The sequence below is a fragment of the Calypte anna genome, chromosome 9, assembly GCF_003957555.1.
Source record: "Calypte anna isolate BGI_N300 chromosome 9, bCalAnn1_v1.p, whole genome shotgun sequence".
Classification (NCBI taxonomy): Eukaryota; Metazoa; Chordata; class Aves; order Apodiformes; family Trochilidae; genus Calypte; species Calypte anna.
Genome location: NC_044255.1, coordinates 13,446,001 through 13,552,652, shown reverse-complemented (window position 1 = coordinate 13,552,652; position 106,652 = coordinate 13,446,001). Strand labels below are relative to the sequence as shown.

The 106,652-nt window shown below is 38.3% G+C and overlaps 2 protein-coding genes across 9 annotated transcripts; one reads left to right on the top strand and one right to left on the bottom strand.

The window, feature by feature from the left end:
- Positions 1–3,029: 3,029 nt before the first annotated feature.
- ATP13A4 (ATPase 13A4) lies at positions 3,030–46,917 on the bottom strand. Its single transcript, XM_008493313.2, is given in 39 exon segments — positions 3,030–4,810; positions 5,551–5,631; positions 7,359–7,447; positions 8,887–9,101; positions 9,578–9,621; positions 9,623–9,682; positions 9,684–9,754; positions 11,126–11,198; positions 11,930–12,026; positions 12,838–12,947; positions 13,767–13,809; positions 14,460–14,524; positions 14,527–14,544; positions 15,141–15,263; positions 16,119–16,143; positions 16,145–16,178; positions 16,181–16,279; positions 17,269–17,356; positions 17,358–17,394; positions 18,492–18,603; positions 19,180–19,333; positions 20,023–20,090; positions 20,093–20,108; positions 21,508–21,531; positions 21,534–21,660; positions 22,382–22,443; positions 22,740–22,928; positions 24,408–24,565; positions 25,032–25,202; positions 26,391–26,522; positions 27,355–27,427; positions 27,843–27,977; positions 28,425–28,494; positions 29,084–29,164; positions 29,247–29,317; positions 31,345–31,482; positions 33,831–34,004; positions 40,858–41,154; positions 46,830–46,917. Coding segments are annotated over 38 exon segments (3,612 nt in total). The 5' UTR covers positions 40,921–41,154; positions 46,830–46,917; the 3' UTR covers positions 3,030–4,588.
- Positions 46,918–47,304: 387 nt separating this feature from the next.
- OPA1 (OPA1 mitochondrial dynamin like GTPase) lies at positions 47,305–97,312 on the top strand. Of its 8 annotated transcripts, none has more exons than XM_030456012.1 (31): positions 47,305–47,569; positions 50,191–50,509; positions 50,681–50,777; positions 51,925–52,032; positions 53,190–53,243; positions 53,878–53,945; positions 58,529–58,639; positions 63,195–63,248; positions 65,437–65,541; positions 65,913–65,999; positions 66,676–66,789; positions 67,100–67,180; positions 67,593–67,667; positions 67,971–68,042; positions 68,171–68,270; positions 68,491–68,621; positions 69,082–69,154; positions 69,246–69,318; positions 70,058–70,173; positions 70,760–70,824; positions 71,399–71,475; positions 71,939–72,104; positions 72,619–72,771; positions 73,346–73,454; positions 74,023–74,102; positions 75,158–75,298; positions 76,609–76,725; positions 77,984–78,077; positions 79,352–79,462; positions 94,296–94,373; positions 94,882–97,312. In XM_030456012.1, exons 1-30 carry the CDS (start codon positions 47,367–47,369, stop codon positions 94,358–94,360), a joined length of 3,219 nt encoding a protein of 1,072 aa, XP_030311872.1. In that variant the 5' UTR covers positions 47,305–47,366; the 3' UTR covers positions 94,361–94,373; positions 94,882–97,312. The 8 variants fall into 8 exon arrangements, with proteins under 8 accessions (XP_030311872.1, XP_030311876.1, XP_030311875.1 ...); XM_030456011.1 differs by having other exon boundaries at positions 47,306–47,569; positions 94,879–97,312; XM_030456016.1 differs by lacking the exon at positions 58,529–58,639.
- Positions 97,313–106,652: the final 9,340 nt, after the last annotated feature.

Below are 106,652 nucleotides of genomic sequence, written 5' to 3'. Positions count from 1 at the left end.
AGATTTATCTGGCCTTGGGTGGGGTGCAAGAAGGGAGTAAGACACAAATGAAATGTGCTTCTGATTTTCTGAACCCATTCCTGAGTCCAAAAGCACTTCTTCCAGCATCTTCCAAGTAATCTGTAGGTTCAGGAAAAAGAGCCTGTTATGATCTCCTGATGTTCTCTTTCTCCCTCCAGACTCACTCTCACCTTGAAATAAGGTGCTCCTTCACCTGGAGCAATGTATTGTGTGGGCTAGGAGAAAGGCTGGGACAATTGCACAATAAAGCTGAAGACTTGTGTGCTAGCCCTGTCTGCTAATCGTGTAGGAAATACTGAAGATACTTATTAAACAAGACAGGTAGATGGATCTTTTCTGACTCTCTTTTACCTACGATGACCTATACCGAGTAATCAAAACTATGTTTGTGACAAGCATCTCCCATGGTCACCAGCCACAAGGGATATTGTGAAATCAGGATACTCTAAAACAGGAACACATATGCCTTGTATTTGAGAACCAGAGGACACTTAGTTAATTTCTTAGAAGAGGAAATCATGTCCCAGTTGCTGATAGCCAGCCAGGAAGAAATTTGCAGTCTGGTTTGGCTGAGGCTGTGCCATTCCTCATATGCATTTGATAATTAACCCATGGTGCATGGAACCATCATGCAGCACAACATGACCTTCCTAGCTGGGAGGCTGCATACCATCTACCCATAAACTTGAGAAAGGCTGTAGAGTGGTTCAGTACTGTGTAATGGGAGATGTCCATGCAGACTGCTTCATTTTTCCAAGATGAAAACTTCCAAAGACATAAGGGCAAGTACTGAGTCCTCTAAATTCAGCTGTTGGCACCACACACCTGCAACATGTGATAACTGGATTCTTTTGTTTGCTTTCCCTGAAGAGGGTAATCCAAGTACCAGATATTTGTGCTTTCCTTGCCAGGTTCCTTGTCCCTGCAGCACCCTCTGTAATGCTCCTGATAAGATGTATTGTGCATCACATTCCTTAGACAAAAAAGTGCTCTAAGTGAAAAGCTTGTATGTCTCATAAACAGTTCTGGCTTTGTAATATTACGTACACCTACAGCTACTATTGGCAAGGGTCTGCATCCTTTAAACTGAGCTTCGTTCCTCTGTTAGTGGTGAGTGCTGCCAAGCAGGCTGAGCTCTAGCAGGCTGATGAGCAGACAAACACTGATGAATGTATTAAGACAAACAAGTCATAAAAAAATTAGGAAGGACAAAAATAAAAGTGATTTTCTTCTTTCATTAACTAGGGCAAGTGTGTTTCAAAAAAAAAAAAAGTTTTGAAATTAGCTGTTCAGAGTGGCTGCATGGCTCAGCAGCTTGGCTGTGCTCCTGGAGTCTGCCCCTTTGATTCAGTTGCAGAAAGCTGACTAGGACGGACAGTGTCTGCTGGCAAAGATCACTGGGGGTCTGTCCAACTGGTGTCCACTGCCAGTCACTAAATGAGAAAGTGAGCCTGAAACTTCAGTCCTCCAGAGGATTCTTCAGCTGTGTATGCATAGCTTGCACTGCAGACAGGGACTGTAGAAGCCACGTCCAGAGCTGTCCATGTACCTCTGCCCTTATGCAGCCTTGGAATTTGCAAAACAATTTCATAATACTCCTACAGAACAACTCTTCCCATTAAGTGGCTGAGTTTTACTTCTGTTTCTCTACTGTTTACTGCATTAGAAGTTGGGAGGAAGTTCCAAGCAGTAAATTCAAACACTCAGACAGGACTGAGTGTCTATATTGCACCTGCAATGAGAATGGGCAAAAGGAGCATAGCTGTTGCCTGGAAGACAGACAGCAGGTTCATGCCATTCTGTTTTCCAGAAGTACAAGATCTTTTCAAATTAGAGAGACCCTCCTCAAACTGCAAAATGCCGCCATGAATACTGAACACACTTGTAGTTTTTTCTTTCTTTTTTCTTATTTCGCTTATTTTTCCTCCTGACCCTAATACATTCTCTGTCCAAGTTTGAGGGGACCATGACAGCACTAGAATGTGGACTGGGGCCTCTGATGTTCCACCAGAGGTGGGGGAGTAGAAGACAGGCTTTGATTTGTGTATATGAGCTGGATTCTGCAGCAGGGTTGTGCGTAACACACCGCTTGTCTCCCAACAGCCAGAGTTACACCATCTAAACAGCTTAAAGCAGCTGGAACACACTCCATGTCTCTGCTGATTAAACTGGGGCTTATATCACTGAAGGAAGACAATAAGATGTGCCCCAGTATGGCTGGAGACATCGTACTTGCACCAGAAGGTGGAACGCAAAACGGACATCTTAAAGAGTGGTAGAGGTCAAGTAGCACCTAGCATCTGAATTTGGTTTCCTTGCAGGTAAAGCTGCATTCAGCAGCAAGCAAACACTTCAGGTCTTCATCTTGTCAACCCTAGAAGTGACACAGATTTGCCACAAGCTGACATTTCTATAGCATCTATTGTGTCATAAATTATATGCCTAATCTGCAATGGTACTGCAGCTGCCAGTTTATCATATGCAGCAACATACTTCTTCTGTGCTGGAGTTCACAAATAGGATAGCAGATTTCATCTCCATGGAAAATGTTATTGTATCTCAGAGAATGGCAGGAATAATTCTCCTCATCTGTTCTTACCAGTTTCTCCTGAAGTTACAAGGACTGCATGGAGCTCCTAGTCTTCCCTTAACAGTGGAATTTGCTGCAAACCTCATTCTAACTTTGAAGACACTATTACAAACAAATGACAAAGATTTCTGGTTTGTGTCAAGTTGTGTGGTTTTGCTGCAGATATTTGCTGTTAGGTAAACTGAAGTAGGTAGAAAGGTATTTACCCAATTTGCTTGTGTCAAACTTGTTTAATATTGTGAAAAAATTGCTTTGACTCAAACAAATGTTTTATTCACGTTGCAACATTTTTTGTTTGTTGCTTGGTTTTGGTTTTAGTTTGGTTTGGATATTTTTTTCTTTTTAGGAAAAAAACCCAAACAACTGTTATTTTTTTTATTCAAGTTAAACTCTTTTCAATCACTGTACTGGTACAGACATGTAAATCAAAACAATACATAATCTCTTCTGATTTGCTCTTGGTTTTCCAAAGCTCCTTTTTGCTCTAAAAGATGAATGAAATCTTTACTATGATTCCTAGACTTCCGATTCTCTGGTTTTCTGTGACAATGCAAGACTGCTTTAGCATCGAGAAGGGAAAACAAATAGTTCCTAGTATTTAAGTGCTTCCAAATGGCTCCTCAGCTCCACCCAGGAAAATAATGGGAAAGTTTGAGCTTGAAAAACAAATTGTACAGTCAGTTCAGAGGGGTCAACTCCCCTGCACACATCATCCAAATAAAGATGTGTTCCTCTTGGTCCCAAACCTTCCTGAGAGGCACCTTGTTGTTATACGCAGCTGGTGACAGAGATTACAAAATACAGTGAGCACGAAGTCAGCCTAACACGAAAGGGCTAAAAGACTATGTCCTGGTACAAGATGATTTTTTTGAGTAGGTAAAACATGCATAAATGCCTGGTGCTGTTGCATTTATGTATAGAAGAAGCAGAACAGCAAAGTGAATAAAGGTTACCATCAAAGGTTTACAGGTAAGGGATATGAGCTGATGTGTAGCATGTGCAATTATGGTAGGAAACCAGAGCAAACAACCTCAGATAGTTCAACATTAAAGCACACTGCAGATTTTAATAAAGTTATTCTGAGGACTACCTGTCCCCCTGTCTTTTAATTCAGGTCTTAGGCCCTTGAAGGTAGTAATGGCTTCAATGTCTGCTTCTTTTGGCACTGGTACACCATGAGATGATGCCAGGCAGCAGACCAGACGTGCAGCATCTGCTCTAGTAGAGCAAGCTCACACCACAAGGAACAGCATGTCCTTGTAGACCCACAGAATGAGACTTTAATTTACAATTACCATGTGTTTCATTCTACTTTTTTAAAATGGATTCTTCAAACAAATACCTCCTTCAAAGAAGCACTGTTAAACAATGAAATCATTCTGTCTTTAGGTCAAAAGGTTTTTCACTCAGAAAATGCAACTGCCACAAGTTTTAAACAGAGAAAAAGGAAAACAGGTTGCCTGTTAGCAGTGAACTAGAAATAGAGCTCTTCATTGCTCCCATTATGGGAGGGGCACAATGGTGCTAAGAGTGCATGCTTCTAGATGGCTCATTTCTACTTGTTTTCTCAAAGGTGATGTCCTCAGAGGAGTGCTGGTGTTCAAATTAACTACTTCTCCTCTGGATAAGCCCCTATTTTTATGGCCTACATAATGTATATTATGGAACGGATGCAGCAAAGGGGCATTTCAGCCATTATTCCTTAACCAGTATTCAGCAAGCTGTTCCATTTGCAGCTGGCAGCCATTCATACATGGGCAAGGGGATAGGGGAAAAACTGCTGAGGCTTTATGCTATTATTGCAGCCAGCCTTTCTGCTTCCAGTTAATTTAAAATTAAACCAAAGCTGGTATGTCTTGGAGGGGGAGGAGGAGAGGGGTAGTGACAGGTCAGTCCATCCTTTTCTCTTATGTCTCTGAAATGGTCCTTCTACAGCCAACTGTACCTGTCCTGGACATATGTCCCCTGCAGTTTCCTTCAGAGTGCATCCTCATTGCTGTCAAATGCTGGATTGCTTTGGCCTCCCATATTTCCCTCTACTGATATTGTTACAGAATCTGAGAAGAAGGTTTCATTCAGAGGTGGCCATGCCATGTCCTGCTCTAACACTCGCTGCAGTCTCTTGTAGTGGCTCTTTGAGTGGTACCCAAAGGTCCTTTTCAGCAGCAACCATAAGGATCTGTTCTCAATGACCGCTTCCTGTAAAAGCAAGAGGAAAAGGAAGATTCTGGGGGATGTGGACAGAAGTTTCTGTCTTCATGGACAAGTGACACACTTTGCATGTACTGGAGGCCCAGGTCTCCCATCCTGTCCTCCTCATTTCCTTTAAATATCCTTCCACTGACCACTTCTCATCAGAGCTCCATCAGAGCTCTCCATTAGAAAACTGGAACCATCTCCTCCTGACAGTGTTTAGGATTTGAGTAGAAAACACTGAAGACTGCCCATATTTCCCTAGCCTAGGACAGGTCCTGATACATCCCACTCACCAGAGAAAAAAGGAAAAAGGGAAGGGAAGGGAAGGGAAGGGAAGGGAAGGGAAGGGAAGGGAAGGGAAGGGAAGGAAGGGAAGGGAAGGAAGGGAAGGGAAGGGAAGGGAAGGGAAGGAAAGGGAAGGAAGGGAAGGGAAGGGAAGGGAAGGGAAGGGAAGGGAAGGGAAGGGAAGGGAAGGGAAGGGAAGGGAAGGGAAGGGAAGGGAAGGGAAGGGAAGGGAAGGGAAGGGAAGGGAAGGGAAGGGATGGTTGAGCTTTGAATTCCCATATATCTGATCATTCAGATGTGGAGCTTTGAGGAAAGAGAGCAAGGCTGAAGTAGCAGCAATGGCTCCCACTTTACTAAATATCCCCAAGCTGGGCTGAAGGGGAGAGCGAAAGAGTGAGACCTGACCCTTTCTTCTCTCCAGTTACTCCTGACAGGTATTTTCAGTGAAGCATGCTCACCTCAACAAGGATGGACACAGCAAGTGTGACTGCAAGCATTATCACCATAGAGATACGCCATGAGGTAGGGGTGCAAACAAGCTGGAAAAAAAGGCAAAAGAAGATGTTCAACAGCATATGTGCATACTAGACACTGGAAGAAGCTTGTGTCATAGAATCACATAATGACATTTAAGTTGGAAAAGACCCTGAATAAACCTAACATAGCCAACTCCAACACTAAACCACATCCCTAAGTGCCACGTCTACATGGCTTTTAAATACCTCCAGGAATGGTGACTCAACCACTTTCCTGGCAGCCTGTTTCAGTGCTTGATAACCCTTCAGTTAATAACCTTATCCTAATATCCAGTCTGAACCTCCCCTGGCACAATCTGAGGCTGTTCCCTCTTACTCTACCCCTTGTTACTTGAGAAAAGAGACTGACATCCCCTCACTACAACCTCCTTTCAGGTGGTTGCAGAGTGATGAGCTCTCCACTCAGCCTTCTTTTCTCCAGATTAAACTACTCCAGCTCCCTCAGCTGCTACTCCTAAGACTTGGGCTCTTGACCCTTCACAAACTTTATGTCATCAAAAGCTAGAATCCCACACTGGTCATACACTGCTGATCAGCCAACACTGCTACTTGTCTTGAGGAATTACTGGTATTGGCACAGATGCTTTTAAATTTATGATTCAATAGGGAGAACCATACTGCAGAACTGCAATAGGAAATCTAAATACTTCCTTTCTTTCTAACATAGAAAGTGAAGTCTTGAATATTTCAGCTCCAAACCCAGCTCAAGATTCCGACAGCTGGCTTTCTGTTTGTAGTTTAGCTTATTTTGGACATGCACCTCAGATCCAAAATTCGGAGCAGCAGGTTCTCTAGGGCTAGGACATTGCCGAATTTATTGTCACTCCCTTCTTTTCCCTTTTCAGCACATCCAGATAGCCCAGGAGTTTTGCCGTTCTTCTCAAAGGCATTTTAGCTGCAATGCCCACGATGTCCTGTGTCCCCACAGTCCCCAACAGGTCTATGGCTTGCTTTAAAGTGCCATCTCGTGGCAGACTCTTTAACTGGGCCTGCCTGCTGAGCCGCATTCAGAATCCAGGTCCATTCCCCTCGTCTGTGTTTCTTTTTTCATGTTTCATTATTTCTGTTTCTAAATCCACTCACTAACTGTCACACAAACATACAGAGATGGAAGCAGCATTGCATTCAGTACTTGTTATTCAAAGCCACCACACTTAATTGTCCCGATTACAAATGTACTGAAAAAACACTCATGTGCTGCTTTTCTTGTTTTGTTCCTGTGACTCCTACTACAAGTCTGTGTGACTGTGGAGGTGTTTAACATCTCCCAGCCTCAACATACTAATTGCCAGCTCCACTACAACCCTGCCCTGGAAAGTACATTTGTGTACAGAGTAGCACAGCCTCAGCACAGCCTAGAAAAGTGCATTGTGCTTTATTTTAAATGTGCAGGTCCTGGCCCCTTCTCCTGGCTTCACAACTATCAAGCCACCAACATACCAAGCATGCTAAGCTTAGTCATGTCACCTTTTGCTGCATGGACAGTGAGCTGAAACAATGAAAAAGTACATGTGTAGTTGTCCAGTTGTCAGTATGCACAGATCTTAGTTTGGAGCTATTGCATGTCCAGAAGGTTCTTCAATCCAGTCATCCAAAACACATCTCTTTAAACTTGATTTGTCTTTAGATGTGCCATCGATCTCCGCAAAAGTTTGCACCTCTTGTTAAAAACAATCTTAGTGCAATTACAATGGGACTGGCAGTAAGAAGAAAAACCCACCAATACTCACATCCATCTTAGAGTAGAGATAATCAATATCAGCAAACACCAAGAAGAGGCAAACGCCCAGCTGCACTATGAGCACCAGTATGAACACATCTAAAGGAACAAGAACAAGCAAATAAAAGCACAAGTCTATGAGCAATCTCAGCTGCTTGCCTTTACCTGTGTCAGTCAAAAAAAAAAAAAAAGTAATCTGTAAGATAGGAAGAAACTTTCAGCAAAAGAAAAATGAAGATAGTAAAACCCCAGTTTTACTCAGTCAAGCAGATATATTTGAAGCTGGGACAAGCCTTGTAGTTACAGATTTAAAATGCCAGACAAGTCCTCTGAACTTTTGATCTGACTTCTGAGGTCTGAGAAGCCTTAGAGCCTTCCAGCGAGTCTCACTCTGAGCTCCATCTCCTGTCATTCAGGAAGATGTCCAGGATGTAGTCTTGCTCTTGTTGATATGATTAGTAACTCTGTCCTCATTTTCAGTGATATCAAGACCTTGCTCTCAATCAGGATCTAAATAGCTTAAATAATGAAGAATCTGTTGTCCTCCCCATCCATAAGCAGATGTCCCAATCATGAATAAATTCATTTCCTCTTCAGCTGGTATGCACCAAACTTGACATTGTCAGCCACTCATTCTGGTTTTGCCTGGTATTCGGAAACCCACTCTCTGCTATTTAGGAAAAAATGTTCCCTCCTCACTATTAACATATCAACACACCTAAACCATGAAGCCGGCAGAATTTATTTAACTCTTTGGTCACAAAGAACAGCTCTCCTGTGTCTCATTGCAACTTCCAGAACTGCCACAATCACATTTACTCATCTTCCCTTCACATGACAGTCCTTCAGAGGGAGAATAGACCTATTAGACTTCCCTACAACTCCTTCAAGTTATTGTCTCCTTTGATGTTTCCTCTTTAAAGAAGTTAGTGGTCACAGAGTCAGAAAATGCCAACAGTCTCTGATTCTGGAATAGTAAACAGGGCCTTTGTGAATGCTCACATTTCATCATGTGTTTTTTTCTGAGATGGGTCCTGAGTATGCCTGAATATGAGTTCTCTCAATCAAAATGCCAATTGATACTCGTCAATCAACATGCTTTGGGTAGACAGTCATAGTACTCTTCCAGAGTTATTGCAAAGACTAAAGGAAAGTGAAGCCACCTAACTCCGGCTCTTGTTGAGATGTCTTGTTCAGGCTACGTTAAGTAATGTGATGCTTCTGCCAGCCACCACCATCTTTCTGCTACTCCTTTGAAGTTTTTTTCAAACTCTATTTGTCTGTATCAGAAATCCAAGTGCCAGGGACAAGTTTTCAGCAGTACAGAAGCACAAAGTGCAGGCACACCTCAGAGAGCTGATGGTAACAGGAGGCCACTGGTACTAAAACTTCTGAAAATGGGTCTTCTAGTGGTTTAGAAATCTGATACTGGCTTTGTGCTTTTTGACTGGCATTGATTTGGTCAAGTTTTAATTTTTCCCTAGTGAATTGACTTCCTGACCTAACTTACTCACAGATCCCTCCCTCCACACACTTACAGTTTGTGTAGATGGCTTGCCTGAAAGGCTTTCCCTTGGAAAACACTAGCGCTACGATGAGGCAGTTGATGGTACTTAGCAGCCACACTGTAGTGTTTTCATAGCTCTTGAAACCATTGTCCTCTTGCCCATAGTCTCCATCTCTCATGTTATGGAGCCCCGAGATGAAAATAGAGGAAGAATTCTCAGTGTGGTTGTTCACTGAGAGGCAGGCACTGAAAAAGAGTGTCACACAGGTCAGCTAATGACCACTGTCCTGATCATTTCCCCCAGTTTCCACTGCCACTATCAGGAACCCTCCCTCACAGCCATAATTTGTTCCTGCTAGTCACAAGGATGTAGCCTTACTGGCCATGTCCTCAGTCATACCCACTGAGTTGAACTTGCTGAACTTGGCAGAGCCTGAGCTCAAACCTACTTAGATACCCTGGTCCTCCCCTGCAATCAAACACTCCAGGTTGTGCTGAACAGAAGCATTCTCACCCACATGCACTGTGCTGCACCAGCAGAATTGCTGGAGAGCTTAGAAACCTGCAAGAAAACATTGGTCCAATGTGTTTGCACGCTGTGAAGCTTGCTCAGGGTCTGCAGCTGCTGCTCAGGCCTGTAGCTAAGCTCATCAATAGTATCATGAAGACCTGTACCACTAGGCCTGCCTGCAGCACCCAGAGTCATGAGAAATGTACCTAACCTGTATATATTTGTCTTGGAATACCAAGGCTGCTCCTGGACCATGCACAAACCCAAAAATCTGCATGCTGAGGCTGAAGAGGATGTTAAGTACAACAGAGAGCAGCCAATGGGGGAGAGATGAGTTGGCTAGGAGGCCTGTAGGGAACCAGCTTTGGATAGGCACCTGTGAAACTCACTGAAACCATGCACAGACATGTTTACTAGTGTGGGACACTGGTGTGCCCAAATACAAGCATGCTGCTGTATATTACTGACTGTTATCAATGCGCCAGCAATTTTACAGTCTGTTATTTATTTTTATAATACATACAAATACATATCAAGACAAAATCAGAGCTATTTCTATTAAAATCATATTGGTCGCAGAAAAGGTTAAGTAATGGCAATCCTGGACTGTGATGAGGCCATTTCTGGAAAATAAAATGTTGGATTTCTGTTTTGGTTGGCTACAGGCCCAAGGGTATAAGGATATAAGGATACTCTCAAGCTCTCCCATTCTCTTTCAGTCACTTGTCAACTGTGGCTTGAGATATCTGTTGCCCAAGTTCTGTGCATCCTCCTCAACTAAGCGCCTAGTGCCCAGTCATTTGAGCTTGTAGAGGACTGCATTAGATGACCCAGCAGGTTTTGCTCTGTTCTTAGGTCTACAAAGCTATCTGACCTTAGAGTAGAAGTATAGAAAGCCTTGGTGCTGTGTTCCAAATGGGCTACTTACAGCAAGGTAACTTTTAACACCTGGTATTGTGGCTGACCCTTTTAGGTTTGAATCAGTCAGGGCCTTTTCCAGTTGTATGTGTTCCAGCAGGGATGGAAGACAGCTACTAGTCTCATTATATGCTTTTCATGCCCCTTTCCTTTCCTGCTTCTAAACCTCTCCCTGCATTTACTCTATCTCATGGCTGGAAGGGTTCAAGGAGAGACTGGATGGGACTTTTAGCAATATGGTCTAGTGGGAGGTGTCTCTGCCCATGCAGAAGGGTTGGAACTAAATGATCTTGAAGTCCCTTCCAACCCAAACCATTCTATGATTCTCTTTCCATTCCAGCACTGGTTTCCTCTCTTTTGCTATACGTTCCTGCTCTTTAGTGTCTGACTTCTGTAATTTCTTCTCCATTTTTAACTCTCTGTACTCTCATGCCTCTTGCCTACACAGCTTCAAACAGGAGCTGTTTGAAAAAAGTGTTGATCTCTACAGTTTTTCATTTGGGCATATAGCCTTAGGTATCTTCTTAATATGTCTTCCCAAATCAAAAAGAGAAAGCCTGAGCAGGCTTTCAATTGCATTAGGTTTGTTTTTACCTTTACTTCTAGAGATAACATCCCAGTTATCAACAACCTATGTGTTCAGCAAATGCACCACTAAGAATTACCCATTTACTTCAGAGCTTTTTTCAAGCAAGTCACCTTCTCTACTAATCTAAACATCATATGCTCTATGCAGTCTCTTTCTTTTTCCTTTCTGTAAAAGGAATTATGCATTATCAAAGAGATGAAATATATTTGAGACCGTTGCCTCATTAATATATAGGATGACTAAGGGGCTTACTTGTCACACCAACTACAGTGGTAATAGCCAGATCTTGGAACAAAAATTGGTAATTTCCAAAGGAGTTTAGTTGCTGAAAAGAGAAACACAAAGAAAAAAACAAAGCAAAAACAAATCAGACATTTGCCATGGGCTTGTTTGTATCACCTCCAGAAAGCTGTATTATTTTCATGGAGCTAACGCTCTGCTGTTTGTTCTGAAATGCTACTCAACAGATAAGGGAACCACACAATCCTCCACTGCCCTGCCAATAGAACTGTCATCATTCAGCCTGCAGTGGATACTCCCATTCTGTGCATTTTCCAAACTAATGATGCTTCAAGTTCACTCAATAAAATAAGAAGACCATTTGAAGAGACATGATTTCTCAATGTTTGGTGACTTCTGGATGCAAAGCCTTCATCTCTGTTTGGGAAGAAGTCATGCAAAAGTGGTTTAAGGCACTCCAGAGGATTTTGCTTACTATGAAGTTAATCCATGCTTTAAATGCTGAATAAATCTGAACAGCATATGCTTCCGACAAAATCTCTCTGTTCACAGACATATGCCCTCAGCCAAAATAACATCCCATATCTCAGTCTTTTTTGCTCAGATTGGATCTTGAGCCCACTGTCTGAAGTTAACAGGAAGATTCTAGTTTTCAGCCTCAGGTACAGGAGGACCATATGAACACATCACAAAAGTTTGCAGCTCGAATAGAAGTAAAACTCCAATACCTAGTTTTATTGTGGCTTTTATGCCATGGTCCTCCTGCAACAAAACAGTATCTCATCCAGTTCTAGCCAACATGTTCCCCAGACATACCCAGTACAGTAGGAGAACACCAAGGTACTGAATGGTGCTGTAGAGTGCCATGTATTTAAACATACAGAAGGAAGTGACAAGGGCAGCACGGCCTTCCCTGTGTGAAGACATGAATAAAGGACAGCAATTAAGTGATGGGTCTGCTCCTGTTGCCTCTCAAAACACTGTTTAGAAAACAAGTGTGGGTCATGAATAGAGAAGTTTCTGCTAGTACCTTGCTGGGGGGGGGAGGTGAAAGAAATAAAATCTGGCCTAAATGAAAGTACTTGCAAAAGTACTTGCAGAAATCTTGCTGCGAGCAAAAGGGCTTGATTCCAGTCATCTGTGTTCCCAAGACTACAGTTTTCCCCACCAAGTTTTCCTGCTGACATTGATAGCATAGGTAACAACTCCATATGAGGAAAAGCATATAAAGCCAAACAGATGTTCAGTAAGTTAAAACTAATAAGTCCTCCCCTCCTAAAATGAGCATACAGTAGTGAGGGTAACAAACCCTCCCTAGTTATTCATCTGTAGTAGTAAGCAAAATCAGGACCCTGGCACAACAGATGCTCATATTTTGCCTACATAGGGTACCAGAGGCAGAGCCTAACAACAGTGTACAGATTGAGTTGGGGATATCTGATTCACTTTTATGGAGCATTGTTCATTTAGCTATTTGTTTTGCACTTAAAATACTGCTAATGACATAAAGCTCAGCTGTAGCTACCCTTCACCTATAGTATTGAGGCAATTAATATAACTTACAGGAATTTCAGATGGGAATTAGGCAAATGGCAATATTAGATCGACGACATTTCTTTTTCTCTAGATACGTACATTCTGGCCTGTTGGGAACACCAACACTAATAGTTGAGAGGAATGGGAACTATCTCTTTGTGTAATAGGAAACAAAACCCCATGTTTACCTGATTAGCTCTGGCACACATGCTATGCTGGAAGTTCTGGATGTGAAAGGTGAAGCCACAGATGCCTCCTGCTCCGACAGTGATATCCCTGCGTGCGCCACTTTCAAAGCCTGAAAGTCACATTCTTCTTGAGCATTCACAAACCAGGAAGCTGCAGCAACTGACATGTCACCCAAGAGGTGGCTCCTTATTACAGGATATGTCCTGAGAACAGTAGTCCCTCTTAACTCCCTGGGTGTGCTCTACACAAAAGGTTCCTTCAGTGGGATGTGGTTGAGGCATTGGGTCCAGAACAAGAACAGGGAGGACAGCATGGGAAAGTCCATTTTCTACAGACCCCAAAGCTGCACACTACCACTTGCAGAAGACAGGTTTGGGTCTGCCTCCTTTGTCAGCACTTATTTGCAATCACACCTTACGTAGACAGTCTAGGTTCTCTGCTTGCTTCTCCCAGGAGAATCCTTGGGATTTTGTGTTTCAGTCCTTCCTGAACAAAGGCCCTTCCTTTTGGAAAAAAGAAAAAACAACTTCCTTGCAGTTCTAAAGTGTGCATTTACAAAAACCTTGCAGGGCTACAGTTGTTCACTATGGACACTCCTCCTTGTCCCAGTTTTCTCCATCTACAGACAACTGAACATGTTGACAGAAACACCACTGGAGGATTTGGAGAATCCTGTGGTGGTTTTTGTAAAGGAAATGCATCAGTCCTTGAGGCCACAAACTGAAACAATTTCTGCCAAGGACAGCTCTTGCCTAGCAAGAACCACACTATGGGATCAGGCCTGAATTGATTCTGGTGCCAGTACAGCAGCTCCATGTATAAGCAGAGCACTCTCATCTCCAGCCTGTGCTCAGTCTAGGATATTCTATTGGCACTGCATTAATTTCTCATTTTTTAAGTAAATGTATTGCAAAGAATTTTCACTTACCCCACAGTCATTGGCTCCATCTCCACACATGCCCACAAAGTAACTAAAAAACAAAGTGACCTACAGTTCAGTTCTGAGGAAAGTGAGACCTATAAACAGGAGAGAATGAGAACCTCCTCCATGTGATTCATTGACACAAGTCATGTGAATTTTTTATTAAAAAGCCCTTCTGGAAAGCTGAAAGACTGAAATATAAACTCAGGACCCTGGACTGTGGCATGGTGTTGGTGTCCACCTGAGATATGCCTAGAGTAAAGAGCATCTGCTGTGACAAACTGCAGAATAACATTAACATTGAATTTTATTGCTCACTACAACAGACTTCAGCCTCCTTTCCTCACTGGGTTTAAGGTCAATAATAACAGTGATGGGGAGATATTCCTAAAAATCTTAGGTAGACAAGTGACACTCCTTTTCAGGCCCACAAAGAGAAGAATGAAGGATGATGTGAACAAACAAAACCAGAATCACGGGGTTGTCAGGTCTTTGAATGAGCCGCCAAACCAACATAACTTCAATGTCTCTTCTTTAATAGGCTTTTGGAATTTAACTGGCAAGCAGTATGTCTGTGGAAGTTTCAGGTTTTTGCACTTCCAGGAAAATGCTCTGTTAGACAAAAGCTACCTCTTTACTATGCTCACTTTCAAGCCTGGGAATTTCTTCCTGACTCTTAGCACTCATTTACGAACTTACTCCAGCTTTTGAAACTCTTTCTTACAAGGCTGGATTTCTGAACCAGGAGACATTCTAGCAAAAAACTGTTCCCATTCAGCAGGAGCTGTAAGGAGAAAAAAGAAAGTGACTTTATAGCACTGTAGGAAGAGTCCATGGTGATTTCAGTGATAATGTGGAATTCAAATCACCAAAAATTACATTTCAAAACAACTAATTCTAGACTCCAAACAGGAAAGATAATGATCAAAGGTAAAGGTTACTTAATTACTATTTAAAAAACAAAAACAATGACAATAAGACATGAGTACTAGTGTGTCATTTGAGTTACCCCAATGAACACAGATTTACCAGGCACAGATTTGAGACTATCCTATCTATAAAACAGAAATGTCAAACTGAATTGCATGATGTGTAGTATCATGCTTTCTCTGTTCTCCAAATATGACAGAATCAGTGCTGTATCAAATGTTTTAGTCATGCCCTCACACTAGAAACACTGTGAGGCAGGTTTACCCCTCTCATTGCCAGAAAAATGCTTCCTATACATTAGAATTGGAGATTCATCGAGCCCTTAAGTATTTCAGGGTTAGAATTGTTCCCAAAAGATGTCATGGTAGAGATCTCTTCAGCTAATTATAACAGGACAATCCAAATCTACTGAATGGCAAACCTACCTCAGTGAAATAATCCAGGTCTTACCTTTGGAAGGAAGTGCCTGAAATGCTGTGCTACAATTTGATAAGATTTTCCACTCATGGCAAAATGATACTGGCTTGATCCCAATGCCAGACTGATTCTTCCTCCAGTCTGACTGTCATGCTCCTATAAAAGAAAGCAGAATAAGTGCTGCTCCCAAGCCCTCAAAATCCACTATATACACAAGCACTACTACAGACAAAATTACATACCATGGGGATGGGTCTTTTGAAAACTCTGGAAGACCTGAGTCCCCCAGTCCTTGCCTTTGCCTGGATTTGTAAAGGAATTTAGGTATAATATGACATTCAATACAACAGTCAATATGCAGCTTAGGCTGAGCTTTGGTAGCAAGTGGCCCATTAACAGTCCACTGTAGAACTTGCCTACTAACTTCAAACCTGGTCTTTTAGGAGAAAGTAACAGTCTGTCTCATTTCTTTATGGTCATGCCTGATGAAATCCAATTTCTTAGCACAGATAGTCTATGTTTCACAAGTTGTATGCAATTTCTCAACATTTAATCTACATTTAATTTTGCAGGTATGGGAAGTGCTTACCCTCTGCCTGCTTGAACAGGGCTGGTTCATTCAGTGCAGTTCCACAGATTATAAGCCCACACCTTACACTCTCAAATTTACCTTGCAGGGAAAGGAAGTTATGCTTTAAACTAGCATCAGTTAAAGCATGAGAGCTGGACATAAACTTGTCCTGGGTTTCTTGCAAAGCTGTTTAAAACCTAGCTAAGCAGTTAGCAAAAATGTGTTCCCAACATAATATGCCACAAAAGAAGCTCTAGAGGAGTGTATTTTTATAAAGATCCCTTCTTTTTAAATACTGTTGTAGCACATAACATTCTGACATGCAGATGATAGTGAATGACTTGTATCTGTAATACTAGCATAAACCCCACTGCATTATATAAAGCATTACGGTTTATTTTGTTTTCCTGCTGCACAACACCTGCTCCTTATATGCTCACCAGGCTTCCATATTCTTCTGTTTGTTTTCCTCAAGTGGTTCCAGGTTATAGATGCTGATGAGACTCAGGTAATTTTTTTGCTTCCACAAGAATTACTCTGCTCATTGGAGAAATCATCCCAGCATTTTTGGCAACAGTTATAGCTGTCTGAATGTTGTCACCTAGAAAGTCAAAAGCAATGTATCTAAAAATTTCTGCAATGAGAGACTGTTTATGAAGAAAACATTAGTCCTCTCCTGAACTCCAAATTTTCAAATATATCTCCAAGAACTGGTACAATTTTCTGTGTCTAAGAAAGTTTTTTGATAAACACCAAAACTTTGCAGATAACAGCTGTCTCAATAATTAAACATATTTTCTTCCAGAAAGGAAATATTTTTATTTTCATCCTAGAGATGAAATATTTTCATCTTCACCTTGAAGAAATCCAGATGGGGAATGTGGTCTTTATGTGTTTTAGACGAAAAATAATAGGGAATGTACTTCCTAAGTTGCTTCTAGTATTACTGGTTCTCACCAATTGGCCTTAGATCACTCTGGTGTAGGATGTGTGCTGAAAGAGCAAAAGCCCAAGAAATAAGATCTGTGAGACTGCTAGCAAAATGTCTTTGGACCACATAAAACCAGGGGGTTACTCTATCAAAAACCCAAACCATCCCTTCAAGAAAAAAAAGGCATAAATGGGGACTGGTAGGCACGAGTTACCACGTGTCATAAGGTTCAGTGATTTGTACTGGCATCCATGCTCCATCTCTGCTCATTTATTAGAAGAGGATTTCATTAATGGATCTTGCATGACATGGCTGTGTGCACGTCATCTGATAACCTTACCAGGGAGAAAAAATGGACTCAGTGGAAAGTATTAGAGGAACAGGAAGGTTCTGATCTGTTGTGGAAGTGGAGGAGGTTCTAAGTTAGGAAAACATAGCCCAGTGAAGTTGTCAGGGGCACAAGCCTGTATGGTTCATCTCATGTCATTATTACAACACAGATGCTTCTTGTACTAAAATTGCCTCAACAATACAAATGCCTGTGCCTGCCTGCCTGTCTACCAGGGAGGGTGACAAAGCAGAAGATTGTTCACTCAAATGTCGTTGAACTCCCTGGCTAGATCAGGGGCCACATAAATAATCCCACACTGTTTAGATACCTGTGACCATAACACTCCTGATGCAGGCAGCACTGAGCTCTTCCAGGACAGGCTTTGTTTCCCTTTTTAATCGATTCTCCATTATCAGCCAGACCCAGGAATGTCAGATCAGATTCTACCTCCTCCCTAAGAGTGAAGAACAGACAGACAGATTTAATTCTTCATTTTGCCTTTGGCCTGTTTTTGCATTGATTTTGCGGATAGCTTGTTATAACTTGACCATCTTTAAAACACTTATTTTAGCCAGTGTAGTAAGGAAAAGGTGATGCCAAACATTTGCATGACATCCACAGCAGCTGAGCCCAGTGGTGCCTGCATAGTCACTGCTTTCACAGTTGATCTTGCATTTGACCTCCAGTTTTCTTTTGTCTCCTGGCAGTATATACATCACGTATGCTGTAATTGCACACACAACTGCAAAATCTAGGCCATATCACGCACATTTGCTTATTGGGTTGGATAGGTCTGTTATGAACACTTGTCACAAGAATTAAACAAACCACTTGCACTTTGCCTCCGTGTCCATTGGCCTTTTCAGCAAAGCAAAAAAGCCCCGGGAAAGAGCAAGTGAGACTTATCGGCATCAGGACCTGCAGCTAGTAAACAGAAAGGACAGCAGATACTAAGTAACTGCAAGTGTTTCAGAAGAGATGTTTCTGGACTATAACTGGCAAAAGCTGGAGGGATTTGGGTAAAAGCCGATGGATTCATGCATAGATGGTTTTGTTTGCGACTTGTGGAAAACGAATACCATAAGCATAGCAGAACAGTTTGCTGGCTTCTCTAGAAACTAAAGAGAGCTAAAGCTGGAAAGCTAAAGGACTGGGCCAAGACAGAAGCAGAAGATATTTTGATGGCTTTGCTGAGCTAGATAACAAGTGGTGCAACGGGGGTCATCTGCTGCCTTTGCTTAATCAAAGAGACAATATTAAGAAAAAAAAAAAAAAAGATGAAATGATGACTGAGGGAGGTGTATACTAGAATTTTACTTCCTGTGTTGATCCCAACTTAAGAACTGTGCAAGGATTCTAGGCATGTACCATACATAAGCATGGAGGAGGGAAGTGCCCTCTACCCATTCTCAGACCCATATTCAGATTTAAATCAAACTCCCTTCCATCTAAATCTAACAAAACTCTTTACAACAGCCCTGCTTTTGGCAAGGCTGTGGCACTGCTAGCCCATGGCTGAACGTGACTGATAAGAAGCAGTCTACAGCTTACCTTGTTAGATCAGTAGATTGCTTCCCTGACTGCAGAGATTTACCTGCCAGTCCAATGACCCTGAAGCCCTGTGCTGTGTAGAGCAGAAGTCTGCTTTCAAAGTTCGACGGGACTGTGCAAAAGAGGAAAAGGCATCAGGGCATTTGACTGCTTTCTAATAAGAGAAAGCCTTGGAGAAAGGAAGGTTTCTATTGCACAGTGCAGGTACACCTAGAATCTAGGAACAGGACATCAAGGAAAGCTGCTGAACTGAATTTTGCACAATAAGAAAGTCATTGTCTCTCCTCTGATACTTTGCCTTTTGGATCCTAAACTATTTTGCAAAGACTTCCACAGTGTCGTGAAGGAGCTGTGTTCTTCTCGCTGCCCTCCCAAGACTTGAGAAAAAAGACAACTTTTTTTTGGTGTATCCTAGACCAGTAAACAACTTTTTCAAATATCTATTCTGGCAGAGACTGTACACCTAGTACACGAGTTGGCATTTGCTTTCATCTCTTAGCAGTCCTTTTGCTACAAATGGCTCTATGAGAGCTTAGCCTTAGACTTGGAGCACAACAGAATCTAACTTCTCAGGCTGAAGTATAAAGTCTTAAACCCAGAAATCTCATTTGGACCTTCAACTTCATTGAACCATCAAAAGTCACTTATGCATATGTGTTTCTAGGAAGCATTTATAATTGTTAGTTACCTGTTTCTGCTCTACATAACATGGCCACCATTTCTGGAGCCCCTTTTGTGAAGACCTGTTGTTCCCCGCCAATTTCTTGAGCAACGACAGACATTCTCTGCAAGGCTGAAGAAAATGGAAACTGATGTAAAATGGTAACTCCTTCCACTGGGGCCTAGGAGAAAAACAAATGGATTAGATACTGAAGCAAGAATTTTAAATTCAGGCCAAAGGATTTTATGCCTGTCCTTTGGTCAGTTGTAGGAAGCTAAACATGTGTAACAGGCTGGTTTTGTCATAGTGGGACAGAAAGGACTGGTATATAAAGGGAAGGTGAAATTTGTGCAGAAAAATTTAGCTTAAACAGTAGGAAAAATTCACTGACAGTTTTAGCAGACTATTAGATGCAGTTTACTGAAAGGATCTCACTAGTCCTGTTTCTTTAACACAACTCTGCTGGGTCTTACACTGGTCTTGCAAGGGGAAAATGGGTGTCTGAAAGCACGTATGTCACCACTAATGGTGTAACATCAGCCACCAGACTCCACTGCAGTCCCAGGTGCTTTTAGAGATCTTCCCAAATAGCTGAGTTTGGGTTGCATTTGAAGCCAGCAGGACAGGCAAATTCTGGAGCTGGACAATCTGTCATCTATCATCTCCTTGCTTCTGGTGTGATCTGCAAGGTCCCCAGGCATCTCTTTTTAATCAGAGAGAGCAAAGCAATCTCTCTGCAGGCAGTTCAAGAAAGATGAAGTGTTGAAGAGCTTTTTTGGACTAGGACAACTAAGTGTTTCTCTATTGAAAGGCAGCTCTTACAGTGGCAATTAAATTTGATCATGAATGTGAATCTTGCAAATAGCTTACATTGCTGGCTTTAGGTCCAGGTCTAACAACAGTGGTACATTGGGATTCTTGTCCTTCAGTATGATGTCACTGAAATCATCTATCACCTATGTATCGAAACACAAAAAAATCAGAGTGCAGCACCAGCAGAGCTGAAAGAAATTTCAAGACACCATTTAGGGGCTTTCCTTCTCTCAAAACAAGGTATCTTACTCATTCCTGAGGAGGGAGGGTGTGTGTGTGTGTGTGCTACACTAAAGAGCTCCAGCGATGGAACACCCACTGCCTCTCTTGGCAATCAAATCCAGAGCTTCACTAACTTCACTAAGATACTGTTGTACTCTTGAACAGAAAATAGATTACTTTTTCTTACTAACAATAAATCCTTTAATCATTACAACCCACTTAATTATGCACAATAGATAGATGTTTAGATATAACATAAACCCAATGGGAAAATATAGGAGTTTTGTTAATGTAGAAAAGCGACATCCTCCCTGCCCTTGAAGTACTTCACAAATCAGATGGATTTTTAATCATCACAACCAGACTGTGAGGAAAAAAAATATTTTATGGTGTCAAAGGGCACACAATTATTCATGTTTCCCAGGAACTATTTAACAGGATCATTCCTCCCTAATTTATAACTTTGATTGGTGTCTATCTGAGGCTAAGATTGCAAGGTGATGCCACTGGGGAAAAATACCCTCCAAATTCTGTCATTACTGGATAGTTTATTCCCTGAAACTTGGCTGTTTTGTATATATATATATTACAGGTAAAAAGCAGACAAGTTAAGTGCAGATGCTGTCACTCAGTAGCTAATGCTGCCTTGAAACTCTTATTTTGCATCAGAAATGGCTTATGGATTACCTTCCACCAGGTAATCATGGTCTGTTTTCCTCTTATGCATCTGAGATTTACAAATTTTCAGTTTTAATAATGCTTGTTTTCCTACTCCAGCCCCCACCCCACAGCTGGTAAGAAAGTAAATGGCAAAACTGAAGGCTGTTTGTAGGTAATGGGACAGAGATTGAAAGCAGTGCTGTCATAGAAGCATGGTATTTCAAATCTGAAGATGGTAGAAAAATCTCCACATTGCCAGCACTATAACAAAGGTCAAAATCTTGTATCCCATTCAAAGCTCTCAGAAGTCTGTTACATGCTCTGTAAAAGCAGTCTTAATATGCTTTTAAGTCCAGTTTGGTTACTTTCTGTTTTCTAGCAACAGCCACAGTCCAGTGTTGATATCCAGTGGGGTTGCATGGTGTCCACAACTTCCAGTCAAATGAGCTAAGTGCTTCAAAGTACAGAAAGGTGAAAGCTTAGGCAGAAACAAGGAATATTTCTCCAAAGGCATGGATATCTGGCATCCCTTCTGGGTTTTAGCTGTTTACTTCTATATAGGAAGTGGCCATTTGTATGGGAAGGCTTGAGACATTTCCCTGTTGTGAGAATGTGGAAAGTCCCCACCACTGTTCCCGTTACAACAAAGCACAGCTTTACCCAGTTAGTGGCCTCCAAACATTTTCAACATCCAGTGGGTCTCCTTGGATCTTGCCCTCCAAAACAATCAGTGAATGACAAACCAGCATTGCTTTGAACACTGGTCCCCAAGGCAGGCTGTGTTCTGCAGGGAATCTGTAAATGTCCTGGAAGCTAACCCAGAAGAGAAAAATAATCAGAGAGCACCAAACATATGACTAACGTAGAAAAAAAAAATCCTAAGACAGGGGGCTGGTAAGGGCCTATCTTGTGATCAGACCTCAGATATGTCTCTAGGGACTTGTACTCCCCTGTGAGCACTTTCCCATGCACCCTTTAAAGGCTGGAATATGCATGCTCAAAATAGGTGTATTCTCCATAGCTAAAGAGTCCATTGGAATGGACAGTAGAATAGATTATGGTAAAATCTATTTTAATGGTAAAATCTTGCAGCTTGTGTAATGACTTTTGAGCTGTGAGTCTGACATAAGTTTGGGAATTTTTGTGCATATACATTTCTGGAAATGTAAATGGGAAAAAATATGGGCACTGAAGAACTGAGCAGCAATCTCATGGTATCAGTGACTTCCTGTCATAAAGGATTGGGGCACCACTGCAGCTCTAACCTAGCATGTCTGCTACAGACTACATCACCTGGGCATGGTGTGCCAAATGCTGACACAGTGGCTGGATCTTTTCATGAGCAGCAGGACCCCTAGGATGAGGCAACAAACTTGTTTTCCAGAGGCTGTAGAAATAACACTGAAAATCTAAACGTGGGGAACTTCAAACTGCTGTTTGACATTGTCTTTCAGATTTGTTCATACGTCAAGGAGGAGAATCCCGAAACTAACCCACCAATTTTGAATGTCATTGGTGTGTCAAGAAGCCTTACCAGTTTCTTTCAGAGGGCAGCAAGCCCCAAAGATCCAGGCCGTCTTCTGTTAGGGTGCCAGTCTAAGTTAAAATGTACATTTAAATTAACTTCCACCATGAAAGCTCCAAGAGGAATAAAAAGCAAAACTTATTTTAAGGAGTTACTGTTCAGAAAATGACAGCACAGGGCAGAGCAAAAGTATTGCCAGCCTATTCTTAGATTCCAAGCAAAACAACAGTTCATAACAGACAACATAAACTTAAGTATGAAGGATTCATGAGGGCATTCCTAAAATACAATAGAAGGGCTTGATTAAAACTCAGACTCTCTCACCCTCTCCCATTACTAGTGAGTGTAAGACCACAAAAGTAGTTACCTTGTCAAAGCAGATGAGGTTCAGCTGTCCAGACATGTTTATCCTTTGTGGACTGATGCAGAAGATGCCTTTTTTCTTCAGCCTTCGCTGAGTATAAATGATCCCTGTTGTCAAGGCAGCTGGCAGAGCTGGGGGTACAGCAATAGTGACAACATCCAAGGTCTTCTTCACCACTTCTCCCGCTTCCTCCTGACAAAAAGCAAAAGGCAGTTACCAGCAAGAAGGTGCCAAGAAGTACTGCTTGGATTATCTAAGTGCAGTCTTCTTCAGCTGTCCACCCCTCCACTGCTAGTGCTTTATGCTGTGCTGGTTTATGTCCATGGTTCATCATATACTCATCTCCTGAAGAAATTAACTGGTTTGGTTTAACCAAAGGCTTTAAGCCTACACCACTGGTAAAGAGCAGCCTCCAGGCCTTCCTTCACTCTCTATGCCAAAAAACCTGCCAAGCAGAGCTCACAGTCTTCACCAAAGCCCAAGACTTCAAACACACCAGCTAGGTTATTGCAGCCTCAGTTAAGACCAGTTTCTCATGACACAGCAGGGCCCTAGATACACTAGCCTCACCTCCCCCCTCTGTTCCATTTAAGCTCAGGTCTGGACCTTCAGCCCCTGTCTGAGCCATGCTGTAGGTGCACCTTCCTAGCACTGTCTCCTGGATGGACACTTTTAGATGGGTGCACCATTGTTTCCTGCTTGCATTTCCTTCTGAATGGTCTGACTGGACCACTTTGCCTTGTCTGGGACTATTAAAATAGAAAGCAGATACTTGTTACTTCTCTAAAACAAAATCTACATTGCCTTCAGTAATTTAGACAGCAGCTTTAAAAAAATTTTATGCAGTGCATAAAATGAAGCTGTGGGAATCATCGCCACAGGTGCTGTCAAGTCCAAGGCTTAAATTAATTCAGAAATATATTAAACCACACAAGGAGATTTTCAGTGGCTATTACTGCTAGATGATCTAGATACAAAAGACCAGTTCACCTGAACTGTTAAACATTTTTCTCCAAGAGGTCAGAAGACTATATCAGCTTCCCTGTTCTATACTTGCCTTACTTCCTAGCCAGTTTCCATGAGCATTTAATACCAGTTACTCTTGGAGACAGTGAACAGGGATAGATGGGTCTCCTGATCTAAACTGAAGTTTTTGGAAACCTGCCTTTCACAATGACACATCAGTCTGTGTCCCATTTAACCCATGACTCACTTGAGATTTTTCTAGGAATGTACAAAACGTGCCACACAAATTCAGTGAAAGCTACTTGCAGAGTGCTAAGATCTTGGTATCTCCCATTTTAAGAGCTCTAGAAAGTTGTTGCTAACTACATGCATTGATAATTAAATGTATCAGCAAGCAAATGGCAGGGAACACATAGAGATAGTTAGCATACAGAAGTCTGCTGATAAGACACTCAGTGCTTGCATAAGATTTGCAAAGACCTCAGAAGAAATGACTACTGGGAAACAGTTGGTTTTGGCACCTTGGAATTGACTATTTGAGAGGCTGGGTACTGTCACAAATTCAATTAAATTGTAAACTGGCCTCATATATTAAGGTAAAATGAAGAACATGGACCATATTTTTATATATAAATGTACACAAAGCCACTCAAGTTTCAGGTTTCTTGAAACTGGGTGTGATTTCTTCCACATTCAGTAACTCACCCCACTAAGTGCAAATACACACACTGTGTAGATCATTCCAATGCCTGCAAATGCTGCAATGCACATCAGGAATCGGAGGGCATCTCTGTAAAGCTTGAAGTTCATTGGTTTAGGATAGAGAATGGACCTCACCAGATCCCCTTTGGCTGTATTGAAACCTGGAAAGACAAACTAAGATCACTCCAAAGGGAAAACTATTCCAAAAGTTCTCTGCAAAAAATAGAGGTCTTTGAAACAGCTCATAATTTCTGTAACTTGAGAAAAAGATCCCAGATCTTTCCTTTCAATGTTTATGAACTACTCTGCCAAATACAGAAAAAGTTTATTTAACTTTTATTCATTTATTGAGGAGGAGTTTTTCAGTGTCTCAGAAATAAAGCAAAATTTTTCTTTGTAATCATACCCTCGTGTTTTTTGTAGAAGTTATGCCAAGCAAATGGAAACAATGCATAGTCCATTGTTAAATGCATAAACCATTGCATAGCCCACCCCAGGATACTGATTTTCCATGTGACTGTTGTGAATTTGGATTAACAACCTTAACTTAATGAGACTGGGTGTATTAATTCAGACTTCCAGTAAGACAAAGCATGAATGGAAAAGAAAAGTGAATTGTTGACTGACCAGTCCGCAGCACCACAGCTTTCACTATTCCTGTGTCATCTGCCTTGGTCTGTATGACCTCTGTTCCACAAAAGAGGACGTGCTTTTTGTAATCCTCTGCTAAGTGCATTCTCCATGGCTTCACGTTATCAGCTTTGGGTAAGTGGATCTTTGTAACTGGAATACTTTCCCCTAGATAAGATTAGCTCAGATGAGAAAAACTCAGTACACCTTAAAATTAGCCTGCTGACTTTCAAATAAATACAGTATCTGGATCGTAAGTTAAAGGTGTTTACTAGAGAAAGGAGTTTAGAGTGATGTTACTTTTATATTGTATTATTATTGTATTATATCTTTAGAGTCCATAAGAGTTTGAAGCCTAGCAAGCAAATAGACTCTGCCAGAGAAAAGCTCTCATTTGCATCAGTACAACAGTTTTGTATAATTCTGAAAAATGAAAGCAGCCCAAGGACTCTAAACCCAGGCTGCAGATATAGACCTGAAAAGAAACCTGAACTGCTGCTGCACAGTCCACTCGATTGCCACGTTATTGACCTGGTTTGAAACTCAAGTGCGGGTCACTGTGCTATTTCCTTAGGCAGATTAAACATGACATTCCCTATTTTCCTGTCCAAGTATTGAGACTTTAGCTCAATGCTTGACAGCTGACAAATATGCTATTTATGGCAGAGCAGATACACTAAGGTGAAGCAGAAGAAATATTTCCAGACAGCTAAAGTTTTCTAACTGAAAGGGATTTATGGAATTTCTCATTTACACAAAATATTAGAACTCAGTTTCAGTTTGATTCAAGCCAAGACCAGATTTAAAGATAAGGAACAGAACAATGAGCATCTGCACCAAAAATTCTGGTTTACAGTGAACTCTCCCATCTGGTGTGTTCTCCACTGCTGTCACATGAAAGTGAGGCTAAGTATCTGGAAAGACACTGCAGCAAGCTGGAGATGTTGCAGTGATCAACAACAGGACATTCAGAGTGACTGAGCAAAACCACCACAGCCTGAGCAGACCATGGGCCTTGTGTGGACACACCTTTGCTTTGCATCTACTGTTTCTTCTCCTGTCCTGCTCACTCTTCTTCAGTAAACACCCTTTCTTTTCTAATCAGAGGATGCCCACCTAAATTCTACAGCCTAGGAAGGAAAGAAAGGATGAACTGCCTTTCCTAAAGTCCATCTTGTCTAATTAAATAAGTTGGTGCTAACTACAATTCAGTCTTTGCTATAGCAAACACCTGAAAGAAACCCCTTCTAGGCTAGCTATGGACTGTCTCATAATAAGGGTGATACATGATGACACTGGATGTCCTGTGTCACTGGCTGCAGCCACAGACATTTTGATGGGAGGGATGAGCTGTACCTGTTAGCATGCTTTCATTCACAATGCACTGCCCACTGATCAGGATGGCATCACAAGGCAGCAGGGTTTTTCCCTCTTTCAGAACCAACATATCTCCGGGAACAAGATAGTCTGATTCCACTTCTTGGAAACCTGTAGGTGACATGTAATGCAAACTTTGTCCTTTATATAATTCTCTGTGATAAGGGGGAAAAATACAAGGAACTTCCTGCTGAATACATGGCTACTTCTTTGCAATGGCTGATAACATACCACAAGTAGGACTTAGTATATAGGTATGTACATAGCTTCGATCTACATCTTGTTTTAACTCCTTCTTTTTGGATAGTGTTCTAGATACTACAGCAATGAACAGACTTCACATAGAGCAGTTAGGTGGACTCGCAGCATTTAATGGCCATGTGGCTGGTTTTGTCATTAATTTTCTTCATATTTTTTGCTAAGGCTGCACTAAAACAGTTATGAATATGACCGATATTGTCACAACATACTTCTAGTCAAAAGTTGGTCTCTTCTCCCAAGTAGCTACCAGTAAGACAAGAGCACATAGACTTAAGCTCTGTCAGCTTAGGTTAGATACTTCGGTTTAGGGGAGGTTTAGGTTAGATATTAGGAAAAAATTCTTTACAGAGAGGGTGATCAGGCATTGGAATGGGCTGCCCAGAGAGGTGGCGGATTCCCCGCCTCTGGACATTTTTAAAAACAGACTGAATGTGGCACTCAGTGGCATGGTCTGGTAAGCACAGTGGCAGTGGATTAAGGGTTGGACTTGACTCAGAGGCCCTTTCCAACCTGGATGATTCTGTGATTAACCCAACCTGCAGAATCTAGTTGATCAAGCCAAGAGACAGAAGACAAAATTGCTTTATAAGGAATTTGATACTCAGGATTTGTATATTCCTGAGTTTGATATAAATTGCTATAGAAAGGAAGCACATTGAAGAAAGAAGTGTACAGGAGTCACCTTCTTTATTTCTGTAGACAGTGACCATGATGTTGTTATGAGACTCAACCATTCTGTGCAGTTTAACCGATTGCTACAAATAAAAGAAGAAGAACAAGAAAGTCTTACAACTTACTTACATGATGAAATTCATCCACTAATAATTATTCATTATTTGTGGTTATGAGAGCGCACACAAACTGGGGTCTGGCCCTACCAGGAACTATACAATCACACAAAGAAAGAAATTCCCTACCCTAATTATGGAGAAGGTATAACAAAATGTTACAAAGCAAAGAATTGGAATGAGGAAGCGAGGATGTGGGTAAAGAACCACACAGAGATCATGATGACTAGAAGGCCAGGTCATTGCACCTGCTACTACACAATGCCACGAGCCTAAACCTCTGAGTAACTCTCACAGCACAGTACATGTGCATGTTGTAGCATCCTGGCCTTTCCAAGACATAAGAAATAAATCTTTCTTGTAGAAAAACGTGGTGTCTCACCTGTCTCAGTTCATATACAGTCAAAAAAATTGAGAGGAGAGACATGATTATGATGGCAATGGCATACTCCATGTAATCGTCAGCAAACCACAAACACACACTGAACAGCTGAAACACGTAAAATGGATTTAAGACCTGTTTGGAGAGAGAGTGATACTCAAGAGCTGGTCTCATATAAAATCGCTCCAGTGTACCCACCCAGTCCCACCCTGTCAGAAATTGTCTGGGATAAAAGCTATTAAGAGTTGTGTGCCCTGATCCCCTTTCAAATACTGCTAGCAGTAGCTTCAATTCTAATCAGATTGGACAATCTCCATCTGTCAGAAGGGATAAATAAAATGGACCAATAAGATCTTATTTGGGATGTGAATGGCTCAGCCATGGCATGGGGATGGAGAATAGAAAACAACGGAAAATAAATAAATTTATGGTCATTTCATGGAACAGATTTAAACAGGATTTGAAAAAGGAGTGTCCTTGGCAAGTACTGAGAGGCTAATTCAGTCACAGAATCCATTATATTTTAGATGCACACTCAGCCTCCCCAAGTAGCCTAGAATAAAAGCAACAGAAATGCTTGACCTCTTTGATGAGTAGTTTCCAAAGAGGGATCACAGGAACATCAATACTGTTTGGCCCACATACAAGTCTCCTGTATGGGATAAAGATAAATCACTTACAGACAAAACAGTACACAATATAGCTCACTCAAGATGCTTCAGCTTTCAATAGACCTGAGAGTTTGTACTGATGCCAGTTGAAAGGCTGTGAGGATCTTTTTCCAAGAAAAAGATAAAAAATTAAACACCCCTAAAATGCTTACATCAGAAAAGATGTCCGTACCACTGAAATCTACTTAAATAGACAAGCATTGTAACATAGACTATTTGGCAAACATTTCCATCACACAAAAAAACCAAATAATTTTGCATAAAGCTAAGAGTGGTTTGAATGTAAGATTCAATATGAGTTAAGTTTAAGAGCTGGATTTTCAGTACTACATCAACTGAATAGAATTTCTTTTAACTGCTAAATGCAGTTTTGGGAATACCATTTTGTAAATTGCTTCATGATACAGTACTTTGTCAGAATAAATTCAGTGACCAGGACTAATAGATTTAGAATTTCGATATAATTACATGAAGCCCCACTGAAGAAGTACACAAATAACTTATCTGCACTGTGTCATGGAGACTTTCTCTTACTCCAAATAAGAACTTACTCCAAATAAGAATGTGTACCTGACATTCTGTTCATAACAGGTGAGACCAGAACCAAATTTGGCATGTATAGCTGAGCAAGTATAATCATCTTCTAGGGCTCTGAAATACAAAGGGAGTGTTCCTTATTAACAAAGAAGCTTAACTTCCTCATAGAATTGCATAACTGGGGCACTGAACTCACCCGATTTTCTGGAACTGTTTTGCACAAATATCCCAGATATAGCGGATTTTTTGTACCTTGATACTTTTCACCTGCAAAACAAAACAGGGACAACAATATAAGCAACATAGCAAACAAAAATACTCCCAGCTCTACTCACAGATCTCAGCTAGGGATCAAGCACAGACAAAGCAAAATATATGGGGGGCAGAGAGGGAGAGAAGACAGGATTTTGTACATCAACTCCATATTCATGTTATGAAGTGGGATCCTCACTTCTTCCAGTAGGCTTTACAGATCTTTAGGACAAGCAAATACAAAGCAGCATTCTTCTCTCACCACTTTGTGAAGCAAGTAATACAGTTCTCACTCTCATTTCACAGAATGAAGGGAAGCGATCACTGATGCAGAGGTGGCTACGCAGGGAAGTGTCAAAGTCTGGCTGGTTTTGAGAAAAGCAGGGGCCTTTGGGTGGTTTGCCAGCATGGTGCCAAGCCCTTCAGATGAACAGATATGCCACGAGCCAAGAATGTCCATCGCAGGATACTTCTTGAGTCACTGTTAATGCTAAGCCCTTGCAGAGCTGTTACCCATTAGGAACACATGCAGCCATTTACATCTTGCAAATGGGTCTGCATAACTATAACAAAGCCTATTAGAGATAATGGCACTTTGTATCAGCTGGAAGAAGGCAAGGCTATACACCTACATACATAAGTAATAAAGAAATCAGCTCTAGGGCACCTTTCCTACCCAGTCCAATAAGCATTACTGAAGGCAAATGAAATCTACAGTCAGATCACGCACTGACTCAAAGAAGAGGTATAACAACAGTCTCTAGGCTACCAAGAGATCTGTAGTTAGGTTTTAATGCAATAGGAGCTGCAATATTTGTGGTGCTAAATACTGGAGTAGGAAATGAGGGACTACACTTGCTGTCAGAACAGGTCCTTAGACTGATCTTGGGCTCTATATTACTCTGTGGACTTAGGTAGTTTAAAAGGCAAAAAGATTTTATTATTGACATACGAATTGGGGCTTTTGAACTGGTAGTGAAAGATTAAACTGTTTGCTCTTGCTGCTTTGAAATCTCTTCTCTTCTATCTATACGCTGTGATTTATGAGTGTTATCAAAGGGCATATTATTTGAGGGCTACATGCTACCAATTTGATCCTCTGAAGAATGTTACAAACCAGTCTTTACTTTCATAAAGTGCCAGCTGATTAAACTAGCTGGTACTAAACTTTCTTATGTACATTAATATATGCCCACACAAAACAGCAACAGCTTTGCTCATCTGAAGTTAGGTTTATAATGAAGTATCTTCTAAAATTTCAAGTAGATATAAAAGTAAATGCTAAGAAGTTAGAAATCTGTTTTCTGGAAGGGAATATGGCTCTTGTAGGGGTTTCCCACTTCAGTGATCTAATCAAGAGCCATATATTAGCAAATGTGCCATTGTATTCCTATTGCTCATATCAGTTTAATGTGTAATGCTAGGCAAGACATTTAAATGAGGATAATTATATTTCTCAACCCATGAGGGACCTGGTGATCTGCTTGGATTGTTATTCCACACCCAGTGCCTCAACTGGGATCTTAAATCTATGGAACTGGCAGAGACCAGGATACGTTTTTGCAGGAACAGTCAAAACTGCAAGACTTGATTGCAGTAAATGTAATTGAACGTGCAAATTGATGCATACAAAGGTAAAAAAGCAAAATTCATTTCAGACCCTCCTTGATGGAACATTTCTGGAAATTTATTGATTCCTAGACCAAGAATCAGCTTTCGATTTGGAACTCTGATCCTTCACTACTGTCACAGCTAAGCCCTCCTTTAGTTCCTCATGTTCAAATGATGACAGCTACCAACCCCAGCCTCCTGAAGGTCTCCTACTTATGGAGCAGTCTTGGGAGCAGTGAGGATGCTTTTTCATAACCCACCTCAGAGAAGACTTTTTACATAGGTAAATATAGTTCTCAAAAATCCCTAGCTTGTTTTTCCACAGCTCACTGTGTTCATCAGTCTGCAAATTTACTAGCTGAATATGTTTCACTCTATGAGGCATGGCTGAAACTTGCTATCATCTTCCAGATGCTGCAGGGAGTACTTACTTGCAAACTTGGCTTTGTTATGGCTCTGCTGAAGATAGAGTCTTCCTCAGCAGTGGCTGGATCATCCAATTTACTTTTGATGAGTGCAGACACAGAGATCCATCTCACTCTTTTAGAAGAATAAACCTGAAATTCATCCTAAAAGAGAAATGCCAAGATTTCCCTCAAAGTCAGTCCAAGCTCTCCGTCACCTTGGAGTGAATCATTACAGTAGGCCTTTCTAGAGCACTGCTCCAGCTTAATAAGAGAGATAATCTACACAGACCTGTCTGAACCTGTGACTGATAGGTAACTCAGTAGAATGTGAGCCAAACTGTGGTCCTGTCAAAACGTGAGTACTGAAAAAAATTCACTGACCACAGGTCTGCTGTTTGGCTGAGAAGGACAGAATGTGAACACCCTGATCATGATCTAGGACAGGCAAACAGTACAGGACAATCTGAGATGCAAGTGACCACATCATAAAGGGAGGATCAAAAGGAACATAGTGCTAGACTGCAAAATGGATATTTAGTGTCAATACTTTCTCACAGTCATACCTGTGTTAACACTTCATTGGAGCGTGTTAGCACCATGCCTCCCTTATGGTACCTCAGACAAGCTTTTGCCACAAACTGAGTTCATGACCTTGTTATTTTTTATAAAGGAAGTTCAATATTGGAACTGCCTGATAAATAATATTGGTAGTACAATCTTAGAGCAACTACTGTAATATGTACCCTTGTGGTAAGTTTCAGTCCTGGACTCTGAACCACAGGCATTAAAGCCATGTATGAAACTGAATACATATCACTGAATAAATTCTATTCAGCATGTGAGCAGTTTGGCCGATGGTGAAAGCTGATTGCCTCAGCCAGCCAGGTTCTGAAAGCACCATTATTAAACTTCATCTGGAAATTGCAACAGGAAAAAAGAAAATACTCTCTACCGAATATGAGTTGTTTTGGCAAATTTTTCAAAAAAGAACTTTAATAATGTTTGTACATATTACTTATTTGTGCACTTCTCTTAAACTGGTATTTTGAGTGGGATAATACTTCTTTTCTGATATTTATCTTTAAACGTCAGAATTAGTAGATGTTGGGGTGCAGATTGAGATGGGAATCAATGAATAACATAGGTGTTCATTATTTGAACTAAAGCAAGCTTTAATTCTATGACAAAAGTGAATTGAAAATTGACATAATCAGAATGCAGGGGAAAAAAAAATCTCAAAACTGTTGCTTTAATACAAAGAACTATGAAGGCAATTTGAAACTGTCAAATATCCAGAGCACACTTTGAGAGAGTTTCCTACAAACAAGAACGCACAATATGATTCTAGTTTAATACAGAAAAGATCATTTAAAAACCTCATTTATTTGAAAATGATTTGAATGGAAATCAATTTAAAATGACACACAAGAATAAGTAATTAAAAATGCAAACTGAACTGAAGATTAAAAGGGAGATTAAAACTAATATGCCTCTTTTTAAAAAAAATACATATCCCCAGCATATTAAGATGCAGATTGTTTCAATATCAAATATTCAATTGTCAGATCTATAATTTTCAAAACCCAAGATTTTAAATGCATGCTGCTCTGCTCATTTCAGAAGACAACTCAAGTACAGGAGTAACAGGTGATCAATTATGCAACTGTGGTTTTGCAAACACCATTGTTCAGGAATCTTTTAAGCAGAACAAATCAAATGTCCGTAAATAATTCTACCCTCCCAGTTCCTGGAGTGTTCAGTCTCAGCTGGCATTCAGAGTCAAGTCTCAGTTTCCTTCGTTTAGTGTTGCAGTAGCTCTCATGAAATGAAATATATAGCCTGCATGAAATTTGTGTGCTTCAGAACTGTCCTCAACACACAGACTGTATTAGTGTTGGGAAACTGATTGTGAAATGTAACAGCCCTGAAAGCATTAACTGCAGGATTGTGGGCTTATTGGACATGTGGAAGGGCTGATGGAAAATGGAAACACAGCCAAGAAAACATTCTTTTTTGTACAGATCCCTCATCATACACTGTTGTAAACTTCTTGGGACACAGGTGGACAGACCTTTTGTTTGGCCCACTGGCTAAATTTTGGCAGCTTCACCAGGGCACCTAAGTGAGGAGAAAAAGGACCCGCTGGACACTGCCCATTGAAGAGATGCATTATAAACTGGAGATCTGCAGTGTAGAAAGCACATGGATAGTGAAAGGCAGGAAGAAGGACTGAAATCAATTAACAAAGTCTTGAAACCACAGATGTTACAGATCTTTTCATCCCCAATTTCTCTCATCTTATTGTCTGATCAGCTGTTATCCTACATTTCAGTCATCATCTTACACATCATTTGTGGAACACTCCAGAGTTCTTTAGCTCAGTGATGGTAAACACAGGATACTATTTCAGGAAATCAGCAGTGTGAGAGCCTTTAGATTCCTTCCAATTAACTGATCTTCCAATTAACTACATATTAAGGACTTGTTTAAAGATTAAAATAGGCACCTACTGTTGTTCGGAGCAGAACAATGTCTGCTTCTTCCAAGCTGCAGCGGATGCAGTTTGCCCACACATCCCACTCGGGCTTCCAGTAAAACAGCAGCAGCAAAGCTCCACAGGACAAAATGTATCCAGCAATGCACAAGACCCTCCGCCAGCCTTGGGTTTTGTAGCCAAATATCTCCTGCACAGCAAAGAGAAAGCATTTTTGTTGACAAGTTTCACTAAGGTGTTTTTTCATCATGATGCCCAAGCTTATTGAAAAGAAAGGCTAGTGACTGAAGGAAGCAAAATCATTACTATTTGTCTTGAAGAAACACTTTTTCCATTATCCACCGCTCTCCAGAGGCACTTTTTGGTATGGTATTGTGAAAAAAACAAGTCACTGGTATCTGGTTTCTTTATGTGTCCTCAACATGACCAGAAAAACTTAATGCATGTTCCACTGGAGTTCTCATCCACCCTCACAAAATCCCATATGCTGACCAAATCTCTGAAATAATTTTATGCAGTTGTGAAACTCAACATGAGTATGTGTGTGAGTTGGAATGACATCAAAACATAGAGGCCCTGACCTTTTAGGCCTCAAGTCAGAGGTTTGTCTGGGAAGCTTTTTTAGGTTCCTGGGTGAGACAGGTGAAGAACCTGAGTACACCTGCACTACAGCAGCCAAGATAGCTCCTTCAGCTTCAGGAGAACCTCTGCTCTCCTCTGCCATAGCAGTGAGTCTGCATTGATACACCTCCACGTTAAAGGCTCAGATAGTGTCTCTGCTTGGTATCAAATGCCTTGTCAATGTGCCTTGTCTGACATCCCAAAATAATAAAAATAATAACAACTTAGCAAGAATAACTAATGAACACTTACAGAATGTTTCAGGCATTCAGAGGGCAAAAGGAAGCTACTCACTGTAGCTGTATGAGTAGGTATCATTATTATTCCATTTTTAAAGCTGGGGAAATTGTTACAGTGAGGCAATGTGACTTGGACAAAACTTCAAAGGGATGACTGTCAGCATTATAGTTCAAGAGTTGTCAGTTCTTAGTACTACAGCCAAATGCCCTCTCAGTAGTGCTAGCACAGACTTGGTAAAGGTGAAATGAAATACAGTGAATTTATAGAAGAAACCCAGCCCTGATGCAAGATAGGAGATTGCATGGCTGCAATTACATCAGGTGGCCAGGAGAATTTGCTAATGTAAGGGTTAAGATTCCTCAGTCTCTTTCTCCTTAGTAAATCTGGAACAATTGTGCAACCTGCTTCTGAAGATCAGATATCTGCAGCCACAGATATTGCAAGATCAGTACATAAGGAGAGAAGAGAAGACAGTGTAATTGGAAGAATGAGTAATGCATAGTTCCGGTTTCTGTGCTGGTGTCCTTGCTTGCTATGGAAACATAGGCCCTACCCAGTGGTTCAACATGCTGCCTCATCCTACCTGCTCTGTGTCATTTCCCAAAAGACAGACTCTATCTTCCTAGGAAATCTAGGGGTTTCTAAAGGGAAGAAATTGGCAACTGAGAGGACACAGGGAAGTGGCCTGCATTGCGCAGGACCTTGGTTATACCTCCTTGAGATGCACATTCTCAGCATTTTCAAAGGCTTCCATCATCTCTGGGCAGCCCAAGAAAATAGAGCAACTCTTCAGTGGTCATGTACCATATATAGTCACATAAATGGCCTCTCCATTCACCTGTCTAGTTGTATCCTTAACAAAAAAGGTTAGAAAATTAGTATCAGCACCAACACACAGAATAGTACATAGAATGTTGTGAACTTACTGTTCACAGAAACAGCTTCCATTGCAAGATCCAGATGCTTGGGTCCAGACTTTATAGCTTGTTAGAAAAGCAAAGGAATTCACAAGGAGACAGAGATGCCCAAGGGAAGAACTGTTAAAAGAATGTGCCTTCAGACACTAACCTCCAGTAAATGTAAGGACCTGGCATAACTGAGAAGAATATTTTCAAATTGGGATGGGCATGAAAATCAGGGTGGGGAAGAATGAGATGCTTCCATGTGCATCTTGCTTCTGTCAGTAAACCATTCCTTCATTTTCCGGCTTTCAATAAGGCTGTGGTTACTGCAATTAAGGAGGAAGAGGATGGGCACTCAGTGTGTTCTTGGCAGTCATTTGAGATCATCTTCTGCTGGCAGTGTTCTCTGCTGAAATGCTGAATGACTCCCCAGGCCTGATATGTAAACATAATCATTGAGCTATGGCAGATTCTGACCTTCTCTGCCTGTGAAACCATGTATCTATATATCAAAATATGTATCTGAGTCCCTGTACACCTGCATATGCTTCAGGCCTTTGTTTTCCAGAATAGCTTCCCCTCAAAAAATAGTTTGATTCCTTAGCTCTCAGGTCACTTCCCAAAAATAAGCATGCATCAGTATTCCATGTGAATGTCTTACAGTGACTGGGGTTTGGAAATTCTTCAAGTTTATTCAGGATTCACTAGGCCTATACTACAAAGATCTCCAAGCAAATGCATATCCTCTACAGCAAACAACACTTTCAGGGATGGCAGAAATCCTGGTGCTGATGTCACCAGTAAAAATATGTCTGACAGGTTGGTTTTATGTTGTTAAGAAAAAGACAAAAACTTTTGCTGGGCTGTATTTATCAGTTTTTATTTGCTGGCTGTATATATCAGTGTGTGAATCTGGCACACGTGACATTGAACAGCCGAATAACCTGTGTCCTTAATGAGATGATGGAAAAAAACCTGCAATTAGCTATTTGTAAGACAAAGGTCTTCAATATGTCACAGGATGTAGCACTATCTACAAAAGAGGCTGGTGTGAGGGGCTCATCTCACTTCTGTAGAATAATTTTTAGTAATACTTTGTTTCCTCATCTGTTAATATCCTCTGAGACTCCCAACAGTTAGAGTGACTAAAAAAATTGTTTAACTTGTGAGTGAAGGGTCTAGGGAGGGGCCATGGATTACTGGATAGAAAAGCTGCCAGGCCTGCTCAGTTGGCAGAAAACGTGCTTATTCCAAGAAAGATTCTTAGCTGCTTTTACAAAGCCAGCACTCAAGAGCTTATTGCTCTAGTGTCCAGTAAGTCTTTGTTACGTATGCTTTTAAAAAAGTTGCCTGTAAATTCCAAGTTCTGCACAGCAGAATTTAAATGCAAAATCAAACAAGTCCAGTCATCCTGTTCTTTGGTGAAAACAAGGCCTGTAGCTATCAGCAAGTACCCTTAACAGTGGCTGCAGACTATCATATTTCTGGCAATCCAATCACCAGGTACCTGATTACAAATAACTTGTTGCTATAACAACAGATAATAGGATTAGCCTTGAAAGACTGGTTAAGATTCACAAGGAATTTAATAACTGATTCGCATTCTTACCAACCAGAAACTGTTTCATCAGAGGTTCATTTCTGTTCCTTCTGAAGCCAGTAGCAACATTCACTTAGGAAAATTCAATTAGGAAGAAGATTCCATCTTAAAAGTTACATTTTTCAAACTCTATTAAATTTCTGGGTCAGATTCCCTCCAAAATTTGGCATGCCAAAAGAGACAGACAGCTACCCATATATAGCTGTAAACTGGGGCTCACCAGCTGACTGACTGCAGATGTCCCGTTCCTTCAGACATAAGCAACTGGCTAACACATGCTTTAGGCTGATAGAAAATGTTTCCTGAAGCAGCAGCCTGTCAAGGTCTACCACAAAATTTTTCAATGCAAGACTTAGCCTTTGCACTTTAGGATTTATGCAAAGAGAATGATTAATCTCAAGTTGTACAGAGAAAAGCATCAAATTGGCAGAGGGCACAAAGCTGTTTTTCCTCCCTCCTCTTATGCCACCAACAATTACTTCTTCCCCAAAACACCTTCAAGCAGACCTTCCTGAAGGAAAACAAATAAACAAACAAAAAAACCCCAAAAACCAAAAAACAAAGAAAACAAAACAAAAAAACACCACAAAAACAAAAAGAAACAAAACAAAAAAACCATAAAACCAGAGCAACAAAAAAAAAAACCCAACAGGAAACAAACACAAGCTAATTCCTAAAATAAATCCCTTCCTATTACCAGACTTATTAGCCTTCTGATACAAGCTTCTGTGTACAGAGTGCTCTCACTACTGAGATCTTCCCAGTACTACAAATGGTTATGAAGAGAGAAATTATCTCATGCTTTAATAAACATTGCTAAGTTTTCACTGGTTACCAGGAGCCTGAACTCTCATTCAAACGACTATGTCCCAGCCACATAAAGGAATCCCAAAAATGTACATAAAGATATATAGTAAATCCTTGTGTATAGTATATGACTTAGGGTAGATTTCCTAATACAGAGCGATTATTCTTTAATACAAGACTACCTAGCGTCTCAGCTTTACCCTGAAATGGAAACACCGAAGAAAACTATTTCTTCTCATCAGAGCTCCCCAACTTCCCTCAGAGAAAAGGACAACTAGATCAACTCAGGAAAGCACTGCATGTGCAGAGTGCAGATGTGTTACTTTTATGCTTTCAAAATTATTTGAACTATTTCACTCTGGAAGAACTGACACCTGCACAATGTCAGCTTCTACATTATTTTCTACATTATTATTATCTCACGTGATATGATCTTGATTGAGGAGTCAAGAACTGCCTGTTAATAACTTTGTTCAGGTGGATTAAACTGTTTAAAGTCATTCTGAAGAATATTTTTCATGGCTTAGAATGTTTTAAAAAATTATACAGGGTCACTGAGGAAATATGTGCCAGTGCCACTTGCTGTGTCTGCCAAAAATTTAAAATACATGATTGTAACAAAGAAAGAATGTCTGAACATGATTCTTTTACCCCATGTACTATTCTCTCCTCTGCTTGAACAGAACCTTCTTTGTCATTTTTTTCAAAACTTCACTCACCTACATATTACTTTCTTTTTGTCTTCCACATGAATATACACACACCTGTTCTCTCTTTTCTACACATACTTTGGTTTCTCCCTCATCCTCTTACAGTACCTGACATCTTCACACATACCTTCCTCTTTCTCATGCTCATAACCTTTTTCTCTGTCTCTCATACCTACATGTCACAAAAGCACACACATACCTGCCAAATCTAGCACAATTTAGCTATAGTTTTCATTGCACCTATCATTCTACTGCTTTACCAATCTTTTTTGCTGTGATTTTTGTTTGGAAACCCCAGGTGAATGAGTGTTGCTCACACTCTGCAGGCATAATGCAACTGCCAGGCTCCTGGGATTCACAGAGCACACCAACTCAACACTGCACACACATCAGCTCGGTGCAATACCCCAGCACAGTGACTCACAGCACCTGTGTTCAGTATGATACTGGTGAGATACAAGAACATTATTGGAGCAGCTGGCTCCTAGCAAGCACAATTTGGGTGTCCCAGCAACACACTGCTGGAATTGGACACACAGGGTACAACAGTGTGGCTCTGCACATTTAACAACTTAACAGTCAGGTTAACTGGTTAGAGTTAAATCTGCACAGTCCTAATTAACTCAGGCTCAATTTTGGCATTGCTAGAGACAGTGGGAAGAGAATAAGCTAGTGTTTATGGTGCCAGGACAGGTGGAGGGTGGTGCACAGACACAAACCCTGGAGCCATTTGGAGCTGAGGAGCAGAAGCACATCAGCACCAGCGTTCTAGTCAGGAATGAGGCTACGGGCAAGGTTAGTAACTCAGCGGCGGGGCCAGTTGGGTTCTGCATTGCACTGAGCAATTAGTCCCCACCCTCAGAGCCAGTTCCCTGCACTTCCTGCAGTGCCCTGTTCGTGCTGCTGGGTGACTCCTGACCACGTTCTCCAGCACATCACCGATTACTCAGGTTTGCATTACGCAAAATATGAAAATTCTCCTTCCCTGGATGGCAGAGTTGATTGAAAAATCTATGTTTGTATCTACGAATAATATATGCCCATGGTTTCCCATGACATGGTCTCTTTTTCAATAAACTGGAATTCTTGGTGAATAGGTTTTGACACTTTCTCCAGGATCCCTGGAACTATTTAAAAGGTATTTGGACCCAGTCCTTAAGGACATGGTTTAGTAGTTAGCTTATGGCGTTGGTCAAAGGTTGGACTGGATGACCTTGGAGGTCTCTTCCACCCTAAAACATTCTGTGATTCTGTGATTCTGGAAGTGGACATTTATGCCACCTTGCAAATGCTCGTTTCATAGGCTTTCCTGGGGCTGTTGTACAGCACTCAGCAAAGCTCCAGCAGCTTTGCAGCACAGGAATTTTGAGAGGCACTGCATTTGCCAGACACACAAGAGAATCATTGCTTTATAGCTGCATCAGGGGTTGACATCTCCAGTAGAATGTGTTCGACACACAGAGGCATGTGACGAATTGCTGAGCCACAAAACACAGTAATGACAATGCAGCTAAAAAGCACTGAATTTTCTACAATCATGTACCAGGCTTACTGCTTAAGAGAAGCACCATGCAGTAGATCTTACATTTCATATAAACACAGGACTTATTTTCACGTGTTACAGGACACATGTAAACATACTACTCCCTGGGAAACTCTGGAAAGAAATGTGGCAGTTTTGTACATAGAAATCTAGATTTGTCAAGGTGCTCAGGCTGGGATAGTGCTGCCAGTTGAGCAGACTGCATTTGCTAGTAATGATGTAAACATAACACATGAGTTTTTATGTTCCAGAGAAAGCCAAGCTTCCCAGTCATTACCTAAAAGAAGCTGACCATAGAGATTCAGCTGTCAAATGATTAGAAACACTGCACTGACCCATCCCTCAACCTCATAGAAGACCACCTCCACCTACATTTATATTGCCACATTAGTAATCTGTCAAGCTCTGTTGGAGGGGATAAACAATTAAAGCCAGTGGATATATACAACTTTATTTCCTTTCTCCTAAAAAAATTGCATACTTTTCTAACTCTGCTACGTTTCTGCTATGGGAAGACCCCCATTATCCATCATTAAATTACAGACTGTAGCATTTTATTGTACAACATGTGCCATCTGCTGCTTCAAACTGAAAAAGACCCAGACAGAAAAAGAACTCACCATTTCATTCTCTTCTCCCTGGTTAAGCCGTGCATAATGGTTCTTGTCAGGACTTTCCCCCATGAAATGAGCCTTAGGAGACTTTCTAGAGCACCCTCAGGACAGGTCTTCAGCGTTGTGTGTTTGAACTTCCACATTGAGAAGTGCTCTAAGTACACACCTTCCTTGTAACTGCTGATGTTTGAAGAATTGAGCTCCTCCCTCTCTGTGGGGCTAGCAGGTAACATTAATTCCTCCCCCATTCTGTTGCTGGAGTTTTGCAACTGCAAGGGTACATGCAAAATTCACTCAAAGACACTGAAAGAAAAAAAAAAAGAAAAAGTCAGATCTTGCAAGTGTTTGCCCCAATATTACTTGGGGTCATAACTCTGATAGGTGCAATCAAGTGCTACTGGCATACAACTTTCATGAGAGGGCAAGAGGGGATTATTTTTCTTTGAGAGATTACAGAATCACTGGAGACCAGAAGTGTGTCCAAATGAGAAAGAAAATAGGCATTGATGTTGTTAACATTCTTAGCAACCAGCCTGAACTAAGTGTCCAGCTGTAATCCTCACATGTGCCTTGGAGAAAAATTCAGGCTCTTGCATTGTAAACAGGGGCCCCAGTCTATACAGGTGGATTTATGCACTGACTGCGTGTTGGGATCCAGCCACACAGGATCTGTAACCAGCACTTTTATTCAGTATTAAGGATATAATCACAGAATGTTTTCTGACCTCACCAGCTAGCTTTGAGAAATACTAAGGTTATTTACTCACTCCTGGGGGAAACTAGAATTCCCCTCTGATATCAGGGAGTTGGATACAAACATCTCAGGCCTCCAAATCAAGGCCAAAATGAGGGCGGAAGGAAAAAAGCACTAAAGATTTGATCAACTTTTTTTCTTTTACTACAGTCAGGCTGCATTTGTTTATTAGTCTTGTTCATTCTTATTACTATTTCCTTGTTCTTTGCTACTTTTTAAGAAGTCACACACCAAATGTTTTCGGAATGAGGTCAGGAAAGGCAAACCTGTTCTTCCAGCAAATGTAATAAGGAAACTAAAATATTATTTCTAGGGTAACTGAAACAGTTCAAGAGGTGCCAAATTATTTCCTATTCATTAGAATTTTTCTTCCATGTGGCACAGACTTGTGCAAGCCCCAGACATCTCAAGTTCCAGGAAAGCTCAGAACCTCTACTATCATGGGCAGCTCAGAGAAACTGAAATGGGGGAAACACAAGGAACAGAGAAGAGAAAATGAGGGAGCTAGGTTATATAACACAATAAAAGTTGACCATTGTTAATAATTTGAGCCAGGTGCAGACCTGCAAACCAGATGTGACTGTTTGCACAGTACCAGAACAGATAATGTTTGTAAAATGCTGGTGACAAGCAGTTTGTGTTGCAGCTAAGTTGTCTGGTCTTGCAATTAGCACACTTTCAAAGGGAACCCAGACCAGAGGCTGGACAGAAAAGGATATAGCTGTACTAAGCTGTATTACTGGTGATCTTTTGTCACAAGATCAAGAGGGAACAAGGTGCTCTCCATACCTCAGCTTCATTGTTACCCCATCCTTTCCCCAACTGCAACTCTGAGGCTAGCTTTGAGCCTTTCAATTTTGCTCTGCTGAGACCCAGAAGCAGGAACCTCAGTTATTATGTAAAAATCAAAATTTTGCAATTAAAAACAAAGAATGCAATAAAGTCTATTTCATAGAACCATCAAATCATAGAATGGCTTGGGTTGGAAGGGACCTCTATAGATCATCTATTCCAACCTCCCTGCCATACGCAGGGACACCTCTCAAGTAAACAAAGTTGCTCAAGCTTCATCCAAGCTGCCCTTAAGCACCTCCAGGGAGGGAGCATCTGCATCTTCTCTGGGTAACCTGTTCCAGAGTCTCACCAGCCTTGTCCTAACCAACTTCATCCTAAAATCCAGTCTAAGCCTATTCTCATTCAGTTTAAAACCACTTCCCCTTGTCTTATCACTGGACACTCCAATGAAAAGCCCTTCCCCCACCTCCCTGTAGGTTCCCTTCAGGTACTGGAAGGCAGCTATAAGGTGCCACTGGAGTCTTTTCTTAAGGACAGCTCCTTCAGCCTCTCCTCATAGAAGAAGTGCTCCAGTCCCTGGATTGTCTTTGTGGTTCTCCTATGGACTCATTCCAAAAGATTTATGTCCTCATTATGGTGTGGGACACCAGAACTGGATGTAGTAGAATGCCTGTTCTCTTTATCTGTTTCATGTGTACAGCTCTTGATTGATATATAAATGCTCCTGATGGATGCTCTAACTTGTCATGGTCATTGATGTTAACTAATGATCACTGCAGACAAGACTTTCATGGAAGAGAATACTGATGTGGGCAAGCCAATAACTACAGAAGTCTTCCTGATCATGTCCAGCTTTCATCTGATCTACAAAGTTGGCTTTGAACAGTAGCTGAAAATTCACAAACACTTGTGAAAAACTGGCAGGAAAAAACCGAAACATTGGACAAATGACTTGAGTTAAAGCAGTCTGTTAAGTCACACTAGGCCTGATGGACCCCAGTGAACCGTTGCAGGGTATTCTGCCACAAAGCCTATGAGGGAGTCAGCCTCAGAGATATGTGACCTCATGCAATTATAGAGTTGATTATGAAATAAAAATGCTGCTAGCCTTGTTACCATGACAGCCTTTGGTATATACAGTACTTTTCTTCCTGGAACCTCTGAGAGTGACTGCCAATAATCATAAGATTTGCTAGAATTCTTAAGTGTTTTATTTTTATTTCTCTTACTGTCAATGCAGTCTGAATCACTGCTTTCCTTCACCTTCTGCACTCTGTTCTTGGTAGCTCATTTGTTGTTGGGCCAAGTGCTCTGCACAAACATGGAGGTTCAATTCTGCTTCCTCATAAGCAACAATGTGGGCCAAATACTCTCTCTCCTTACTCGTGCTTCTCATACTTTTGTGACTGCCAGCAGACTCCCATCTTGGAGTTCCATCATCTCTGGTTTATTGTTTTCTATGCTTTCTTGATTATTTTCAAGGTCAAATTCAAAACATTCCATTATACCTTTGAAGTAACAGTTCTGCTTTGTAATTACTCCACGCTGCCCTCTCTTGACAAGTAACCAGAGGGTGGAGGAGATGTGGTCCTATTAACTAAGTGCTACCAAAGGCCTGTTGTGGGAAAGCAACATTTTTCTTTCCCAGACTGTATTATCACACAAGGTAATTTCAAGTCAGTGTTGCTTCACATCTTTCTTCCCTGTGCTTCCCTCTTTATTTTTTTTAAATCAGGAGTGGTTGTGAGACGGTGTCTGCCTGCAAGCAGAAGTCCTTGTTCCTCTCAACTTGGCACCTGTGTTGTATAGCTGTACTTCATTATCCTAGACTGTGTGATTACACCAGATAGTGATTGCTTCTGGTAAAACAAATCAAAGAATCACAGAATGTTTTAGGGTGGAAGAGACCTCCAAGGTCATCCAGTCCAACCTTTGACCAACACCATAAGCTAACTACTAAACCATGTCCTTAAGGACTGGGTCCAAATACCTTTTAAATAGTTCCAGGGATGGTGACTCCAGCACTGCCCTGGGCCAGCCATTCCAATGCCTGACAACCCTCTCAGTGAAAAAATGTTTCCTAACATTTAGCCTCACCTGGTGCAGTTTCCATCCATTCCCTCTGATCCTATCACAGTCACTAAGGAGAAGAGGTTGTTTCCCTCCTCACTCCAACCTCCTTTGGAGGTAGTTCAAGTGAGCCAGAGGGTCTCTTCTCATCTCCTCCAGACCAAACACCCCCAGCTCCCTCAGCCACTCGTCACAGCACTTGTGCTCCAGGCCCTTCATGACCTTTGTTGCCTTTCCCTGGACACTCTCCAGCATTTGTGTGTCCCTCCTATAGTGAGGTGCCCAGAACTGAACACAAGACTCAAGGTGTGGCCTCACCAGAGCTGAGTACAGCGGGATGATCACCTCCCTGATCCTGGTGGCCGCCGAGTTCCTAATACAAGCCAGGATGCCATTGGCCTTCTTGGCCACCTGCACACACTGCTGACCCATGTTCAGTCAACTGCCAACCAATACCCCCAGCTCCCTTTCCAACTTACAGCTCTCTAACCACACTTCCCCAGGCCTCTAGCTCCCCAGGGGGTTGTTATGACCCAGGTGCCAGGCATTTGGCCTCATTAAACCTCATACAATTACCCTTGGCCCATTGGTCCAACCTGTCCAGGTCCCACTGTAAGGCTCCCATACCCTCCAGCAGATCAACACAACCACCTAGTTTGGTGTCATCTGCAAATTTACTGATGGTACACTCAACCTCCTCATCCAAATCATTAATGAAGAAATTAAAGAGAAGAGGCCCCAGCACTGAACCCTGAGGTCACTACTCATGACCAGCTGCCAGTCAGATTTAGTTCCATTCACTACCACTTTCAGCCTGACCATCCTGACAATTTTTTATCCAATGCAGGGTATATTTATCTAAGCAAAGTGCCATAAGTTTCTGAAGAAGAATGCTGTGAGAGACAGTCTCAAAAGCTTTAACAAAATCCAGACAGACAATGTCCACAGCTCTTCCCTCATCTACTAGATGAATCATCTTGTTGTAGCAGACCAGGTTAATCACACAGGACCTTCTGTAAACCCTCTGATTTCACAAACCCTTTCTGGTAAACCTCATTATATAGCAAAACTAATCACTGCTATCTAGAAGCTATAAAAGAAAGGAATCAGGTGCAAAGGTATCTTTCCCAAGGAAGGCTGATTATTTTGGGAAATGACTCATTATATTGGGAGGTGCCAGAAATGGAACACAGGAGTGCCACACATGCTTTTTTTGCCTGGACAGTGTTTATGGACTCCCCAAATGTGAGCCTTGCTCTTTATAGAGTCTGTTCAAAGTGCAGTAGAGGTTTTTGGCTGCCCTTTCCCTAAGAAAATAGATGAGCTGCTAGGAAAGTATCCCACTGCACCCAGGTCTCCAGGGGAGAATTAAGGCTCATCCAATCTATTAATTATTCACAGTCCCATTCCTGTTGACAATTTCCACTCCTATGGAACACCCTTAGTAGGGAGATTATTTTTTTTAGGGATCTTCACAACTGAAAAAAAAAGATAAAACTGATTAAAGATATAAAAAATCCATCATTTCCATCTGTCATAACATTCTAGCAAAATCTGTTAATGCAGAACCAATGAAGGCAGTGGAATTTGTTCATTTTCTGAGGCAGTTTACCATCCTTCTGGAAAAACCACTGCTAAAGCAGCCTAAATTGGAACCTTTGATTATGGGGTGCCCTCTGCTGTTCAAAGTAAAAATTGCATATTAGTTTATGGACGGTTATTTGTAACTGTCCCCCACGGAGTATCATCATCCTTTTTAATTTGAAATTTGCCTTTAAAAAGAAACAAAAACCACCACTAAAAAGCCCGGAATAAACCACAAAAATAACTTTTCAAGTTAAAATATAAAATCAAAGGTAAGATGTGAAATTAAGATAGTCCCTTAAATTTATAAATACATACATGTAAAAGCAAGCAAGAGACAAAAAAACGTCCTTCATTTCATCCCTTTAACTCTTACCTCAGTCCTGGAAATACATTTAGGTGCTATATCATCCTTATGCAACTCCCTTTGCTCTGAAAAATCTCACTGTATGAATAGAAAACTGGTCTGTAAAATGCCCCAAATTTCTACACGTGTTACTCGATTCTGTGTTACAGGAAGGAAGCTGTGGACCAACTAAGAACAGTCCACTAGAAAGCACAGAGAAGAATGACAAAGGAGTCAGAAAACATGGAAGAGGGGCTAGGGTCGTTTAACACAGAAAGGAGAGTGTGAGGAGTAATGAAAACAGTTTTCAAACAGCTAAGTGGAGAAAATAATATTCCCACTGTCCAGTGTAGATGGAGTTAATTTGCTGCAAGACTCAAATCAGGCACAAAGGGAAAACCTGTTAATGCTAGCAAGCACTGACTTTACCATGTGAGCACTCCAGGAGGTGAGGCACTCTCTGAGAAATGAGGTAACTGGAGATGACCCTGACTGAGGGCTGAGGGAGAGATCTGATGAACACTTCTGGGATCTTCCTCTTGCTCCCATGCGGTCCTGCTGGCAAAACCCAGCGACTCACAGAAGCCCAATTAGATTTTCCAGCTCTGGAAGCGGCGCTATCACCCATTTCACGCACTTCTTCATCACATCCTAGCTGTGCCCTCACCAGGGACTCTTATTAAAGCGGAAAGGAAGCACCTGATACAACCGCGGCCCTCCCCCTGAGGCCAGGCCTCACAGCCCTCCCCGAGGCGAGCCCAGGCCCCCCCCCTGGGGCACAGGGCTGTCTCTGCTGGAGTGCGAGGGGCATCAGGAGTCCCAGCTGTGGCGGAGCCATGACACCCCCGCCCCGCCCCGCCCCGCTCCTCCGGGGCGGGCAATCCCCCCGCCTCACCAGTGTTCCCTCAAAACTCTCCCTCCACCCGGAACCTTTCTGCGGAGAGGTGCAGTTTCCCTCCGGGCCAGATGCAAGGGACGGCCGTGCCCGGAAGCGGCGGCAGCCCCGTCAGCCCGCGGCCCCGCTGGCTCCCCCCTCCCCTGCCCTTGGCCGCGGCAGCCCGGGGCGCCAGGCACGGTGGCGGAGCCCCGGCGGGAGACCGCGAGCCGTGCGGCTTCTCCGGGACCTTTTCGGCCGTTAGAATGTGGCGGACGCGGGCGCCGACGGCTTGGTGAGCGGGGCGGGCCGTGGCAGGGGTCAGGCCGGGCGCTGCGGGCCGCCGGCGGGCCCGGGCCCTGGTGCGTGGCTGCTGTGCGGGGCGAGCGCCCGTCAGAGCCGCCACTGTCTCCAGCCTCTTCCCACCTCGGAATCTCTGCCCCGGGCGCAGTGTTGGTTGTAACTCCCGTCCCGGCTGAGCAGGCCCTGGGCACCCCAGGGACCGGTGCTGCCCGCGGGGGAGGCCGGAGATGCGCAGCGGGGCCCGAGGTGTGAGGGGCGTGTTGGGGGTGTGTATGTGGCACAGGGGTGAGCCCGGGACCTGCTCTTCCCAGACTGCGAAATTCCCCGTTATTCAGCTCCCCTGAGACCTGAGGGATCCGATGCGGAGGGAGCTGTGTCTCCCGCATTCCCGCCCTAGGAGTTCGGGTCGCCCTCGCGTCCAGATGTTGTTCCCCCTCAGCATTTACCCTACTTACCTCTTGGGTTTCATAGATCTTCTACATTACTCCCGACAGGAGCGGTGATACCAGGTGGCCGGTAATCTTGCTGTGTGTCTTGGCAGATTTGGGAACAGCAGTAGGAATAGAAGTATTGTCTAGTGCTGAATGAGGAAGAAAACACAGCAGTGCTTGCTGTTGGGCTAAATTTGTAAGACTGCTTTGCAGTTATAGATATTAATTAGCTGATTAATAGCTAATAATTAACATAACTATTATATACACTTTATAAATTCATACAATCTGCCTTCACAGAAAATGTGTTGCAGGCGAGGCGGGGGTTTTTGATCTCTAAAATTGGAGTAGTATGTGTGAAATGTTAGGTGTGACTTCCAGGTGGAATCTGTGGCAACCAACAGGCCACTTTTTTTGTGTCTGTTACCTGCTATCTATAATCTCAGTGCCGTGTAAGAGTGGTCTGGTTGCAGGCCTGTAATCAGACAGGTTCTAATAGCAGAGCTGCTCGTGTCTGGAAGGCTCACTTTTCTTATCATTGTTAAAAACAGCTTTCCAGAGGCTTTAGATGTGGAGTGCATGAAATACTTCATTTTATAGCATCATTTTGGCACCCTTTTCAGTCTTACTGCACTTTACAATGAAGACCTTAGGGTGATTTTTAAAATTTTTATTATTTTGGGGGGGATCAGTATTCATCAGAAGTGTTTAGCAGTGGGAAGAGAGAAGAAGAGAAAATGGAAGTTTTGTCATAGTGACGGAGTAGCAGGTTTTTGTAATAAATAATAATATTTTTGTGTGCATTTTAAGCAGGTAAGATTTCAAATATGTGATACCACTTTAAAGGCAATTGATTATGTTGTTGTCATAACAGTTTGTGATGGAACTCCCTTTTTCCTTTATTTTAAACATACAGAATGCACACTATAAAATACAGTGTATTTTAGGAGAACTACCACGGAGAAGAAAATTGCATAATATTAACTAATAATATATTAATTATATATAAACTAATAATAATTAACTAATAATGCTTTGAGGTTATGGGAGGAATAATTTGCCCTCTCAGTTATGTGAACCACATTCTTCTTTTGTATTTGTCACTTTTGTATATAAATGTACTTTTGAAAACCCTGAAAAATGCCTGAAGGGACAAGCATTAATTTCAAGAACTGTAATTTCACTCATATTTTGTATCCAGTAAATGATGATACAGTGTCAACCATTCTGGTATGATGGTGAGACCAGAAAGTGACAGAAGAAATTGCTTTTTCCAGAGCAGTTCTTTTCCCTAAACTACCAAAGCTACCCCAGAATGTTGAAGCATGCAGATAGTGTGATTGAAGGTATACAGGGAGCTTTGTTCCAGTCTGGGTGTTTGTTTTAACTCTGGTAGAATTGATAATGTTCATGTGTATTAACGTGTTCTTTTCATGACTGACTTCTGTTTTCAGAGTCAAATCTTTGAGACTGATATTTTTCATTTTGTGTAAATCTGTATTACTTCATTGAAGTTTACAACAAACATGGTGCAGCCATCTCCAGAAGTAATCTTGTCTATATGTGACCAAAGACAAAACAATAATGCTGTATTTCTAGAACCATGGAACTGAAAGGAACTGAACTGAAAGTTCCTTTTCAAGGAACTGAAAGGTGTCATCAACCCCAAAGGAGAATCTGCTTTGCCAAGAAAAGGACAGATGCATTTTGCAAAGGAATTTTGTGTGTTCTTATTTTTGAAGTTGAAAATGCTCTACAAACTTAATGTTCTCTAAAAGTTCATTTTGAATAACAAGACAGACTAAGCCTCTAATTTTCTTTAATATTGCAAGCTGATCATACTCTTCTGTGGAGTATTAGCTCCTGTTTGCCCAAACTGTTTTATCACAGACATGCTACCTGACTTAATTCAGTGTGGAAGTATAAATCATAATGGACTTCATAAATTGTATTTAGGGTTTTATTTCTATAGTTACTAGAATGCTATACCTGTCAATGACATTTACATATTCTTATTTTTCAGGCAGCATACCAATGATAGCTGGAAATGGTGCTTTTAGAATGATGCTGTAATTTATCTGTAACCAGTTAAAACGTAATGTGAATTGCTTCTGAAGAGGTTATGAGTTAATGGTGTGTTGAGGAAATCTGTTGCTTACGAGTTTTTATTTCTTTCTCTTAGTGTCATCTGCCGGAGTCTAGCAAACAGCAGCTATAGAATAAAAAGAAAATCACCACTGCAAAACTTGCATCTTGCTTCCCGAAGTATACATCATCCCTACTATTCAAGTTCAAAATTTCAAAGACCTCCACTAAGGATATCCATTCAGCTGTTCTCTTCTCTTAACCGTCTTCCCCTACGCAAAACAAAACTTTTAAATGTAAAATACGGATACCAATTCCACAGGAACTTCTGGCTAGCTAGGCTAGCATCAAGGCTTCTCAAAATTCGATATCTTATATTGGGATCTGCTGTAGGTGGTGGTTATACAGCTAAGAAGGTATTTATCTGTGGAAGCTCTTTTATGCATTTTATCTTTGGTGTTATTATGTACCACGAGTTAGAATGTTTTATATGTAGGTATTGCCTTTCAGAAGATTACTTGCTGCTTCTCTACATACATGTCTTTTTCTGTTCATACTAAATTAATTTTTTTAATTTTTTGTACTAGACATATGATCAGTGGAAGGACATGGTGCCGGATCTCGATGAATATAAATGGATTGTTCCTGACTTCATTTGGGAGCTTGATGAACATATTGACTTCGGTATCACAAAAGCTAATATGTTCCTGTATCTAAGGACTAGCATACACAAGACTTAAACATAAGGGTGCAGCTCCTCTGTGCCTGTCTCCAGTAGTATCTTTATAGCTTTAATTTGAGAGAATTTGTATTGCCACAGTTTGGGATGTGTCTTACCAAGGTATTTGTAGCATTGTGTTTGTAGGAAGAAATGAAAGCATTATTTAGGATTGGTATTCTATAATTCATTCTTTCATTTGAGAATGTTCTTGGTAGTTTTCATACGGCTATAATCCCTCTGTTGAAAGGAAAGCTGTAGTATAATCAAGGAGACTTAGGCAGGTTCTAGTAGTGTTATGTTAAAATAGAAGTGTATAAATGACATTTTAAAAAAATAAACAAGTAAAAGATGTGTATGAGTAGAAGACCATGAAAATGCAGAATTATGTAGCTGCCTATCTATAAAATTGTCTTGAAGGTACAGAAGAAAAATAGAAAAATATTTGCATTCTTTTCCTGCATCTTTTGGTTATAGTAGGTTTTTTGCATATTTTCAGATGAAAGAAATCCAAAAAACATAGATTGAGTTATTACTGTATGCAGAGAAGTAAGGTGGTCTTTTTTTTAGAAAAGTTTATAAAGATTTTACTACATTGAATAAATGCAGAGATTGAATAATTAGAACAAATGTTTTCTTTTTATGCTAGTGGACACTAATTGTTTTAGTACTTTACAGCTAATAGATTTTGGTTTTTAAAGTATTATGAAACTGACTTTTTTGTGAAATTGGATAACAAGCTTTCCTGAACATATACAAGGGGTGACCATAGTTGCAGCATCATTTAGTTTTAAAACTATCTTTATAAAGTTTGTGAGAGAATAATGTATGAAATGTGGTGGAAAACAGCAATAAGTTTTAGACCATTTTAAAGTGCCTGAGGCCACCAACTTATCAGGAAGTTCAAAGTCTAAAAAAGCAAGTGGCTTTTCAGGTCTGACTGTCTTTCCCAACGCTAATGGGGGGAGGTGCATGTGGAAAGAAACTTTTTAAATACAAAAAAATAATTTAAACAGCCTTGTCCCAAAACATCTGCAAAGTTTTACAGTCATTTCTCTTCACAGAAGCAATAGGAAAAAACCCTACTCATTAGGTGTTGTACTGTTTTCCTAGAAAAACTCATCAAAGCCCTTCCTGATGCAGATGACCTTGCCAAACTTCTGCCTGACTTTGACAAGATTGGAGAGAGCTTCACGTCACTGAAAGGATTTTTTTCTCCTGGTGAGAACAATCTTTCAGCTTAGTTTTAATTTTGAATATGTAAGATATTACAATATGAGGTTACAGATGTGTCCTTAGACACTAAAAGAACGTGAATCCTGATCTTTCAGTGAGTATCTCATCTCTCATCTGAAATTGTTATGGACAGGTAAGTGTAATGTGTTTTTAAAAACAAGAATTCTAGTAGCAAATACAGAGAGCTTAAGTGTGAAATTGAGTAGAAACCTAGAATTCTTATACAGCACTAAACAGAGTGAAAGCCACATTGCTTCAATGCATCGTAGAGGCTGGATGTGTTTGGCGGGAATTTGGCGCTGGACACTAACAGTACCACAACTTTTTCAGGAGAAGAGAGTTGGATCATTAAGAATGATGATTGTTAATGTTGCAAGTGTGTGAAATAAGACATCTGTAGCAAAGGTATTCTTTTGAGTTGAATGTTTTCTAGCTGGAAATGGCTCCAGAAGGATTTACTTGAAGATATAACTTAGGATGGAGCTTAGGATGTGACATGGAGATGGTCTGTGCATTCAGTGTGTCCAGGAAGTAGTAGGCTTAATGGTTTTCTAGGTTTGGGAGATTTAAATAAGACACTTCTGATTGGTGGAATTTTTTAAACTAAAATTTATTTATTTGAGCATTTCATTTAACTTCCTAATGAGCACAGCTTGAAACTTCACCATGTCATTCTTGTAATAAAGTGCCAGATTGTTCCTATTATATACCCTTGTTATCAAACTACATATTTGTATTCATGAAAGATTATTTCTGTGAGGCTTTATAGTCCTTCCTTTAGGTACATTTTGAAAATATTTTTTGTATCAGTGTGCATGAGAAGTACATTTTCCTTTTCTTAAAATAATCGCAATAGAATAACTAGTTCATTCATCTTACCAACTCAATAAGCTCCTAAGTAGGCATCCAGTTCACGAGACTGACAAGTGGATTACAATCTCCTATGTATTTTGACTCTTTAAAGTTGTGGTGCTATCAACTGGTATTGTGAAATGTCACCTATTATTCTCATACTCTCTGGGGCATAGTTGCCATTTATGATTGTTTGATCCTCCAAATGAGACAAAGATCCCTCATCTTTGTTTTGCATTTTATTTTGTATTTATAATTTTTATTTCCCCTCTTCTGCTGATTTTTCACAGGTTACAATTTGGTTAGTGAAGTCATAGGAGCTTCTGATCTACTTCTGTTGTTAGGTGTGTAAAAGCCCTTTTTACTGCCCTTAACCTGTGTCTTTAAAGCAAACTCTTAAAACACTGCTGTACTAAGAGGAGTGAATATCAATGTAAACACATTTTATACCAATTTAATACTGAATTACAAACACTTTCCAGCTATTTAAAAAAAAACTTACATCCTCCCCCGTGAGAATGAATAGATCAATAGTCATTTCTTTGCCACAGTCTTTAGTTAGGTACTTTTTACTTCAGGCATTGTCCAGGACCTTGCTTTGAAAACCTGTGTCACTAAAGTGAGAAAGAACATTTTTTTTCTTGTTATAATAATACCAGTGGAATTTTTGTTATCCTTTCATGTTTACCAGAAATTAATTTTATAGTGTTTGCAGATCCTCAGTAGTGTAGCTGAAGCTGCCTGCTCTCTTGTAATATGACTAATCCAAGTCACAAACTAGATATCAAATTTCCAGATGAGTTTTAAAATTAATTTATTTTTCAGTGTCTTAAGGTGAATCTTTTTAATGGAAATATAATGGATTATTGAACTAATAATTAATAGGGACTGAAAAATTTTAATTTTACAGTAGGTGTAGCTTGAGGATGTTTAAGTACTGTTGGTATGCTCTAATGAGTTTCTGTAATTACATTCTAGGTTCTCCCGGAGAAACGGCGTTCAGAGCTACTGACCAGGCATATGACAGTGACAAACAGTACAAGAAGGTAACTACTCTCTTGCAAAACTAAATGTCTTAACAGCAGGTAATTTTTTTAAAGTGCTTTGGTAACTAGTTGCAGATGTTCATTTGAAGAAGCTTATTCTGAATAGAATTTATCCTTGAAAATGACCTGAGTATGCACTGGGTTTTTAATATATAAATAATACAATGATGATAAACATTTTGGTGTAAGGAAAATACAAGGCAGTCATAAAAATCTTTAGGAGTTGCATTCTTAAGAGAATTCATTTGTAATATTACAATTGTGTGCATTTGCAAATTTTCAGGGCGGATTCTCAGTGGCACTTGAGCTTACACCTTATTATTGAAGTTGGTTTAGGCTTTTACAGTTATTTCCAAACATTTCTGCTTGCAACCTCAGTTCTGTTGACATTTGCACGATTGTGATTCTTACTTAAGGATTTCTGCCTTAATAAAGAATTTCTGTTTCTTAAAGTGTGTCTTTTTCTTACTTTTTTCCAGAATATAGTTTTGTATGTTTTATAAAAATAATTACTGTGTTTTGATAGCTAAAAGTTTTTGTGGTATTTTTTCTTGATGTAAGGTAGGTGAAGTTAAGTTTTTTTGCTTTCATGAACAGTAAGTCTTACTTCTGTTAACTTCTAAAATTGTAATGTTGATTATTGTATATATTTTAAATATCTTTTAAAATGGAAATTAAACGATATACATCAGGGTAATTGTAAATTATTACCTTTTTGCAACTGAAAGTCTTTAAACTATAACTGGGACATTTACACAAACAGCATTTCTATATGCAGGCATGTATACATCTATTCTACATAAATTCTGCATGGCAATAGATAGTGAAACCTGTACAAAGCTCCTTTTAGTAACTTTTTTTCCCTTTAGAGTAGTAATGGATTTCTACATCAAAATTAAATTTTCTTGTGTTTTTTTTTCTCCTTTCTCAGTAAAATATAGTTTGTTTTCTCTTGAGTGATTGCTTTAGCACAGGTTTCACTGTTAAAAATATGTAAAACACTTTGCTCTAATTTGTGAAGTGGCCATCTTAGTTCGTTGTCTTTGATAAGTAAATTAACTGATATTTTTACTGAATACTGGTAATATCAGTGATATTTATTATTGTTCTGAGTTTTTTTCGGATGCAGTGACAACTGCATTTCAACTTTGCCAACAAAACTTTGGCTGCTGTTGGTAAATTATCAGCCCACGTGAAATCAACATAATTTAGAAAATTTAGTCTGGTTTACTTATTTTAGTTATTCCAATTATATTAGAAACATTAAGTTTCAAAACTGTGGGTTTGTAATTAATACTGATTTTGGTCAATATTTCAAACAAAGTACATACCTAACAAAGCATAATCTCTTGGTTTATTGACAAGTAAAACAATAATTTTCAAGACAATGGGTTAGATGGCCTTTCTTCCTTGAGTGCTTTCCATTGCTAAGCAATACTAGTTTAAGAATTGTGATTGTATGGATGCATAAAGTGCTGTAGCTTGGTATTAAATGTGTCTGGTGAGGTGGGTTTCTTTGTTTCATTGTGAAAAGATGAGTAACTGGTAAAGGAATCTAAATTTCCTCATTTGGATGATTGTTCTGTAGAACTTACTGGGCATGGTGCTGAAATGGGTCTCAAAATTTCCTGTAGAATGAGTGAGGAACCAGTCAGTTTGCAAAATGAGTTAGAGAGAGTGAACATCATCCCAACCAAACAACTGATCTGGCTGTACTGCTTCTTGCTACCTAATGTGTTTATTCCCTAATCTCTTATTTAATACAAAAAGTATGATTTTTTTAAAAGACAAATTAATTAAAATTGCTGGAGTGTTCAGTTAAGTAATTTAAATAGATGGAGTTTAAATCTGTTTCTTCTTGGATTAAATAAGAAATTTTCCTCTTGGAGAAGAGGAGGAAAGACAGTTATAAAAGCTATAGTGTAGGAAAATACTTCATGTGTGGGACTAATTCAGGTTTGCCCTTGAAATGGCTGTTACCGTCTTAGAAAATTACCTTGAACTATTGTCTGTCTCCAAAAAAAGTTTCATAAAGCATTTCAGCTTCCTATTAAAGCAAACAAATTCCAAAGCTTAGCTCAGTTTTTGAAGAAAATCTATAGTGGTTATAGCTGTGATGAAGTGAGTATGAAAAATGTGATTTAAGTATTAATTTGGAGCTTAAAGGCCAGATAATTCAAAGTGAACCATACAGTTCTTTCTCTGCCTTTGGCACTTTGATAAAATCTCATGCTTGAGGAACCTGATGGTTGAGGTTTGGGCAGCATGCACAGGGTCACCTTCTTTTGGTGTAGGAAGCAGCATGGTAATTCTAGGGCTGTTTGCTACAGTTGGAGAGTGAAAGAGGCTTTACTAAGGAATATCACTTGACTTGGATCTTTCTTTTTTTAAGAAAGCACAAAAAACTTAATTTTTTACAAGTTATACAATAAAGTTTCCGTAATTTTCTCTTTTCTATTCATAGCACATTGCTCATGAACATGGGACACGAATACTTTAGTCATGAGGAAGGTTCAGATTAGATAGAAAGCCATGCTCACCTGAAGTACAAGAAACTGATTGTTAATGTTAAATAATGTATTTTTTAAAAGCATATGGAGTAACAAGGTCAGCAATTGTTTTGCCTTTTTTTAATTTATTGCATACCTGGATTTTCATTATGACTTTGCAGGGATTGTGCCTGCCTGTGTGTTTGCTAGCTTGTGTTAGTCCCCATTACATTGTTTCTTTAATAAGGGAAATAATAATAAAATGATTCTAAGTAACTTGTTTTCTGAAATCTTATTAATCTATGTTCTTTTTTTTTCCTAGAGAAAATTCTTTAAAATAAATATTGTTACACTAGAATGATCAATTATTTATACTTCAAGGGAAAAACAGTTGTAGTGTCCCCTGACAGAGATTTAAACATTTTTGATTGTGTGCTAGTTCATACTAGTCTGGAGGTTATGTTTATAGCTCTGTGCAATTTAAGGTTCTTGATTGTTTTTTTGTTTTTTGGTTTTGTTTTTTTTTTAATTATTCAAACCTTTGAATTCAGAAATGGAAAATAAAGGAAATAAATCTATTGACTGGTGTATCCAAGTAAAATATTTTTTAAAAGCTCTTTAAATCACTATTTTTTACTTGAATATTTTATTTAATGGTGTAGTGGTAGTTGTTAAAGGCCTTTTATATCAAACATTTGTTACACTTTTTGTTTAAATGCTAAAAGACCTTCGTAACTGGTTTTGTGCAGTGGTTTTTTTTTCCATTTCCTTGACCCATAGCATAGTGTTTAAAGGGACTGTGTCAGGTTGTACTGAGAAATTCTTTGTTGGTGAAATGACAATACATTGTTGTTTCTCTAATATTCAGTATAGCCATGAGGCTCTCTCTCCTTGCTGCTGTACAGGAATGAAATCTTTTGTTTTGCTCAAGTTTTTGGCACGGCTCTGAGTTTACTAGGCTGGCAATATAAAAATTGATTAAATCTTAAAGTGGTTCAGTAAATTCAGATGTGAAGATTTTTCTATTCTTGAACTGTTAAATCACAAATCACTATTTAACAGACGTTTATATTTGGTCATTTGATTATCTTTCTTATCCTCTCTCTCCTGTGTTGTTTATCCTCATGTGTACATGCCTGTGTGTTTCACGAAACAAATGTATATCTTCATGGTAGATGTCTTGAATTCTTACACCAAAGTTCTGTTTTGGGGTTTGGATTTCCAGAGTGCATTTTTGAAACATTTCATTTCACTGAATGTATGCTTATAGGAAGTTTAGTATATTTTAGTTTTATTTGAATGATTCATTAATGCTTTTGTCAACAGTCTCTGAAATGAACTGTACATAAAGTTTCAGTAAAAGCTGGCATAGCATTTACAAATCAGTTTTGAAAGAGAACTTAACCATTACAAGAATATTTTTTGTGGATGGAGAAGATTAGAAAACTAAGCAGAATGCTGAATAAGTAAAGGAATTTGCAGGGATTCTTAAGTGATCAGGAAAGATTATGACAGGATGAATTTAAACTGCAGTCTGCTACAGAAGTGGAGAGGGGGCTTTTTCTTTATGCTTTACAAACAATCTTGCTTCTCTTAGCTTGAGGACGTTAAGTAACAGACACAATCACCTTTCTATAAACTTGCTGGTAAGAAGGAAAAAATGAGAACTTTTACATTATGGACAAAGTTGAGCCTTATTAGCTGTTGAGCACAACTTTGTGTAGAATATCCAAACACTTACTTTAAATACACACAGGGTGGAAAGTTGCTCATACTTAAGAACTTCTGATATCCATAATTGAAATTGCATCCTGAAGCCTTTGATAATATTTTAAAGCCAGAATAGTTGATTTGTTTTTTTAACATTTAGGTACTTACTCAAAGTTGAATATAATTATAAAATGTAGCTAAATGTTTATTGGTTTTGCTTAGGTTTGCTAGCTGGCAATAGATCTTGCTAATGAAATTTCACTTTTGTTTGAACTGACCCATTCATACTTGTTTTTCATCTGTTTTTGTCATGCCCTTTGTTTTAACTTTGTTCTCCTTACACCCCGAATTTTTCCTCTCCTTTTTATTACAAACTCGTGGCAGGGCCTGCTTGGTGAACTCATTCTGTTACAACAACAAATCCAGCAGCATGAAGAGGAAGCACGCAAAGCCGCTGGCCAATATAACATGGGCTCTTCCCAGCAGAAGCGAAAGGTGATGGCTTAAGGGACATTACATTCTGTATTCACACTAATGGTATACTTCAGCCTTCTGCATTTGGGATAGAAAACTCTGACTAATTACATCATGGGCTCAAATAACTGTTACAGCCAACTTCATTACGGATACAGAGTTCTGTTTTTGTTTAAAAGAGCTGCATTTAAAGCATGGTGTTAAAAGGAGAACATACATTTTTGTGTCACTGAAATTGTATGTTCTCTGCCTCTACAAAAGCTGTTATTTAAAGTCCATGCATTAAAAATGCATTTAAAGAAAGAATGTGAATAAATGTCAAGTCTGTTTTCTCTACTGTTGCTTACAGTAGCTCTATCTTGTTAAGAGTATAGCTGTTCACAGGAAAAAATTTTTTTTCTGCTTTTTGCTGTTACTTGTTTGAAAAATTACAGCAGCTGCTTAGAAACAATGTTGCACGGACAATTAAATTGTGCTGTTAATAACAGTCTCTACTATATATTCATCAAAAGCATTCCTTTGGCTTGTTTTCCTTTTTAAAGCATAATTTTACTGATAATAGTGGTTGTTGAACATCTGTATATCACTTAACTTACTTTGAGCTCTGATCATCTTACTTATTATTATATGGCTGCGATGAATTGGAAAGGCTTTCTGAATCAGGGTATTTTTGTTGTCTAATCTGTTACAGCCAGTAATTCTTAACCACCTTGCTTTGTTGGCTGATTCTGTGCTCTCAAAAAAGATTTTGTGATTACTCAGTTTTCAATAGCTTTGGAATTGAGTACTGTATCTTTGTCTTGTGCATATGCAGATAATTCCCACAGGAAGAGGGACACAGTAACAGAGTTAAACTGATAGACAGTTTCATAGCTTCAGTTGCCTGTCAACAAATCAGGGTTCTCTGAAACTATAGTAGCATTTCAAACCTAAATATCTTACCTTCTTGACATACTGCTTTTTATGGTTCAGAGTTACAACTCCCAGCCACTCTGTTCATCTTTTTTTAAAAGAAAAAAAGATGGTGAAAGGCAATGTTTCTTTATACTTTATTATTCAAATGCTTTTAGTTAATATTCTATCTGGATTTAAAATAAAACTGATTTGTTCTGTCCTCAGTTGGTTAATCTAGGCAATATGTAAAAAAAAAAACAACAAACAAACAACAAAAAACCCCCCAATTATTGGAGGCTTTTAGGTGTCATAGAAATGTTACATTTATTCCCATCTGGATGTGTATTTTTAGTAGAGGAGTAAAGATGTCTGCAGGCATCTTTATTTTCTGTATGTTCAGTTAGTTGTGTTGTTTTGTATTTTTTGTAATAAGAGTAACTTCAGGCTCTACCAGATAGTATATAGTTTGAGAGAATTGGAATGTGGACTAGTAGCTTGGAGTTTATAATGAAATGTATGAAGATGTAAAAATTATGATGCAATACAGTATTTGATATAGGCACATCAGCACAATAAAGGCGGTCAAGAAAAAAATTGAGTTCAATATTGCATTTCTTTTTTATTTAAATTCTACTTTGCTTGTACTTTCTTGCAACAAATCTTACGGCTCCCAGGCTTTGAAATAGCTCTAAAGGCTGTCTTTGTATTCTGTCCTCCAGGGCAGGTACTCTGTTTCTCATTTATTGAAAGTCTAGCTGCCCTTGCTTATAAAAAGTTTTAATTTAGCATTCAAGTGTGCTGTTTGGCATATATGCCTAATGACAAGGAATGTATCTTGTTTCTCACACTAACCTTTTTACTTGAAACAAATTGAAAAAGATGGTAATTTTTTTCTTTACGATCTTGATATGAGGATATAACTTAAAGATTCCAAGCATTGATCCAAATTCTCCTTTCAAAGATGAAATTGTTGAGTCATTGTGACCTTTTGACAGGCTGTAAACTAACCTTGCTTATTTTATAACTGAACTGGCTTGCTTGTCTGTCTACTAAAGAACATGAATTATAGAGAACATGATTTCATTTTTGCAGACTTCTGTTGCCCAATTTTTTGAATATTTTTCTATTTTAGTTTAATTACTCAATATTAAATCTACTTTAGTTGTAATTTGAATAATTCCCTCACAATCACAAGAGGGCATTAAAAGCAAAGGTAATTGTTTCCTTTTGGTTTTGTTAGCCTATTGATAAATATTTGAGTATAACTGATTAGTCTTACATAGGTGTACTGTGAATGTCTGCTTTTTACTAGCATATTGGCTGGGCCTTGATATTTTTTGGAGATGACTGTAGTTCTTCTGTAGATGACCAATTTGTATATTGTTTAACCAGACTATAATTTTAAAACCAGTAACTGTGGTTTCAAAGTTACTGAATTTTCAGAGGCAAATTCTTATTCTATACAGTGTGTGGAAAAGGGTATTGGAAAGCAATCACTGTGTAAAATGAGTAACTGTGCAAAGAGCTTCTGGTAATCTTTGTGAACTGGTGTCTGCATCTTGGTGTGCAGGAACCCTTGACTGCAGTGGCCCCACAGTTTTCTTTTTTCATAACTCCTTATGGTTGCAATGAAGAAAGAAGGAGGAATCTTGATGTACAAACTGTGCTGAACTGAAGTAAATAAATATTGATGTGCTTATTTAGAGACACTTTAATAGTTGATTTTTTTATTTTATGGTTTTTGAGTAGAAATCATAGGTCATAGGTTTAGTACTTTGTGGCTTTAGTACTTTGGATTGTTATAATAGTTTTAGCTTTTATGGACAACTTAAAATTTTTAGCAATATTTTAAATCTCATGTTAAAATACTGTATGTGCTAATGTTCGAAGAACATCTGACCCAAGTGCTGAAGCATATACATGATTGTAGAACTGTTTGCTATTTTTGACAAATATAGTTGTCCAATAGATTTAATCATTTAGTGCTGGATAATTCTGTGCTTCACATCTTGCAATATGTAGCTGTGTGCCATATTTTTACTTGCTGTGTTAAACATAAGGATAGTGTACATAACAGCAGTGCTCCTGTGGTCAGAGGTAACCCCTTTGTGTGTGCTTCAAAGTTGCATTAAGGCCCCAGCAGTGCTTTCAGGAACTGCTTGCTTAAGAGCAGGGAGCGGGGAAAATGTTAACTGTTTTGAAACTCTGCAGCAGATGGAAACACTTTTTTTTTTCCACTTTCCTTTATTTTCTTGCTTCTTCTGACTCTTCACAACATTCTTCTTGTCTTTTACTTACCCCTTTTGCCTCTGAGGCGTTGAAAGTGTGTGCATATATGTGAATGTTTATTTGCATGTACCACATTGGGGCTGCACGCATCAAGTTGTCAGTGTGCTAAGCTAACCCTGTTTCTGTCACACTTCTGTTATTGCTGAGCCAACTAACATAAATGAAAGGGAATTCAATTTACACCACTTCCTTTCTGCTGTTTATGAATAAGAAAATAAGTTGGATATTGATTGATATTCAGTTATTAAACCTGTAATATACAGGACTGTGCCTGCACCTTGTAGAAAGCAATCCAAGCTGACTCTTCAATCATGGAATAATTGGATATTTTTCTTATTTAATTTGTAACAACTGGTGTGAAACTATAGTTACTAATCTGAGTTGTGTCTGAGTAACAAATGTCTTCTCTGTGTTGGATAATATGCTCTTCCTAATAGGAAGCTAACTTGAGTTCTGAATGTTACATCAACTTTATTACATAAGCGTTATTTAAATATTAAAGCTTTTACCTACGTTATTCTTTTGCTAATTGTTCAGATAATTTTTTCTAAATCTAATAATTCATCAGGCAAGCATTAGATTTTCATGTTTGTAAATACTTATGTGAATGTGTATTGCATCTTAATTGCTTTTGTCATTGTGTTACTAGAAGGGATTATTTTGAGCAGATGGGTTTACATCCTGATGAACCTATTTTAAGAATATTTAACTAGGAATGGCTGTAATTGCCTGATCTTATTACATTTATGTCTTGAACTTCAAAATGTTTTGTATTATAATATCCTAATTTTTCCAGTTTTTAATTTAACTTCAGTAATTTTAAAATAACCTTTCAAGACTGTTCTAACTGCATTTTATGAGATTGTGCATGCATGTTTAGGAGTATAATTATGAAAAAATACAAATAGGGTATAAGGGTGCCCTTGAAGATTCAGAAATAGTAAATACTTACCTTGAAGTGGTTTCTGTAGCAAGCATTTTAGTGATGTATCCTATTAAAATAATGCTAATTCAGAACACATGGGATCCTGAGATTTTGACCACTAAAATTACATTTAAGTAAGTGTCCAAAGAGCTCTGAGGTCCATACAGTTTTCCTTAAGACACATTTCCTAGTCTTGAAGGGTTAATTTTTGCATTTGCATGTACTGGAATTATGACTGAAATTATTTTTTTATGTGAATTGTACTGGAATTATCTTTTATGTGAACGTCCTGCTGCAGATGGAACTTCTCATCAATGCTAAATGTCAAATGCTAATTGAAGAATCTTACTTGCTTTAAAATGCATGTAAAGTTAATTTTAGTATGTGGAGTTAAACTTTCAGTTTGTGATTTGCTTTCTTGCAGTGGATAAACACTTCGTTAGTAGCCATGATTGTTTTTCTTTGTAGGTTTCTGACAAAGAGAAAGTTGATCAACTTCAAGAGGAACTTCTACGCACTCAGGTAACTTTTCTGATATTCCAAGTGACAATCTATGTACAGCACATTCAGATTTACTAGTCAAAAGCATGCTTGGAATGTAAGATATTTGGTAAAAATGCAGAACTTTATTCAATCTTTTCATTGATCAATGCAGAGTTGACTGTTAGCACAGGCCAAAGGTTGCTCCACACTGTTCTTTCTCTGACAGTGACTGACAGAATGCAAGAGGGGAGAGTAAGAGTAAGGCAAATACCTTCCTTGCCTTCAATGTTGTGTATTCCTGAAAGGTAAAGTCAGCTCAAATGTGTTACATAAATACAGTGGTGCTATTCCAGTTTCTAACTTGTTATATATTCTAAATTTACTCCTTGCATTCTACAGTTGTCTTTTATAACTTAATTGCTACTAAATAGATCTGTGGTGTCTTATATATGTATTAGTGGCACATCTGTTGCAGAAAGGAAATGAGTTTACTTATTGAGTTCCATTTTAATCCCTTAATCTCTGAAACTTCATTTCTAGTAAAGTAAAGAAGCTTTTAAATACATTTGTTAACCAAACAGCAGAGGTCCAAGAGGAAAAATAGATACCACATAGTAGGGGTAAGACATTCAGATTATAGTACAGTGGCATTCAAGATACCCAAGGTATCTTTTTTTGTTCCATTGAGAAAACTAAGTGCAGTTACAATGCTAGATTTGTATGTAAGCCATCCTAATCAGAATCTGTCTTGTGAAGGTTTAAGCAGTTCTTTTAATTAAAGCTGTTTCTTTGCTTGGACTATTCAGTATGAGAACTGCTAGGGGCAGATGAAAAGCTTTTTCTCTGATCTCTCTTTGGAATTTAAGAGAATATCTAATCCCTTTAAGAAAGAGAAGAGGATGGTGCTGTTCAGAATGATGTCCTCTTAAAAAAAAAATCAAAGTGAAAATTTGAATAATAATGACAGCTGTTGATAAGATTTTTAATATACATTTCTAAAAGCTATTGCTTCACAAAACCCAGGCCACTTTCAGTTTCTGAGTGTCTTGCATATGGTTCGGTTGTTGTAATTTAATATAATCTGTAAGAAGATGTGGTTTTACAAGTGAAATCCAGTTTTCAGTATTTCTTCATGTTACTTTTGTTAAAGAAAAGCCTGCTTCATTAACTGGCAGAAAATGAAAAGATTTGTAGAACAGCTTTACGATCACTCCTTTTCCAAGTGGACCTTTAAAATGTGTGTGACCTAACTTAAGAGGACATAGGAGTTCAATAATAGAGATTTGTAAAGTCCATTTCTTTTAATATAAATTTTTGTATATAGCAAGTATATGCATGTTATTGTGTTTTCTGTACAGAAAACTTGTACTTAGAACCTGACAATGTTAAAAGAGTAGTATCTAGTATCTTCTCTGAGGGATGCAAGTATATACAAGCATATCTTATTTAAGAACAAAGTCACAAACATAAAATCATTTTCATCTTCTCTGAAATTTGGTAATGAATTCAGTAGGTAATTTGCTCAACAAGGAGCATTTCCAGCCCTTCTGAGGGTGTACGTTTTACAAAGGGATATTTCATCCCTTAGGAAGTCCTTACAGAGCAGGAACCATGGTTCCTCAGCTAATATGATTTACGGTTCTTATTTAGACAGCAACATGATTTCCTCCCAGGTGTTTTGTCTTAGAACATGCTGAAAAGCCAAATACAGTTCCACATCACAGAAAATAGATTTCGGACTGGGTTTCAAAACTGTATTCATGTCTCATCATCAAAGCGCTATCGTAACCTCCCCTTAACAGGACTGAGCTGGTACAGTTGTTTTATTAACTGTGTATACTGTAGAAAGGATCTGAACTAGGCTTGCAAATCACATGTAAGCCCATTGTTCTTTTTGGTAAAACAGCTAGTTCCCACTGACACTATTTTCTGTCTTACTGCACATGTAGCTCCTTTGAAAATAATGCTTTGTTTGAGATGCTTAGAGACTGATTTAGATACCACCGAGTTTGAACATTGTGGTCTTAGTAAAACTTCTGAAGCAAAGGCATTGTGTTGATAATAATCTGCCTTCATTGCTTTGTATTTTTAATAAATTGTAGTGATCACAAAGGTGTCTATATTTTCTAGACGTGCTTGAAGAATAATGTATTTTTCCTGTATTTTACTTATGTGAATGTACCACATTTTAATCACAAAAGTGTATTTGTATACCACTCTTTTGTAGCTGAAATACCAAAGAATGCTTGAGCGATTGGAGAAGGAAAACAAAGAATTAAGAAAATTGGTACTGCAAAGAGATGACAAGGGAATTCATCAGAGGAAGTTAAAGGTACTTCAGTGTTACAGATCATCATAGAAATAGAATTATGCCATATTTTCCAGGATGCTATTCAAAATTATATTTGTTAATTTGTATATGAGCTTTTAACATTTGTTATAAGATATCTATGCTATTTTTGGCACTCTAAGGCCTTTATACATCTTTTTGTTTTTGTTTTGTTTACTTCATAACTTTGGAAATGGCTTAAGTTGAAAAGCACAAAGGGGTTACCAGGTCTAACTTAGTAATATACCTAAACCATTAGGGTTTCACACCATCATGAGAGGTTAAAAACATAAGTTTACAGAATATATATAAAAAGTACTCTGAAACCTAGTCTCTGTTAATTGGCTGTGAATTCTCTCTACTGTTTTTTGTAGAAGTCTTTGATTGATATGTATTCTGAAGTACTTGACATCCTATCTGATTATGATGCCAATTACAACACTCAAGATCACCTACCTCGAGTAAGTAGATAAAGCATTCAATGTTTTTTTCTGAAACACCAGTTTTATCATTTCATAGAACATTTAATTATATTCTAGAATAATGCAGCACTAGTGTTAAGCTTATTACATATTACCCAGTTTAAATGCAGCAAAAGAACTTTGAGAATAACCAGTGTAACTATGTCAAGTCTGTCTCATCTCATAGACAAAACTCAGTCTAGATCCAGATATTTTGGATCAGCCTTTCATTCTAAACAGGTTTGGTCAGCATTGTAGAATGACTGTGTTTCCCAGTGGGAGCTGGTCAGTACCACTGGAAGCCAGTAAGATGGGGAAATGACAGCAAACAACATGAGAGTTCAGCCTTCTCCAGGTAAAAGCAGCAAATACCAGAAGAGTAGTCGACGGTGTTTTGACAGCTGGGAGGGTTTTGTTCAAGGAGAGAACAGCTGCCTAAACTTGAGCAGGAAGCACTTCCTTTCTTTATGAGGTGGCTTGGCAGGCTAGGCCCATGGGGTGCTTGGTGGCCTGTGGTGTCTTAAGCACAAGTCATTTTTTTGCATTACTCCAAGTTAGTGTTTCTTCAAGGATTCTGAATTTAAATCAATACATTTGCTGTCTTTTTAGTCAGCTTTTGTATAGGCTTCCAAAATGTACTGCTGAAAGCCAAAAGATATATACACTTTTACTTAAGGTGGTGGTGGTTGGAGATCAAAGTGCAGGAAAAACCAGTGTGCTGGAAATGATTGCTCAAGCCCGGATATTCCCTCGAGGGTCTGGGGAGATGATGACACGTTCCCCTGTTAAGGTAAGAAACATTCCAGTCTCTGAATCAGGATTTGCCCTATTTTTCTTCCCCTGATCATGCCATTAATTATACCATACGTGAACTATGGCCTATGGACAAGTGAGTTGTCACAGTCAATGACAACTTCTGCAAGCCTATATATGATCCAAATGTACTATCAGAGTAGTAGTAGTTCCTACTGTAAGTACTCCTGTGCTAAATAAGCATTACACATAGCTGTTTATCTGCAGCAGGATGTGTACACATGCTACTTGCTTCTCATGTTTATCTGATTAGATTTGCTTTTTCATATAAGGCTTCTACCATTTAGGTAACGCTTAGTGAAGGTCCTCACCATGTGGCTTTATTCAAAGACAGCTCTCGGGAGTTTGATCTGACTAAGGAAGAGGATGTAAGTATGAAGAAGTGACTGGAAGCTAATGTGACTTTCATTAATTATCTGAAAAAATGTGTGTCTTTGAGCTATTAGCTCCTGCTTAATTAGTGAGATATGTTTAGTGGGGCAAGACATTATATGAGTTATTAAATTATCTTTTAGTGTGGTCTGTGGCTGGGGGAGGGCTTAAGTGGATAAAATATAGGAGGTGCTCTTGTGCCAAGACTTTTTTAAGAGTATGCAGGGGCCCGCAGATTATCTGTCATTAAGAGCCCCATTTACCACACTTAACTATTCAGCATGCATTTGAAATAGTATTTGTAAAAAGAGATCTTAATCCCTGGATGAACTTATTCGCTTATGTTGGTAATTTTTCTTTTGTGATGATTAGAAGCAGCTTTATATTTGATACTTTTTCTCAAAACAGCTTGCGGCCTTGAGAAATGAAATAGAAATCAGAATGAGGAACAGTGTGAAGGAAGGGTGTACTGTTAGTACTGAGGTAAGACTTGTCAAATATGTAGCAGTAAATATCTGTACATCTCTAACTTTTGTAAGTATTGTTCAAATAGGAGACTGAATCCAGTTTGTGTATACTTAAATTTTTGCACTGTATGAAGTGCATTTGAACTGTTAAAATCTGTTACGCATATAAACTTTGGCTTCCTATTTTTAAAATTAGACGTTGCTGGTATAAAGCATATGTGTGTAAATAGGCATCCAGTTAACTTATATGTGTTTGTGTATGTATTTACATACGAAGTAGGTGCGTGTATAAAATTTTAATTCCAATTTTACATCACAGACCATCTCCTTAAGTGTGAAGGGTCCTGGATTGCAGAGAATGGTATTGGTTGATTTACCTGGAGTCATTAGTGTAAGTATGCAATAAATGAAAAAAAAAAAAGTTTGTTATTAGTGAGAACATTAGGTGTTGTTTTTTTCTGTTTTACATCTTTGTTTCTTTTTTTCTTTGAAATTTATATCTCCATATACATATTAAAGACTGTGACATCAGGTATGGCTCCAGATACGAAGGAAACTATCTTTAGCATCAGCAAGGCCTACATGCAGAATCCCAATGCCATCATTCTTTGTATTCAAGGTAATAAGAGTCTAGATGGTTACCCATCTGATGGGATTTTTTTAAATTAATTGTGATTCTTCTGTTAATCTTGGGACTCTCTTGACTAAATTGAATGTAAGTGTAATTTTACTGGTTTTAAGTTGTAACATGAAACTTGCTTGATACCTGCTATACGTTCAGTACCTCATGCTAGATTAAATAGTCCCTAAAAATATAACTTTGATTTTGTTTATTTCAGATGGATCAGTGGATGCAGAACGCAGTATTGTCACAGACTTAGTTAGCCAAATGGATCCCCAAGGAAAACGGACAATTTTTGTGTTGACTAAAGTTGATCTTGCTGAGAAAAACGTGGCTAGCCCAAACAGAGTGAGTGGAAGCAATTTTTCTTATTTTATGATGTCTGAAGTCACACACGGAAAAATACTTGAGATGGTGTCAGAAATATTGGACCTCATTTACCTCTTCTAGATGGTTTTGAGTCCTTATTTCTCTTTTTAGTATGATTTTTTTGGATAGTGGTTGTTTTCAGTCTCCCTCAGTCTTTGCTTTTAGTGCTCAGTCTTTGCTTTTAGTGATCAGTCGCATGACTTTGGTCACAGCTTAGGTTAAGCTTACTATGATATTTTTTCCTTTCATGTGTGTGGCCTAAGTTCCAGTTCTTGAGAAGGCATTAGGATATTCTGGCATAGGCTTTTTCACTTTATTTTGTGTTTTGCTATGTTATGTCTCATTTGGTTTATGCCTTTATTTTTTTCTTTTATGAGTAGAACTCATAGCCCCATGACAAATTGCCTCTTACAGTAGTCTTGATCCTTTATTTTCATAGATCCAGCAAATAATTGAAGGCAAACTCTTCCCAATGAAAGCTTTGGGTTATTTTGCAGTCGTTACTGGAAAAGGTAAGGAGACCTCTGTCTCTCTGTGTTTTCTCATTGATAGCAGAGAAAACTGTCTAAATGGAACTGTTGCAGCACTCTTTTCTTTTTCCAGGAAACAGCAGTGAAAGCATTGAATCCATTAAAGAATATGAAGAGGAATTTTTTCAAAATTCAAAGTTGTTAAAGTATGTTGTTGTTTATTACTTTCACTAAAATGAGCCTGTGCTGGTAAATGCGAGCGTCTGTTTTTCTTGTTGAGCTTAAAAAAAAAGGATTGCATTGTGAGAACAGTATTTTAGATTTAATCAGTTAAAGTATCTTGTTGATGTGACCGAGCTAGTCTTATTTCCTAATGCTTGCTGTAAGTCAGTGAAAAGAGGAAGATAGATACCTTCAGGCAGCAACTGATTCCACTGCAGTTTGAGGCTCTCTTCAGATGTTTCTGTCTTCTCATTGCCTTTTAAAGAACTCCATTCCTAACCTGTGTGTAGGCACTCGATACAGCTTTAAGCTGAATCCAGCTTAAAGATACGAGTTTTAGTGCTTCTAAGTAACCTTCTGTCTTGGTGTAACAACAAGTGTTGTGTTCAAAGAGTTAGTTTGTGTGTTAGGCTGAAGTTCATTGGGCAGAATTTTAATTACACGGCCTTGGATTTTCTCAGTAAATTAACTTGCATGGTCGTTGGGACTGCAGTACTTGTACTGTAACCTCTAAAAAAATTTATTTGTTGTTGTTTTGGTTTGGTTTTTTTCTTTCTTTGTTGATTATCTACTTCGGAGGAATAGCCTGGAATTTGGGTTAGGTGCACATTAACATGTTATTCTGTGCCATAAAAGCAAAGCTTTATTCTTGTGAGGAGAAAATGTGAGCCAGAGAGCATAAGTATGCAGACAAGAATTTCCTCCATTTGTCTTTCTATACAGGACATCTATGCTGAAAGCACACCAGGTAACAACAAAGAACCTGAGTCTTGCTGTGTCGGATTGCTTTTGGAAAATGGTGAGAGAGTCTGTGGAGCAGCAAGCAGATGCTTTTAAAGGTAAACAACTTCAAAAACCAAGTGAAATTGCACCTTGCTGTTCAACAGTTCTTCTACATATGTATAGTACTGTTTTGTCAGCATGCTGGGGCATTTGTGGTTTTTGTTTTGTATGGTCACCTTTTATCATGAATTGGTAATTGCCCCTGCTAATCTTTACAAAAGCACATTAAAAAAATAATTAATGGTGTGAAGGACACACATGATCTGAAAGCCAAAGGAGTAAGTAGGAAGAAAAAAAATTCTATTTTTTTTGTGGGCAAAACAGTTCTTCCACTGGATTTGGATGTTGTTTAAAATTACTTCCTTTATAAAGATACTACCTGATCAGCCAAGGCAGGACTGGCTAATACAGAGCTGGAAGTTGAATGTTTTTTTTTAAATGAATGAATACTGCAATTTTAAGAATATGTAAGCATAGACAGCAAAAAACTTTCTTCATTTGCAGAGCCACTAAGCGGTCTTAGAGAACTTATCATAAGCAAGATTTCCTGTAGTTTTAGGAGCTGCTAAACCTTTAAGATTGTTATGAAGTGGAGATGGAAAATTTTAAAAAATTAAGGCCTTGTTTCTGATTTTTTTGCAGCCACACGTTTCAATCTTGAGACTGAATGGAAGAACAATTACCCCCGGTTGCGAGAGCTTGACAGGGTAAATTACACTCCTGCTTTAATTTATGTGCTATTAAGTGTTGAAGATTATGGACTAAAATTTATGCCTTTTAATCTATCTTGCAGAGATTTCTTATAGTTACCATAAAGTACTAACAATTTAAAATGTGAGATCAGTAAATTATCATAGATGGAGGAAATACTGAGCTCTCAGTTTTATGAAATAGTGTGCTTCAAAATTGTGATACTTCTTTCTTCAACAAGTCCTTCACTCTTCATATTGACCTAACTTGGCATAGGCCAGTGTTTGTTTGCAACAAAGTTAACATTCCCTGATCTTTCAGGCAGAGTAGCAAAACTATCATGGTCCCATTCATTAATTCTTTTATAGAGCTCCTGAATCAAATGCCATGCCTGTCCTGAGGCTTTTAAGAGATGAGTGGGAAGATGTATGGTAAACCAGGGTAGCTTATGACAAGCACGTGCGTTGTTCATGATCTGAAGGTATCATTTTAGGCTCAAAAACCATATGAAAAAGGTTTTGCTTTTTATATGTAAATGGAAACATGATCAACTCGTACTTAATCTTATTTCATATTTTGCCTTTTGCATAGAATGAACTGTTTGAAAAAGCAAAGAATGAGATTCTCGATGAAGTCATAAGTTTGACTCAGGTCACACCAAAGCACTGGTATGATAATACTTCTCTTTTTTCTTCTTTTTTTTTTTTTTTTGAAAATCCCATATAGGAAACTATATGTTCCAACAAATACTAAAAAATTCACATGTTTTTTTAGGAGTGTAGACTTTTTCAGTCAAATCATTTTGATGCTTTACAGTCTGCCCCCTTATCGTTTCCCCACCTGTGATGCATATGCACTGTATAGTTATACTGGAATTAGTGAAGTCTGCAAGAAACTGTTGTGCAGTGCAGTGGCAGCCATAAGAGTTGTACAGGACAACCTCTGAAGCTGTCTTTGCTGCTGAAAACATTGTGTATTTGTGTCCTTGGTTCCAAGCAGAATTTGGTTGAAGTTGTATCCTGATGTCTTCAGGAGTGTTTTCTGTAGTCAGTGTTATTAACAAATTGAATGCATACCTGTTAGGCACTTTTGTATTGAAAGTCATCATATGTGTTATAACTTCCATTTTAGGGAGGAGATTCTTCAGAAAACTTTATGGGAAAGGGTATCTACCCATGTCATTGAGAATATCTACCTTCCAGCAGCACAGACTATGAACTCAGGGACATTTAACACCACTGTGGACATCAAACTGAAGCAGTGGACTGACAAGCAACTGCCTAATAAAGCAGTAGAGGTGAGAATTTAGTTATTTTTAAAAAGTTTTAAAATTTAAAAACAGATTTGCAAAACCTTTTGAATAAAAGCATAGCTCCAAAAACATAAGGTAATGGTTTGAAGGGTTGACTGCAGTTCTTCTAATCAGTTTACATGGCAGAAAAGCCTAGCAAGACCTGGATGCTAAAAAGCTTATCCAGCAGAAACATTGTGTTTTTCTCTACTAGTGAATTTTGCCTATAAAGATGAAGAAAAAAACCTCCTTTTAAAAGGTAAAATGAACCTTTCAAGCTAGGTGTATTTTAATTTAATAGACTTATGCAAGTTCAACAGAATTCCACTTGCTGCAACATAGCTAAGCAAAGTTTATTTTTGACTTTATTAGTGAATGGATAAGGCAGCAAAGAAGAAGCCAGTGTCTTATATTTGTATGTTTTTTTAAAAAAGTATGCAGATTTTCATACTTGTTTGCTTACCAGCTGATGCATGGTGTAACAGTCCATTTCAGTAGGCATTTTTTGCTAACTTTCTAGGTGGCATGGGAGACTTTGCAAGAAGAATTTTCCCGTTTCATGACAGAACAAAAAGGAAAAGAGCACGATGATATCTTTGATAAATTGAAACAAGCTGTCAAAGAAGAAAGTATTAAACGACATAAATGGAATGAGAGAGCAGAGGATAGCCTGGTATAATGTAGTGGGGTTTTTTGCGTTGTTGCTAATTGCTGTAGAAACAATTTTACGGAAGCGGCATATTCAGTACTTACTGCATTCTTTTGATGTAATTGTAAAATGGCACATGCATCCATCTCTCCTTCTTAATCTGAGGTTTTAATTCAGTGTTTCTCAACTATTTTTTGTTACCTTTTTTTAATTTAATGCCCTAAACAACTAATAAAACGGTTTAGTTATTTCAGGAAGAAGTCCATAATCCACTGGCTCTTGTGAGAATTGTTGAGCATCAGCTTATTTGTTCTGTTAAGTCTAGCCACATACAATAACAGCATTTCATTACCATCTTCATAGATTCTTTGATCTGGAAGGGTTTCATATTGTTTGCTGTATTTTTTACATTATTTATGCTAGGCTATAGAAGAGAGTCAATTGAAGGCACAAGGAAATATTTTCGGTGCTTTGAAAAGGTGCCAAATACATGCTGGGTTTGTAGGCATCAGAAAACGAAGATAATGTCAGAAGTCTTTTTTTACTAAACGCTGAATAAATGATTTATAGTATGCTGAAACAGTGTTCTGCATTGCAGCGAGTCATCCAGCATAACGCCTTAGAAGATCGGTCAATATCTGATAAACAGCAGTGGGATGCAGCTATTCATTTTATGGAAGAGACACTCCAAAGTCGTCTCAAAGACAGTAAGTTATGTGATATGTTGCATTTTTTGTGCTTTTTAACATGGGCTAATTTTCAGACTTGTTGACTTCACTGCAGTGCAAGCTTTTGTATCAAAACTGAGACAGTGGTGACAGTTTAAAGTGGTACCAATATTGATAGAAATGTTTAGCAAAATACAGCCTCAAAAACTGGTGTTCTTGCTCTTGCAATGAAACAACTGAAATACAAGTAGCAGAGACCTGTAGAGTCAGAAAATGGTCTTAAAGCATGTAGAAGAATAGAAGAAATTTAGAGAAAGGAGCTGGTCCCTTTGTTGTTACCAACGATAATTAATTTTGGTGCAAGTTGCAACAAGGTGAGATTTGTTTTTAAATACCTAACTTGGAAACTGGAGGACTGTTTCAGTGGAGGGATATTAGGGGTTTTTATATACTACCTTGAGGTAAGTACCGGTTGGCAAACACTCTTAAATTTTAGTGAAAGACATCTGATTTGATTCAATATGGGTGATTATGTACCTAATTTTAGAACTAGAAATTAGGTTGGTTATGTTTTGTGTGATACTTAATATCAATGTTCCTTTTTTAGCTGAATCTGTTATTGAAGATATGGTGGGTCCAGACTGGAAAAAAAGGTGGTTATACTGGATAGGCCGCACCAAAGAACAGGTAGGGGAAAAAAAATTTACTAACTTTAGAAAACTGCTTTTTACTCAGTAGCTTTTTGAAAATACTAACCTTCTTCAAACTATTCAGATGACTTTGAAAAAGTGGTTTTAAATACAATAGCTTCTGCTATTCATTGCTTTAAATATTGCACCACAGAGAATTCCATTTACTTTTCTTGAACTGGAGATATGTAGCAGTTTGTAAACATTTTTCAGTTCTTCAGCTGAATTACATCTTTATTATGCCATGGACCTGAAAATTAAAATTCTTTCAGTAGAAAGAATTGATGGAAACTGGGCTATTCTATTCTCTTTTAAACTTTCCGAGCATGCCCTTCAAGTAGAAGTCATGTGAAATTTCCTGTTGTGCTCCATTTCAATTGAATTAGTATGAGATAGCATTATCATAGCATTCTAGTTACAGTTGTATTTTCTGTTTGAGCATTTTCATGATAACCACTTTTCTCATTTGCTCATAGTTTTTGGAAATTTCTTTTGAATTTAAATAGCACCATCTGTTCAATGCCCAGAGATGATGGGCTTTTTATGTTACTTTTTCTAGATATTTCTCAAACTGAATCATACTTTAAAGAAGTAAGTAGAGTCTAAGAGAATACAGTAGAAAGTAATTATTTCAGTGGAAGGAGTTTTACAGTCAACTGTATGCAGCCAGGTATGGGAGAAAGGCAGTGACTTCAGCCTATCTTACTTGAATTTAATGAGCAACAACTTAAAGGTATGAATCCATGGAGAGTTCTTGATAGCTGTTTTAATGTGAACCCTGCTAGTAGATGTTCATGGAGGGCAAAGGAAGCAAACACCTATGATTTTTATTTTCCCCAACTTCCTCTTCTGTATATCTTTGTATAATGAAAAGAAAAAAATGACAATGAATTATCAATTTTTAAATATTTTTGGTTTTGCACAAATAACTTTCTGAGTCACAAATAGTGTCAAATTTCTCTTCTGGCTTAAGCAGGTAGACTGTTCATTGAGGAAGTGCTGGTGATCTCCAAGTCTATTGTAATTAATTCTAACTAATAATTCTTATTCTAGAATATTCGGAATGAAACAAAAAATGAACTTGAGAAGTTAATTAAATGCAGTGAAGATCATGCAGCTTATTTGGCAAATGATGAAGTGACAACTGTCAGAAAGAATCTTGAAGCAAGAGGAATAACTGTGGACCCATGTCTGGTAAGATGCAGAATTGTAACTAAGCACATGGAATCCCACTGTGGACATTTGCATGTTCTTGGTAGATAACATACAAAAAACTCCATCTAAATACTGAGTTTCTAATTCAGATGTTTCCAGAAGATTTTCTGAATTACTCTTTGCACACAATTAGCACACTTCTGATGGCTGTTGACAGAATGCAGTGTACAGTGCTTTGGAATAAGTCAGTTTAGACTGAAATTGGAGTCTGTTGAGCAGATTTTCTTACCTGCATTGTAACAAAGCTTGTTTGAAATTGTTGTTCATATATGATATGGTGGAATCAAAGCCTTTTTGGGCAAGGCACAATAAAGAGTTATCGTGCGTTCCTCATCTTTTGATGTGGTTTTATGTGCAGTTTTACTTTCTTAAGTACATTGAAGAGAGGGAAATTTTTTAAAAACACTTGGAAAAAGGTAGAAATTTTAGAGTGCCCTGTGGGAATGTATTATACATTTAAAATGCTCGGGAAGGTGATTTATGTCATTGCAGTGTATGGCTCTCAAACCATAATTAGGCCTTTTATCTAATTAAATATAAAATTTTAAATAAATTATAATTCAAACATTAATAAGGAATAGGTGTAGATTTCCTTTAGCAGTGATTTATTTTCTGCAGTAACTTTGGCTGCTTTTTCATTGTTAATACATGTACTTATTCAAGGTAGAGGAATTTAAATACGCTCGCTGCCTCATTCCTATACAACACTTACTGTACCTTTTCCTAAAGGTCAGAGTGGTGATCCACATCTTCTAGCTAAGAAACTGATACTTCATTTAACAGGTTTTTTCCTAAGAGCTTTATCTATGAAAATATTTTTATGAACTGGAACATAAATTAAGCCTTATCAAGAAAAGTTACAAATGTGTGTTTACATAAGACGCAGTGTATATTTCTCTGCTCTAATCTGGTTTAACTAATAAGTTTATGAGTATTTTCAGGTTAATGTGAAGATTGCATCATGCCAAGTAGAACAGTTTGTCCTGTATTGTGGTATATACCTTAAATTTTAAATTTTGGCTGCAGACAAGGTTTTTCAGCATTCAGTTATGTTACAGGCATGGAAGAGCAGATTTTTAAATTGACAGCCATCTGTAATGTTTGCCAAATGTAACTAACACATTAATTGTATCCTAGTTGCACATGAATTGCTGACAAATATTTAAACATCTACTATGTCACAGCAATAGTGTAACTTGGAGTGTTTGTTTTGAAATTAAATGCAGTCATCAATGCATGATAGTGAGGATGTGTATTTATGTAGTAACATTTAAGTACTGTTTTCCTAGATTAAAGACACATGGCACCAAATTTATAGAAGATATTTCCTGAAGACTGCTTTGAACCACTGTAATCTGTGTCGAAGAGGCTTCTATTATTATCAGAGGCATTTTGTGGACTCAGAGGTAATAGAAGAAGTGTTTTTCCTTAATATTACCATTTTAGTTGAAAAACAGCTACAAATACTTTAAACTAACCTAACCTTTCTTTTAGGCCCTTTATCTTCAGATAGCTGGTGATTTTACATGTGTCATATAAAATTTATTTCATTGATAAAATGTTCTTCTGGTGGTAGTTTTATAAAATGACCACTAGGTATCAGTCATCACCTAAACATTTACTTAGCAATGTGTATTCAAAATACGCTCTTAAAAACAGTATTGTATAACTATTGCTGGCTTGTTGATATCCATTTGTCCCACTTTCCCAATGATACCTCTTTCTTTACGTCACTAATATGAGAAACATAGAAAACATTTAGGAAATGGGATTTTATGGGCTAAGTTTGATAAGTGAGTGTTTAGAGTTAATGCTTGGAACCATGTGATCAAAAGAAAAACAAAGAAACTATGGAGCTTATAGTGACTTTTAAATGACTTTCCAGTTATGAAAACCTGAGCTTGTGCAACAACCAAGTTGCACAAAGGAAAGGGTATACGGTTTTCTTACCATTATATTTTAAATTCAAGATAAATTATTAGAAAAGGAAAGCTCCTTGCTTTCTGTTGAAGTTTTACTTTTCTTTTTAACAAGAAACAATGATCCTTATATAGCCAGAAATCTTTACTACTGTAGAAATACTTTTGCTTCTAAGAGATAAGAAAGAATCTTAGATTCTTTCCTAGAGCAGAGAGGTGCCTTTCCAGGACACTAAACTCCTATTCCTGTAACAGTTTTTCTGAGGTATCCTAATGTGAATTTATTGCTCCCTCCTGCCATCCTTGGAGATGTAGAGACTGTCTTTCCTGATGTTGGCAGATACAACCCTTGGCCTGCCACACTGCATTTGTCAGACAGGGACTCACAACTTGGAGCTCAGCTGTTGTCTTTTAATGTGTTTGGTATGAACAAGTGTGGTGTTTCAGTGAGCATTAGATTATGCTCAGCAGTCTGCACATAGTATGTGCAAATTATTTTTCCATGATACCCTTGATACAGCTCTTTCTGTTGAAAATAGTAAATGTAAAGGTGATGCAGTGTATTAAACAGTTATTGAAGTGTTGTTCCCTTGTTACTTATGACAGTTACTCTGTGGAATATTTATGCAAGATCAGGGGATGTTTGCAGAGTTCACAGTTGCCACCAGAATGTCAAGAGATTGTTTTAAGTGTAGGATGTTGACTCAACACCAGAGGTCTGACACTACAACTTCCCTCATTTCAGCTTGAATGTAATGATATTGTCCTCTTCTGGCGAATACAGCGAATGCTGGCAATTACAGCAAATACCCTGAGGCAGCAGCTTACCAACACTGAAGGTAAGGCTCATGTAAAATACGGAGGTATATGAAACAAAAAATAGTTCAGAAATTTTCTGATGATCCTCTTGCTGTGTGTTTCTTTCACCCTTTAGTAAGGCTTCTCAATTTTTTTGTCCAGTTTAGGTAATTAAAAGAGGTAAATAAATTTGACCTTCTGTTTGCATTAAAGGATTTGACTTTCCATTTATGCTAAATAATTCAGCATTCCCCAGTTTAAAATATTTTCAGCTTACATGATGCAAGTTGTCAATATCTTTTTCCAAGCAGAAAGAATTGTAGTGACTATATGTAGTGAAATGAGGCAACCAGGTGCCACTAATTCCCAGGGAGTGGCACCTGGTTGCCTCATTTCACTACAACTGTATGCATTTTTCTCAGGTCAGTCTGGCTGTAGACTGAATTTTAAAATGCTTTATATTTAAAAAACAAAACAAAACATTAAAAAACCCAATTTCAGACTTTTTTAAAGCCATACAAAATATGCCATGTAGTATCTAGATAAGGTTATACAGCAGCAGCTTCCTTATAAAGCATCACTTACGTGGCAATCGACTCACACCACGGTACAATTACGAATAAAGACCTTTGAACTATAAAGTCATTTTCAACCTGCTGCTTGAAGAAGGTGCAAGTAAAAGGTTTAAACCTCATAATGTGATGCAAATTACTCTCTATGGAGAGGAAATTTCCCCAAAATGTAGAAAGCTAGGTCTTGGCTCTTCAGAATGCCTACCTGATTGGCAGCTGCTGGGCTGAAAGTTAGGAGTTGCTCCTTCCAAGTATGAAGGGCAAAGGTATGAGTGTAAAAGATGCTTTAACAATCTTTTGATTCCTTTTAGCCTTGTATATATGTCAACACCCTTTTATGTATCGTCAGTCATTCAGTACCACACTCCACTGACATCATTAACTTATCTTTTCATCTTTTACCTTTAATTGACTTGGTCTTGATTTGTCTGATGAGAGTGCTGTTAACAGTGTAAGTATAACTGTTAAAAATTTGTTGGACAGTCAGTCTCAAAGAAGAAATTGATGAATTTAGTAGATGGTAAAGCAGTCTCCTAAAAACGTCAGCCAATAATAATTAAAGTCAGAGAGAAAGTATCCTTTGAAGTTTAAATATCTTAAACATTTTTCTGTTGTAATGTCTCTAACAAGGGGCTTACAATAATTGTAACATATGCATCTTACACAGACCTTCCTAGAATTCTGTCCCTAGGTCATTACAGATGCAGGATTGTTACCACTCATGTTGTTTTGTGTTTTCACAGTAAGGCGCTTGGAGAAGAATGTAAAGGAAGTGCTTGAAGATTTTGCTGAGGACAATGAAAAAAAAGTGAAGCTCCTAACTGGCAAGAGGGTCCAGCTCGCAGAGGATCTCAGTAAGTACCTACTTGATTTTGGAACTGGATTGAAATAATCAAACTCTGTCCGCTATCCTTGAGATCATTCAGTGTGATATGGGTTGTTGATGTGCTAGTATTTAATATCAGAATTCACCTTCATAAATACAGTGAGATCTTACTGATTGAAAGGTGGACATGGGTAGCGTGGTAAAACAACGTAATCTACACTCAAAGTAAATTCACTGATACAAGTATATTGAAGTATTGATATTCATCAGGATATTGAAAACAAAGTTAGAACAGAGTACTATTGTAAAGAGAAGTTCTTGATTTTCAAGAACAGCATGGTCATCCCACACCTTGGACATCTGTTTCTGGGTGATTCAGTCTTGACTGTAAGGAATTTTTTAAATTATAGAATTATATATTTCTGTGTCATAGAAAACAAATGTTTTGCTTACATTAAATTCAAAATATACGGATTCATATTTTTTGGTAATGCTGGAAGTGCTGGTTTGGTAAGTTAGAACAAATTATCTATTTTTTTTTTAAACTAGTCTCTGAAGCAAGAGGTGGGAGTATATAATTTTTATGGTGGGTTCATAATGCTCTCCAAATTTCCTGCTTTGCTTTTGAAACCCTGTATCAACCTCCATGTAGCCATTCTTTTAAGGTGTGTGGAATGTGTTTTGCAAAGTAAAGCTTTTTCCTTTCTCTTTCTATCTATATGTTAAGATAAAACTAGTGTTAGCCTGTATGGCGGGACACAGATCTTTAATGAGGAACTCACATCCTTTTATTAGTGAGCAGGGCTGCTTGCTTTCCTGCTTTGCCATGTTAATATTTTTTTCTAACTAAATACTGCTATGGAGTCAACTTGGTGCTTTTGATTTATCCTTGAATATTCCAAGCTTCAAAACAAAGCAAAGGAGCACTAGCAAATACATAAGGGTTAAGTTAATCTGGCTTTGTTTTGCACAGAAATCAACTGGGAACTTTTGCATTGTCAGTTTTGCTTCTCACCATCTTCTGGAGTTACCTCCCATTTCAAAGCAGTAACTGCTGGGGTCATTATTTTGTAAACTAAAGCTGGACCTGTAAGAGCAGCCTGTCTGTGTTTATAATCCTAGGTGTTAGTGTAGTATTATATATGCTTCAAGTTTTGAGTATGCATTTCATAAATTACAATGTAGCGAAAACACTGTCACTTCACTGCATTTCTTTATACTAAGGAAAGAACTTTTATACAGTACAAAGTAATGTATGATGACATCTTCTGTCTTATTGTACCTAGGGGAAGACTTTTAAAACTACCACTGCTTAGCTCCACAGTCATATCAGCCATGTTCTCTATACCTTCTGTATGCTTTTATTGCTCAGTGGTTATAATTTTTATGGGCAGATGACACAAAAAAAGGATTTCTTTGCCTTTCCCTCAGTGAATACACGACTTTACTGTGGTGCTGGTTTTTTTCATACTCCTGAGACAGACTTTGATAGCAGAGACTATTGAGCTTTCAGGTGGCTGCACAGTGTCCTTCCTACAGCATTTAGTGATGATCAGGGCACTTAAGGAAAAAAAAAAATACCTGCTTCCCACAAACACATTTATAAAGTATTTGTATTTCAATTAGAAATGGATTGGAAGGGATCTCCTGAATAACAAAGTCCAGTATTTCTGTTCCAGGCAGCTGTGTTTATATAACCCAGCTCATTCATGCATCTTGAGTTCCATCTTTAAATAAGTTAACTTCTTGCAGCTCACTGTTCATGCTGAAAACATGCTTCGGGATGTCATTCCTCTGATGGTTATGAACAGTCTTTTAATTTACATTCTATGTTTGTAAATAGGCTGAGATCTGCTTCCTGACTAGAAACTGTACTTGCAATTCTAAGTTATTTATATACCTGAGGTTGGGATGCCAGCAGCATTGTCTCACTTTAGTACATCAGTCTTTTAATGCTGGGAGTGTTTTATTTTTGTTCAGGATCCTGGCTAATGTAAAACTGTTTCTAACATGGGTGATACAGTCTCAAAGAGAACTTTTATAAGATTCATAGCTTATTTGAGCAGATTTTGTTGTCAATGTTCTTATAGTCTTGAATGGTATTTAAACCCTATATAAGAATGTTCCTTAATGAGCTTTGGGCCTTGAGTCTTGCTGCTCCTCAGTGTTTACTTCTACCATTTTACTCTAGATATTAAGAGTGTAAATGGAATTTTTGAAAGTATTCTAACAAATTACATTTTATAATTTACTGAAGGTTAATTTTTCTCAAAAAAGAAAAAAAAGGCTTTAAATGTAGTGTAAATGTACTCGTAAGTATCATCGTGATACTTGTACTAGTGGACAGTTACTTAAGTTCATGGAACTAAAGAAGCCCTATGACTAGGGATCATCTGGAAGAAAGGATCATAAGATATGGAAAGGGGCAGAGCAGATGAATAGCAGAATTGGAAAAATTACTTTTAAAATATCCTAAAATGCAATCCATCCATAAGAATGCATGTATATTGAAAGAGGCTTGTGGTCAGTGTATCCTAGTGTCCTGTCTCTGGTAACAAGGAGGCCTCAGTAGTTATGGAATAGCCTAAGAACAGGTTAAGCACACAGTAGTATTTGCCTGGTATGTTCTTTCAGCATCTAACAATCTGTGGTTCCAAGATTCCTTAATCCTGATGTAGTATCTTTGATTAATAGCCATTCATGTTGTTGGTTTTTTTTTTCCTCCTGTGAATTTCTCTTAATTGCTTTTTGAACTCATGTAAACTTTGGCATCTGCAACATCCTGTGGTAATTAGTTCCAGAGTTTAACTACACATTGTGTGAAAAAGTACTTCCTTTTGTTTGTTTTTGAGCAACCTGACAGTTTCATTTGGTTCTCTTTAGTTCTTGCACTGAAAAAAACATTCAGTAATCTTTATGTATTTTTTATGTCATATGTCAGTCATGACTTTATAGATGTTTATGCTATTTGCATTTACAAGTTTTTCATGGCTTGAAAAGTTTTCATCTGTGTAGTTGCTCTTTGCATGGATATTGTTTCATAGCTTCTAGGCAGCCTTGCCACTCCAAAATTTTTTTTTAGTTCCATTAATTCAGATAGTTTTCTCCTGTATCCACTTTTAACATTTCCAAAGTGACTGACAGTGAACATTCATGTAGGCAGCTTCTGAACTTACTGAAAAATTAAAATTTTAAATGTAATAAAATGTGGGGATTTTCATGCAAAATTTGTTAAAACTGTAAAACTGCTGGCATTTGCTGAGTTTTGGGATCTTTTTGATGGCAATGCTAAAGTGAGTTGATTATTTATAAAAAAAATACCTAAGTCTTTGAAGCCAAACCTTCCTAGGACTGTGTCTTTCTAATTATGTTTTTTAGCATTGGGTAATAGATTTTTCTTTTCTAGAAAAAAAGAATACATAGGTGAAAAAATTTCATGTCAAGTTGGTATTTTTTCTGCTATTTTATTTTCAACACAAATGAGAGTAGGAATTTCAGCAAAAATACTCAATAATTATAAGCAAAATTCATAACATGGACAAATCTCAAATTCGTAGACTACTTTATAACATACTTTATAATGTTTTTTTAGTGTTGAGCTTCTAGAACTAAATGTTTCTACCATTCCACTCTGCTGGACGTTCCCTTTTTATGTAAAGGGCCAAAGCCAACTTCCTCAATAGTGTGAATGTTGTGTGGTGATGAAGTTGCTGTACAACTTTCCAACACAGGATGCAAACAATGCAACTTGAATGCTTTAAACACTTAGGGGGAAAGGGTATATTCCATTCTCTTATCCTAAACCTAACCTACGTATGTTCATATTGCAGTAGCATGTAAAATGTGCTAGGTGGTGCACGTGTACAGTGAATGCTTAAGGAGACTCCGAGATGGGGGCATTTAGTAGGAGCTTTACCATTGATTTCCCAAAGGATGGATTTTCACAGGCCCCAAAGAAACACACGTGCTCTGTCTTCACTTATTTCTTCTCCTTTGTTCCTTTATAACAGCTAAACTACGAATTTTGCAAAGGCATCTTTTATGTGCACAGTGTAAACACATATAAGGGTAGTACACGCAAAGTGTCCCTAGGTCAGCATGCTGTTCATCCAATATCCTGTTTCCTCACAAGTTAAAGAAGGAAAAGAAGACCCAGAGCTTCACCAAATTATAAATAAAACCATGTGTATTTACACAGGAAGAGTAATTGAAAGGAGGTGGGAAGGGACTTGCAGAATGCTTGTGGAAACTTGATCCTGAAATTACTAGGTATGAATGTGAAGGGGTCAGCCTCCAAGTTCATTTGTCAGTAGTACTGACACCTCTACAGGTGTCATGGGCTAGCTGAGACTTCATTCTGCACAAAAGCTTTTTGAGGAAAGAGCCCTCACATGAAGAAAAGATAGCTGCGGACCATTTGTTTAAATTGTCATAGATTTGTAAGGTATGAAATACAACAGTTTGCAGAACTCAATTATTTTCTTGTAAAGACTAAAACATAAAAGCTAAATAAACCAGTGTTAACAGTAAAATGCTTTCAAGTTTATCTGAAGTCATTCCTTAGAAATCACTGCATTAAATTCTTAACTTTTTCTCTTGTTTTGAATCTGTTAGTGTTGAATATATAGCTTTTGTAAACTTTGAGCATGAGTGATTTAATATCATATAATAAACTACCATTTTAAAGGACTTGAAAAGCTAATGTTAGCTAGGGTTGGTACTTCAGAAAGCTGCTGACTCAGGTTCTGGGATTCTTGTAATGAATGTGGCTGAGTGTACTCTGTTCTCTGTGTACCAGTAACAAACTGGTTTATATCCAAGTGAGTGTCTTTTTCTGTTATGAATTTATGTAAAGTTGAAGATGAAGTCTGTGAGCAGTACTTTGCTCTGTGAGCAGTACTTTGCTCTGTGGTTACATTTTTTTTTGTTTCATTGCTGTTAGCTGCAGAATTAAAATATGTGAAACTAATCTTATATTGTGGTCATTACTGTAGCCTAACTAAATTTCCGTCCCTTGAGGTGACTGTCAACACTTTTGATTTGACCCTTGTCCCACATGACATTGTTGATTACATGTGCTCCTTAAAATCATGCTTTGACTTGGCTTTATGAAGCTTTTGCTTCCATTTACTGTTGGGAGCTTCAACTTTTTAAAAAGGTCACAATGTTTCATAGGGGGCAATGCTCAGCTGTAGGGGGAAAGATCTTTCAGGTAAGTAGACCTTAAGTAATTTTCCCCTGTAAACCAGAGGCACACAAAGCAGGTCAAAAGGCAGTGGTCAGGAGTCCTTAAATCAGTCCTTAAGGAGCTTTTTCAGAACCAGCATGTTTTTCAGTGTTTACAAGATACAAGGGGGAAAAAAAATGTATGATTTTGAAGTTACATGAATATGAAGCCCGAGTGTTCTCCCTGCTGCTCAAAAGCAGAACTTGGGAAGGAAGAAAACATCCTAGGAAACCCAAATGGAGGAGTAATTTTTTTACAATATGTAGAATTAGTTATTTTTTGCTGTCATTTCTTCCCCGGTGCCTAAATTAGGGGTTTCTGAAGCTATATAAGTAAAAATATGGTCACCTCACAGTTGTGAGACAACTCACAGAAGTGATAGCAGTCTTGCTTTGCTTCTTTCAGCTGGTCATAGGAGTGAGGAGCACTCAGGTATAGTTGGATCCTCAGTTGGCAGAATGTCACACCAGGAGATAGTAGCCCTCTAACCTTACAAAAGTAGAGAGCCCGTTTTCCTCTAGGAATTAGCAGAGAGATCTCTAAGTTCTGATAAGCACATGCAGGGTAGCCGTTATCTTCAGTCTTCTGCCAGCAGCTTCCCCCAGGATGTTAATACAGCCTGCATCTTGTCAGAGGCTGGTTGTCATTTAGAGCACATTAATTTCTGCCCAAATCTCAGTCAACTAAAGTGTTCCTATGGACCATCTGCATCTAACAAGTACAAGCTTGTGTGCTGGTGTCACCAGTGTGCTGGTGGCAGTATGACTCCTGTGCTCCCTTTGAGTTCTGTAGGGGTCCTGGTGCTCCATGGTGCAGGAAATCAGGAGGCAATGTGCTTGGGATCAATTTGGGCAGTTGCCTTCAATTTCTGCTACAACTGAAGAAGAGCAAGTCAGTAATGAGTCATGCCATTTTTTTCAGTAGATTTGCTAACTTTCTGGTACTCTGTTAGAATGCAAATGAATTGTGCATGATTGTCATGTTTTAATTTCATGTAGGTTATTTATGAAATTAACCCAAGCAAGTGTTCTTTGACATGAAAGACATTGGTTGAATGTTTAAGTTAATCTGTTGTATTTATTCTTTGTGTTCTGGGGCAGCTGCACAAATCTAATGAATTAAAACCGTAAGAATGTGTAGGATGGTCTGTGTCAAAGTGTAGATAAGGTAGTTCCTGCTTTGTGTCATGGCAGAAAGAGCTTTAAAAACTGCATCTTTTCAGGGAGAGAAGTAATCCTCAAGGGAGAGCATACATCACTTGTAAACCTCCTGTGATGGAGTGATGGTTTACTTAACTTAAGAATCCCAGATGACCAAAGTCTGTCTGCTGATTTTTTTTTTAAAGTTATTGATGAAGAGTTAGGCACTGATGTCCAGGTTCTAAAACAGATCCTTGCAAAGTTCAGCATATTTGTCACTTACTAAGAGAAGCCTATCATTTAAAGTTGACATTGAAAAATAATGATAAACTGCTACATGAGTAATGACATATTTAATGCCTGTTAATCTTACCCTAGACCCATGTCTCTTGTACTTGAGAGTCATTCTGGCATTGTCTGCCACATTCTTTTTTTTTCCTAAAATTCCATTAATGAATGATGCATCTAATTGGAGGCTATTCTCTTTTTAGTACTGGTTGCTTTTGAGTGTACCTATTAATCAAAATTTAATTAAGTACACAACACATCATGGAGAGACTACTGTTTGTATAAATGCAAATTTTTAAACTGACCAATGTATGTATTTGCTTTGAACTACTACGGAAGTGAAGAATTTAACATTCACATTTCCAAAAGCTGGAGAAGTCGGTGTCATTCATATTGCACATTGTTGACCTTGTTGTGGAGTCTACTTTGCTTATAGTTTAGAAGTCTATATGAAAACAAAAAGGAAGGAAATATTTTCAGGTAGGAATGATAACAAACTAAGAAAAAATAATAGAACAACTGTTGTTCTTCAGGACATGATGACTTAAGTTTCTCGCTATCAAAAATTAAGTTCATTACTATTATTAAAAATTTATCTCATCACCATTTCCTTTTCTGACATCATATTTCAGAGAGACTTTCATATAAACAGAATATTATTTTATTATGTTGCTAACTTGTATGTTTCATCTTGAGTGAAAAACCAACAGTCACCATTTATGTCTTATCTGAAATTCTCTTTACAGTTTTATAGCCTTAAGCTTGCAGTAGCCTTTATATAAGTAATTTACCTTTCTAGCTATATATTGTATAGCTGTCTTTTCTGCATAAGAAAAATTCTGTTTGTTTTTTACATCACCGGATGCATCATTGGGTAATGTTTCTGGTTTGCCTTTTTGCTTTTCTCTATTTCCACCCACAATAATGAGCATAATCATGTTTTGATTAATTCTACTTTAACAGTTTTGATTTTGAAATTAAATCTGTGTCTCTAAATGTGATTGAAGATGCGAGTCTATTTTATGAGGTTACCTTGTATTTCTGGTACTAATCTCCTTCTAGCTGTCCAGTAAATTATGTTGGAAGATTGATTTGTTAAAAGATTTTTAATTTAAAATCTAAGGTAAAGACAGACAATGAAAGGGGCCCAAATCCTTGCTTGCTATTGCAGGCATTGTGACTCTCAAGCTTTCAACTTAATATAGATTAATAATCATTTGTACATTAAGCTAACCTTAATGACAGTACAGAAGTATATGCTAGTTTGTGACCTCATAGCACAACATGGTAATGTTTCATTTCTTTACTGCTATGTAATAGCCAAAGAAACATCTTGTAGACAGTCTGTAGTCTCTACACAACTGCTGGTTTCAGCCTCATACCTCAGCTCAGCTCCCTTATGCTTTGTCAGAAAGACTTCATGTCAGCTTCAGGAGCCGTGGGGACTGCTCCAAGAAGTACAGGCAGCTTCTCTGTTCAGCTGAGGAAAAGGGGCAAGTTGCTGAATCTCTTTCATTAAGCTGCAGAGGTCTCGCTTGTGAATCTGGGGCAGCTATAGATCAAGACATTGATTGATTAGTAATCTACAATTTCATCTGCACAATGCACAGCTCCTGTTTCTGGTGCTAAAAAGCATTATTAGTAATGCTGAAACAGTGTTCCAGTGCTCAATAGCTTGTAACAATAGCTGAAGTCTTTTCAGACAAACTGTCTTCTGCTCCCTTGTTATCTGTAGCCTGAAATAAAGGTAATACTTTTTTGTGGGGGCAGCTGATAGCTTTGCTTAGATATGGTATGCAGAGCTTAATATTTAATATGATATTAATAATTGCAACAAAAGTTACTTCAGTGATGGTAGCTGTGGGCTTTTTTGTATCAGTGAAAAGGGAGTTTTTAAGAGTAAGATTTCATTAGATTTCTACAGCAGGCTAAAAACACAACCTGGAGGTGATCTTTTCTTGTTTTAGAAGTGGATTCACCTGCAACAGGTGAATAAAATGTGCACTACAGATAATATGTATTTGTAGAATGCAGACTCCTTAATGTTTTCTCCTGTTAATGCCATGGAAAAGGAGATTTTTTTTTATTTATTTATTTATTTATTTTTAACCAGGTCATCAGCAGGCAGTTGCTGATGAGTTAATATCCACTAAATTGGTATGTTTGCTGATCCTTGGAGATTTTAATAGTGAAATATGATGCTCATGTACTTAATGAAAGCACTTGGATAGTTAGAGCATGTTCCTGTCCATCTGGTTCTTTTAAGTGATACCTGGAGTACAGGTATTCTAGATGTTGCTCAGATTAAAATACCTTTTATCTCAGGATGACAAAAGGGATCTAAAGTAGTCAGAAAAATTGTCAGTAATTGGTGAGTATAATGGTGGGTGTTCAGCTTCATATGTCTTCAAGGGGAATTATAAAAGAAAGGTGATTTATAAATATATTAACATTTTTGTATAATAATTATAGAGAGCATACTTAGAAATAAAAATCTGTAGAAAGAGCTTAAACTGGCTGCAAATTCAAATCTCAGTATGATTTGCAATCTATGTATGTATGAAACGTAACAATGAAGGAAAGCACCAGTTAGCATCTGCAGTCTAACCACTAGTAACTAAAAAGTATGCTAGTTATTTTCTGCAAGCTTGCATTTTTAAAGGCTGTATATCTTTAATGCTTCATGGATTTACTACGTGAGCTACTATGAATTCCATTTAAACTTTTCATGGTTCTGTGGTGCTTTTATTACACTAGTGAAGTAATTGTTTAAAAATCATTCACATGATTCATCCTCCTGCTCAGCCTTTTTTAAAAAACTCTTAGCTGCTGAAACTCTTCTTGACAAACCAATATTTATAGCAGTTTGACAGCAGGATGAGGAACAGCATTTGTCTTTGTAGCAGCTTAAAGAAAAGGCCTTTCCAGCACCCAGCCATGCAGTTACAATCTTGACCTCTTTCTTATGCTGGGAACATGCATACAGCAGACAAGCAGCACCTCCCATGTGTTTTCTTGACCCTTTGACTGTCCATTCACTTCCCATCTGTTTTGCAGCCTTAAAGGAACAGAGGGGGCCCTCTACTTATAAATCTGTCTTTGCAGCTGATAAATGATGTTCTGTCTCTTTAAGGGCAGCCTGGGTGGTTTTGCTCCCCACCTTCCCTTAAAGTTTTAGCTTTCTTCTTAGCCTCATCCAGAGGAAAATATGGTATGTGAACAAGAGGAAACTGGCAAAAAAATGTGATGGGTAGTTTCAAAGGATTTTCTTAAATTCAGCAGGACGTGACCTTGCAATGATCAGTAGATGATAGTAGCTGTTAGGCTGTGGCTGTGTGAGACAAGGGAAAACATGTTGATGCAGGTCTAGCTATGGGTGGAAAGTCTGCTTTCTGGGGCATTATTTAGAGTGGCTGTAAGCATGCTGCCTCATACAGTTCCAATAAGAAGTAAAGCTTTTGCATGGCCCTTAGAAAATACAGGAATATTGTACAAAAGATGTTATTACTTCCACACCTCCTTCACTTGAGTGTTCACAGGGGCTATACACCACTGTGACTTTTGTGTCTTAAACAGCCCTGAGCTACAATTCAGCTTTCAGTAGGATACTATGGATGGACATTTCCAGTTTTTAATAGTGTGCTTCTGGGCATCCTGGTGAAATCTGACAAGACCAGGCTTTCCTCTTTACTGTAGGAAAGATGATGCACTCACAGCTGTAAATTAAACATTTCTGCCCCTGTGGTTAATTAACCATAATGTAGAAATAGCACAGCAAGCAGTGAGAATGCTTATGGGCAAAGAAGGGATTAAAAGGAAGAAGGAAAAAAAGAGACTAAAGTCTAAGCACAGTCCAGAGCAAAAGGAGTATCAATCCTGAGCTTTCAAATATCAAAGCCATGTAAGCATTAGTTGTAGGTAAAGAACATTTTTAATGTACAACAGAAGGATTTATGAGATATTAACACATTTTGTAGTGGTTGATTATTGGTTTAAATTGCATCAAAGTACAAAATAAAGATGGATTTATGTCCAGAAAGATTCTAGGTTTTTTTTCTTAATGTTGTAACTGAAATTTCGTATCATATGGGCAAAATTGTAAACAGGAAAGGGAAATTTTGATTTGCCCAAGTACTCCTGCAGTTTCTCCTTGTCATACAGACAGACACAAAGATTTTTTTAATTCTGTGCTAAAACCATTTTAGAGGTAAGTATGTATGATTTGAGTGTCTGAAAATTCATTTATCCTCAGAAGCATAAGCAAGACAGGTTTTGTGTGCAGATAACTTTATCTGTGGATGGATCTTGCTGTGTTCACACTGTATCCAAATCCGTATTACAGATCAATTAGCCTGGTTTTGAGCCTTCTAGGTTTAGGATCACAGTATTAATGAAAAGAAAATGTGTGGGCAACAATATCATTTCATATGGAGATAAGGAGAGAGTGAGCATGAATGAGGATCTCAAGACCTCTGAATAAAGAATTTCCTTATTCTGTCAGTGAAGTCTTATGGGTTATGGAGGGAGGATTATGGGAATATTCATGACTAGATCAAGAGGTATAATGAGTTGTTGTGTGAACCAGCTTATCTTTTAGGTAAACATGGGGTAAATGGGAAGTAGAATAGGCATTCATTGCCCCTTGGCCTGTGGATTTTGCTATTCTAAGGATGGAAACATGGGTTTAGTTACAGTTACTCTTCATTGATTTTATTTGGTTTCTGATCACTGTTTAACAGGTGGAAGAATTATGTATTTGTAACCAGGTCTGAGTTAAAACTGCCAAAGACCACATCATCTTTCTAGAATCCAGTGTAAGCAGTAGTATATATTTAAACTTATGCAGTACCATATAGTAAGAGTGTAGTACTTTAATGGCCTTCTGTGATATTGGAGTATTGTACAACAGTGCTAGGGTAATTCAACCTGTTACAAAATAATTTGCTAGCAAGCTGAATGCTTATAATCTTGATTTATTTGTACATGGGAAAAGAGAGTATCATAAAAGCTAGAAAGAACAAGAGGTCTCCTTTATCTATTTCTAAATTTACTCACTCTGAAAGTCTTCTTACCTGAAACCCAAATTATGAACATGCCAAATCCAGAGCATCAACTTACCTCAAAGCAAAATATAATTTAAAAGTGTAAGTCACGAATGTTTTGATATAGGTGTCAGTCAAAACCCTGCAAATCTGGGTACACCGTCTCCTTTGGGTGCACAGAGGAGAGAGCATCCCAAAATAAAGATGAGTGACATCTGACTCTCAAATTTTAACAATTATTGCTCCAAATGCAGTGTCACATGGTGCAGATGAAGCTATGAGCAGTTATCCGAGAATTGCAGACCCTGTACTTGCACTCATTAGATGAATTTTGCCCAAGCATTAATCTTAATAAACCAGTAAATACTAATGTTGGATAAATGCATAACTCTGCCATTAGCCTGTTTAAAAAATAAACCTATTTAGTAGGATGCTTCCTTGTGCTACAGAATGGGCTTGTGGGAAAGCGTTACAGGTTGACTTGGGGTCTGCTGCTGCAAAAGGCTTTACTACTGCTAGGAATACAGGGAGTAGCGTGAGTAATTGCAGCTATTTGGCAGTCATTGTAACTGTTCTTTTTCAAGAATAGCCAACATATTTTTTCAAGGTATTAAATTACCTGAAGACCTCATAATTATTACAGTTAAGCAATCATTTCAATTCAGTCCAAGTATAAAAGCTAATAAATTGCTCATAATATGGCGGCAATTTTAGTATGTCTGTTCTCTGAGCAAACACAGTGGATTCAGTATATTCTGGTGGAATACATATTTGGTATCCTGTTATTTTAATAAGTCTTAATCAGAAAATTAAAATAGATTTTGTTGGCACAGACCTTTCTTAAGGGTGGAATAATAATTATAGATTTTTGCTGATGTCATTAATTTTCAGGACTGTAATATTTTATTAGCGGGAGGTTGAGAAGGGAATTTATCTCCACTTAATACTGCTAAATCTGCCTGCTTTCACTGAGTCTAATGGCTTGATCAATATAAAGAACATACTTGGAAAAAGCATGTAGCAATTAAAAAAAAACTCTACATCAAAAATAGAGCTGTTGAAAGCACAACATGAAGAGATTGACTCCAGTTATCAGTGGCAATGGCTGTTCATTTTGGAGACTGAGATCTAGGATTATTAATTTCCAAAACTGTCAACTGTATCCAAGCTAATAGGATGTTATTTCAAAGGCTAGGCTTTTTAAAGTTACATAATGCGTCAGCACTGGAAGCAGAACCAGGTAGTTGCCTAAACAAATGTAACGGAATAATTGTTTTCATTACATGAGTTTTATATACTGACATACAAACAATACATCGTTGTGGTTTTTTTTTTCCATTTAAAAGATAGTAACGAAAGCATTTCAAATGTGCTTTGTAAGAAGTGGTCATGGGATGACTTCTTTTTTCATTGTCAGCTTTCTAAGATTCTCTCTCCTGAATTGAATCAAGGATTTTTATTTTCTTTTTTTCCTGGTAAAAGTTTTGATTACTACTATTTCTTCCAAGATGCCATCACACTGATTGTAATTGTAAATATCAAAGTACATTTAAAAAAAAAAAAGAGAGAACAAAACAAAATCAGCTGAAAATCAAAGTTCTTCTTGGTGTTTTCTTTAGGATTCCAAGTGTGATTCACCCTCACTGCACCACCTGTGTTTGTAGTTAAGCACCATTGGGGGTGGGAACACTGAAGTGTTGAAATCCTAAGTGCCTTGCCCTTGGTCACCCAAGAATTGTACAAAAAAGATACAAGTTTGAGATTCCTCATTCCTTACCCAGGCTATTTTCTATATAATCTTTCAAATGGTAATTAAAAATCTCTACTTCTGTTAGAACAGTGCTTTTGTTGAGATTTTATTATTGGTTTTGGTTTTACTCTAAAATGAATTTCATAATTATCAGTGGGATTATAGCCTTGTTAGCGGATAAAACTTTCATTTCCCTTAACTGGTTTATTAGATCATTCTCTTTGGAGGTAATTTTTTTTTCTACTCTTGTTTATGTATGCCACTTAAGTCTGATGTTTATTTTTCTTTATTTTGCTCTTATTTCAGCTCAGCAATGCAAGTTTATAACATATGGTATTGCTAAAGAGAAGAAAACATTCAAAAAAGACTTAAAAAGCTCAAACCTTGTATTTCATATAAAGGAACATATGGCTTTAATCCAATAGTATTTTTAGCTTGAAAAAAAAATTGTCTGTGTTTATGCTCATCTAACTTATTTTTGTATGTCCTACTGCTCTCCCCCTTTTCCTTCATACTTCTGAAGTATGTGTTTTTCATGGCTATAATCACACACAGAAGGAGCTTCAAATGAGGATGTGGTGAGAGAGAAGCAGGAAATTTTGCAGGCTTTGGATTCCAGCTATGTTCTAAATCTTGCTTCATAAGCAATTTAATAAATCAAATAGTTTATATGATGACAAGTGTTGTTCAGAATTGAGAAAAGAATGGAAAAATGCCTAAACCCCTGAATTTTTCTCAATCACTGGTGCCTTTTCATTCTTGGTATCCATTTGTATTTGTGTTCAAGTCATATTTTTGTACCGAAATAAATGACCAGGTTTAGTGTTTACATAAATATATAAATAGGATTCTGGCCACGTCCATCTTGTTACTGCATCTTTAACATTGTGCATACCCTTTTGAATAAGTGTCTTGAATACTGTATTTTGTTCCCTGAAGTTTTCCCTGATGAAAGGGCTTTAGCTTGTAACTCTTTTTAGAATGATTAGTAGTGTTTGTGACACTTGCTATGGATAATGAGGATATTTCATTAAAAGAGAAAGGGATTAGTGGGTATTATTTACAAGATAAGTTCCCTATGTGTTACATGTCTGCAGTAGTTCTGCTGTCCATAATCTAATGGAAATATCAGGGGGGTTTAGATTCAATGTTTCTAGTATTGTGTTGCTGTATTGAATTATTTAATTAGCACAATAGTCATAAAATACATTTGTAGAGGTTCTTCCAAAAGAGTTTAATTTACTTTTATGAAGAAAAACTTTCTAAATCTTAGTAAATAAGAAACTAAACACAGAAGGTAATACTGATGACAGCACGTTCATCTTTGCAGGTTTGTAGGTTTGTTACATTTTTTTTTCTTTCTGTCCTCACTTAAGTACTGGGTATTTTAATGGTGATATTCTTAATTCCTCCAGAAAAAGTTCGGGAAATCCAGGAAAAACTTGAAGCCTTCATAGAAGCCCTGCATCAAGAAAAGTAGATTGTTCAAGCAGGTAATCATATTTAAATCATAAAAACATCGCTACAGTATTCTTCCTGTTCAGTATAAAATGATGATCCATCTATTTTAGATGCACAAACTTCGTGAAAATTCCTTTTTGTTTTATTCCAGTTCCTGGCTGCTTCTTGCTTCTAATCTGCAGAGCTATACATTTATGCTACAAGCAGATATGAAACATAATAGAAATACAATTACTGGGTAGTTATTCAAATATTGTGGAATACTGCAGGCTATTTGATTATCTTCATTATTTTTATCTGTGTTAAGAGAAAGAAGGCATAACTAGCTGGAATAAAACTTAAGGGAACACTTTTTGTGTCTATAAAAACATTTTGATTCCTTTTTTTTCAATAAAGGAAATTATATTTTTAGCAAAAATATTTGTGTGCAAGTAATTTCCAAATTTCTTTCTTCTCTATTAATGCACAAAAACATAAGCTTAAGTGCTGTCATATATTTTCATACATCATAAAATAATCTCCTTTCTGTTTCAACAGCAGCTTTACACAAGAATGCAGCCTTTACCAAGATATCTTGCACAAAGAAGATTGAATAGAATTGGCTTTTGTATCCCATTCTTTTTCCCGTCTTTATTTGGAACATCCTGAAATGTTGGAGGAGAAAGAAAATGATACCTTATGGGATTGAGAAGTTCAGTTAAAATCCATCTGTGCTCTTTTAATTTTTGAAGCTACATGCCCATGACTGAAGAATTCTGAGTTCTGAGAGAGCTTGGTAGCTTGCAGAAGTTGTACATTTAAGGTTGTTTTTTTTCCTGAAAGGAAAAAAAGCTTTTATTTTTGGCATCTGTCTTGTATGGTAGAGCTGGATCAGGTTTCAGAAAAAGGAGTTTTATGTTGTAGTTTTCTTGCCTGCAAATGATCCTGGGAGTTTGACATGAAGTTTTAGTATTTGTATGTACATTAAAACACTCTTCTAAGTAATGCCATTTGTATTTGTTATGCTCTGTGTTGCAGGATTCTCTGATTTCTCTGGTACAGATTTAAAAGCATGGTATCCGGATATTGAGAGGAAGTTATGTATTTCGTTAAATTCCTAAACTCTTGAGAGGCATCATCCAAGCAATTCTTGTAGTGCTTTCAAGTGAAAGTACAGACTGCTGTTCACTGACACCTTGAAAGGTTTGGCTCAGGAAATAATGACAAGAGATGCACATTTTTCCCCGTTCTTTCCTAATATATGTTGTTACTCCTGAATCACAGCCAATTTCATTTCTGCAGTCGCACCAACTCTGATTTCCTTGTTAACACCTCCCTTCACCATAGGTACAAAGTAACCTGATTTGAGTACATGTGAAATATAGAAGGATGCTCTGTAGAGTCCCAACTTGCCAACATCCTTAACTAAAAAAGGAAAAATACAATTAATTTCATTTTGTAACAGCTATTCAAAGACACAAATTGCTTTTATCAGAATGTTATGCACAAGGTCCTTCTGCACCCACTTGATTTCTATCATTCAGTATAGTAAAAACAGTAAGTGGTCTTTCTTTTACTGACTTTCATTTTTGCCATAGAAATTTCACTTTTGACAAATTTAAGCACTAAATAGGCTTTGTATCATAGGTGCCTGGTGATTAATCACCACCATATTTCTCGGCCCATACTTTGCCACAAATGGTCTGGATACATTTCTGAATACTTCTATGGATGAAATTAGAGTTTTGCAGTTGTCTGATTAAGTACTTGAAAAATTGACCTCTGTTTATTTTTCCTTTTGAAAAGACTAATGATCTTGACATATAACAATTAAAAGAGGATTCTGAACATTTTCCAACAGATACTGTTTCCATTTGCTCTCAGTGGAAACAATACAAAATATGGTAACATGTTCCCCAAATGTTCAGACCAAAAATGTTTAGTCAAGTGGATGGAACATTAACATAGAACTACCCATAAAATGGTGTTGAAAGGTTAGTATTTCAAGGTAATCTAGCAATGTATTGGGATTCTCTGTTTTATATTATTTCCTGAAAATAAGTGTTTAAGAACAGAAAAATTTTAAAATTGCTTGTTGCATCATCATTCTCTGAAGATAACTTCACAAATATAAGTTTGCACAATTCTGAAGGCAGAGTCCTTAGGCTGTATAGCAAGTGAAGTAAGTCTGTACTTGTGTTAAATCCCTCTTTGTAAAAAACAACAACAAAAAAAACCACAAAAAAAACCCTTTTGCATTTACCTGGAGATCACTGTTTGAAATTTCTGTGTAATGTAAATGTTGCAAAATGTTGCATCCAGTGGCCCAGTGTAGTGTGATGTTCCTGCAGTTTTAGTTCCAACTTCTGTGCTGCTCATCTAAGACTAAGCATGATGTATTCCATGAAAACTAGGTATTTATTGAATAAAAATGTAACTGAAGGAATAATAAAATGTGGGTTTTGAACACAGTGCAATTGCACCTAGTACAGAAGTCATTTTGGCCTTCTTTTTCTCATTTGATAAATTCTGAAAAACTGTATTGTTAATGATATTAAAATATTTGCTTCAGAATTGCTGCATCAGCACCAAGTTAGTGGTAACTGTACTAGATGTTACTTTTTACTGTGTAAATTAAGGAACCTTTACCATACCATTTATGTAAGACATTTAGACAAAGATGTCTTATGAAAAATCTTATCTCTCTGGAAGTTTAGATAAGGAACTGATACAGTATAAATTACAACTGGTTATTGAGTGTTAGTTTGAGATGCATTTAAAATAAAGATGCTTACTGGGAGATGGGGTTTGAGAATTATAGAGTAGCTAGTTTATCAATTCATGAATTCAGGAACATTTTTTCTTTTCCTTTCAGATGAAGAAAGATTTTACAAAATAAATTGAGGAAAAACCTATTCACTATAAACTGATATTGAAAGAGCTGCTTATTTGCAGACGTGGATGTTAGGATCAGTAAAAAATTGTAACTCTACATTAACTTGATTTTGTTATTAAACTAACCAAAAGTGGCCTTGACAAACAACAGGTAATTTTGTGCTGTTATTATAGGATCTTATGTTAAGGTAAGATGAAAGAAGAGTTATAGCAGGTTATGCTTATCGCACTAGTGTATTATCATTACTTAACACAGTAAAAATGGGCTTTATAAGAGCTTTAAGTTGGACACTTATTGCTAACCAAGGATTATTAAAACTTCTTTTTGATAGTAAGTAAAGTTATTTGAACTGTCTCTAAAACTCATGTGGCACTGAAAATTACAATGTTCCAAACTGTTTTGCGGCAGTTCAAGATATGTTTTTGTACTACATACACTATATGCTTGTGTGTTTGTGTTGCAGAATGCTGATTGAAGGCTGTTTATTTTGCTGTAGGAAGTCTGTAGGGTCTAATAGGGCCTCCAGAGCAGTGCATCCAAACCTGTGTGGTGATTTCACACTGACTTTAAAATGGATTTCTGAACTCTCCTTGGTATTGACAATCAACAAGATGAACTTTGTTCAAGTTTCTCACCTGGAGGACAACAATAAATTTTCTGAAGGTTAATCAGAGTAGTTCATTTGTTTAACACCTTGGATTTCCTAGTATAAGGGAAGATGTGTAGTTTAAATTAAAAGGATAATAAGGTTTATAACAATAACAAATAGTTTGTTTTGTATCCTCTTTAATGTTTTAGAGACTTCTTTTCAGGAAAGAGCTGGGCATCACTGCACAAGACTGACAGCTGCTATGTTGTTAGAACTGCAGGGGACAAACATGTTATGTTTGTGCTCTGCTACTATCAATGTTGCTATTTGGAAAAGACAGTCTCAACCCTTGACTTAATCTGCACATTTCTGTTTCATAATGGAGCATCTCTTCCAGGCTGCTGGAATACAGTAGATTTCACAGCAAATGCCTGTTTTGATCTAGAAATCATTTCACTACAGAAATCATAACCAGAAAGCTTTTAACTTCTATTCCAAACAACTGTTCTCTCTTTGCTAGCTTCATGATATAAGCATTGAGATAACAGTTTGCCCCCTGTATTTCAGAACATGTGAAGCAGTATTTTGCCTCATGTCCACAAGCCAATTGCCTATGGCTCTTGATGTTTAGAGATGTAACATTCATTGCAACATTCCTTACAATGACTCTGTTCTGGTTCATGTGGAAATCAACATCCTTTTTTGTGTTGCTGCCTGACAGGATGCTACAATACTATTAGCATTTGCAAAGAGTTTGCTCCATCTAATAGTGCAACGCCCAGATCACAGGCTGCTCAGTTTGTGTTTCCCTATTATGCAAAAGACACAAAGAAGCTGAAGGCTGGCAGAGGTCTGTCAAATCTTGTCATGTAGCGAGCGACCCCAGAGCTTCATTCTGCTTTATATCATCCCTTGTTCCCCATCCCACCCCTTTCCTTGAATGGGCTCTGAGGTAGGTAAATGAATTCAGTGGAATGGTAGGCGGGTGATTCCTTTCTGACCTCATTCCTGTACCATTTGTTTCCAGGCTTGTTGGAGGGAAAAGGAAATATCTGGACCTTTTGTTTCAAATAATTTTCTTGCAGGTTGGGGAGTTAATGCAAACCTTGTCCGAACTCACTCAGGCGGAAAGTGTTCTGGGTACAAGTCATGGCACGTTTGGTCCCTTGGAATTGCCAGATTAAAGGAGAAAGCAGTGAATTAGAATTCTTTTACATTTGGCATTGCTTGAACACCTGGACACCTTTTTTTTTTTTTTTTTTCTTGGTAGACATGTGTTTATATCCTCTCTTGTACTATGAAACATCTGTCTTCAGAGCAGACAAGAAACAAAGAATGACCTCTGAACAGCCAGCATTGTAGGGTGTAGTTTGGAAGAAGCTGAGGCAAAAGCTGAGTACAACATACACTAAACAACAGTGCATTGCAAAAGAGCAATTTACACCTGTGACTGAAGTTGGCAGAGCACTTAGGTTTGAAGAGAGCAGTTTTGATTTGTTTAAGGATTGATCGTGGATCATGTGCTTGAGAGTAAGGAAAGCAATGGTTTCCTGCATGCTAAGACTAAACCTTAGGAGTTTATTGGGACAAATTTGCAAGAAAATCAGGCCTCAGAGTTGAAATGAAAGACAGATATAAAGGGGACGAGAGGGTATGGTCATACTCAAGGTAAAGGTGTTGCCTTAAAAAAATGTAGATACATTAATGATTTTGGTGTTGGTGGACTGTACCTTCAGTGTGCAGATGTGATCGTGTCTATCACAGTGGTGCCCATGTGTGTTAACATTTTTTGCGTGTGCTTCTAGAACTTAATGGCAATGAAGTTATGAAATAAGTAGTACTAAGTGTGAAAAGGAAGCCCACACCCTGCACTGATTCAGGGCATCCCCAAAACAGACTCTGCTCATGTATGTATAAATTATTTTGTAGTTTAGGACTAATTATGGAATAAATATTTAATCCAAATAGAATAGCTTCCTTGCCTCACCCTACCAGTGGACAAAAAAAAAATTTTTATTTTGATTTGTATCTGGCAGCTCTGATCAATTATATCTTTTTTTATATGAAGCTTTTTAAGCTATTTTTTCATGGCCCAAGTTTTGTTGCTACTGGATACCATAAGGAAAATAAGAGCTTCCTGTTTCAAAAGGCCTTTTCTCCTCCTGTCAGTTTATGCGTAGTCCATCGCTCCCTTGGAGGAGATAACATTTACCCTTTCAGTAAAATAAAATAATTTTCCATTGCCTGGTACCTGAAAGTTAGAATTCAACAAGGCTTATGGAAATAGAACAAGGATTATGGAAATACAGCCACTGGTTATCTCATGAAGGTTTATCTCTGTATGTTGCTTTGTTACATGTTTTATCACACCCTGCTTGCTTTTCCTGCCAGCACAGCCTCCTTCCCTGTCCTGCTCTGCCTATCAGCATGTAAATTGCACCCACAACAGGTGACATCTCTGGCCTGTGATGTGCTGAAGGTCAGATTTGATGCTTACAATTGTGCAGTCAGGATAATTCACACTCCTGTTTCCATCCTTTTACAGTTCTATTTCTGGTATCTTGGTATTAGGTACAAGTGCATAGCACATTCTATGAACATAACGCTATCTCAGCATAGATACTAGTATGTATATGTATGCAATGAAAAAGCACGCTGGCTAACCTAGTCTGAAAAACAAATTCTATTTGTAGATGAGTAACAGAGAAGAAACACTACAGAGCTATTTGTGGCAAGAGGCTGTTTTCATGTGGAAACAAAGGAATATTATATGACTTGGTTAAGCTTAAAGCAGCTCTCGGATCCTCCCTGAAATCAGGCTTTGTGATGAAAAGGCTTGTAGCCTGTTGGGCCAAGAGATGGGGATTATAAGAATATTCATGACTTCTGAGAATCAGCAGGTGAGACCTAACGCACACATTTGCCCCTCACCCCTTCCCTTATCTCATCCTTTTGGTAAACAGTACATAAAGGCAGGTTCTCAGAGTGACTGAACTCAGTTCTTGATCTTTTTCTTTTTTTTTTCCTACTTTTCCCCCTTTATCCCCCCTCTATTCTTAATAAAAAAAAAAAGATTGCAATGTTTTTGCCACTCGTCCCAAGCAGAAGCATAGACTCTCCTTTTCATTTCTAAAGAGCAACTGTGTGGTCAAGCCAGAAGTCTTGTGACATTACTTAAGAAAGCAGAATGGTATCTTAGCATCCAAGGGCTCCTTTTAAATGTAAAGAAAAGCCTTTCTGAGAGCTTGGATAAGCTGGAGAGGAATCTCTGTGACATATGCACCTTGTCTTAGGAAACCACGGGTTAAAGCCAACTGTTGAGCCTCTGCCTTTAATACACAAGATATTCTTCATGCCTGTTACAGTGTGTTTGCTAGTTTTTGTTGTGACTCAGTGTTGTTACATGCTCCATGTGTCAATACTGTCCTCTTATCAAGCATAAGCTCATTCTACTGGCTTGTCCATCTTCTGTACACAGATAGCAGCTGCAGATAGGTAGTAAAATGATTCGGCAATGGGAGGTGTCACACTGAACACAAGGGAAGGATGCTTAGGCTTGTGTCAGTCTGGTGTCTGTGCCCCTTATCCAGGACTGGGTGTAAGTGGAGTACTAATCCTCCCTGTATCTGCCCTGGTGTAAGGTAAGGGCTGGTACTTTCCCAGGTCCATCAGCCTTCCCAGCAGGGATAGCCAGCTGTAGCTTTTCTGTCTGCTCAGACACGGACTTTCAGAACATCTGTTAATGAAGCTGCTGCAATCACTCTGCAAAGGTATCTTTTTTTTCAAAGTTTTCATCCTTTTCAGGAAGAATGTTTACAGCGTTTTAAATCCCTCTTGGAATTTCAGTGTGCAAGTGTTACAGTGCCTAGCTCTGACAAAACTGTTGTTGAACTTCCAAATGAAGTGTCTCAGCATAAGGACAGTTGTTTGTTGTATCCTGGTGACAGCATCTGAACAAGATTTCAACAGTTCTCTTGTTAGATTGAATGTGACTCAATAGTTCTGTCGATGGAATTTGGTCCCTAATAATTGAAACTGAACTGCTGTCTATTCAATATAGTTTTCCAGTAACTGTGATGCATCTAGCTCAAGAAACTGACAGGCATTGCTCATTTTACTGCTTGGCAAATATTGAACTAAAGTCTTCAGCACTGTAACACTGTTGACAACTGCAGGATAATGGCATTGTCCTCTTTTGTTACCATGAAGTGGATTCTGGCATCACACACTCTGTAAACAGCAAGGAATGTTGTGATCTAGAGTTTTAAGTGTTTGCTCTGACAATATAAACTTACTGCCTGCTCTCTGAAACCAAACATCCTGTCTGTACCATGGTAACTTCCAACTGATACAGAAACAAGCCACTCTTTTCCTGAAAACACTGGAGTGTAATGCCATGGCTGCCACTGAAGGATGTCTTTTTTTAATTTTGGAAAGCTATCTGTACCACCCTTCTGTATTATGTTACAGGTCTGTTGAGGAGTACAGAGTCAGCTTCAGGAGTCTGGAAGTGAAGAATAGTACTTGGCAGAAAAAAGTCACTGTAGATTAGCACAGTTAACACTAGTTCTGGAAAGAAAACACTATATTGCAACCCTCCCATCAGTTCTTCTGTATTCTATGACAGTGTGTTAGAGAAAAAATGGTTATGATCCAGAATGCAGCTGACAAAAAAATTCCATTGCAGGCATCCTGATACCTGAGTAGAGCACAGTTCCTTGCCTCATCCTTGTCTTCTCCAAAACTGAAAACTCCCACGACATCTGTGAAGAGTTACCTTAATCCCAGCCTTCATAGTTTCAATTCATGGCCTCTTCCTTCTGCTTCACAAGCATCTCTGGCTCACTTCTTTGCTACTGTGAGTCATCACTCTGGATCAAACTGGAGTACTTCAGCTGTGTGCAGTTTAGTGGGGACACATACCAGAGGAATAGTATCATTAGCAATGACATTTTTTTCCATGCTACCTTTGGTCTTTTTTCACTATGACTTCCTTACTTGTTTGATATTTAGTTGAAGGATGAATATTAAAGCAGATCTGCTTTTCCTTTGCTTCTTGTCTCTGCTTTCACCTACAGTTTGTTTTGCATGTGAACTGCAGGGAATCTTTGTTAAGGACAATTTGCAAACTAAAATTGTAGAGAACATAAATCACACTAAATCTGTTTGAAAAATATGTAGCTGCCCATCTGAACTTATAATATTCCATATGAAACATTAACATAAATACTGTTGGGAGGTGAATCTGCAAGGACATAGACTCTGCAGACAATTGGGCCCTGCTTCTCTAGAGCAGTGCCCATAGCTAGGATTGGTCTCCCCCAGAAACGTATTCAAAAGTTAATCCACATTTTTCATACCATCAGTGGGCGCACAAATAGATGTAGCATGTGCTATTTATTGCCTTTACTAATTGTGCTTCCTTTTCCCTTGTGCCTCAGAAAAAAACAGCTTTGCCCTGAGGTTAATGCAGTCACATGCTAAAAAGAAGCCTAAGGTCAAAGAAAAAGAGAGAGGCCAGCATGGATTTCACTGCCAGGTGCTTAGATGGGACAAGTCCTATGATCTACTGTTCACATTTTACCACGTTGCAGATTTGTCTTGGGTAACTCAGAGCTGAACAGAATGGGAGATGGGATTGTGTTGCCATCAAAATGGAAGAGGCAGAGCTTCATGCGTCAGAAAAATACCACCATAATTCTTCTTATATTAGTTCAGAGGACCTTGTTGATCATGAGGCTGGAAGCTTTTGTGGCTGATGTCAAGTGACTGCATTTGAGGATGATTCGCCTATTGTCTATAAAGTTCCTTTTACCAAAAAGCAGCTGCTGAAGCTCTATGTCCCCTAAACATAACTGTCTTGAACTTCCAGGATAGAACAAGGCCTTTACTGTGCTGGCGTTGCCTGAAATACCAGCAATGAGGGAGAAGTAAGACCATTTTCTTGCTTTTACAAAAAACAGGTTGGGTTTTCTTGTGGTTTTATTTCCCAGAAATAGCAGTGACATGGACAAAGAAAATTAGCAGCCATCAGCCCATGAAGTTGCAGTTTTGTGTTGGTTGTTGTTTTTTTTTTCTACAAATCTCTGAATAAGAACTTTCTCCATAAAAAAAAGTTCATTCATAGACCTCTAAAATGTATGTCAGGAAGATTTTTCCAGAATTTGTCAGGTTCTTTGGGCCTGATAATTATACAATACTAACGTGAAAATTGCTTTCTGCTTTAAGGAAATACTCCCTGAACAAAGGCTTGTGTGTTCAGAGTGACCTGAACTAAGTATTTCTTGGATTTCCCAACACCTGGTCCTAAACATTATCAGAAATGCTGCTCAAGTGCAGCAAAGTAAAACCACAAGACTTTCCAGCAGCCAGTGTGAAACATGTTTGCGTGGAGCAGAGAAGCTGCTTTGGCCAGACAGACCTGCAGAGAGAAGAGAATAGGCATGGTATGCCACACTGCACACTTACATAGGGCTATTCTGGACCTCAACAAAACCCTGGAAGAAACTATTGTGTTTTAATTGTTCAAACCCACGTGGCTGATGAGAAATGCAAGTGTGGTGCTTTTGCTTATTAGAATTCTAAAAGCAGTGCTTTAGTATGGCCTTTTCCTCTGGATATGCCTCACAGTGGAAATATGCTGTGTCTGAAACACCCTTTCAGTCCTTCTGGAAATAACTTTCCTACAAATGAGGCTTAATTCAGAGTCAAGAGATAAAAAGATCTTGGAATTGCAGCATGTTAGATGGTAAAGTGGGTGTGCAAACTCTAAATCAAGAAACATTTGGGAGAATTATGGCATAAATTCCCAAGTGTTTATGGAATTTTTCTTCTTTTCAGCAATTTTGCCAGTATTCAGGTCCTCCAGAATGTCATTTGTGTCTGTTCTGTTTTGCTCAGTCATTCCACAGTGCTGTGTTGTTTGCTTGCAGTTACTCTAATGAAGAACACTGGCAGAATTAATTCAGAAAACATTTTCCTAGACAAACACCCGCATGCAAACCTGATGAGTTTGGGTGATGATAAAGAGAAATGGGCTGGCCAGCTAGCTATATTATTTTTCAAGCAAACATTTGCAAGATAACACACATTGGTTTCATTTATAAGAAGATGAAAATAGATCTGCTAGGCCTAAGATACACCTCAGGGGTGAGGTGTTTTCTTGATCAGCAGGAGAGAGATTCTGAGGTACAATACACACTGATGATCTTGTTTTTTTCTGTCAACATTAATCCTGGATTTTGAAGGTTGCTTGATATGGCTTGGGTGAAGGGGTCCTCTGACTTAAGTAAAGTTTTTCCTGCTCTTCGTTTCCACTGACACTGGAAATCAAAGGAGTTCAGTGATCCTTAGCTTGAAGTCCTGTTTTTTGTGCTTTTTCTTTGTTTTTTTTACTAGGCTATTTTCTAGCACAATATAAATACTTCATAAAGAAAAGTATTTTTTACATCTTCCTTACTTTTTACATTCTTTCTTATTTTCTTGTAGCAGTTTGTCTTGGGCAATTTAGAAACATCGATGAACAAATAAAAATTCATTACTTGCTTGTAAACAGTTTGTTAAAAGTGTTTCAATTCCTACTACTTGTTATTTCTAGGTGATAAGACCAGAATGGGTCACTGTGATCACCTGCACCAAAATTCCAACTTCTGTCTGGGCAATAAAGAAACATCGACTGATTTACCAGTCCTCTGTGATGGATCTTGTCACTATATAAGTTTGCTAAGTTTATTACAGCAACTGATAAACGTTACCACCCTACTTTTGACTGAGTTTGCGCTGCAGCTTCCAGCACTGAGATCTCATTCTGCCTTTTATCTGCTGAAGTAGGTAGGAGCTGTCTTCAACTGAATGTGATTCCTCAGAGTGTTAATTATGACTGAATGTTAAACTTAGAGACTAGTAATTCTGTTCCCTCCTTGCCTAAGCAAAGACACTAAAGCTGGGTTTCTAAGCAGACTCTCCTAGCTTCAGCTGGAAGACTCTGTGCTGTTGTTTTTGAATGATCAGGGTATTCTGTATCTGCAGAGATGATACCCTGGTACCAGACAACACTTGCCATCTTTTGTGGAACAGAACTTGCAGTGGGCATTCCCAAAGGCTTATGGGGTCTTTGGTTCAGTCAAAAAAAACCTTGGTTAGGGCAAATGGTTCCCCAGAGTTTCACCCTGGTCATTTGAGGGTGACTGACAGGTGTACCCCTCTCATCTGTGACTTTTTCAACTGAATTTGCAGGGTCTGGCTGAACTTAGAACACTTTGCTTTTCATTTGGCATTAGCACACTTGAAATATGAAAATTTTTGCCTGGAAGCAGTTGGTTGAGGTCTGAAAGTACAAAATATTAAATCCAGGCATGGAGAACTTTTAAATAGCAGGAATTTCATGGAAATAAAAACAGTCTAGTCCATTAAATTCCTCTCATGGAATTTCATAAGGACAATTATTAATACTGTTGAAAACTATACTCATGAAACATGTGTTAATGGGAGCTATGCTGGCTGCTACCAGAAAAAAGTTCAACCTCTACAGCTTTATTTGGAGACAGAAATACTCAACAAAGTAGCCTACAGGGTTGCAAAGGTTTGCATGATACAGGCTTAGGCTAAGTTAACATATGCCCTCTGTAGCCCTGGTATTGTCCAAAACCTAATGCCCAAAATAAAAGAGAGAAAAATTGGATCCCAAGTGGCACGGATTGCAAGCCCCTGGAATTCTCCTAATCAGAGATATTCAGCTATTTTTAGTTTATAATGTTTAGTCAAATAGCAACAATGATTTTTCTTCTTTTTTCCCACTCAGCTGCACGGTATGTTGAAGGGGGTCTTGATGGCCTGTGACCTTGCCTT

Coding starts and splice junctions, on each gene's coding strand:
- OPA1 (XM_030456012.1), top strand. CDS start 47,367: ATGCAAGGGACGGCCGTGCCCGGAAGCGGCGGCAGCCCCGTCAGCCCG. Junction 76,726..77,983: donor GGCATTTTGTGGACTCAGAG/GTAATAGAAGAA, acceptor CCCTCATTTCAG/CTTGAATGTAATGATATTGT. Junction 79,463..94,295: donor CCAGCTCGCAGAGGATCTCA/GTAAGTACCTAC, acceptor TAATTCCTCCAG/AAAAAGTTCGGGAAATCCAG.